The 127,702-nt window shown below is 39.6% G+C and overlaps 3 protein-coding genes across 4 annotated transcripts in view; 1 reads left to right on the top strand and 2 right to left on the bottom strand.

Annotated features, from left to right (window-relative positions):
• The window catches only part of atp6v1b2 (ATPase H+ transporting V1 subunit B2), a 13,070-nt gene extending 12,753 nt beyond the window's left edge, over positions 1–317 (bottom strand). Inside the window, exon 1 of the mRNA XM_017708149.2 lies at positions 108–317. Within this exon, the coding sequence (XP_017563638.1) occupies positions 108–243 (136 nt within the window). The 5' untranslated portion in view covers positions 244–317. The remainder of the gene's footprint in view (positions 1–107) is intronic.
• Positions 318–7,656: 7,339 nt separating this feature from the next.
• On the bottom strand, positions 7,657–22,523 carry vsig8a (V-set and immunoglobulin domain containing 8a). Of its 2 annotated transcripts, none has more exons than XM_017708129.1 (9): positions 22,438–22,523; positions 21,988–22,066; positions 17,608–17,696; positions 16,417–16,583; positions 15,531–15,735; positions 13,256–13,408; positions 11,409–11,531; positions 9,889–10,027; positions 7,657–8,474 (listed from the first exon to the last, which is right to left on the bottom strand). In XM_017708129.1, the coding sequence occupies exons 2-9, from the start codon at positions 21,993–21,995 to the stop codon at positions 8,309–8,311; spliced, it is 1,050 nt and encodes a 349-aa protein (XP_017563618.1). In that variant the 5' UTR covers positions 21,996–22,066; positions 22,438–22,523; the 3' UTR covers positions 7,657–8,308. The 2 variants fall into 2 exon arrangements, with proteins under 2 accessions (XP_017563618.1, XP_017563619.1); XM_017708130.1 differs by having other exon boundaries at positions 13,340–13,408.
• A 2,886-nt stretch (positions 22,524–25,409) lies between these two features.
• Positions 25,410–109,568, top strand: si:ch211-127i16.2 (probable flavin-containing monoamine oxidase A). Its single transcript, XM_017708127.2, has 12 exons — positions 25,410–25,774; positions 25,889–25,976; positions 32,712–32,892; positions 36,776–36,890; positions 38,555–38,712; positions 41,913–42,002; positions 49,145–49,229; positions 73,550–73,650; positions 74,985–75,143; positions 82,309–82,395; positions 100,473–100,573; positions 108,962–109,568. The coding sequence occupies exons 1-12, from the start codon at positions 25,657–25,659 to the stop codon at positions 109,290–109,292; spliced, it is 1,614 nt and encodes a 537-aa protein (XP_017563616.1). The 5' UTR covers positions 25,410–25,656; the 3' UTR covers positions 109,293–109,568.
• Positions 109,569–127,702: the final 18,134 nt, after the last annotated feature.

Raw genomic sequence — 127,702 nt, 5'->3', positions numbered from 1 at the left:
ACTTGCACTGTGAGCAGCAGCTGCTGTTTGGAACAGTTAGCGACTCACTGCAGCTAGGCGAGCTAACGACTAAGCATCAATGTTTTTGTACTGAAATAGCTACTTACTCAGTCTCGGCTGAGAGATGTAGTCACGACTGACCGCTAGCGCATGTTCTCGGGCAGCGACGACGGGCTTGTGTCCGCTGACAGCCGAGGAAATTTCGCTCACGGCCCCGCTGACCATTCCCCGAAGAGCCTTCATGGTTACTTAGCTTAGCTTAGCTTAGCTCCGTTAGCTCCTGCGGGTCGTGACAGCGGCGCTGCTGCACATGCGCAGTGGAGACTGCAGGCGCCGTGTAGTGGACAGGGATGGGCAATGCCACTCAGTTTCTCTTCGATCCGATATTTAAGGCAGCAAATGTCCATCTGCAGAGCTTCAGCCCCCACACACTCAACGTCTTTCAACGACTTTCAGTTCTCCTGAGTGCGGGATTAAGCCGTGGATTTAATTTATACTATATTACTCTTATTAGAGGAGAGAAGTGATTTTTAACAGAGAAACTATCCATATTTATAGGAATATTTTAGATTAAGATTAGATTAAGTGACCCTTATTAGTCCCACAAAGGGGAAATTTCACCTCCGCATTTAACCCATCCGTGAAGTGAAACACCACGTACACTCTAGTGAGCGCACTTGCCCGGAGCGGTGGGCAGCCCAATCTGCTGCGCCAGGGGAGCAGTTGGGGGTTAGGGGTTTTGCTCAAGGACACCTCAGTCATGTGCTGTCGGTTCTGGGGATCGAACCGGCGACCTTCCGGTCACAAGGCTGGTTCCCTAATCAGCCTTGTGTTCCCTAACTGCCCATGCCCATTTTGAAGCATTATATTTTGGTGTTGTGGGATGCCATTAAGCACGCACTGGTGTAAATCACTGAATAGCCGCTCAGCTAATGCCCGTGTCTGACATCGCATCCAGTACATTGCATAACGCATACTGCATCAATATATCGCGGCTGTTGGAACAAAACCTCTTATCCTCATTATTTTTCCGTTTTTTACATAATTGTCAATTATGTCGATGCAGTGTTTAAAACTGTAAACGTTATCTGGAAAGTGAACAGGGTCGCTGTGAATAACAGTTACTAGTTTATCTGTTTCAGCTCCATTAACGATTACAGAGAAAATGCATTTCGAAACATTTAGAAAATGTTACAGCTCCGCTCACAACATGAAGTAAGACGGAATTTAACACTAACGTTAGCTAACTCGCTAGCACAAGTATCGACGCGTCCCAAACCACACACTTCTGTACTTCACACACTGCACTAATGAGTGCACTTATATTGGTACGTGCGCTGTTTTACACACTATTTAGTGAGCAAGTATGCGGTTTGGGACGTGGGGTATTTTACCGCGATATCTCCTTCATCCAGTGAGCTGCCATGTTTCCTCTTCCGATGCTCCAACGTGGAGGATGTGTTCCCATAGCCAGTTAAGCTCGGCTTCACAAATAGAGACAACTGACCACCTTTTCTGAGTGTAGTTCTCACTAATTTGGTCGTCGATTTTAGTCGACTAAGTCGTATAATCGTGGCACCCCTAGTACTGTACCAGAGAACATGTAGAGATTAAGATTAAGTGACCCTTATTAGTCCCACAACGGGGAAATTTCACCTCCGCATTTAACCCATCTGGGCAGTGAAACACCACATACACACTAGGGGGCAGCAAGCACACTTGCCCGGAGCGGTGGGCAGCCCAATCCGCAGCGCCCGGGGAGCAGTTAGGGGTTAGGTGTCTTGCTCAAGGACACCTCAGTCATGTGCTGTCGGCTCTGGGGATCGAACTGGCGACCTTCCGGTCACGAGGCTGGATCCCTAACCTCCAGCCCACGACTGCCCCAGAAGAGACTTACCACTTTATCTCACTTTATCAATATTATCCGGGTTTCTCAAATGCTAGAGGGTGCTCCAAAACGAATGGGTTAAGATGGAGCATTTAAGCAAAATCATAGTTTTATAAATGCTTTTAACATAAAAATCAATACATTCATCTCCTGAACACTGATCACTATAAAACATTTTAACACCACTATTATATTTTTAAGTGCTTTCGAACTCAAGTTATATGAATTAACAAGGTGCCTCATGTAGGTTCATGACCTCAGTGAGTGCAAACAGCCAATGAGCTGCTCAGTAGCAGTAATGTTAGCATCCTGTTGCCCAAAAGCCATTTGCTGTAGAAAAAAGGAAACACGGTTGAGTTTTCAAGTTTTTTTTATAGTAAAATACATCCTTCAACTTTCTAAAATGAAAGAAAAATTCTGGGCAAGTGATTAGAAAATATTTTAAGTTCTTGTTTTTAGTCAATGAGCTAAACCAGCCATTAGGGGTGTGCTTTGTGTACTTCTGGTGCCATTCCCAAGCCCGGATAAATGGTGAGGGTTGCGTCAGGAAGGGCGTCTGGCGTAAAACTTGTGCCAAAACTATCATGCGGATCACAAATATGATTGCCATACCGGATCGGTCGAGGCCCGGGTTAACAACGACCGCCTCCGGTGCTGTTGACCAGCAGGGTGCCGGTGGAAATTGGACTACTGTAGGTCGAAGACCATCAAAGAGGAGAGGAGGAAGGCGGGTTAGAAGGCAGCGAGAGAGAAGGAAAGGCAGGAGTGGAGGTTAGAGTCGGGACTCTGGACATAGGGACAATGACTGGTAAAGGCAGAAAGCTTGCAGACATGATGGAGAGAAGGAAGGTAGATATTCTGTGTGTCCAGGAGACCAGATGGAAAGGAAGCAAGGCCAGGAACATTGGAGGTGGATTCAAACTGTTCTATCATGGTGTAGAGAGGAAGAGAAATGGAGTAGGGATAATCCTAAAGGAACAGCTTGTGAAAAGTGTTCTGGATGTAAAGAGAGTGTCAGACAGGATCATAAGCCTGAAGTTGGAGGTTGATGGTGTAATTTTGAATGTGGTCAGTTCATATGCACCACAGGTTGGTTGTCAGTTAGAGGAGAAAGAGGAATTTTGGAGTAAGATGGATGAAGTGGTAGATGGTGTCCCTAGAGAGGAGAGATTAGTGATTGGTGCAGACTTCAATGGACATGTTGGTGAAGGGAACAGAGGGGATGAAGAGGTGCTGGGTATGTATGGTGTGAAAGACAGAAATGCGGAAGGTCAGATGGTTGTAGATTTTGCAAAGAGAATGGAAATGACTGTGGTGAACACGTATTTTCAGAAGAGGGAAGAACACAGGGTGACATACAAGAGTGGAGGGAGGTGCACACAGGTGGATTATATCCTTAGCAGGAGAGGCCACCTAAAGGAGATTGGAGATTGTAAAGTGGTACCAGGGGAAAGTGTAGCAAGGCAGCATAGGGTGGTTGTCTGTAGAATGAGATTAGAAACAATGAAGAGGAAGAGAGTGAAGACAGAGCCAAAGATTAGATGGAGGAAGCTGAAGGAGGAGGATGGTTGCAGGCAGTTCAGGGAAAAATTGCATCAGGCCCTTGGGGGCAGTGAGGAGGTACCTGAGGACTAGGAAGCTACAGCTAAGGTGGTGAGAGAAACTGGCAAAAATGTTTTGGGTGTTTTGTCTGGTCAGAGGAAGGAAGACAAGGAAAGTTGGTGGTGGAATGAGGAAGTCCAGGAGAGTATTCAGAAGAAGAAGGCAGCTAAGAAAAAGTGGGATAACCAGAGAGATGAAGGAAGTAGGCAGGAGTAGGCTAGTCGCATAGCGAAAAGAATGGTGGCAAAAGCAAAGGCTCAGGCCTATGATGAGCTGTATGAGAGGCTGGGCAGTAAAGAAGGAGTAAAGGACTTGTATCGTTTGGCTAAAGAGAGAGATAGAGCTGGAAAGGATGTACAGCAGGTTAGGCTGATAAAGGATAGAGAGGGAAATGTACTAGTGAGTGAACAGAGAGTGTTGAGTAGATGGAAGGAGTACTTTGAAGAACTAATGAATGAGGCAAACAAGAGAGAGAGGAGGACAACGGGGGGAGAGATAGTGGATCAGGAAGTGCAGAGAATTAGTAAAGTGGAAGTGAGGGCAGCTTTAAAAAGGATGAAGAATGGAAAGGCAGTTGGTCCAAATGACATACCTGTGGAGGTATGGAGATGTTTAGGAGAGAAGGCAGTGGACTTTTTAACCAGGTTGTTTAACAAAATCCTGAAGAGTGATAGGATGCCTGATGAGTGGAGAAGCCATGTACTGGTTCCCATTTTTAAGAACAAGGGTGATGTCCAGAGCTGCAGTAACTACAGTGGTATAAAGTTGATGAGCCACACCATGAAGGTATGGGAAAGAGTTGTTGAAGCAAGGCTAAGGCGAGAGGTTCAGATCAGTGAGCAGCAGTTTGGTTTCATGCCCAGAAAGAGTACCACAGATGCAGTTTTTGCGTTAAGAATGTTGGTAGAGAAGTACAGAGAAGGTCAGAAGGAGCTACATTGTGTCTTTGTGGATCTAGAGAAGGCATATGATAGGGTGCCAAGAGAGGAACTGTGGTACTGTAAGAGTAAGTCAGGTGTAGCTGAAAAGTATGTTAGGGTGGTGCAGGATATGTATGAGGATAGTGAGACAGTGGTGAGGTGTGCAGTTGGAGTGACAAATGGTTTCAAGGTGAAGGTAGGGTTACATCAGGGATCAGCTTTGAGCCCCTTCTTGTTTGCAATGGTGATGGAAAGGTTGACAGATGAGGTCAGGCAGGAGGCCCAATGAACCATGATGTTTGCAGATGACATTGTAATCTGTGGTGAGAGTAGAGAGCAGGTGGAAGAGAATCTGGAGAGGTGGAGGTTTGCACTGGAGAGGAGAGGAGTGAAGGTCAGTAGAGATAATACGGAATACATGTGTGTGAATGAGAGGGAGGCAGGTGGAAAGGTGAAGATGCAAGGAGTAGAGGTCGTAAAGGTGGATGACTTCAAATATCTTGGGTCAACCATCCAGAGCGATGGACAGTGTAGAAAAGAGGTGAAGAAGAAGGTGCAGGCAGGATGGAGTGGGTGGAGACGGGTGTCAGGGCTGATGTGTGACAGAAGGATAGCAGCAAGAGTGAAAGGGAAGGTTTACAAGACAGTAGTGCGTCCTGCTATGATGTATGGTTTGGAGACTGTGGCTCTGTCTAAAAGACAGGAGGCTGAGCTGGAGGTGGCAGAGATGAAGATGCTAAGATTTTCGTTGGGAGTGACAAGGATGGGACAGTGAAGTTGGAGCAGTTTGGAGATGAAGCCAGAGAGGTCAGATTGAGATGGTTTGGACATGTGTTGAGGAGGAATAGTGGATATATTGGTTAAAGAATGTTGGAGAAGAAGCTGCCGGGTAGAAGGAGAAGAGGTAGACCTCAGAGAAGGTTTATGGATGTAGTGAAGGTGGACATGGAGATGGTTGGTTTGAAAGTAGAGGAGGCAGTGGATAGGGCAAGATGGAGGCAGATGATCCGCTGTGGCGACCCCTAAAGGGAGCAGCCGAAAGAAGAAGAAGAAGTTTTTAGTCAATGAGCTCCATTCACCCTCTTTCATTGAGGGTTCACTGGCGGGCACCATCTGACATTTTACAGCCCTGTTTTTGATATTACGAGAGAAATAGGGAGAGGCCAGGGTTTCCTTAAACTGTCTCTCGTCTGCCTGTGTACTGGAAAATTTAGCCATTGCAGTACATCATCCGGGTTTCTTTAGCATACTGGAGAAATTAGTGTTGGTCACATACTGTACACTACTTACTTTTGGGTAGAATCCGTATGCAAACAGTGTGTAATAGGCAGTTTCAGCCACATGTATTCACATACACTGCACTGTTTTTGTGTAGAAGTCCAATTTACATAACTATATAGTCATGTATACACATATAGTGCCCTATGTAGGGAGTAAAGATCCAATTAGGACGCCATAGTGTTTAAGGGTTGCTAAGAACATTAGGCACTGCCTCTACTTGATTTTGTTTGTTTGGTAAATTCTTTGTTCACAAAGGCACATTTCTAAAAACCTACCCATCCTTTCATAGTCTTTCTATTTTTTTGCTTTTCTGGGTATGAAAAGCCTTAATGCAAAAAAGTAATACGGACATATTTTAGATTTTGAGGTACACTGAAACTCCTTTTTCCTGGTTTTGTTTTAGGTATTGAAATTTACTTTCATTAACTGTCTTAGCACTCCTTAGAATTTTTCCTACTCTTATACCTCATTATTTTATTGGTGTTGTTAGTGTTGCCCTACTGTGGTGATGCCATTTCAACAATTAATAAAAATTATATATTCTTTTTTCTAAATTTCTACATGTCATTCAGAGTGGTTTGATGTGAAATGTTCTGTAAGGAACTGACACTGTTCTGACAGTCAGAGTTCTCCACAGTGGTGGTGATAGAAACCAGACGTCTGAAAATTTAAAGCCTCTAAAAGCTCCTTCACAGAAAGATATTCCATTGTGTACTAATGAATATGCTGCCTGATCCCTGTGACATTGTTTTATGATAGTTTTGTAATAAGCTTTTGGCTTAAAAAGTACCTTTTAATATCCATTCACAGGAGAGAGATTTCTCTACAATTTAAGAAACAGTGTTCACTGAGCGTCATTGAAGGTGAATGTTGCATTAATAATCATTAAAAGGAAATGGACTGTTAATGAAAGACATTCTGAGAGACAACAGAAACACTACAGCATTGAGAAACACTACCATCAGAGACACTTTGCCCACTATACACTCTTAAAAACAATGGTTCGTCAATGGTCTTTAGTAGAGACAGTGCATTGCAAAGACAATTGTTACAAGCTTGACATCATAGCAATTGAAGAACCCTTTTTTGCTGCTGTATAGAACCATTTTCAAATAAGTTATATATAGAACCATTTACAACACATTCTCCATCAATCTGAAGAATGATTTCACCATGCATAGAATTATTTAAACATGGAAGTCATTCTTTGAGTGTTTAGTTTTTATATAGAACCACTGTCATTCCTAAAGAACCATCTTTTTAAGAGTGTAGATAAAAAGAAATAAAAATATTGCCACTGTCTAAAAACAGGTATCTCCAAAAGGCAGCTTTACAGGAGAAGACAAAAACGTTTTTGTACTTTTAATGTAAGTTAATGTAAAGAGGATTTATTCCAAGTAATTTTGGAGCATTTCTATTCTATTCTATTCATGATGACATTTAGACACAATGTAAAGGGCAACTGTTGTGTTGAAATAATGTAGATAAGTACAAATTAACATTAATTCATTAATAAATGGTTCATTTTTTCTTTTTTGGACAGAGACAACATTATGAAATGAAATAAAATAATCTTTCCTGTTTCACAAAGTTCTAAAGCTACAGAGCAAAAATGACTTCAGAGGATATAAAACAATGTATTAAAGAGAATATGGGATGTGGGGGGAGTGGGACTCACCCTAATGTGGGCTAAATTTCTTGAGATATTTCCTAAGATTCTCCTTGGGGACTGTAACTACTCTACTTTTTGATTACTGAGTTGTGTAAGTCCCAGACTTCACTCCTATAGCATTTTGGTGGCTGTAATGTAGCAGCGTTTTGAAGCAGGTACACAACTCACAGTGAGAGCAAGCCAAGTTAAAGTTACACACAGTTACAACAAATTTAACAATCAGAAACATCCACATATATTCCAAATAGTTTATTGTTTGGAAGTTATTCTTATGCACAGATTAATATCATGCTTAATTTGATTAATTTGACACAGCCTTAACTATCATATTTATTTAAAAATGATATATATTTCATATATTCAGTCAGGGAGCTTGTATGTTTAAATATAGAATATCTACATCACTTTAAAAAAACACTGAATTTTTTCCTTTGAGACCACAGATCTGAGATCAGGTTGCTTTTGGGCTGACTGAATGTGTAAGATCACAAAAATAAGCGGAAAGCATGATTTCTATAGTGTCCTATTCACAGTATCAGTGGAGGCAGGCATGGTAATCGAGTTTTAAAAGTCTTTGCTGATTAGAATCTTATCGGCAAATAGTTGAGGATTCCAGTGTGATGTCCTTATCTTTCTTTATAAAATTAGTACAAGATAACAATGAACATTGGTAAATCTGCATGAAGAAATACAAAAATATGATAATTAGCTAAGATTATATTCCTTCAGTCCGCAGGCAATGCACTTTAAATGTCTTTCTAACAACTTCTGTCTAAGTTATAAAACTTTCATTTCACAGTCATCGTTAATAAAGAGAACCCATTTCAACTGTTTCACTGCACATCAAACAATATGCCACATACAGTATGCTGTACTGCACCCAGCAGAGACACAGTAGCATGTGAGCATCATCTTTAGGTAAAATGAGCATTAAATGAGTCTGTGTCACACGACGTAGCCGTATCTGCTGTCATACTTTGTGGCGGTGTAGCTGGTGCTGGTGGATGACGGGTGGTGTTTGTGGGTTTGGCTCAGCTGGCTGTAGGCCACTTTGGATTGGAGGCTTGGGTTGCAGCTGGCTGGACGGCTCTCAGGCGACGGTGCGTCCTCTCTGAAAGAGTCCAGCATACACAGAGTATTAATTACAGGGCTGGGTGGGTAGTTTTACAGTCAGGTGCAAAAGTTTAAACACCCTTTTTGTTGATTGAATTGAAGATGAATTAATTCATCCTCTACAGAGAACACACTTAAATATGACATTAAAGTTTGTATATTGCTGTTGGAACCAAACCTTCTCCATCCTGGTTGTTTTTCAGTTTTTGACATAATTTGAAAAGGCCTGTTGTCCTTTACATTGTGTGTCAATTTCACGATGAATGAACCTAAAGAAACAGCTCAAAATTATTTGGGGAAAAAGTCTGGTTCCATTAACTTACATTAAAAGTAAAGTATGTTTTTTCATTCTAAAGTTATCATGTTGGATATAAGGTTTTGTTCCAATAGCAGCAATATATACATATATATATGTGTGTGTGTGTGTGTGTGTGTGTGTGTGTGTGTGTGTGTGTGTGTGTATACTTTGATCAGAACTCAAAATGCCAGCCAGTACATAACTAGCAAATACAGCTTTAAACAACTGTAAACACATAAAATCATCATATTTTTCATTAAAACACAAAAAAAGGTTTAATTCATTGCAGAAAGTATGTGTTTCAGTAGTGGCAATTCCAATGTCACTACTGTTCCATATTGATTTTCAGACTTTGGGACACAGTAGGAACTAATTGCTCACTATGTTGCCATGAAGGACAGAGATGCAGTCTTACTTCATGCTCTGAAAAGCAGGGGTGTAATATAAGACTCTGCCCAATGACTAAAACTCTTTGTTTTTCAAGTAGTATCATGGAAACATAGGACAGCATTTTTTCAGTGGTTTTTTTTTATTATTATTTAAAACTTAAACTCATGATGAATCTAAATATTTACCATAATCAAAAAGATTTTGTTAAAAAATATACATATGGGAAAAAAGCAAAAAATATTCTGTATTATTTGGGGCTGAAATTTAGGGGTTAAAGTTTAAGACCACCACCTCCCAATAGAAAGTCCCTTATTAATGATGATTTTGTACATATTTAGCTTATTACTATTTCAAACAATGCTCTGGGTTTAAACAGATTATAACACAATCCTTCTGGCCTGAATGCGGCTCTAAATCAGTTGAACAGTGCATGTATAGTTTTGATTTTCAACCTGAATAAAATAGACATCAACAAATGGTATATGTTTGTGCGCTGTTGTGTGGTGCCAATGGCATTTTCTGTTTTTCTGAAAAGTTCATAGACGGCATTATATCATTTTGAAAATTGTGCAGCACCTTTACTGTTTCCATTTCATGGACTCGAAAACCTTTGCAGAACTGGATGTGAACCACACCTATTCAACTTCTAAACACTAGCTGTGGCGTTTGTCTTGTAAGCCAACAGTCCCCACAGTGTGTGCAATATGCAGAACAGGGTCAGTACCTGATCTCATTGGAGAGCTCTTTTTCATAGCGTTTTCGTTCCCATCTAAAGACGAGGAGCCATATGATGATGAGGATGATTATAATGAGCAGTAAGCATCCACACACGGTGCCAGCAATCACCCCAGCTCTGTTAGGAGCTACACATACACAAAGACGCTAGTTATGGTAGAACAGTCTTGATGTAGATGAAGTACTGAATAACTATACTGTACTACAAGCTATAAAATATATATACTATATACTCTTTAACCATATTATAACCATTAAAATCTGTTTGAGTGTGCATGTAGTGTCAGTCAAGGCTGTGTAATATCAGCCCTACAACAGATAAAACATGCTATACAGATACATATAAAAGGTCCTATATGCTCCTTGATGCTGCACTATGCAAGATTTGGGGATTTGGAGACCTCTCTGGCTGAAATGTGCAACATTCAGAAGAACATTGCGCATTTTGCTTCTGACAAATCTGAAGATTGCAAGCGCACTGAAAGAGATTTCAAAGGGAATGCAGGCAAAACTTGGCGAAGGACGCATCTTCAGAGGTGTGAGTGAATTATCTACTGTTGTCATCATATTCTTATTAGCATCATTTTGATTTTGCATTTGAGATCTAAGCACCAAGGCAGACCTTCCTTTTGAGGCTGTGCGTGTGATGTTAACATGTCCAAAAAACTCCCACCAAATCCAACCTACGGAGCCCCACTGGTGACATTTTGTATGAATAACAAATAATACTTGGCCACCACAACTTAGTAAGACATGGGAACAAGATAATTAAGTCATGTCAATGACTCAGTAAGGCATGGGAATGAAATCCTAAAACGTGGCCAGAACTTAGTAAGGTGTGGAAACGAGATCCTAATGAATAAAATTGCAAACGAATCTGGTACAATTACGCCCTAAGTAAAGGTCCTGATGTAGCATAAAGGCTCCCACCCTAGTGACAGCGTTTGTACCCTAAATGGTAGTTGTTTTCTGAGATTGGATTGATAAAAGTTAAATTTTCAATATTTTATAAATATGTCACAGTGTCACAGTGTCAGATGATATTTAAGTATGTATTCATTTTAATTGAATTAAGTTATACTAGGCTAAAAAGAAACTCTAAAAACGCTAGAAATGTGTCACAATCCTGATATATCTATTCCTGGTTGGACTGTTCTGATAAAGTGGCCTCATATAGTTTACCAGGTAGAAAAAATCATTCACAGAAATGACCATTTATTTGAATTTTTAATTTTAATTTATTTGAATGGATTTTTAATTATTCTTTCTGTATACCCTATAACCAATGTAAGGTAAGTACTGTTGGATACCATGAGTAAAAAGCACATAATAACATTATGAATTAAAAAATGCTTGATAACCACTGTTTATACAGGCAACATATTACGGACATAATGCTCATCATCTACCAATCATATAATTAAAAATACTGCCTTAAAGCAATATTACAGTAACACTATAGATCATGTAAAATAATGACAGAGCTTATTGGTGGCGCAGGTCACTCACGCTTTATAGCTTGTAGGTTCAGTCGGCAGCGCTCTTTTCCTACAGCGTTGGCTACCTCACATGAGTAGATCCCAGCCAAGACCACAGAGTGATTGTTGATTAATAATTCTCCCAAAACAGAGTCTGACAACAGAGAAAACCCCAGATGAGATCAACATAAATGTTTAAATTGTCTTATTTAATCTCACAGGGCCCATATCATGGGCAACTGACTTTTCTTTGCTTTTAGAAAATAGAAAAGATTGATGTAGCATTTATACATTGTTAAATGTCAAAACATATCACTTCATATTCACTTCCCAGTCCATACAGTTCATTAATGGAATCCAAGCAGCAAAAAGAACATTTTCTTTACTTTTACTTTTTATGTTTGTATAGAGCCCCACTGGTGACATACTGTATAAATAAAAATAATGTGTGGCCACAACTCAGATGTAGGAATGAGATGATAAACTTAGTAAAACATGGGAAAGAGATCCTAATGCACGGCTACAACTTAGTAAGCTGTGATCTCGTTCCTATGCCTTACTAAGTCATAGCCATGACTTATCATCTCATTCCCACACCTTACTAAGTTGTGACCACGTATTAGGATCTCGTTCACTCACATTAGTAAGGTGTGTATTTTTATTTATACAGGATGGTAGAAGTGGTAGTAGTAGTAGTAGTAGCAGTAGTAGTAGTAATAGAAGTAGTAGTACTGGTAGTTGTAGTAGTAGTAATAGCAGCTGTAGTAGTAGCAGTAGTAGTAGTAGTAGTAGTAATAGTTGTGGTAGTAGTAATAGTAGTAGTAGTAATAGTAGTAGTAATAGTGCAAGTAGTGGTAGTAGTAGCAATAGTGGTAGTAGTAGTAATAATAGTGATAGTAGTAGTAGTAGTAGTAGCAGAAATAGTAGTAGTAGCACCAATAGTAGTGGTAGCAGTAGTAGCAGTAATAGTAGTAGTAGTAGTACTAGTAGTGGTAGTAGCAGCAGCAATAGTAGTAGTAGGAATAGTAGTAGTAGAAGTGGTAGTAGTAGTAATAGCAGTAGTAGTTGTAATAGTAGTGGTAGTAGTAATAGTAGTAGTAGTGGTAGTAGTAGCAATAGTGGTAGTAGTAGTAATAGTAGTGATAGTAGTAGTAGTAGTAGTAGTAGCAGAAATAGTAGTAGTAGTAGCACCAATAGTAGTGGTAGCAGTAGTAGCAGTAATAGTAGTAGTAGTAGTAGTAGTAGTAGTAGTAGTAGTAGTCATATTAGTAGCAGTAATAGTAGTAGCAGCAGTAATAGTAGTAGTAGTAATAGTAGTAGTAGAAGTGGTAGTAGTAGTAATAGTAGTAGTAGTAGTAATAGTTGTGGTAGTAGTAATAGTAGTAGTAGTACTAGTAGTAGTAGTAGCAGCAGTAGTAGTAGTAATAGTTGTGGTAGTAGTAGTAGTAGCAGCAGTAGTAGTAGTAATAGTTGTGGTAGTAGTAGTAGTAGTAGTAGAAGTAGTAATAGTTGTGGTAGTAGTAGTAGTAGTAGTAGTTGTGGTAGTAGTAGTAGTAGTAGTAGCAGTGGTAGTAGTAGTAGTAATAGTTGTGGTAGTAGTAGTAGTAGTATTATTATTATTGAATACAATCTTCATGAAAGTGAACCTGTTCTATATACTCCTTCAAAAACAGTTTAAAATGGTCATAGAACCTTTTTTTTGCTGTGAGTGCAGGTTCTGCAGTTCCAAGTGTAAGAAACTTCCTGAGGGGTCTTTAGAGTTTAAGGTTCACACAGCAAATATTCATACAGTACATATTCACACAGCTTTAACCTGCTCTGCTGCTCATGAATCATGAGTCATTGTAATAATCCATCAGCACTAGAGGTCGCACTCACTCTGCGTGACAGAGGGAGGAATAGGACCCCCGCTCTCTCTCCTCCACTCATACTGAAGTGGTCCGGATCCCTGGTCAGACTTACAGTGCAAGGACACAGGCTGACCAACGGCTTCGTCACCCTCCACCCAGCACTTCGGCGTCGATGGCCTCTCTGACACAAAGAGAAGAGTGGCAAAACCAGACTGTTCAGTTCAGCAACATTCAGAAAATCTCCCGTAGACTGCAGTAGATGAAGGGTAAACTTTAAGAGGAACAGAAGAGTTGTTAAAAGAAAAAAAAGCTCCCTTCAAGAGCTATGCACAAAGTGGAGGACAGATGCAACAACAGTAAAGGAAGACACATGCAGTGTGAGAGATTGGAGACGCTATTAGGTTGCAAGTGAATGCAAGGTGGCTAGTAGCCCAAGAAAAGTAATACAGAAGGAGATTGAATTGTACAAGTGAAATGGGGGAAATGCTGAGTGTGGAAAAGCCAAAAAGAAAAATCAATGTGGTGGGTGTTCAAAAAGGACAGATGAAATAATGGAAACGGCACACGTGATGAATCTAGAGATGCAGAACGTTCTGAGTTTTAGATTTATGCTCTGTAGACTCTGTACTGTGTCCTTCAGGCCTCAAAAGGTGCACAGTAATTTAAGTTATTATTATTGTTGTTGTTAAATTCTCAACATATTTTTATATTAGTTAAAGCATTAGGCTGGTTCATAAGTAATATTAGTTATGTTAAATATAGATATAAGTAGAGAAATGATGATTTGGTTAATAAGGCCAATGTGTGAAAAAGATCAACATGTCAGGTGGAGTTAAGTGACGGAACCTGTCACTTAAAGGGGAATTCCACCAACTATACACACGTTCTGCATAAATAAATGGTAAAGATGTAAACAAAGGCTTCCAGAGTGCTTTGGTATGAAATACTCTGTTCTAGAGAAACATACAGAGTAAGAAGTGCTCACAGGTTTGGTGATAGGAACCAGATGTCCGCCTCTAATAGAAATAGACAACACCACCCCTGGTTCCAGTCACCACCCCTGCCTCTCTTACAATCTTACATCAAACCACTCTGCTGACTGCTTACATCTCAACTATTAAATTATGCAGAAAATAAGAACACAAAATGGTGGACTCCTTAGAGGGCCCATATCTTTTCAGATAAAAGAGGCCTATGAACATGAAACTCACAGTTACATTAACATTTTAAAAACATTCCCTAAATTCACTATTAAAATCTGACAAAATCACATCATTAGCATGTACTATGCACACACATATCTCCACAGCGACAGAGGACTCCATCTGCTTGCAGCTCTATGAGCTAGCAGAGTGGATCTTCTAAGAAGTAACCAGTTTGAAATCTCTTTTTGAGATGTCAGAAAAACTAATGCATCAACAGTAAATATCTCCTGTCTATTTAGCCTCCAGCAGTTTAACCCCTTCCCTTTTTTAATGAAGTTATAACCAGTGCTATAAGTCAAGAATAGGGTCAGTATAATTATAATTAAAACTATTACTAAAACTAAAACCATCAGTTAAAAAATATGTACAGTATCTACTGTAGAACTAAACAAAACTAAAACCAAATAGAATTACTGAGAATAAACCTAGTATTAGTTTTTTTTCAGTGTATGAACGAGAGTTTAAATGTGGAACATTTCCGTGTTTATACTTGGCAGCACCAGATCAACACAGAGCTCATTTACATAATACTCAAAAACATGGAACTTGCTTTGTATTTGTTAAGATAACACAAATCAAATTAATATTACTTGTATTGACTCATTTTCATAAAGTATTGGTATTAAAAGAACACACCCAGGCAAAGTTAATGAAGGAGAATGGATTGTGATTTTTTTAAAAACAAGACATCTACAAGACTTTGGGTGAGGAGAAATTTTTGATGATATGGTTAGCCTGATGCTTCACTATTGCTCCTTCATATGAATAGATTTATTTTTGGAAACACACAATTGAACAAAGTACACGTTCCTCACTAATGATATTTCAAAGAAAAGTCTGTATTTCTGGTTTAGCAGCCTTTTAAAAAGAGCGAGCAGTGCAAAATGTAAAAAGCTGCCAAACTCGTTCCACTGTGTGCTCATTGTTCTGTCTATTCTTTGCCAAAAACAACAGAAAAAAGCACCAAAGATGAAAGAACATGTGCACTGGGACATGCATTAATGACTGGTGCCTGCTTAGTACCATTAGTCCATTATCTACAGGCACTGAAGTGAGTAACTGTGCAATAGCTTGTTCATTAGTTGGACTCTGTATTACCTAAAACCACCAGTGAGACTTTGTGCATGTCCACGCCAGGAGATTTCTTCACTTTGCATTGATATGTTCCAGCATGAGCAGCGTCCACTGAGCTGATTGAGAGAGATGCGTCCCCCTGGGAGGGGTCACTAGCTGCAAAGTCCACCCCTTCCGTTAATGCTGGGTCACCATGGAGATATTTACTTCTACCTGAGTATGATATGATCTGATAGACAAAACAGACAGATCCCAAAAGTGGTTACATGTAATAAAACTGGGTCATAACAGAAATTTTCCTTGCACATTCATCTGAAATTTTCTCAATATGTTGATTTTCTGATATGTTGTTAAAGAGCCAGTATTGTAAAATATATTTCACCTTGAGATCCATTTATTAACAACAGTTAATACATTTTACATATTTTCCAAACCTAAGAGTTAAACTTCAGTGTAACTGTTTTGGGTTAAACTTGAACGTTGAATAGGGAAATATATATATGTATGCTGGTTTTTGTGACATCACAGAAATGCTGAATTCAAATTTGCAGTTTTGTTTTTAACATATGGACAATACATTTTATATTTTTCACCAAACTCTTCCATTAAAGACAAAAGAGCAGGGAAATGTAGTTACCCCATGGTATGAGCCCCTTTAATGCCATTTGGATAAATATTCATGTGTTCAAGCGTTAAACTGATAAATGTTCAATTTAAAGTGAATGTTCAAGTTCAATTATACCTAATATCCTTGGAAATATGTATCCTGAAAAATGAAATGAAAGAAACTGAGGTCTGACTTTTGCACAGAATGTAAGTGGTCATCATAGTGACACTTGGCTTGAACCCAAACCCAGCACTTCTAAAAAAAATAAAAAATAAGCCCCTTTATTTATAGAAGTGAACTCACCAGCTGGTCTTTCTTTGTCGTATCTGGACTGACTAGTGACCACTCGATGTCCAGTTCTCCTATGTCTTCAGGGTCTGGGGTATAGATGCAGTCCACTCTTGCTTGTTCCCCCTGGGCCAGCTGTAAGGTCTGAGGCCCACTGGAGGTCACCCTCATTGCCAGAGTCACTGCACACCATGAGAGGAAGACACAATTCAGTACATACCACAGGTACAGTTTAACAGCACTCTGTTAAAGGACCCAGCTGCCTTTGTTTGCGTAACACTCAAACAGAATATAGAAAATGTACTGCACTTATTCTGAGAGGTTTTACACATAAAAGCCTAGATCTTTCTCAAGGGCTCTGTTTTCATGCAAAGCTTAAAAATTTCAAAGCCATTTTTTTTCTCTCGGAACAAAAAACATGTTCAGTTCTACACATTTTATTCCAGGAAATAGTTTGTTTAGTATATTTTTCACTTCTGATTGAATAACTGCTTTTCTCAGCAAAACCTTCACTGACCAAAGCTGTACATTGTCTTCAACCGTAACAAAACAAACAACTGTCTCGAACATGACATTGTAAAACAGCTACAACCACAGGCGATATGCAGTTATATGCAATAGTTGGGGCACCTCTAGTCAAATTACATATTTTTTACATATTTCTCTAAATTAAGTGAACACATTCTCTGTAGAGAACATATTAGTGCACATTTAATGTACAAATACTGCTTATTTGCTAAATTCAGGATAAAAATTATAACATAAAATGCGACGCCACCACCAATAAGTTACGTTTAGGAAATGCACAGAAGCTGTGTACTAACTTTTGTGCTCTAAAATTTGTTCCATGACTTATTATCACTTACAAACTGAAAAAAACAAAAGTCTTTTGCATACCTATTACATAAACAGTAACTTTCCTGAAAATCTAGCTTTTGTCTGGCTGACATTTGTACATTACAGTAGTATCCCCTTGGTGTAACTTTAGCAAAAGAATATCCAAACAGGGCAATCAAAACATCAAATTATATTCTTTTTATAGCGTATCAAACTCAGGAAGCAGGCGTTCATTATCTTTATTAATGCAGACTCAAATATCATTTGATGCTGTGGCACATTTGGAAATTGTTATGTTGTAATATGGGCTTTTACCATCACTCAGCACTACCATACAGTGAAGAAGAAAAGGGGCAGTTGAGAACATACCTGGACCAAGAGATAGTGTTACCACCATAAGTAAGGCAAGAGAGGGCCAGGAGCACCATGACTGACCACTGGTGGGTCTTTTTATATCCCTGTATAAGATGATAGAAAGAGAAAAGTAGGCAGAGATTTGTTGTAAATTTAAATATGGAGCTTTGGAGCCGTGCTGTAGAAGAACTATATTCACTCAGAGTCTTTCAATGGATTGCTCTTTAACCTCTGAAAATCCCAGGCTTATTACATACTAATACTAAGGCATATTTTTCAGTAACTACAGGGACTTAAGTGCAAACTGATTGAGCTGTTCTTAAGTTACAGAATTGTGTAATAAAACTTTGGGGCTGCTGGTAGGCCCAGGTCATTTAAAGGAATAAATCACATAAAATCCTGAAAATACCCCAAATATAGTTGATCAGCCAAGACATATTTGACGTTCAAGTTTGCTTCTTAATGTTTCCACTGGAGGTACAAGGCTAATGTTGCTCACCAAATGTTCAAACGTATACAGTTCCCAACTGACCAGGATGCACGCACTGAACTTAAACAGGGATTTTATAACATCACATGGTTTCTAAATGCACTCAGAATTGACCTCAAGCTCAGCTCATTCCTCCAACCAAAAATGAATGCTTTAAAAATGAAAGTCATAAAGATGACTTATTTTCTCAATTTTGTAACTTGAAATACTGTTGAAATAATGTATTTTTTCCTCAAAATAATGTGGAAATAATCATGTCCTATGTCCAAAAATAAAACTCTTTCTCAAACACACCTTTCCTCTGCAAAACGTTCAAAAACCAAAGCTCATTATCCTCGAAGCGCAAACAGCTGTTCCTAAGGACACAGGACACTTTGACGTGGCTAAAACCCTACAGGTCATACACAGTCAGACTTATTATATACTCAAAGACTAAACATTTGTCAACTAATAAGTAACAATTTGAACCTAAAACAGAAGGATAAACTAGGCTTCCATACTAAAAGCATGTGAGGTTTTAGAGGTTGTTGTGCTATTACAAAGCTGTGTCTATGTTCATTTGCATGGAAGTTCTTAGTAGATATCACACTTAAATAGTGGCCCACACCAGCACAAAGTGTTAGACCATCTGAAATAAATGCCTCTCTTAGTAAACCTGCCTCATTGAGTTCCATTATATTAGCCTTGTAGCTGCAGTGCAACACTAAAGGAGGAAAGTTGGAGCACCAAACATATCTTGGCTAATCAACTACAACTGAGACAAGTGAAATGAGTTTTTTCAGTGAACCATTCTTCTAAAGATCCATGTTTGTAAGTGAGACATGCGACTGTAAAGATCATTTTGAAAGTTTAAAGAACTTTCACATTATGTAAAGTTTTCATACTGATGAAAGATTTTTCCAAGGACTATGTACAAGCCAAAAACCCTGTAGGATGATTTTTAAGACTATGAGTGCAGGAGTTTCTGCGCAGCAATATGATTTGAATTTATGCTTGGGTGTTCTTTTGTGTGAGACTTCATCCCACTCAATCGCTCGGGGATCTCAAGACAAACGCTTTTGCCTGGCAAAGCGGAGAAACCAGAAAAAAAGAGAAAGAATTCATTTTCCAACAATATCCAGAAACACAGTGAGTCAGTGTGTGTGCTGATGATTAGACAAAATGCCTGTCCAAGCACATTTCCATCGAGATGGAGATCCCACATTAGTTTGAGGTCCAACTATTAAAACACAATTACAGCAGAGACACACAAAGAGCCTCTATCAGCTGGGTGAGTGCTCGCACTTCAAACTGTATGAGCAATGTCTTGTTATGAAACAAATTCACTGAGATCTTATCAGGTTTCTGCAGCTTTTCTGTACAAAAAAGTGCCAAAAAGAGTTCTTTGGAGTGATGCCATAGAAGAAGAACTCTCATTCCCCTGAAGAACATTTCAGTTCATGGTCCTTTAAAGAACTATTTTGATATGCGCAAGTGTTGTAAGTTTAAAGAACCTTCACATGATGTAAAGTCTATCAGCCTAGAACTGTACAAAACTGGACAAAGGTTTGAATGCAGCACATTTTCTTAATCTTTAGAATTGGAAGTGGAATCATTCTATCATCCTAACTATAATTTCTTATTAAAGCATTTCAGCCAATCAGCTGGGTTGTGTCAAGGGAGGGCAAAATCTAAAGAACCTTATTTGGTAAGAGACCAATATTTGTGCCTGGAATAATTGCATATAAATTCATTTACTTGATGTCTTCATTATTCTAAAACATTTCTACAATTGATGCCTCTCAACATTTGACTAGCTCAAGAACCTTGAACTTAACATTTCACCTGAAATTAACATCAAAGTAAACACAACTCATCAAAAATTCTCCTTTTGACATCAAAATATAATAACTTTTCCCAGTCTATAAAACGCTTTGTGATTTTTGATGTCACTGCGCAACAGCAGGCATTTTACCTCCTCCTCCCACCATCCAACTATCATCGAGAGAAAACACTCAGCTAGCTCAGAGACCCTGCCTGAAATGAGGTTTGATTTCCCCTTCACATTGACTAAGAATGCAGCATGGTCACTTACACGACGTGCCTTATTCTCCTCCATTATTTTCCTATAAAACAATTTTATAAATACATGACATTGATCACATTATCCTACAATACCTCCTTTACATGAATAGATTTTCAGTGCATCAAAATAAAATTCATTTTAGGCACTCATGCCTCCCACTGTCAGGTGGTATGACCATCCAACCACATATGCAGACATATAAAGTTGTATAAGACGTATGAAGTTATATTTAGTTACATAAAATTCTAAATACATGGGTTTGACATGATTTTCTGTTTGAATCCTGTAAAATCAGAACAGGTTTGAAATAGGGTGACTTTAAATGTGTTATTTCAAAACATTTGTCTGTTCAATAAAAGACTTTTATTCTCATGTGTTTTAAGAAAGAGTGGGCAGGGTATTGTATCACAAAGAAGATGACCTTCATGGTATAATGCCAAGTCAATAGCCCTTTCACATATATTGAAAATAACTGTTTTCATTTTAACCCCTGCAGGCCTCTTAGAGGCCATTATTGTATGTTACTTTTCTGAATTAAATTATGGGACATTCAGGATTTCCTCAAGATACACAGTAGAGTCAGGATCTGGTTCATAATGGAAGCCTTGAATCCAAACTGGCAACCAGCTCAAAAACACTCAGGAAAACTCAACAGCCTAGCCTGCTCTCAGCTGACAACGAAAGCACCCACTTACTTTTTTCTTATCTTAAAAAAACCACCACCCTCCTATTCAGGCTCTTTTAGAATAAAGATCCCTGTTTGGCCCACTTAAACCAGAATAACCATTTCTTTCTTTTTTATTGAATAACCTACATGTGGCGTGGCTATACAGCAATGTAATATAAAATAGTTAAACAGTTTAACTGTGACTAAATTTTCTTTTAAAATTCTAATTCAATCAAAAATATTCTAATCCAAGGCTGAACCGAGGGACCTCCAACACTCAAATTGCATGGTCAGACTGGCTCAGTGGAACAAATTAGGTGTTATGACCCCTGGAAAACAGTGACATTGTGTTATTATTATAGTAACATTTATTTATTTAAAAAATAAAAGTTAATCAGTACTGTGCAAAAGTCAGAGACCACCCTTCTATCTATGTAATTTCTAGTCAAAATGTCCATTAAATAAATAAAAAAAAAGCTTTTATTCTTCTGATTGGAAATAAGATAATCCATTTGCTGCTGATGTTCTCAAAACAATGGACTCACTAGGGTAGTATCTCTGAATGTGTTTGATTGAAGCAGAAAATGCAACCAACTTCTAGGAGTGAACTTTGGAGGTGTGGAAAAATATCCCTTCAGATTTGTTGGAGAAACTGAAAGCAAGACTCTTGAAAAGAACGGAATCTGTGAGAACAGCTTGTACTTCATGGACACTTTGACTGAAAATTACATGATGAATGAAAGGTGGTCTACTGCATAAGGACAACATTTTTCATGGGTTTCCAAAGGCTAGTTTATATAAGGTCATCAAATAATTCAAAAACACATCTGAGTCTTTCCTTTTTCTTACAAGATGTTTCAATTATCATGTTGAAAGCGCTATTTGTCCTTGATCTAGCAGTAAAAAAGCAGAAGGAGAGCACTGCTGATCTACTGTGTGTATTCTGGGCAGTGATGAAGTCACTGGTCTTTTTTCCTGCGTACTTTCATTCCGATAACTGGGATGGTGTGAAAGGCATGGCTACACAGTTATCACACAAGAATCCAAACACATACAAAACTCTCACACAACATATAGAGATATCATCTGAATGCAAATACGACCATCAGCCCGGATGCAAATAATGAACCACAGGCCGAAACTGGTTGTTGCACCACAGCAAAAACAAGTTACCTGCTCATGCTTGCGACAGCTTGACTCGAAGCCACTAGGTTTAAGCCCGACAAGTGAAGCCTCTGGTCATGCTGCTTTCCTGCAGTGACACATCAAAAACGCACCTTTTATCACTCGCTCCCATTTCAGCACAGCCCACTCCTTTCAGCTCTGATTACAGCCGTGGGGCCTCTGGTACACACAAACCTATCATGTATCCCTCAGTTTAAAAAACAGCAGAGGAAAAAAAAAGTGTTTTACTTCCTTTTAAATTCACAAACAGGTTGCCTTCCAGCTCAGCTACAGGTTGTGCTGGGCATGAATAATTTATGAGGCAAAGTGCTTACAGTGGTTGCTCAGGAGCGCAATAAAACGTCAAAACATTTTAATTGGGAACACAGGCTGGTGTTGTAAATATCCCCCACTAAATTTTAAGACATAAATGCATTAGCATGATTAAAGGACTCCCACCTGAAAGAGCTGCGCTGGTCTTGTATCAGAATCCCCTAAAGAGCTCTGTGAGAGGGGTAGAAGAGCGTGTTGCGTGTAGTTCGGGATAGAAATGGTGCCATGGTGACAGGCCATGCTCTTCTGGGACAGGTCTCAGGTGACTAAGAGCTGTTGCTCCACCCAGGATAACAAAGGGGCGGGATGAACTCTGTGTAATCAGAGGAAAAGAGACAAAGCTTTCAACAAAACTGGCCTGTTTTTTGGATGTATAGCAGAACAATGCTGTGCAAAAGTCAGAGACCCCACTTCATTGACTTTATTTCAACTCAGAATGAAAGACCTGTCAGCAAAATGGTCCCATCAGATAAACTATACTTTCACCTGTGAGAGAGAGGAGAAAATCATGACCTGAAAACATCCGCAGTTGTTTCTGTGCAGACAACTCAGTGCTATGAGTCTGAAAGGATGTGTAGCTGTCAAGAAGCCTCACTAAGAAAAGGAGACAGACACATCAAACAAAGAAGCTGGACAATGGACTGTGCAGACTGCAACATCATTGAATGTGTTTGATTGCCCAACTTCTAAGACTGAACTGTGGAGGTGTGTAAAAACGTGTACATATATTGACATAATATGGAATTTGATCAAGGGCAAGACCATAGACACACACACTATACATATACACTTTTACATACAACATTGTGTGTATGTATAAATGATTTCTCTTTATGAGATCATCATGTATCATTCAGAATCTACTACAAGCCTACAGTCCACATATACAGCCTAGGGAATAGGTTTTATCATCTCATAACATTCTTATGTAATGAGAAGTGTTAGGCATTTGAGATGAATCCACTTGACAAGATCATTTCTGCAGTGTATTGCCCAGCATAACATGAATCATCCATCCATCCATCCATTTTCTAAGCCGCTTCTCCGTCAGGGCCGCGGGATAACATGAATCAGCAAAAAGGAAACCTCTGTAATAATGGGAACATCATAGAACATTACAGGGTTTTTCAGGTGCTGAAACTGACATGTTTTGAGAGTGTATAGCCTGATGTGTGACATGATCTTACACATGCATTCCATTGGAGAATGTTGCGCTAAAAATCAGCCAGACAATATCTATTTTCATGTTGTATGAATGTTCTGCCCTTGCAGAAATGGTGGAGCCTGAAATGTTTGACCTGAGCGGAGTTCACCGACGCTAATAAGCAGATTACGCAACTACAATAGTTCATTCTATTAAAGATGTTTTTCTCTACTGTTTCTCAAAGCTGTATCCTCTCAGTCAGGAGAGGACAAGGACACCTCAACGATGAAGACTTCGAAATATTCATCCTGGGAGATACCCTGAAAACAGAACTCTGAAAAAATGTTTTATACAACAGACTCAGCTAAAAAGGTCAAGGCTGAAGAATGCAGCATGTTTTATGTCCGCTGTAAGTTTAATGGCCCTCAGTTGAGTTGCATTTATTTCAGATCCATTACAAGTTTACCACAATCTTCAGTTTCCCTGAATTAGTGACCTAAATGTCATTGTGTCCTCGAAATTCTATAAATAATCAACAAAACCATTTGTAGTAAAAAGGAGTGGCCTCAAATCCTACAAGGTGTAATGATTACATTTTATTAAATATCACTATTGACCTGCTAAACATACAGGCATAAAACCACAAGTCATTCTCCAAGCCTACTACAGTGTATACATTCTAATGATTATTTGTCACATACAACGGATCATTTGTAAACGAACCTTTTATCTCATATTATTCATCAGAATGTAACCAAGGGAAATGTGGGGGAACTGAAAAGCTGAAATATTGCACAGAAATGTAAGAGTCAACAGCATATCAAGCTGAAATTCAAATCATACACCAAAGTTGAAGGCAGGTTGACAACCTAGTATCATGCAATAAAACGACTGTCAACATGGGGACAAATAGCATGTTTTGATGTTTTTGTTGAAGTGGAAATAAAAACACTCTGAAATGTAGCCTGTGCCATTAATGTCTAAATAGCTGGCAACACAAGTGAGTCCACCTCACAGCGAACCATGTCCAAATTGTGCTCAAAGTGTCAATATTTTGTGAGACCACCTTTATTATCTAGCACTGCCTTAACGCTCTTGGGTATGGAATTCACCAGAGCTGCACAGGTTGCTACTGGAATCCTCTTCCACTGCTCCATGATGACATCATGGAGCTGGTGCACGTTAGACACCTTGCGCTCCTCCACCTTTCGCTTGAGGATGCCCTACAGGAGCTCAATTTGGTTTAAATCTGGAGACATACTTGGCCAGTCCATCGCCTTTACCTTCAGCTTCCTCAGCAAGACAGTTGCCATCTTGGAGGTTTGTTTGGGATCATTATCACGTTGGAAAACTGCCGTGTGGCACAGTTTCTGAAGGCAGGGGATCATGCTCTGCTTTAGAATGTCACAGCACATGTTGGAATTCATGTTTCCCTCAATGAACCGCAGCTCCCCAGTGACGGCAGCACTCCTGCAGCTTTCATGAGTCATGATGCTTTCACCACCATGCTTGACTGTAGGCAAGAGACAGTTGTCTTGGTACTCCTCACCTGGGCACTGGCTTGTCTTAAGCAAACTATTTGCTGGCTTTCTTGTGCATCAGGCTTCTTTCTGGGACGATGGCCATGCAGACCGAGTTGAGCGGTGTATGGTCTGTGCACTGACAGGCTGACCTCCCACTTTTTAACCTCTGCAGCAATGTTGGCAGCACTCATACGTCTATTCTATAATTCTATAGTAGTCTTTAATTTATCTTGGGCTTAAGATAGGCTCCCCTTTTACAGTCCAATAAAATTAATAGTAAAAAATAGAATAATAATCGCAATGTATTATTAAGAAATAGATTTGACTTGATTTACCCCAGATCAGACAAAACAAACTGAACGCGCCTGTCCGCTGCGCGCACTTTTTAGACGATCCCTTAACGGTAAAACGCCTGTAATTTGTTCTTTGGTTTTCTCGAGTGAGAGAAAATGTGGCGATGATCACGGTGGGATGTTTAGTTCGAGAAAACTCGAATACTCAGCGAATGGCCAGTACTATAACCCGTTGTAGCTGAGAGATAAAAGCTTATGGTCCAGACGAACTTTCACCCCGAGTTTATCGCGGTGGCAACTTAAAAGCCACGAGCAAAATCAGCCGAGAGTTCAGCAGAGGGTTACAGTCTGCAGCTGGTCCTCAAACCGAGCGGGTCCTTCAGCGATGTGTGAGGAAAAGTGTGATGTGGTGGTGGTGGGCGCAGGACTGTCAGGTCTCAGTGCAGCTCAACTACTCAAGAAGAGAAACGACAAGCTGAAAGTGCTGGTTTTGGAGGCCAAAGGTGCGAGAACACGACGCTTCTGACGAGGGTAGCATGCGAATAAAAGTACAGGTGAAACCTCTTGTACTTTGAGCTTTTAGTGATGATGTATTTTTCAATGTTTGCTCGCTACAGGACGTGTAGGGGGGCGGACCTTAGCTCAGCAGTTGCCAGCAGCCCACGGCGTTGACACCTGGGACATGGGAGGGCAGTGGGTGGGCAGGTAAGTTGGCGCTGGATCACAGTGGGCTGCACTAGTGGCTTCGCCTACTGACTCTATAATAGAGCTGCTTCCACTGTAAATCGTATACTGTTAGTTTGAAGAGCTTTGCAGAACGTGCTACAGAAATAGTGTGCATACCATAAAATTAGTATAGATAGACGTAGTTTTGTGCAGTTACATGTACAGCTTTGAGCACATTACATACACTATATGGACTAAAGTGTTGGGACACCTACACAGTACACCCACTGAAGTGTTTATGACATCCCATTCTAGATCCATAGGCATTAATATAGAGTTGGTCCACCTTTGCAGCTACGACAGCGTCCACTCTTCTGGGAAGCTTAAAGAGTTTGGAGTGTGTTTTCACCCAGAAGAGCATTTGTGAGGTCAGGCACTGATGTTGGACGAGAAAGTCTGACTTGCAATCTCCATTCTAGTTCATCCCAAAGGTGTTTGATGGGGTTGAGGTCAGGGCTCTGTGCAGGCCAGTCATGTTCTTTCACACCAAACTCACCCATGGTCCTTGCTTTGTGCACTGGGGCTCAGTCATGCTGGAACTGAAAAGGGTCTTCCCCAAACTGTTCCCAAAAAATTCAAAGCATACATTTGTCCAAAATGTTTTGGTATGTTGAAGCATTAAGATTTCCCTTCGCTTAAACAGAGGGGTCTAGGCCACCCCTGAAAAATAGCCTCATAGCATTATCACTCCTCTACCAAACTTTACAGTTGGCACAATGCAGTCGGATAGGTAACGTTCTCTTGGCATTCGCCAAACCCAGACTCGTTCATCAGACCGCCAGATAGAGAAACATCATTCATTACTCCACAGAATATGTTTCCACTGCTCCAGAGTCTAGTGGTGGCTTGGCATTCTGCACTTTGATCTTAGGCATGTGTGTAGCTGCTTGGCCATGGAGACATTCTGTGAATCTCCTAATGCACAGTTTTTGTGCTGATGTCATTTCCAGAGGCAATTTGGAGTTATTTAGAGAGTGACTCAGCAGAGAATATGCACCGTGTGCTTCAGCAGCCCCGCTCCGTGAGTTTTTGCTTGGTCTACTGCTTCATGGCTAAGCTGTTGTTGCTCCTAGGTGCTTCCATTTCACAGTAGTAGCACATACAGTTGGTGTGGGCAGATAAAGTCAGGCAGAAATTTCACAAGCTGACCTGTGGCAGAGGTGGCATCCTATGCCAGTGGCACTTTTAAAGTCACTGAGCGCATCAGTATGACCCATTCTAATGCCAGCATTTGTTTATTGAGACTGCAAGGTGTGCCCAATTTTATCCACCTGTTATCAATAGGAGGGGTGTCCCAATACTTTTGGCTATATAGTGTATTCTGTTAATTGTTGAAGTGAAAAGAGGTAAACATAGGCTCTGTAGCAAGCTAAAAAAATCTGCAAATGTTAATGCACAGTTACTTTAGAGTTAAAAATATCTATAATAGTAAATTTGGCATGTGCAAAAGTTTGAACATCCTTCCAGTTGTGAAGTTTCATAAGCTAATTAATGTTTTAGGTCAAATCTGACTCGTTAGGACTGACTAGGTCAATAATTGCCATTACGCATCAGTTTGTGAGAAATCCATTGCATAATAAATTCTCAGACTCTACAAACATTTTATATATAAATATTTTTTTTATATATTGTTGCTGTCGAAACTTGTCCATTTTTGGCATTTTTCAGTTTTTGACATACTTTTTATTATTTTTTATTATTATTAATTATCTGTTACTCTTTACATTGTTAGTAAATTTTATGATGAATGGCCTAAAAGAAATTACCCAAAATGACATGGGAAAAATTCCTGGTTCCATAGACTTACATTGAAAGTGAAGTATGTTTTTTCCTTCTCCTGTAAAGTTACTATTTTGGAGATACTAGGTTTTTTTCCGACAGCAGCGATATATAAAAAAAAAAATTCAATTCTCATTCTTATTTTTTTGTAAATAGTCTAGAGATTTAACTTTAATTTTTATTATTTATAATGTTTATACTGTTTTCCCGTTTCTATTACTGAGTGCCTTACTTCTATTACTCTGCTGCTGTATAATATATATATATATATATATATATATATATATATATACAGTGGGTTGCAAAAGTATTCAGCCCCCTTGAACTTTTCAACCTTTTGCCACATTTCAGGCTTCAAACATAAAGATATGAAATTGTAATTTTTTGTGAAGAATCAACAACAAGTGGGACACAATTGTGAAGTGGAACGAAATTTATTGGATATTTTAAACTTTTTTTAGAAATAAAAAACTGAAAAGTGGGGCGTGCAATATTATTCGGCCCCTTTACTTTCAGTGCAGCAAACTCACTCCAGAAGTTCAGTGAGGATCTCTGAATGATCCAATGTTGACCTAAATGACTGATGATGATAAATAGAATCCACCTGTGTGTAATCAAGTCTCCGTATAAATGCACCTGCTCTGTGATAGTCTCAGAGTTCTGTTTAAAGCGCAGAGAGCATCATGAAGACCAAGGAACACACCAGGCAGGTCCGAGATACTGTTGTGGAGAGGTTTAAAGCCGGATTTGGATAGAAAAAGATTTCCCAAGCTTTAAACATCTCAAGGAGCACTGTGCAAGCGATCATATTGAAATGGAAGGAGCATCAGACCACTGCAAATCTACCAAGACCCGGCCGTCCCTCTAAACTTTCAGCTCAAACAAGGAGAAGACTGATCATAGATGCAGCCAAGAGGCCCATGATCACTCTGGATGAACTGCAGAGATCTACAGCTGAGGTGGGAGACTTTGTCCATAGGACAACGATCAGTGGTACACTGCACAAATCTGGGCTTTATGGAAGAGTGGCAAGAAAAAGCCATTTCTCAAAGATATCCATAAAAAGTCTCATTTAATGTTTGCCACAAGCCACCTGGGAGACACACCAAACATGTGGAAGAAGGTGCTCTGGTCAGATGAAACCAAAATCGAACTTATGTTTGGCGTAAAAGCAATACAGCTCATCACCCTGAACACACCATCCCCACTGTCAAACATGGTGGTGGCAGCATCATGGTTTGGGCCTACTTTTCTTCAGCAGGGACAGGGAAGATGGTTAATATTGATGGGAAGATGGATGGAGCCAAATACAGGACCATTCTGGAAGAAAACCTGTTGGAGTCTGCAAAAGACCTGAGACTGGGACGGAGATTTATCTTCCAACAAGACAATGATCCAAAACATAAAGCAACATCTACAATGGAATGGTTCACAAATAAACGTATCCAGGTGTTAGAATGGCCAAGTCAAAGTCCAGACCTGAATCCAATCGAGAATCTGTGGAAAGAGCTGAAAACTGCTGTTCACAAACGCTCTCCATCCAACTTCACTGAGCTCGAGCTGTTTTGCAAGGAAGAATGGGCAAAAATTTCAGTCTCTCGATGTGCAAGACTGACAGAGACGTACCCCAAGCCACTTGCAGCTGTAATCACAGCAAAAGGTGGCGCTACAAAGTATTAAAGCAAGGGGGCTGAATAATATTGCACGCCCCACTTTTCAGTTTTTTATTTCTAAAAAAAGTTTAAAATATCCAACAAATTTCGTTCCACTTCACGATTGTGTCCCACTTGTTGTTGACTCTTCACAAAAAATGTCAATTTCATATCTTTATGTTTGAAGCCTGAAATGTGGCAAAAGGTTGAAAAGTTCAAGGGGGCTGAATACTTTTGCAACCCACTGTATATATATGTGTATGTGTGTATGTGTGTGTGTGTGTGTGTGTGTGTGTGTGTGTGTGTGTGTGTGATAAAAATCATTAAATATAATATAAAATCATATAATAAAAAAGTATATAAAAATATAAACATCCATAGGATGCAACCCTTCCTCACCCGAGAGGCCACCCAGGTGCTAGTGCAGTCTCTTGTCATCTCAAGGCTTGACTACTACAACTTCAGCCACATCACCCCACTGCTGCGCTCCCTTCACTGGCTTCCTGTAGCTGCAGACATCAGATTGAAAACCCTAATGCTTGCCTACAGAGCCAAAATTGGACCAGCCCCTACCTACTTGTTGGCAATGGTGAAATCTCGAACTGTACTACAAGCCCTTCGAGCTTTGAGTACAGCTCGGCTTGACCCGCCATCCTTCAAGGGGCGTGGAAGACAAACATCGAGAACGTTCTCTGTACTGGCACCCAAGTGGTGGAATGAACTCCCACTGGCTGTCTGTACAACAGAGTCTCTTGCTGTCTTCAAACGCAGACTGAAGACTCATCTCTTTACACAGCACTTAAATGAGCATTGAATGAAGTATTGATTGCAATATATTGTGCTGCACTTATATATTATATTTTATTGTATTGCACTGTGTATTGTAGTTTATTGTATTGTATTGCATTGAATGGCACAGAGTTCTGTGTTCAACTCTGTTCTTTTTCTCTCTGTATCTACAGTGACTTTTGTATCTAGCAGTATCTGAGCTCAGGATTGTCTTTTTCTCTAACCTATTGGTAACTAACAAAAATACTTTCTCTAGATAGACAAAGCACTTCTTGTAAGTCACTCTGGATAACAGCGTCTGCTAAATGCTGTAGATGTAAAATATCAAAGTGATTCCAGCTCACAGTTTACACCCTTCAGAATATTACTAAGAAATGGCAGTTAAGGGAAACTGTGGAAGTCAAAGCAAGATCCTGTGAATTGGACAGAAAGGAAAAGCAAAACCCCAGTATGATAGCAAAGGACCTTCAACCTGCTCAAACTTCTGCATACAAATATCTAGTTGCGTCTAGGTGTATCTAGTTGTAGTACACTTTAGCCGAGTACAATAATGTTATTCCTCCTAATAAACAGACACGCGTTCAGTTCTCTCTCTTCATTATTCACCACCATCACTGAAATATTTTATCTGACGAGTTTTAGCAACTTGTGGATGTTTCTGTGAAAATTTTTTTATTATCTGGAAATAAGATAAGATTGTAGACTTAAGAACTGTAGTTCTGTATTGGCTTCCCTCCTAACTTTAGTCTTAACTAAAGTTGCCAAAACAACAAAACTTTTTTGTGAATATGTCTTTAGTACAAATAGGTCCAAGATGTCCTTCAACCAAAATATTGCCAGAAATAAAAGTCAATGCTGACATATCATGGTATACAGATATGAGGCATTACATACTTGCAATTGCAGGGCATTTTCATAAATGCAGGATTAGTGTGCATTTATTTGGCTTTTTGAAGAGATGGTTCTTCAGTCAGTGTTTGGAACTCGTTTGTTCCATGTTGTACTTGAAGCTCAAAGGGAGCTATGTGCAGTTTGGATTTTTCAACTGGTCCACTTTTGGCTTTGTAGGCGAGCATCAGAGATTTAAATCTACAGGAAGCTGGTGAAGTGAATGCAGCAGCAGGGTGTCATGGGAAAATGAAGACAAGCAATGCTACTGCATTCTGTGATATATACTCTGAAAAGTTAATTGTTACATAATCAGAGGCATCTTTACAATAGGGGCTGGTGGGGCCCCACTAGATGATATGCACTGTGGAAGAGTGCATATCATAATCAACAATTCAGTATAGCAACTAAAATATATAGTCTTTCTGTATCTTCCTGTAAATGCCAGAATGCTACCTACACTATATTTCCAAAAGTATTCACTCACCCTCTGCAAATCATTGAATTCAAGTGTTCCAATCGCTTCCATGGCCACAGCTGTACAAAGCCAAGCACCTAGGCCTGCAGACTGCTTCTATAAACATTTGTGAAAGAATGAGTCGCTCTCAGGAGCTCAGTGAATTCCAGCGTGGTACCATGATAGGATGCCATCTGTGCAACAAGTCCAGTCGTGAAATTTCCTCGGTACTAAATATTCCACAATCAACTGTCAGTGGTATTAAAACAAAGTAGAAGTGATTGGGAACGACAGCAACTCAGCCACAAAGTGGCAGGCCACGTAAAATGACAGAGTCAGCGGCTGCTGAAGCCCATTGTGTGCAGAGGTGGCCAACTTCCTGCAGAGTCAATCAGTACAGACCTCCAAACTTCATTTGGCCTTCAGATTAGCTCAGGAACAGTGTAGAGAGCTCCATAGAATAGGTTTCCATGGCTGAGTAGCTGCATCCAAGCCTTACATCACCAAGTGCAATGCAAAGCATCGAATGCAGTGGTGTAATGCACCATCACTGGACTCTAAAGCTGTAGAGACATGTTCTCTGGAGTGGCGAATCACACTTCTCCATCTGGCAATCTGATGGACGAGTCTGGGTTTGGCAGTCACCAGGAGAACAGTACTTGTCTGACTGCAATGTGCCAGGTGTAAAGTTTGACAAAGCAGGTCCATAAATACATGGATGAGCGAGTTTGGTGTGGAAGAACTAAGAAGCCATTTCTTATAGTTGTGACTGCTTGGAAACATGAAACTGTGCAGCAGTGGAGTCAGAACACAGTGTTGTAAGATGTTAATAATCTCCACTCAATTGTGCATCTGCTGCCTTTAAAGTTAGCCAGCCATTTACATTAATTTCTTACTTACACTTATTTACTTTGATGTTTATTGGATTGAACTCACAGACCTGTTGCATATTGCACAGATTCAAAAATGGAATGTTTGTGGCCCTCGTCTATTTTCTGTACCATTAGAAAAATTCTTTGTGCTACACTTTCATAAAGTAGCCTTGAGATGAGTCACAAACAAGCAAACTGTTTTTATACATGCATTTTATGTGCCTCATATTTGTAAAACTGGTGTCTTTAGTGGTTCACTGTCTTCTTTTTTCTTCAGTTCACAGATCCATGTCATGGAGCTTATAAAGGAGCTTGGCTTGGAGATTTACCCACAATTCACAGAGGGCAAGAAGGTTCACCACATGGGTGGTGCAAATGCTAAGATCAGCACCTACACCTCCAGCATCCCCTCCTTTTCCCCACTTGTCCTGCTGGACTTTGTCCAGTTCCTCTGGAGGGTAGGCCCCACAAATGCAATTACTTTATTAACTCTCTCTCTCTCTATGATAGGATGGTATTATAAATGGCTGATAGATGGCTATCATTTCATATGGGGAGATGAGGTTAAGGTCTATTCTTCTCTGTAATGCCTCAGACAATATGCTATGGTGTATTTCCATAACAGTGAAATATAGCTTCAGGTATATTATTAGGTTATATCCAGGTATATTATTATGAAAGCTCTAATCAGGAATAGCTGAAAGAGCACTAAAAGACATACCAAGCTCTCTGTTAGAGGGTACTCGTGCCCGTTTTATGTTCGTTTGGTGAATCATTACTCAGACTTCAGTTGTAGGGTATCAACATTACATACATTGTCACTGTTCAAAGCAAAAAACAGTATCTCCAAAATGGCAACTATTTATGAGAAAAGGACAAAAATGTTATTTTTAATGTAAGTTAATATAAAATTATAAAAAGGTGTTTTGGAGCATTTCTGTTGGTCGTAAAATTTTCTGCCAGTGTAAAAAGCAGTCATGTTAAAATGATGTAGAAAAAGAAAACTCATCAAAAATGAAGATACATGTTTGTCATTGGACAGTGATGATATACACTGCTCAAAAAAATAAAGGGGGAACACTAAAATAACACATCCTAGATCTGAATGAATGAAATATTCTCAGTGAATACTTTGTTCTGTACAAAGTTGAATGTGCTGACAACAAAATCACACAAAAATCATCAATGGAAATCAAATTTATTAACCAGTGGAGGCCTGGATTTGGAGTCACACACAAAATTAAAGTGGAAAAACACACTACAGGCTGATCCAACTTTGATGTAATGTCCTTAAAACAAGTCAAAATGAGGCTCAGTATTGTGTGTGGCCTCCACGTGCCTGTATGACTACAATGCCTGGGCAAGTTCCTGATGAGGTGATGGATGGTCTCCTGAGGGATCTCCTCCCAGACCTGGACTAAAGCATCCGCCAACTCCTGGACAGTCTGTGGTGCAACGTGGTGTTGGTGGATGGAGCGAGACATGATGTCCCAGATGTGCTCAATCGGATTCAGGTCTGGGGAACGGGCGGGCCAGTCCATAGCTTCAATGCCTTCATCTTGCAGGAACTGCTGACACACTCCAGCCACATGAGGTCTAGCATTGTCCTGCATTAGGAGGAACCCAGGGCCAACCACACCAGCATATGGTCTCACAAGGGGTCTGAGGATCTCATCTCGGTACCTAATGGCAGTCAGGCTACCTCTGGCGAGCACATGGAGGGCTGTGCGGCCCTCCAGAGAAATGCCACCCCACACCATTACTGACCCACTGCCAAACCGGTCATGCTGAGGATGTTGCAGGCAGCAGATCGCTCTCCATGGTGTCTCCAGACCCTGTCACGTCTGTCACATCTGTGAAGAGCACAGGGTGACAGTGGTGAATTTGCCAATCCTGGTGTTCTCTGGCAAATGCCAAGCGTCCTGCACGGTGTTGGGCTGTGAGCACAACCCCCATCTGTGGACATCGGGCCCTCATACCATCCTCATGGAGTCAGTTTCTAACCGTTTGTGCAGACACATGCACATTTGTGGCCTGCTGGAGGTCATTTTGCAGGGCTCTGGCAGAGCTCCTCCTGTTCCTCCTTCCACAAAGGCGGAGGTGGTGGTCCTGCTGCTGGGTTGTTGCCCTCCTACGGCCTCCTCCACGTCTCCTGCTGTACTGGCCTGTCTCCTGGTAGTGCCTCCAGCCTCTGGACACTATGCTCACAGACACAGCAAACCTTCTTGCCACAGCTCGCACTGATGTGCCATCCTGGATGAGCTGCACTACCTGAGCCACTTGTGTGGGTTGTAGAGTCCCTCTCATGCTACCACAAGTGTGAAAGCACCACCAACATTCAAAAGTGACCAAAACATCAGCCAGAAAGCAGAAAGGTACTGAGAAGTGGTCTGTGGTCCCGACCTGCAGAACCACTCCTTTATTGAGTGTGTCTTGCTAATTGCCAATAATTTCCACCTGTTGTCGATTCCATCTGCACAACAGCAGTGAAATTGTATGTGAATCAGTGTTGCTTCCTAAGTGGACAGTTTGATTTCACAGAAGTTTGATTAACTTGGAGTTATATTGTGTTGTTTAGTTGTTCACCTTTATTTTTTTGAGCAGTGTAGAATACCATATATAAAACCTAGTAATTATTTTGGTTGAATCTTTTGAATTTCTAAGGCCAAACAAATGTCTTGTAGCAGACTTTCGAGTAGCATATTCTTTACTTTGTATGTTGCAGTTCCTTCCAAAAAGCCTAACAGAATATTAATAGAATTAGCCTGTTAGCCTGTTTGCTCACCTGTTCAGCCTAAACCTAGTTAAGCATACCATTTTATTGCATAAACACTTCTTATACAATTTGTGACACACACACACACACACACTCAGGGTCGCAGCAAACATTACATTTTAATTCATATATGTGCAATTTATAAAGGTAGAATTTGAAAACAGGCATGCATTCATGAGATCTGCTGATGTAGGTTTCCTCTGTTTCAGTGATTCACAAAGAAGCAAACTGAGTGCTAGTAGGTCTCCTTTGCGGAGAATCTTCAGCTTGCCAAACATTGCTTTAGAATGCCCTGCAGATGCATTGTGTACTATTCAAATTCTAAAACAGATTCATTAATAACATAAATTATAGTTGATTACATTTATAATACTTAATTATAACCTAAAAATCATGGCTACCCTGATTGTTTGGTAGTTTAAGCAGGAAACTTTTCCTTAATTCTTAAAATTAAAGAGCTTTTCTGTAGTATGTAAACATTGTTAAAGATTCAAAATGATTGGCATTTATTCCTCAGTCCATACTGTTTGCTAACGAAAACTAATGTGCAAAAATGTCTGTTTTAAAAAAATTGTCGTTCTGACATCAAACAAAAGCAACAGGTTTACATATATGCACCAATTCAGCCTATAGCAGTTTACGCTGAAGTATTTCCACCTAGACTGCATACAACACAGAGCAGCCAATCAGAACAGTGGTCATATGTCTTAAAGGCACAGTAATAAAAATTGTTTAATATTAAACTAAACTAAAAGAGAGATTGGAAAAAGATGACTTAGGGCTGTTCTCGGTATATAAAAGGCAGACAAATGATGTAAGTGTGTTACAAACTCACTGCCATGGGGAGAAAATAAACTCACTTTTGGGTCTAGGGTCTAAGAGGGTCTAATTACAACATAAAAGTAAAAAGAAGCAGCATAAGGAAGTCTTTATAACGCCAGAGATTTCTATTTTCTCTTTTTCTTGCTTCATTCCCTCAAGCCAAACAAAAGGAGGAAAAACAAACTCCCTACTGATATAAGCAGGAGAACAATGAAGGCATCAAAAGTAAATGGCACCCACTCCTACAACTCCTATGAGTTTTATTTGATATTAATATAAATAGAAAGCTTACATAACAGATCTACAAGACTGTGGCAAGTTCTTGGTGATATATAATAAATAGCTCAAGAGACCAAAACAGTCTGAAAGACAGCACTTGACTCTGACAACAAGGCTAATAATCTAACAAAGAATTTCAAAAGCCCTAACAGCCATACGGTGTTTGTCACTAGACTGAAATGCTTTGGGCAACCATTGTTCGCTGGTCCAGACTTTTCCAGCCTTCCGTTAATGTTGTGGGCCAATCGCGAGGCACAATCATACAAACGTCCTGTAGAGAATACAGAGAAAAAGTGAAAAGAGGCTATACCAGACCAGTTCAAATAACAAAACACAATAGCTCTGAAACACATAGACCTCAGGGAAGAACATAAAATACAACCACAATGTAAGACATGGACCCTTTAAATGCAACTATTTGGACTTTGCCATGTTGTGATATTGTGGCATATGTGACACCTCAGATTGAGCGCCTGTGTAAGACAGTGCCTGTGGAGGAGCCTATGAAAATGTCTAATGCCCTGCAGCTGGACAGCATGACCCTTCAATCCTACATGGACCAGCACATCTGGACAAGAGGTAAACACTAAATGACTGTTATACAAAGCACTTACCGCTTGAAAAAATTCATGGAACTCACCGCATGGAAAGTGCACCTTGTTTTACAGAAGGTACTTTTTAGTGTAATTATTACCTTTGGGCAGCACTTTATAATGCATTTTTTGCACTTGTTCTCAAGTCTCAGGATTTTTTTCTCTAGCATTAAAAGATGTGTGGCGTTCTCCTGCTGTGCAGCCTGAAGAACCTCACACTGTTACTGTGTAGTGCAGAAACATTAGCACTGCCGAAAGAGACGTTCTCATTTGAGTTTCACTGTAGTACTGAGTGAAACAGAGAAAGACAGCAGTGTGTACATACACTTTATTGCCAAAAGTATTTACTCACCCATCCAAATCATTGAATTCAGGACTTCCAATCGCTTCTTTGCCCACAGATGTATAAACCAAGCACCTAGGCATGCAGACTGCTTCTGCAAACATTTGTGAAAGAATGGGTTGCTCTCTGGAGCTCAGTGAATTCCAGCATGGTATTGTGACAGGATACCACGTGTGCAACATGTCCAGTAGTGAAATTTCCTCGCTACTAAATATTCCACAATCAACTATCAGTGCTATTTTAACGAAGTGGAAGCGATTGGGAATGACAGCAACTCAGCCATGAAGTGGTAGGCCACATAAAATGACAGAGTGAGGTCAACAGATGCTGAGACGCATAGTGCACAGAGGTGGCCAACTTTCTGCAGAGTCAGTCACTACAGACCTCCAGACTTCATGTGGCCTTCAGATTAGCTCAAGAAAAGTGCATAGAGAGTTTCATGGAATGGGTTTTCATGGCCGAGCAGCTGCATCCAAGCCTTACTTCACCAGGTGTAATGCAAGGCGTTGAATGCAGTGGTGTAATGCGCTGCCAATGGACTCTGCCAATAGAGTAGTGGAGACGCGTTCTCAGGAGTGATGAATTGCGCTTCTCTGTATGGCAATTCGATGAATGAGCCTGGGTTTACCAGTTGCCAGGAGAACGGTACTTGTCTGACTGCATTGTGCCAAGTGTAAAGTTTGGTGGAGGGGGAATTATGGTGTGGGTTTGTTTTTCAGGAGTTGGGCTTGGCTCCTTAGTTCCAGTGAAAGGAACTCTTAATGCTTCAGCAGACCAAAAGATTTTGGAAAATTTCATGCTCTGAACCTTGTGGGAAAAGTTTGGGGACTTCCCTTTCCTGTTCCAACATGAGTGTGCACCAGTGCACAAAGCAAGGTCCATAAAGACATGGATGAGCAAGTTTGGTGTGGAAGAACTTGACTGGCCTGCACAGAGTCCTGACCTCAACCTGACAGCACACTTTTGGGACATATTATAGCGGAGACTGCAAGCCAGGCCTTCTCGTCCAACATCAGTGTCTGACCTCACAAATGTTGCTTTTGGTCAAAGATTCCCCTAAACACACTCCTGTCGAAAGCCTTCCCAGTAGAGTTGAAGCTGTTATAGTGGCAAAGTACGGGCTGACATCATATTAAACTCTATGGATTAAGAATGGGATGCCACTCAAGTTCATATTCGTGTGAAGGCAGATGAGCGAATAGTTTTGGCAATATAGTGTATGTGTTCAGATGCTGTGCTTTACAGTAAGTGTAATGCTTTTCTCAAAGCTGTGTGCTTGTGTGTTGTTTCCGGTGCTGCCCCTGCAGAGCTGATGGAGGAGCTGTGCCTGTGCAGCCGCTTGTTGTTTGGAATGGAGCCTTCCCAGCTCTCCTTTCTCTATTTCCTCATGTACTCGTCTGCAGCGGGGGGCGTCATGCGGCTGCTGGAGACAACGCCGGGGTCCGCGCAGGAGTTCAAGGTCAAGGTGAGAGAGATGGATAGATAAGAGAAGGTAAATGTGTGTGAGGGGAAAGGAGAGGTTTACCCTGTGCACTGCAGAGGGCCTTTATGTGGGCCCATACATTATCATAGCTACAGAATGTAGATATACATTTCGTAGTATTTTACCACTACTGTACAGTAAAATAAGGGTCTGTATCATGGAAAACACAGTTTTCCTCACTTTGTTTGAAATTAGAGTTTGATGTAGTATGTAAAGCAAGGCAAGTTTATTTATATAGCGCTTTTCATGCCTTGCATTTCAAAGTTTTTTACAAATGAGAAAATACTAAGATAATTCATATTGAAAAGTAATATAATTAATTTTAATAATAAATATTAAGAAGTAACATAAAATAAAATAAGTGAAACTGGCAATTAAAAGATGGAGATTAAAACATGATTTAAGCAAGATTAATCCATTAACAAGCCATACACCTACCATTATTACACACTTCTGTAACCTAAGAATAGCTCCATTAGTTTGCATTGAAGGCTTTATATGTAATAAGCCTGGATTGTTAAGGGGTTAAAAGAAAAGAGAAGAAATAAAAAAAAAAATCATTTAGGCTGATTACGTAATGGTAGGAGTGTGTGTGGGTGTGTGGGTGTGTGTGTGTGTGTGTGTGTAAATGTGTATGTCTGTGTGTCTGCCCTGTGTTGGACCGGTGACCTCTCCAGGGTGTTTCCTGCCTTCTGCCCAATGAGTGCTGGGATAGGCTTAAGCACCACATGCGACCTAGGAGGATAAGCAGCACAGAAAATGTGTGCCTGTGTGATAATAAAGTGTTGTTATATGAGAGAAGCACAGTGCAACTTGCAGTGTTTTAAACTGAGCCGAAAGCTGCACAGACACGATTCACCCCTGATTTAAAAGTGTCGAGGCTCTTCTGATGCTCTGTGTTATCTGGTTCCATTAATGAACAATGAAGCCTAGAGTTTAAGCAATCAAGGTTTTGATATTGAATGAATGAATGAATGAGTATGCTGACACAAAACATGTCAGAATGCACACTGACAGACAGGGAAAGGATAACTACAGAGACTGCAGGTAGAGGGTTTAACAGGAGTCAGCACCACTCCCCCGACGATGACTTCTGTGCCCCCTTACCCACTCCCTACAGTGGACTTGTTAGGGGTTGTGCAACATTAGCTAAGATAAGCTATCTGTATAGGTGAAGCATGAGAGGAGAGAGGCTTATCTTGGTGCTGCGCCAGCGTCCTGTGACTTGCAAATCAGCTTAGTACCTCCTACCTGCTTATGATTCTGCTGTGGCTGACTCTGTTGCTGCTAAGATGGATTAGATGATTAGGTGAGGCTTCCAACATAGAGGAAGAATACCTGCATGTATTTGGTGATGTACAAAATACACAGATCAATAACATTATGACCACCTCCTTGTTTCTATGCCCATTTTATCAGCTACATTTACTATATAGGAGCACTTTGTAGTTCTGCAATTACAGACTGTAGTCCATCTGTTTCTCTGCACACTTTATTGGCCCCCTTTTACCTTGTTCTTCAGTGGTCAGGACCACTCACAGAGCAGGTACTATTTGAGCGGTGGGTCATTCTCAGCATTGCAGTAACACTGACATGGTGGTGGTGTATTAGTGTGTGTTGTGCTGATACGAGTGGATCAGACACAACAGTGCTGTGGGAGTTTTTAAACACTGTGTCCACTTACTGTCCACTCTATTAGACACTCCTACCTTGTCAGTCCACCTTTTAGATGTAGAGTCAGAGACAACAGCTCATCTGCTGCTGCACAGTTTGTGTTGGTCATCCTCTAGTCCTTCATCAGTGGGCCTCATCAGGATGCTCCCCACAGGACGCTGTTGGCTGGATATTTTTGGTTGGTGGACTATTCTCGGTCCAGCAGTGAAACTGAGGTGTTTAAAAACTCCAGCAGCACTGCCATGTCTGATACACTCAGATCAGCACTTTCTGTAATTACATTCCCAAATCCTTTCTCAACCCAACTAACAAGACTTCAACATTTAGCTGAAAACAAAGGGGAGCACTTTTAAAAACAGGTGTTCTCAGCAATGTAATTCAGCATAACATCTGTTGTCTAAAATGGTTGAAAGTAGCAGTTGGCTACACAGTGAAGTTTTGTCCTATACCACATCAGCAAGTCTGCACGACCTTAATGAAGACCTGAAGACAGTTCGAGGGTATTGAAATAAGTTTTGACATACTTTTGAAGTGTTTTTGTAAAAGATTTGTGTGACTATTGACTTCTGGTGTCTGTTAGGTACATTAGCCTTGTAGCTCCTGCACTAAAATAAAGAAGCACATTTTGGACACCAAATGTCTCTGCATTTAAGGTGCCCCAGTTACTTACACAGGTGTTCATTTGTGCACATACAACTTGTATAATCTCCATAGGAAAGAATTAGTCAAAAGAATGGCGCAGCCACACATCAGCTTGAGGTCACTGTGCTCTGTGCTAAGAATCGACTAGCAGGGTATAAAGCCCCTCAACACTGGGCTGTGTAGTAGTAGTAGTAGTAGTACTAATGAAACTGAGTTCTCTGGAGTGATGGAGCATCATCCAGTACCTTTGGGAAGAGTCAGAAATCCAGAACTGATCATCCAACATCAGTACCTGACCTCAGTGGTGTTCTTAGGGCTGAATGCAATCAAATCCTCACAGCAATGTTCCACCATCTAGTGTAAAGCCTTCCCAGAAGGGAAGTGGGGACAGACACCCTATTAATAATGCCATCCATTTCAGGAACAAATGCTCAATGAGCAGGTGTCTTCAAACTTTTGCACATACAGTGCACATTTACTCAGTATGTGTCGATATATGATGTTCTAGCAATGAAGCACAGATGCATTCATTTAGGCTGCTTATCGATCCCCTTTCATATGCCTGTCTGACCTTGAAAACCCTCATCAAAAGGAGTTGGGTGACGAAGGTTTCGCATGTCAGAAGATCCTTTTAAGCCGGGCGCGGAGGGAAACTAGCTTACCCATGCCAGTTTTCTGCTCCATTAGAATTGCTGAACTTTCTCCTCAAACTCGTTTCTTTTGTGTGGCGGTATTATGTGTTGGTGTTTTTGCAGAGGCAGCTGTGGGCTGTTGTGCTGCTCGCTGCTGTGCGGAGGAGTTAGCCCTTATCTCTGTTGCTATGTTTGTATGCAGGTGTTGGGTGTAATCCTGGTTTCTGTCCACAGGGGGGCACTCAGCAGCTGTCTGAGAGGCTGGCAGAGCAGCTCGGAAAGCAGAATGTGCATTTGGGGACCGCCGTAACAGCTATATGGCAGGTAACGGCTTAATCACAGTGGAGGTAATCCACACAGATGCACACACAAAAAGCAAGTAAAATCTACCGATTTTAAAATCTATGCATAATTAAATTGCCAAATGTACACAAAATCATTAAGAGTTGTTCGGTGTGAAATACTCTTCAAGAGAAATGTGCTCAGAATTGTTTACAATGGTGGTAATAGAAACCAGACGTCTGAAGAGTTCCTCTAAAAGCTCCTTTACAGAAAGTTATTATTTGAAATGGTTGTGAATATACAGTCTGATGCCTGAGACATTGTTTCATGACAGTTTTGAAAACAGCTTTTGACATAAAATGTGTTGAAATCTAATCATTGGTGGATGGTACATGCAGGGTAACTGTGCTGAACAGAAGTCTTGATTTTGCACACTTGCCATTATTTTATCATCAACATCACATGTAAAACTCAAAAGACACATGTAGGTTCACTGGTGATTTTGTATAGTACATAAAATGGCTATAACTCTACACCACTGTAGAGAAATCTGAGTGAGTAAGTTTCTCTGAAATGGCACATTTCACATTAAACCACTCTGAGTGACTTTGTTTATATTAAAGTTAAGCAAAAATTTTGAAAAGTTGGTGGAATTCTCCTTTAAAGGGAACAAGTTTGATGTAGTATGAACATTGTTAGTTTTTCAAAATGTACCATTCACTCCCCAGTCCATAGGACTGGCCAAAACAGTTTATTTTGAATGTTTTATTTTTGTGATGTCAGAAAAAAACTGCATTTTCATGAAGTAATATGCAGAAGTTTTGGCACCCTGGTCAAATGACATGTTTTGTTGATTTTATAAGTGAAAATAAGTTCACATCCTCAAAGAACTCACTGCTGCACGTTTAACATGTTTAATCAATTGGAAAATAAAATAAAACATAAAATAGCATCCTGTGCAAAAATTATTGCACATTTAATATCTATTTTCCCCATATATTACTTTTTTGCAGAAAAATGATATCTTTAAGTGTGTTCCAGAGGATTCGTTGACTTGTGAAGATTCACACACATTGCAGGGCAGCCAATCAGAACAGAGGCCTTGTACATATATTGCTCTTAAGTATTTTTCCAGCTGGATTACAGTTAATTCCAGAATAGAACAGCAATAGGCTAGCAGGCATATTCAACTTAGCAAACGCCGTCCAACAGAACACAAATGACATTGCCTCACAGGATATTTCATTTTCCTTCTCCGCCTCATGCAGCCATCACCAAAATTGATGTAGATTACAGCAGTCCTGTTTTGAACTTGAAGATAAAGGAACTGTGCCATGTCTAACTTCATTTTAGCAGTTATTGTAATTACGGCGTGGTCAGTTCAAGCAGGACCAAAGGAGTTCCAGGTTCAGTGAATTAGGCAGTGTAATTTGCCCTGGAATTATTTCTTAGCAGACTTCTACAGAGAGCAGATTCATGTTGGACTAAAATCAATGATCTCATCGATAATCATGCAAATTTTAGCCCATCCACAGGCAAAACTAATCCAGCTCAAATAGGGCCGTAAAGGCACAGTAACTAAAACAACATTTAATTGGAAGGAATAATTTAATTGTTTAATTGGAAGGAATAATTTAATTGTTTAATTGGAAGGAATAATTTAATTGTTTAATTGGAAGGAATAAATAGATGTTGGTAAATGGTCATGATAAAATGTAGTAAAACTGCACCTTCTCTAGGCCTTCAGTTCAGTTATACATTTTCTCTCACGCCTGTGTTTACGCATATATTCTTATTTGGGTGACAGAAATATTGTTGCAGACCGCAGTATTAAGCGTTTTAATTGCCGAGCTCGGAGGCTGCTCTATTACACCACACCCGCTGAAGATTTGGTGAAGCGAAATCTTTTTGTGAGCTTTTAAATCACTTTAATGAATAGGCCTGAGCCTCAACGTTACGAAGCCACTCTGACTGTGCGAGAGAATATCCATTAGACTGCTTAATGGTCTCTGCTGAGTTACATCACCGGCTCTGAGCAGAGAGAGCTTTAGTTTTTTCTCTTTCTCTGCCCGGCTGAGCTGTAACAGACCATTGTCTTCTTCCGTAATAAGGCAGCCAGTGGGTGAAGGTGGCACTATAGCACTGACCTGTGACCAGCTTTTCTAGATGAAGGTCAGATTTATGTTCGAGGAAGCTGTTCTTAGAACAGTGTTGAAAGTGGCCTGCGGTCTTCTCTGTGTGCCAGAAGCTAGCCTGCTCTTCTGTTCAGTTCAGCTTTACTGTCATTATATCAGGATATAATGAAAGGTTTTCTCTGGTGCAACATGTATGATACACACAGCAATACAGCAGAGAGCAGAGACACCATACTAAATAAAAGATTGAAGTGCAGTACAGAGACAAACAATGCAGGACAGTGTAGTATAAACCAGGCAGTATGGTCAGAGCATTACTGAAAGAAGTATTATATGGACAGCAAGTATCAAAATATTTGAGATATAGTGTGTAGTAAGGCAGAGGGGGTATAAGATACAGGTGCACCAATGAATTTTTAAGGCCAATCTTAATTTTTTTTTCAGCCAAATTGGCTGATTTTTGGCTTGACTTTAAAGGTGTTATATACGATTCTGGGGAGAGATTGTTAAAATATGAACTCAACAGCAAAACACATACACCCCAAATGCAATTAATTTTAGGGCCAATTTTAATTTCCCTTTCAGTCAAATAGACTGTTTTTTTTAAAGGCACCGTATACAGGCAAAAGAAATACAGCCCTCCCTTCAGTGGTCTTTTAGAAGCTCCTCCCCGGAATTCATTGCTAGGCACACAATGCTTTTTTAGATCTTCGTGGCCATAAAACACAAAACGTTGTGCAGACAAATGCCATGACATAAGAGCAATCAGCGACACAATAAGTAGTGTAGCTAACATTAGGTTGTGGGTTAGCAAACTGGCACTACAATTGCTGCTCTGAAGCCAACCAGTTGCTGTCACAAACATTCACGTTTGGGACAAAAAATAGTTTAACGCTACCCACACAAGCAGGAGCAACATCCTCATCCCTTTCATGCATTGCAAATGTCAGCTACTTTTTGTCAGCTTCTTGTTCAGATTTTCTCATTTCACCTTAAAAGGTGCAGCAGTTAAAACTACTTTTATTTCGGCTCATCAGCTTATTGTTTGAACTTTCCTCTTCCACCCTAAGCACAGTGCTGTGTGGGTGGTCACTGTCCGGGGAAGGCAAAACAAAATGTGGGGAGAGACAACGTTTTTGCAGGATGGGACTAACATGCACATGTGCACCTCCTGTGAAAACAAGAAACACAGAAGCTAAGATTACAACACACACAGAGAGGGTGTGTCTTTATTCACTTCTCAAAGTCACAATGTAAACTAAAACCAACTTGGGGCAAAAAAAAAAAATACCTATGGGCTTGAAGCTCATATCACTCATGAGTACTCTTATTGGGTCTCAATCACCAATAGCTTCCTAATTGCTTTCTTAAATGTGTTCCTGAGAAAAGGTCTGCATCAGATTCATGACGTGTTTTTAAACCACAGAACTCTTCACACCTTTGAACTCTTGAGTGTGTTTAGATTCTGTTCTTGCCTAAGAACAAATCACCAATAAGAAAACCTTGGTGGGTGTCAGAATCTCTGTCTCTCAAAATTTCTTCTTAAGGACGGTTGGTGAATGAGGCCAGTTGTTCTTTTAAAATAGGTGTTTTCATTAACAGTCGTCAGTGATGCCTTACTGTATTTTTTAAATCAATTATTTTTTAATACATATTTTCAACATATACAAAATACAAACTGTACCAATCCCCTGAGCCCACCCACTCCACCCACCTCTCAGATGTGCATCAACTAAATAAAGCCTAACATATTCAAATGTTATATAAAAGCAAAGAACCATAGTAATATAAAAGAAGAGTGGGTGGGGGTATATATAATGTCAGGATATACTGATATGCTGATAAACCATGTAGAGTCTCGGTGTGGACCCTTTTACAGAACATCTTCTCTAGCTTGAGATGTTACATAACTTCTTTGGTCCACTAAGAGTGAGTAGGGGGGAAAAGTGTCTTTCCACCCGAACAATATTAGTCGTCTGGCCAACAGAGTGCAGGAGACCAGTGTGCTGCATTTATAATTATGTATTTGGGCTCAGAGATCTATTGCTGTGGCTATTACATGCATTTTAGTCTTCTTTCATGTTTAGAAAGGCCAGCGTCACCACCGCACTCCTCTGCTGCTTCTCTCTTACTGCCTGTGTGTTGCCAGATACTAAACCCTAGACTCAGTATGTATTCATAAGATGAATCATATCGTCTTAGACGCACCCCACAGGTATATAAAATCCACCCACACTGGACTTTTAAATCAGCTGAGTTTGTTGGGAACACTGTGAATTTGGCAACCCTGCATGATTGAGAAAGAACCTGTGAGTGAAACAGGCTCATGCAGAAAAGCAGTTTCTCTGGCTGCTGTAGCGAACCTGCAGGCTTAGAAACCTTGACTATAGCATCTGCTTTCAGACTGTTTTGTGTAGTTTGACCACCATGGGTTTTTCCCGAGATTTACTTTTGGGACGCGGATGATGTAATACACACTGAAGTTGCATTAATATTTGTTATTGTATTTAGGAGTGTTTTCAACTCTAGTTGAATGCAAAATGTTTGGGCTCCCCCTGGTCAAACTGCAAAATTTATTGATTTCATAAATGTAAATAAGTGAACACATCCTCTACAGTGTTGACTCGTGGAGTCATTCTAGAAGTTATTGAGAATAAACTAGACAGAGTCGTGTGTTTTTGAGGAGAACGTTAGACTTATTTCAAGAAGTCTTCTTACAGAAATGTTCACTGGTCACTGCTTGGTTCCTTCTCCCAAAGAAGGCAGGAGCAATCACTGATTGTATGGAGTGTTATCATCCTGAACTGGCCCAAACAATTTCCCCACTGCTAAGTATCAAGGCTGTTTACCTGTGTTGGAGAGATAAGAAAGTACAGAACATTCTAAGATCAGGCCCTTAGAGATAGATTGACTATTCTGATACTCTGAATAAGCATATAGGAGTATCAACCACAATCCAGCAAGAGAGAACACACTTCTGGACATTCTAATGTAACAGTAATAATTACTGTTTATTTGTTAATTACTGTTAATTTAATATATTGGAAAAATAAAATATTAAATGTGATCTTAGAATATTCTATGTACACCAATGTAGTTTATTTATTGTTATTTTTATTAAAACTAATGCAAGATAATAAAAACACTAATCAACTTGCTGATCCTAACCAATCTGGCAATCTGATGTGGTGCTGAACATCCATGTTGGGTGTGTGTGTGTGTGTGTGTGTGTGTATGAATGATTGCAACAGGCTCAGGCTAAGCATTAGTATGGCTATAAGCTAGGCTAGGCATAGCAGGCATGTTACTGCACATTACATTCACAGTGGATGTTAGCAGTGCTTTGGCAGCCTTTTCCCAGCTGTGGTTTTGAGGTCAAACAGACGAGGATCCCCCTCGTCTCCCGAGAAGCGTTGGAGGGACCGCAGGGTGTGTTTCAGAAACAGCCCTCCAGAGACTACTGCCCACCCAAGCATACTAATGCTCCCACCACCACAACCTGCCTGCATTCAGAGCAGACAACTAGATGCTCGCGAGATAGAGAGATAGAAAGTGAGGCTGCGTTCACATTACTGGGTTGACGTGGCACAAATCTGATTTGCTACCTAAATATGACACAGATCTGATAATGTCAGAGTTGTGTGAACATAAAAATCTGATCTTTTCAAATCAGATCAGAGACACTTTCATATGTGGTGCTAGAACTGCTGAGACCATTGAGACTGTAATGTCAGGTCAAACTTGCTTTGTGTTTTTTTTTCCATACATCACACTTCCTTTCCTACTGTACTGTGCGAAAGTCAGAGACCACAAATAAAGAGCCCTTTATTTATTTATTTTCTAGTCAAATCTGCCTGTAAGTACAAGTTCTGCATTTTTCAGGAGATTTTGGAGGTGTGGAAAGAAACTGAAAGTGAGTCTCCTGAAAAGAGTGAAAGATGTACTAAAGGCTAAATACAAAGATAATATGAGGCATCTGTATAATTTTCAGTTAAATATGTTTTCTGTTTTGTTTTCTGACACTGAAAATTCAGAAGCTTGTACTTACTGGCAGTTTTGACTAGAAATTAAACAAATTGTGGTTTGTAAATTTTCCACAGTACTGTACATATCACTGTCATCATCCAGTGTGGGTGGTGTGTCTGCAGAGGATGTTTTGATGTACATATGTAGGTTGTTCTGTTTACACTATGGGTAGGCGATATTGCAAAAATATAACATCATAATGTTTACTTTTTCAGAGGCTTGTGAGCAAATTGGATCAGACAAAGTAGTGCCACATTTAAAAAGGCTCTGAAAAACAGCTTTGAATACAGTGATTTTTAAATACAACATATGCAAATCAACTACTTAAGAAGGAGCAGGAAACCAAACTATTTAAAAAATGAATGAATTAAAAAAGGAAAATGGCATATTGGATTGACATCCAATCAGCTGTCTAAAACTCATCTAAATCTGCATGGTCCATGCAGTTGTTCAATGATCTAGAAGTACAGATGATATGCATCATATACTGAGAAAAGCATAATGTGGCATACATTTTTTACATACAAGTGTAACGCATAGTTATACTTGTATGAACCTCCAAGCAGAAAGAGTTCAGTAAGTAAACTGTAAAAGAGCATTTAGACTAATGTGAATGTTAAACTCTGAAAGTGTTATTAACAAACATCACATAAACAAACATTACTCACTACTGCCCTCTACAGACATCTGTAACAATTCTTGTGAATTCTGTGATAGAATTTATGCTCTGTCACATTCATATTTGTTGTGATTTACACATAATTGTGTAATGTAATAATTGTGACAGGCCAAGTGAATATAGTCTACGAGAGAGAGATTTCTCAACAGTCTTCAGAAAGCTCCTCTTGGCTGCAGTGTGTCTCATGGTGTTTGTATTCATATGCTGTTTTCTGAGTGTGTGTTCTGAACGCCTCACAGAGTTAAGAGATTGTGTGTGTGTGTGCGTGTGTGTGTGTGTGCGTGCGTGCGTGCGTGCGTGCGTGCGTGCGTGCGTGCGTGCGTGTGCGTGTTTCCTACTCGCAGAGTGAAGACAGTGTGGAAGTGAAGACCGCTGTCAGTACAATCACCTGTAAGGCCGTCATCGTTACATGCCCCCCTCATATGGCAGGTGAGTGAGTGTGTGCATTTCGTGGGTGAACACACTTCATAAAACTCCTCTCTGCTGCAGTGACATAGAACAGCTGTCAATCACACAGCCCAAGGCGGTTTCCTGGCTCATTGACGGCCCACCCCCTGGGGAGCTGATTGGATGCTGTGGCATTGGCAGCAGCTTGAGGGCATCCGGGACAATTTAACCCCCAGAACCCTTGATTATTCAGTTTTTAAAGCAATGCTCCAGCATTTATTAAAATTATTGCTCCCTGAGGCGTTTGTGTATGCAGTCAGTTACCACAAATCGTTTTGATGCATTTCCCTGTGCTGAAACATCTGAGCATTGTCATCTATTGTAAGTGTGTTTTTTGAGTAAGTATGTTTTCTGTTTCTCTTTTGTTCTGCACTGAATAGTCCTTAGTAATTGACCATATGCTGACAGAGATGAGAAGATGCTGCTGCAGAAATTTCTGAAGCCAGACAAGACATTAGGGCTGGAACACAACTTGGAATAGACATTATTAGGAAATACTGCAGTTTACTTTTGTGTATCTTAAGCTGTGGGCAGCACACTTACAAGCATTTAAATCGTCCAACTTTATAACGATTGCCATAGATGCAATCTGTCTCCAATTCACAGTACTACCATGAGTCAACTCAAGCCTAAAGGCACAGTGCTGTGCAGCCATCAAAATAAAGTTAAAACAATATTTTCTTTCCAGTCATATCAGCCATTAAGTACACACACACACACATCTTCTAAGCTGCTTCTCCCTCAGGATCGCGGGGGGTGCTGGAGCCTATCCCATTGGTCATGGGGCAGAAGGCAGGATACCATTAAGTATTAACTTACTTAAGCTGTTAAGTATTAACTTCTTAAATCTCAGGCTGATTACATACTAAGATTTATTACTCAATAGCTACAAGGACTTCAGTGCAAACATGCTGAGCTATTCTTGTGTTATAGAAGTGTGTAATAAAACTTTAGGCCCGCCAGTGGGCCATGGCCATATAAGAGGTTAATGGACATCATATATCAAAGTATTTAAACACATTCAGTGATGTTGAGGTCTGGATTCCAGGGTGGTCAGTCCATTCTTTAGCTATAGCTGTCTCCTTTTCCCAGAAAGAGCTTCTTGACAGCTACACATACTTTCAGACTCATAGCACTGAGTTGTCTTCTCACAGTGGAAGGATGGACAGAAACACATGTGGGTATTTTCAGATCTGAAGCAGCTCATTTTTTCGTTTATCTCAGAGATGAAAGCTTCAGGTGGGGTGGTTTTGGTGGTCTGCCATGTCTTGCAGGTGGTTGTGTCTGTAGCTTTTAAACAATTTTTTGATCTCAGGTTTTAGAAAATCCTGTTTTTTCAATTTCATCCCTCTCATGCACATAGATGATCTTACATCTTATCTCCTTCAAAATATCCTAAAAATGGAAAACTTAAAGGCGTTTTTGACTTGAAGATATTGAAGATAGGTTAAGGGTGACCTTTTGCACACTACTGTGTGTAGCAGTAAGAGTAAGAAATTAGAGTGTGGTCCTGCAGGCGGTTCTTTTAGAGTTTATAGGGTTAATGAGGCAATGCGTGAATTAATCTGAGTGATGGGGCTCTGGGAAACAGCCTCTAAATCAGAGGCGAGCTGACGGCTGACAGCGAGCCTTAAAAACCGCAGGCGCTGCTGGGGCTCAGACACCTGTCCAAATGCGTTCAGGGATAAATAATGGAGGCAGCGTTGCTCAGAGTCATCCACGTGACTTGTCCCCCTTTCATACGCGTGCATCCTATAAAGTGCCAGTTTTGCTATCAACTGAAGGGACTGCACTTGTGAAAATCACATAGCTTCAGAGTGAATCGTGCAAGAAAGCACAAAGCGGCTTCGTTCTAAATGTGTACAGTACAAACACACACAAGCACACACACGCCAGATGTCTTCACTGGCTCCAGGCAGCCGTGCATCTCATCCTTTTGAACCCTTCCAGTTTATTAGCAATGCTGTTTTGTTGATTCGGCTCCATTTTGCTAATTCTTCTGAAGAGAAAGTGCTCTTTCATCAAGCCGATCCTCCGAACATTACACTTCAGATGTTCTCGAGAGATAATCTCTTTGTTTTCAGCATTTCTATCCTGCTGGAGGAGGCACGGCTGTGTAGCCTCAAGCTAAGAGGAGACATGCATGGCGATAATGATATTAGTCCTGCACCGCAATGAACAGCGGCCAAAAAAACAAATTACAGCTTACTGCTGTTTTCACACATTCAGACATCTTTCTGTTGCGTGTTTTTTGCCCAATTTTCTCCCACCTGCTATCTGGGACCTCACTTATCACACAATGACTACAAACCTTGGAGTGTGAGGGCTAACACGTGCTTCCGCGCAGACACGTGTAGCTAGTTACTGCATCTTTCCAAAACTGATGCAACATCATAGGGCAGCTGAAAGCACTTGGGCAGCATTGTTTACCCAATTACAGAAAGTCTGTGCTGCCTGGACGCCCTGCCTTCTTTTGAAATTTCTGTTTTCTTGCTGTTTCTTTTCAATTAAATGTGAACCGATATTTGGTTAACATAAACATGTGCAAATCCTTTGGGTATATTCAGCTTTAACCTTCATCTTTATTTTCATCAAAATGTCTTCTTTGGCAGGAAGAAGAGACCCCATGAGTAAAAAATGGAGACGTTCATACCCTGCCGTGTAAATTAAAAACTGTGAATACTTTAAAAATAAGTAATTTTTATGCATAGTTCAAACATGTACTGTAGATACTGTAAATAAAATATATCTCACTTTTACAAGTGCCACATTTCACAAATCAAATTTTACTTTCATGCAATTTGTTCCATATATACAGTCATACACTATATGGACAAAAATATTGGGACACCTGCACGTTACACCTACAGGAACTTATCACATCCCATTCTAAATCCATAGGCATCAAATATAGAGTTGGTCCCCCTTTGCAGTTATACCAGCTTCCACTCTTCTGGGAAGCTTTCTACAAGATCTACAAGAGTGTGCCTGTGGGAATTTTTGCCCATTCATCCAGAAGAACATTTGTGAGGTCAGACATTGATGTACGACGAGAGGGGCTGGCTCACAATCTCTGTTCTAGTTCATCCCAAAGGTCTTCGATGGGGAGTTCAGGGCCCTGTAAACACTTGTCCAAAATTTTTTGGTCTGCTGAAGTATTAAGATTTCCCTTCACTGGAGCTAAGGGGTCTGGCCAACCCCTGAAAAACAGCCCCATAGCATTATCCCTCCTCCACCAAACTTTACAGTCTGCACAGTGCAGTCAGGCAGGTGATGTTCTCCTGGCATTCATGAAACTTGTCCATCAGACTGCCAGATAGAGTGTGATTTGTGACTCCACAAAATATGTTTCCACTGCTCCAGAGTCCAGTGGAGCTATGCTTTACATCGCTCCATCTGACACATGGCATTGTGCGTTTTGATCTTAGACTTGTGTGTAGCTGCTCAGTCTTGGAAACCCATTTTGTGAAGCTCCTGATTCTTTTGCAGACATTTAAAACTCTTTAATTCTAAAGTGATTCAAAAGAGGATAGGCACTGTGTGCTTCAGCACTCAGCAGCCCCACTCTGTGAGTTTGCATGGTCTACTGCTATGTGGCTAAGCTGTTGTTGCTTCTAGGTGCTTCCTTTTCACAATAATAGTGCTTACAGTTGAGAGGGGAAGATCTAGCAAGACAGAAACAGACTTGTGGCATCCTGTAACAGTGACAGTGTTTAGTCACTGAGCTCATCAGTACGACCCATTCTACTGCCAGTGTTGCAGAGATTGCAAGGCTATGTGCATAATTTTATCCACCTGTTCGCAATGACTGTGGCTGAAACACAAGTGAAGTTGGTTTGAACAGCACAAAATTGTATTGAATGAATTATATTTGCATAGATTTGCCAGACTTTTTTTGAGACCATCAGCCTGCAACCTTTGCATTCACTCGTCTTTTGCCTGATGTGTTCATGGATAGTAAGTGCTGGAAAGAAAGTTTACATTTCATTTATAGCAGAAATCAGTAGATTGCTTGTGTAAAAAATTATTAATATTGCTCATATTTAAAAATACATTTTGCAATGACTAAAATGTATTTGGATATACGTTGCGTCTTCCCAGTAGAGGGTGGGTCTTTAAGGATCAGTGTTTTAATGGGCTAATGCTAAATCCTTAAGAGCTGATGCAATCTGTACAAATAACGTTTTAGTGAAGTTTATGATGGGCGGCACGGTGGCGTGGTGGGTAGCGCTGTCGCCTCACAGCGAGGAGGGCCTGGGTTCGATTCCCCGGCCGGGCGGCCAGGGTCCTCTCTGTGTGGAGTTTGCATGTTCTCCCCGTGTCTGCGTGGGTTTCCTCCGGGTTCTCCGGTCCAAAGACATGCAGTCAGGCCAATTGGACATGCTAAATTACCCCTAGGTGTGAGTGACTGTCTGTGTCTGTCTGTCTGCCCTGCGATGGACTGGCGACCTGTCCAGGGTGTATCCTGCCTTCCGCCCGAAGACTGCTGTGATAGGCTCCAGCATCCCCCCGCGACCCTGACGGAGAAGCGGCTTAGAAAATGGATGGATGGATGGATGGGTGAAGTTTATGCTAATTTATGCAAAGCGGGTATGCTTACTCTTCACTGTGTGTGGCCCCATTGTCACTGTGACATCAAATGCACTTTCAGTATATCAGCAAGGTGGGTCTTTCCGATTGGGAATTACGACTATGACTGTTCAGTTGCGCATTTTCAATTCAGAGGTTGTGTTTTCCTGAGTTCCAAGCACAGTGGAACGCAGCATGAGCCATCCTTCCACTTTGTAGCTTCTTCCGTGTTACATCTCGTCTTGGCTGTCCCAGGCTCCGGAGCCCTCAGGTTTATCCTCTGATCTATCCATCTTTTATTATGAAGAGGTCTGCTTCTCATCTCCTTCCCCTACTTCTCTATCATTCATGAATTGCTGAGTCTAACTCTGTATTAGTTAAGGTGTCCCTTGTTTGCTAAAGCCACTGAGTGTATTTGTTCTGTCTGCAGCCAATGAACACAAGTTCTTTCTGTTTATTTGTTTCATATTCTAAATGATTTAATTCAGAATGTGTAATTTTCACAGCTCGTGTCGTGTTTATGCTCAAATGTTTACAAAGTTAATACTCAGCAAATGGCTGTAAAATGAAGTCACGTCCTGGCGTATTCTAGCAGCGGCCTAAATTTGGTGCAGATGCTGTGTGAGGTAGTAGGAACAGGCAGGAGATATGTGTGGGCAGTTTCCTCGCTCTCTTTGAGGAGTGTGTTCTTGTAGAAATCTAGCTGCTGTGATGTTTGTGTGGGTGAGTTAGATTTCTAGGTTTGGTGAAGCACATGTGGGTGATTAGGTAGGCAGTTTTGTGTGTGTGTGTGTGTGTGTGTTGGTGCCTTGAATTGTGGACCAATTTTTTATGTACATATCTGCTGATGCTGATAAACAGTGTAGAAATTGGGTCTACACCTACCCAGAATAAGCTAGTAGTATACCATAAACAACAAAATCAAGAAACTAAACTAAACAAAATTAAACAAAATCAAGTCAGTATGTCTCAGTATCTCTAGAAGACTCCTTCAGCAGTGAATCAATCATGATCAAAAGGAGGTCTTAGTGCAATCCAGTATTAGGATCAATCACAGTCAGGAAAAGGTCTCAGAACAACACAGTGATTGGGGTCTAATCATAGTGAGAATGAAGTCTCAAAACAAATGCCAGAGTGATTAGGATCAATCACAATCAAGAGCAGATCTCCAAACAAAAACTCAATGATTAGGATCAATCACAGTGAGGAAGGGATCTCAGGAAAAATGACATATTAATCAATCAGTCAGGGGGAGGTCTCCAAGCAACGCAGTAATTAGCAAGAATCACAGTCAGGGGGAGGTCTCAAAACAGATGACACCATAATCAGAACCAATCACAGTTGGGGGGGGGGGGTTCCACAACAACTACATCATTAGCAGCAGTTATAGTCAGGGAGAGCTCTCAGAACAAACAATGTGGTGATTAGGACCAATCACAGTCAGGGGGTCTCAGAATAAACAAAGTAGTGATTAGGTCAAATCACAGTGAGGAGGAGATCTCAGAACAAATGATTGGTGATAAGGACCAATCACAGTCAATGTGAGATCTCAGAAGAATTTATGAGGGGAGTAGGACCAATCACAGTCAGGGGGGTCTCACAGTAAACAATGTCGTGATTAGGTCCAATCACAGTCAGGGGGAGGTCTCAGAACAAACAGTGTGGCTATCAGGACCAATCACAGTTAGGGGGAGGTCTCAGAACAATTGATATGCCAATAAAGACCAATCACAATTGAGGAGCGATTTCAGAACAAACAACAAGGTGACCAATCATAGTCAGGGAGTGGTCTTAGAACAAATGTTGTTGTGATTAGGACTAATTACAGTCATGGGGAGAGGTCTCATGATTAGGACCAATCAAAGTCTGGGGGAAGTCTCAGAAGAAATGATGTTGTGATTAGGACCAATCACAGTCAGAGGGAGGTCTAAGAAATAAACAATATGGTGAGTAGGACCAGTTACATTCAGGGAGAGGTCTCAGAAGAAGTGATGTAGTGACTAGGACCAATCACAGTCTAAGAGAGGTCTCAGAAGAAATTATGTGGTGACCAGTCACAGTAAGGGGGAGGTCTCAGAATGAATGAATTGTGGCTGAACACAGTATCAAAATACTGACATTCAAACTGCATCAAGTCTATCATAATTGAACCTCATATTCCAAAATCACTGTCATTGAAGCACCACCTTCAGATCAGTGCATGATGATGCATCAATGCATTTTTACACTCTTTAAGTTGTAGCTGTGTGGTAGCTGGCTGCCAGCTGAGCATTTCACTGCTGCCTGACCTCTCAGCTTCGGTGACAGAGCATCGCTAATGACAGCTGGTGAGATTGGTGGCAGTCTGCCCCACCAAAATGCCACTTAGAGTTTTTAATTAAGGCCATGTTTATGCTGTAAGAGCACAGGTATGCAATGCATTAGCATCCATTTCCACGCGACAGCCTATTTTTAATGAGTTTTCGTCACCCGCAGACGTTTGAACGGATATCAAATCAATATTAAGCCTGAAAAGCCTTACTTTGAATTATTGGGCCAAAAGCATGAGTGTCACCGAGCATTTGTACACACCATAAGCCTTTAGTGAGCCAGCGCTTATACTGTATCTAACACAATCTAATACTGTAAAAACTTTAATAACAATATAATAGTAAAAATATACCAGTGTTCAAAGGTTTGCAGTCACTTGTATTAATAATCTTTGCTATGTTATATTTGGTAATTCGATTCAGTAGATTAAAATATTACAAACTACAGTTTAAGTTTAACCTAAAGTTAATTTTCGATGCTGTATTTAATATTTCAGGTATTCTGTGAACATCAAGAAGCTATTGAAATTTCACTTAATCATCAGTTTTCAGTTACTTCTTTAAAAAGTAGTACCTTCTTCAGCACAGTCTCCATCAGTCTGAAGAACTCTTTCATGATGCAGAGAACCCTTTAATCATGCAAAGGGTTCATTGTTTTTTTTCCAATATTTTTTTCTTTATAAGTCACACATTAGATATTGCTTATACACAGTAATGTTACCAGAGTTAACAAAATTGATAAAATTATCCCCATCTCCACCCCCGAACAAAGGAAGGGCAAAAAAAAAACACAAACACAAACAAACAAACAAAAACACTGCAATGTCTATATTCACACATCAGAAATAGTCCATAATAGAAGCACTGTAGTAATGTTAAGCTTCACATCTACTTCAAGGTCCTTAGTAGCTATAAACACCAATCTTCTTTTAACAGATAGTTATGGAGAGTTGGAAGAAGACATAAAAGTGATAAAATTTCGCCAGATTTTTGCAAATGTCTTAGGCTTTTTTCTTAAATTGTACAGAATCTTTTCTGATGGAACATAAGAAGAGAGTTCTTTCACCCACATCGAAAAGTTTGGAGGCTCACTGTTTTTCCACTTCTGGGTAAACCTAACATTAGCTTCCCCCATTTGCTGAGAGCGAAGACTCATCCCCTAACAAGGTCAGCCTAGGGCATAAGGAGAACTTAACACCAGTTATGTGAGAGCAAGCCCAGAACATGTGAAGGACAGAATCTGTTTCTGTCTTGCATCTTGGGCAAAGAATAGAGTATCTACAGTGTATCTTGTTAAGCCTCTCAGGGGTGTAGTTTGTTCTATGAAGTAAATTAAACTGGAGGAGCTTGTGTCTGCTGTTGAAATATGTCCGGCCTATTTTACAAATATGCTTCCACTCTTCTGTCTCAAAGGGGAGATTTAAATCTTGCTCCCATTTTGTCTTAATTGTAAGTGTTTCTGTATTGGTTAGTTCCCACAGTGTTGTATGCATGTAAGAAACAAAGCCCTTTGCGGTATGACATTCTAGCAGTTTGGCATCCAAATCAGCAGGTGTTAAAGCTTGTAGTCGTCCTCGTTGCACCCTAATGTAATTTCGGACTTGTAGATATTTAAAGAACTGTTTATCGTGCAGCTGAAATGCTTGTTTTATTTGGTCAAATGTCATTAAGATATTGTCTTGATATAATTGGCCAAATGAATGTATTCCTTTGTTAAACCATATATTAGTGGTACTGTCTCTTAATGGTTCCGGTAAGCCCGGGTTGTTTTGGAATGGCATGGCTGGATAAACTAGTTTCTGGTTTCTGTTTTTTTTACGGATTTCCAACCATAGCTTACAATTATGTATAATATGGGAGTTGCTAGTGGCAGATTTAAGAGTGTGATATTGAGAAATGTAGGGTAAACTGGATAGAGATGTATTTGCTATGAAATGCTCTTCCACTTGCACCCAGGTGGGGGGATTTTGAAAATCCACTTACGAGACCCAAATTGTCATTGATTGGGCAGCCCAGTAATACAGCTGAAAGTCAGGTAGACCAAGCCCCCCTTCATTTAAAGGACGACATAGCACCTTAAGTTTAACTCTTGCATTTTTCTTGTTCCATAAGAAACTTATAATTAAGCTATTAAGACGCTTAAAAAAATACTGAGGAATAGAGATAGGGAGATTCCTGAAAAGATATAAAAATGTAGGACGAATGTTCATCTTTATGCAATTTACACGTCCAATTGGCGAAATGGGCAAACGTTTCCACCTTTCTAGCTCCTGTTCTGTCTTTTTTAATAATGGGGTGTAATTAAGGTCAAAGGTGTGGTTTACTTCGTTAGTTATGTGTATACCCACATAAGTAAGCTGATGATTCCAGGAGAAGTGAATATTTATATGAGATACCTTTTCTGCTGCTGAGTTAATAGGCATGATGACACTTTTGGTTTTGTTCACTTTATAGCCCGAAACCACCCCAAACTTATCTAGCAGCTCCAATAAACTCTTAACTGATTTTTGGGGTTGAGTGATATATAACATATCATCTGCAAATAGTGAAATGACATGCATCTTGTCAGTGATATGTACTCCATGTATTGTTGAGTGTTTCCTAATGGCAATTGCTAAGGGCTCAATTGCAAGTGAGAACAACCCAGGAGACAAAGAGCAGCCTTGCCTCGTACCCCACGTTAGAGGAAAAAATGGGGAAATATCGTTATTAGTTTGAACACAGGCCATGGGGTGTTGATATAAAATCTTAATTATTTTGAGAAAATTTGGGCCAAAATTTATTTTCCTTATTATTGAGCTTAGGTAGTTCCACTCAACATGGTCAAATGTTTTTTCAGCATCTAAGGAAACTGCAAGAACTGGTTCGTCAGTGTGTTTGGCATAGTGTAGAATATTGTAAAACCTTCGTATATTATCTGTACCAGAGCGTTGGGAAATAAAACCAGTTTGATCTTGAGCCACTAACTTTGGTAAAACCAGAGCCAGCCTATTGGCAATTACTTTTGTTAAAATTTTGTAGTCCGTATTTAATAATGATATAGGTCTATATGAACCACACAACTTCGCATCTTTTCCTGGTTTTAAGATTACAATAATTAAAGCTTGTTCTAATGTTCCTGGAAGTTGACCATCTTCAAACATTCTATTGTACTTATCTTTCATGGGGTTGATCAAAATGGGTGTAAAAACGTTTATAAAAATCTATAGAAAAACCGTCTAATCCTGGCGATTTACCTGTTGGTAGATTTGCAATAGCTTCTTTAATTTCTTCCTTTGAAACCTTCGTTTCTAGATTCCCCTGTTCCTGGTCTGATATTGCTGGAATTTCAAGGCCATCCAGAAAAGAATCTATATCAGCTGTATTACTGTTGTGTGATGTGTAGAGTAACTTATAGAATGTTTCAAACGCTGAGTTAACTAACTTAGGGTCTTTAGTAACTGTGCCATTTGTAAGTTTAATGGTAGTAATTGACCTGTAGGCATCTTCCCTGCCTTGTCTCCATGTTCATAGTATTGGGCTTTATTTCTGAGGATAGCATTTTCAGCTTCACGAGTAATTTGAGTATTATAGTTGAGTTTTTAGCATTAAGTAGATGAAGTATCTGTTCGTCTTTTGTGGTGCTGTAAGTCTCTTCTAGTTTTTTTAATTTCTAGTTCTATGGAGCACAATTGTGTTAAATAGTTTTCCCGCCTATTTACTGAATAAGAAATGATTAGGGCTCTAAGATATGCTTTCATAGATTCCCAAATTATAACCGGAGATGTAGAACTTGTTTATATTTAGTGTCTATGTTAGTGTTTATAAAATTCACAAATTCTGAGTCATTAAGAAGGTGAGCATTAAACCTCCATCGCTTGGGCCTAGATAATACATATTGAGAGGAATAAAGGAGAGTGATCTGAGATAGTTCTGGCTAGATATTCACATGATAATACTCTAGGTTCTCTCCCGGTGTGTATAAGGAAAAGATTAGTTCTAGAGTAACTATTATGTTTATGTGAATAAAACGAATATTCTTGTTTGATTTTATTTAATTCTCTCCATATGTCTATAAGGTTATGACTCCATATTTCTTTCTTTAGTGCTTTAGCTGCCTGGGTTAGGGGTGCCTGAAATGTTGATCTATCCCGCATATCCAACACCAGATTCATATCTCCTCCAATTATTAGTTCTGTGGATGCATACATTAATTTAAAGAAAAGGTCTAAAAAAATTTTGGTTCATCGTAATTTGGCCCATAGACATTGACCTAAACAAGTGGTTCTACGCCAATAAATCCTCTTATTATTATAAAGCGCCCACCTGCATCTTTTTCAATAGTTTCAGGCTGAAAGGAGATCTTTTTGTTTACCCAAATTGCCTCTCCTCTGGATTGTGATTTAAAAGATGTAAAAACAGCTGCCCTGGCCATTGCCTTTCAAGTTTTTTATGTTCCTCGTTAGTTAAGTGGGTTGCAGAAAGGCAAAATCTACCATTTGAGTTCTAATATAACTCAGTACTTTCTTACATTTTAAGACATTATTCAAGCCATTGGCATTCCATGATAAAAATCTATATACTGAGGACGTCACTACCATCTTTTCCTTTACCACAAAGTGTATTAGAACCTATTACTACAGCTACTAACTGAAAAATGAATGACAAGGAAATGAGCAAATAAACATCGCTACGAATTAGCAGTGCCTTCCCACAGATACAAGTAAGTGAAAGTAAAACCAAACTTTCATTTAGAACAAGACCATAATGATGTATAACCAAATAAAGAAAAAAGATCTGGCCCTTCCACCCTCTGGGTCTACTCCCCGAACAAACTGTAGCCCTAGTAAACTCCCCCATTACACGCTCAGGTGAAGCGCTCAACATTCTCATCATCTATATCGGTCTAAGCTCTGCAGATAAATAGAACTAAACTAGCAGCAGTCCGTCTTTTAGAGGACATACCTTCGTCTCGTGGAGCTGAGAAAGCAAACAAACACTGACCAGTGAATTTTAATCAGCACTGAGTCAAATCGTCCAATCCAGACCGCACGCCATGAACTGGAGAGGACCTCGGCAGCTACCTCATATTTGCGAACTTGGTTTTCCCTGGAGAAGCTGTGGGTGATGCTGCCGAAAGTAGTTCTCCGCTGACGACCGAAAGCCAGGTCATATATTGTCACTGTTACAGAAGATCTTTGTATCTCAGTTTTTATAGTTTTTTATTTCTTATTTTCTTTTAAAAAGTTATCTCACTGTGTTAAAATTTCATGACCAACCAAAATTCAAAAACTCTTAAATTAACTTTGAGTTAATAATGTTTTTTTTCTTAATCCTGTTAAAGCAACATTGTGTAACAGTTGTTGCGGTCTATGCAATATTAATGCAACTATTGCTAAACACCTTTAGATGAGGGTGTGGGGTCACCTGGATTTATGCAATGTCTACAGACCAGGGCAAGAGAGAGAAACGCTTGCACCAAGGATGCTTTGATAAACTGGATTTGATCAAACTACCTTGGACTACATTCAGTGATAGACAAAAGAAAGTAAAACACAACCAAAAGGATAAAAGTTAAAAGGACAACGTAGCATGTAAAGTTCAGTTAAATGATATGAGGCAGGGTGTTACTATCAGTGTGTGAAGAGTGGGAGAAGAGGGTTGCATTGACAATCCAACACAATGGGCAGCACTTTGAACACATTTTATAAGTGGTCAGAAACTTGTAAATAACTCATGAAAGAATAAAGTAAAAACCAAGCACACCATTGTTTTTCTTGTGAAATTCTCAATAGGTTTGATGTGTCACATGACCCTCTTCCTGTTGAAAAAACTAAAGTTGGATCCAAAATGACCGACTTCAAAATGGCCACCATGGTCACCACCCATCTTGAAAAGTTTTCCCCCTCCCATAAACTAATGTGCCACAAACAGGAAATTAATATCACCAACCATTCCCATTTTATATGGGTGTATCCATATAAATGGCCCACCCTGTGTATATATATATATATATATATATATATATATATATATATATATATATGCTCACTGGTTGGAATATGCAGCCACTGTTGCTCTTACTGGATATTGTTGAAAGTTCTAAATACTTCTGATGAAGCTTATTTTGCCACTTTTTTCCATTTATAGATGTTAATTATCTTTTAAATTTGAGCAAATGCAATTCATTATTTTAACTGTTTGACAGCCCTATTATTAATATTTTGCCTGTCCCTTATGTGAGAATAAAAATGAGAAAGTAGATGAAGAGGGGAAAATGAGGTTGTGGGCTGCTAGTGACCTGAGCTTTGCATGTAAAGGCTAAGAGCTCTTAAAATGCTTTGGAGGACTGAGATACTGTGATTTAAGTGTAGGCGCTTTCTGGGTCATTAATTAAGAGACTATTCTCGTGTTTGCCATTTAATGTGAGGAGTCATGTTTATTATGCGAGTGGGAAGAATTTCTCACCCTGCCTCTCCCCCCAGCCCTGTCTAGATCCCTTAAAGCAGAGAGCTCAAGAGCAGTCCTGCAGAAAATGTTGATGCTTCTTCTGCTCCATTAGCCTGGAGCGATGCAAACTCAGCCCGTCCTGCTGTGCGCTGTCGCCCTGGTAACCTCCATCACGAGGTGCCAGCTGCTGGGGGAAAAAAGCGAGGAAGATGCAGACAAAAAGGCAGCCGTGAAAGAGAAGGAATGGGATGGTTAAGGGACGGGCGCTGGGTTGCAGGTTGTGCAGTGTTTTCGCCCGTGTGGGTGTCGGACAGGCAGTTTAGCCGAAGATGAAGACGGCTCCCACCTCGCAGTGCTGAGACAAGCAGATGGCTGCTGTCTCTCCGTCACTCAGCGCAGGAGGATATGATTGACTGCCAGAGTGGGATCTCCTCACGGTCGATAAGAGCCATGCATCCTCCACGCTTCACTAACTCCACCCAAACTAGCGCTGTTGCACAATTTGTCTCAAGTCCTGGAGTGGGCTTGTTAGTCATTTATTTAGACTCTTAATAACAGAGGTTCTTTGGAGTGCTGCCACAGAAAGACTACGCTTGGGTTCCACAAAGAACCTTTCAGTGGATGCTTCTTTGAAGAGTCATCATCTGACAGTAGAGAGGACTTTTTAAAAAGTTTAATGACTCCACTTAACGTAAAGTTTAGCAATGAGTTTGAGTATTTTTTCTAGATCCATATGTTTGGGGGGTGGCACGGTGGGTAGCGCTGTCGCCTCACAGCGAGGAGGGCCTGGGTTCGATTCCACGGCTGGATGACCAGGGTCCTCTCTGTGTGGAGTTTGCATGTTCTCCCCGCGTCTGTGTGGGTTTCCTCCGGGTTCTCCGGGTTCCTCCCACAGTCCAAAGACATGCAGTCAGGCCAATTGGACATGCTAAATTGCCCCTGGGTGTGAGTGTGTGAGTGACTGTCTGTCTGCCCTGTGATGGACTGGCGACCTGTCCAGGGTGTATCCTGCCTTCCGCCCGAAGACTGCTGGGATAGGCATCCATGGATGGATGGATGGATGGATGGATATGTTTGGGCCAAGAACCATTCAGGTTTATTTTTAGATTTATTTTCAGTACACTATGTTCTTTCTTTCTTTCTTTCTTTCTTTCTTTCTTTCTTTCTTTCTTTCTTTCTTTCACCTTTTCACTCTTTCTTTCTTCCTTTCTCTTTCTTTTTCTTTCTTTCAATCTTTCTTTCTTTCTTTTTTTTTTCTTTTACCCTTTCTTTCACCTTCTTTCTTCCTTTCTTTCTTTCACCCTTTTGTTATTTCTTTCTTTCACACTTTCATTCTTTCTTTCTCTTCTTTCAATCTTTCTTTCTTTTACCCTTTCTTTTTTATTTCTTTATTTCACCCTTTCTTTCACCTTCTTTATTCCTTTCTTTCTTTCACCCTTTCTTTCTTTCTTTCTTTCTTTCCTTTTTTCTTTCTTTCACCCTTTCATTCTTTCTTTCTTTCGCTCTTTCTTTTTTGCCCTTCTAGCCTTTCTATTTATCTTCTTTCAACCTTTATTTTGCATTTGGAGTAGTTCTTGAGTGCCGTATTCACTCTTCATACTTGACATGAAACAGAGCTTATAAATCCTTAGTCTAATGTCTCTCATAGAAACTGGAATAATTCCACTCAGCCAACCTCCTCACTGTTGATCTACTGCTGCTCAGATTATTTAAACATGTCTCTTCTGACAAAGACAGCAAACAGCGTTTTTAATTACTGTTTCTCCTTTTCATGATCACTCAAATGATTTGTAACATGATAGATTAGTGTTGCAGCACTCGAGAACAGTCTCAATACCATAAAGTAGCGGCCACCATCTTGTCTCGCTCTCAACCTTGTCTTGGTACAAGGAAGGCTTGGAAATTTATCTTGAGTACTGCAACATTAATCTACCACTTAAATCATTTGAGTGATAATGAAATATGAACAGTTATAAAACACAGAATGAAACAGTCCGTTCACTGTTTCCCAAACTTTTGCAACTCATAACCTGCATAAATGACCACAAAAGCTTTCACTGATACTACTGATTTGGCAGCTACAGAGTGCTGGATGTCAGAGTGAAGAGAAGGTTGTGTCAGTTCGACTGATTTAGATTTGTATTCCCTGTATATTCTCCAGGTGACGGTATAAGTTGTTGCCCATTGCCACCCTGGACAAAAATACAAGCTGAGAAATCTGATATCTGGATTATGATACTTGATACTGTGGAGAGAGAGCAGAGAGGAAGAAGGAGCAAGAGGAAGAGAAAGAGTGGGCGACAGGAAGACGGAGAGAGTAGGACAAAGGGAGGGAGTAGGCTTTTCAGAATAAAATTTGAATATTTGTTGAAATCAAAGAGTAAATGCATATCGGAATGCCAAAACATTCACTCAGAAGTTTAAGGCTTGCAACTTCGGGTATGATCTAGGCCAGTTACTGACATTGTCACAGATGACTACCAAGCAGAGGGAAGATTATTTTGTGTGTGTGTGTGTGTGTGTGTGTGTGTGTGTGTGTGTGTGTGTGTGTGTGAGTGTGTGTAGAATTAAATGAGGTTTTACATGCTATAGGGATATTTGCAGGTTTCCTGCAGCTCAGTCATACTGAATGAGGCAATAATTTAACTTTATAACCTGAATAACACCAAGGGGCGAAAATCCATTCTTAGTGAGGTATCAGTGATCTGCTTCAGACTTTTCTGACTAACCAGGGCTCTGTATGAAGCTGCATTGTAGCACAGTCAACTTATCATTGCAGAATATTTATAAGATGCTACTGCAGCCGCTCATGTCACTTGCAAACTTGTAGATGGAAAATTTCTTCAGAAAGATCCATCAGAATTGGCAGATTCTTTTTTTTACCATCATTCAGTTAAAGACTGTGCTTTTGGGGTCAGCTGATAATTTATGCCGAATGCCCCCTTATGGATTCAGGAGAGATAACACTGGCTTCGAAATGGGATGTTTATCTTCTTACTTATTTTATTTGCAACGTGAGGTATGATGTTTTTTCTTTTGGAAAAGAGCCTGTTTAAAAATGGAATATATTCGAATATTTCACAAACAAACAAATTTGAATTTGATTTCTGATCTCATCTGACAGGCCTAAAAGGGAGACTTCAGAGACGCTGACAGAGCGAGAGGTAGGAAAGGAAGGGCAATAGAGAGAGAACAGTAATGGTATGGAAATGCAATGCTAAACAGCGCTCCATGTACAATTAGCAAGCCAAATCATTTGTTCTCGTTCCTGACAGAAGAATGTAATCAGACTATCTGCCTGATTGCCTCCGCTTCATGAAGCCCGTTCTTGCCCTCCACGTCTCCCTCGTGCCAAGCGGCGCTCGTGTCGTTCGAGCAGCTTTGAAATGTCAGGACTGGAGCGAAAATTAGCATTAACTGCAATTACGGCACCCCCTACCACCCCACCCCACCCCTCTCCAGCATGCCAAACACATATGAACTCTCTGCATCGTCTTTAAGTGTATGATAGAAGCGTACGGTGACATTCTCACTTAGAGCTGTCTTGCACACCATTGCATCCATACTATGATAATAATATGTGTCCATTACTGCATTAATTACTATGTTCTGTACAGTTATAGTCTGTTTATTTACTGTGGAAACAGTAGATACAGTAGAGAAGCTTTTGTCTGCTTGAAGATGTTGATTAGTAGGCAGGAGATAATTAACCATTAGAAGTCATAAATTAGTTATCATTGTTCTTTTGCGTTATTAATGACTATGTTTTGCACTATTACAGCCTGTTTACAGTAGATTTGCTTTGTAGGCAGCAACATGGATGATCAAATTGTGACTAATTAAATTAACCCTTAGAGTTATTATTGTCGTTTTGTATAATTTCATTTACAATTCATTATTATTTAACTGTAGATATTTAGTTATCTAATGAATTCCATAGTTATGCAATCAAATTCAAATCATAATAAAATATCCACTCTTATGCTTACAAACACAAATGGATTGAAAATTTAGTCACAGCACTTTTTATACGATTTCTCCATTTCTTCCAAAGAGCTATGAGTTAGAAATAACAAACCCTTAAGTGCCCAGGATGTACTGGCTTCCTCACTTTTGTAAGATGAACCAGTTTGCATTGTTTTCCATATAATTAATGAATAATAAGGCTTAGGGTGTAATAAGCATAGGAATTTAAAGGGCAACTCTGATTTTGCCAAATGATTTAATCATTCAGGGGTTTAGATGTAAACAAAGTCATTCAGAGTGGTTTGGTGTAAAATGTACCTTTCAATTTTTTTTTACCATTGTAGTACTAGGAACCAGGCGTCATTATGTTTACACTACAAATATCACCGTTTTATCTGCTATCCAAAATGACAAGTGAGCTTATATGCATCTTATAAGGTTTTATAAGTCACAATGATAATGTTAAACTGGTGTTAAATTCTAAAAATCCATTTTCTCGGGTAATGTTTCTTCCTTACAACACCCTACATGCACCTCTCCACTCTGCACACGTTTTGTGTTGTTTGTGTTCGTGGAGTTGCATCGCACAGTGTCAGCAAAACTCAGAGCTTATATGAGGAGCTGTCATAGATCAGAGTTGTACTTTGCTGGTTAATTCTTCAGAGTGGTGGTGAACTCTATCTCTCCCCTTCGGCTCGCTCTTCTTAAATCCGCTGCAACTCATTTGTGTGTTCTGGTTCAGATTAATATGGCTCTAGGACATTTTGGAAACAGACCTCTTCAAAGTCCTCCACATGCTCTGCCTCTTCCAAAAATAAGTAAGAAAACTGTAAAAATATTAAAATGAAAGCAAAAGCTGCTGCTGGCGTAGAATGCGGTTTTGAGAGGAAACACAAGTAATCGTGGAATAAAAGTTTGGACTAAAATATATATTTAGGCCAAAACTTTGTAACAAAACTATCACAAAACAATCTCTTAGGTATCAAGCAATGCATAACCATTCTGTGCTTCGGACGTCTGGTTCCTAGGATTATAATGGGGAACATGAATTTCTCTTAAAAGGTACATTTCACACCAAACCACTCTGAATGATTTTGTTTACATCTAAACCATTGAATGATTAATTTTACAAAAACGGTGGCGATTCCCTTTAAGGGCTTACTAAAACACATGGTTTTGTTATTGTCAGTGATGACTGTGACTGCTAAGGGTTAAAAAGCTGCAGTATCTTTTTTAACGTTTACCTCTTCAGTAAGTCTTTAGATTTAACTAAGAAATGTCCTTGACTGAGTGGTTGCAATCAGTATGCAGGAGTTTATTTAAAGGCCCTGTGTTCTGTACTTTCTTTCAACACATTTGTAATTTTTATGCACCAAAACTAGTGAGAAATCATTTTGGATCACCACTTTCCAACCTCTCTGTATCATTCAGAAGTAAACAGTTTAGGAATCCTGAGGAATGCACATCTTCCAAAAGCAGTCTGGGCTGCAATGATCTATTTGTTTTAAAGTCAACCTGAAATCAATTTTTTGAGCATGTTAGTTTGTGTCATATTAAGCACAGTTCATTGCGTCATATCATTCAGGTTTCTCTGTCACTGTGTGTGAGGAGCAGGGGAAAAATGATATCAACAGTAATAAATTAGTATGTCCTCCCTTACACCACCCTTACCAATTGATGAGCACGAAGACCCATCATCATCTCTACTCCCAGCTGCTCATTCCTGTAAGTCGGCAGAACAAATTTCTTTTAACGTGCCCTGTGATAAAATCAGCCTCAAGTGGCTTATTGCTTTTATAAATGGTGGCCAACATCAAGTATGATAAAATACACATTTTTCCAGAAAGTAATAAACAAGTATGCCACCAAGAAAGGTAGTTCCTTTAGAGTGTGGTACTGTTGCCAGGCAACCAAGCAACCAGTGTTTGGTCACCCATCGTTATATATTGTTATCACTTCATGAACCTTTTAACTTTTTGTCATTTAACAATGACCATATGGTAACACAGCATAGTTTAATGCAAAAACATTTGCTTCAAAAGTACTTTTGGTCACCAAATTACCACCGTTAGTCTTATTTTGCGCCAATCCAGCAGCGCCCCTCTTCTCATGCTGGGGCTAATCTCAGATGGTTCCCTGCTCCCTACACCCCTAGTGCTCCCTACACCCCTACGTAAAAATTAAAATACTGGATCCTGCAGCCCACCAGTGCATAATATAGCTAAGAAATAGTCATTTGGGACTCATCAATACTCAATAAATTATGCACTATTTAGCTGTAGAGGTTAGAATTTGTAAACCTTCTTAGCTAGCACACTATTTAGGAAATATAGAGCTGTATGGGATTCTGGGTTTAATGCTATTTCTGACTGAAACATGAAGATTTGAAGCATTTAATCCATTCAAGTGACATTTTTAGACTTTTTATGTTTTTTTTACACCGAATCATACAATAAGTACTTTAATTCAAGCTTGTGATATTAATGATGGAGTTGTTTAGGCTTTTAGCTACCTTTTAGCTTGTTAGCTGTCTGACCAACCTAGTTTTAGTTAAGAACATAAGTCATCAGTCCCACTGTTTAAACAAAAAACGGGTTCTTACTTCATCAACATTCTCGGTGGTCCATGTGAGCAGCATGAGACTCAAAGATTATTCCATTAACAGCACAAGGCTTTTCTTGTGCTGTGGCCCAGTGATACAGAGTTTAGTTGTTGTAATGCAATCATACGTGTGCGTATATCGTGGATTTTACAATGACTTGCAACATGGCTCAGCCAATCAGATTTTAGGACTGGAATGATTCATAGTTATTTATAATGATTGTTTACATCAAACATCAAAGACGTCAAGGACATTTTGGTCTCTCATAATACAAGCCCTTTAAACACATTGTACATTACAGTATGTAGTACTCCCAACTCTCTTTATCTTTAAAAGGTACACATCCAGATTTAAGTTCAGGAATGTTGATGAGGTTTATGAATGTTGAATGAGGTGCAGTAGATGGCAACCAATCAAAACAAAGGACATTTACACATATGAGTCTTAAAGGCATAGTGGCAAAGGATAATTCACATAATATGAGCCCTTTAATGTGTATAGTGGTATATGGCATGGTATAGTGACAGTACTCACATTACAATGAGAAGAATCACTTGGTGAAGTGAGACTCCAGAACTCTGTAAAGCTGCTTTACTTCGTGTTCCGGAAAAGACAAGCAGAATTGAGCTTGGCTGTAAATAAGGTCGTCAGAGATTCTGGCGCTCTATGGTTCTGAATGCTGTAGAGTTTACAGTGATGGGTAAAAGATGAGCTGAATTGCGGACGGCCGTTTGGCAGCTGTGAGTCATGGGCTGTGGCTGAAGCTCACATCCGGAACAAGGTCATTCTCACGCGGAGTGTTTCCTGTCCCACATAGGCCCCGTGGACCCTCAGGACCCTAGGGATACGTACTGGATAGCCTGGTCCACACTTACAGTCTCCAAATGGATGTGCCTTAATTATGGCTTTTAAGAAGGCAGACAAGGTAGTAGTGTTAAATCACAGGGATTCTTTTATAGATTGGCAATTTCATGGAGAGCCAGTCACTGGGGCATTGGATCCAATTTGCCAGAGTGCTGTCCGATTAGAAAGGAAAGGCACTCAGATCGATAAGATGGGTTGATCAAAGTGCTATGAGTTATCCTTCCATCTATACACGGACTCTGTCCTCACTCTGCAGCTCCTCGCCTCACTTTATCTGCTCTCTCCTTTAGTTTTTCATTTTTCTTCTTTATCTGTATCCTCATCTTCCTTTTGCTATTTTTCTGTTTCTACTTTTAGCTGGATCCTTCTGTTCATGCCCCCCCATCTCTCTCTCTCCTCTCTCTCTCTCTCTCTCTCTCTCTCTCTCTCTCTCTCGCTCTCTCTCTCAAATACATACACTTGCTAACTCTCTCTCCAAAATACACACTTTCCCTTATCATTTCTATCTGCCTTTCTCTCCCCACTTCTCTTTCTCTGTCTGTTTCTGTCTTTATCTCTCTCTCTGTTCCTTCTCTGTCTCTCTTTCTTCTCAATTTCTTTCTCTGATTCTGTCTGTTTGTCTGTCTGTCTGTCTCTTTTTCTCTATCGCTTTCTTTTCATTCCGCCGTCTCATTTTCTGTCTTTCGGTATTTCTCTCTCTGCGCCCCCCCCCAGGTCTATGTTTCTCCATATTTTCCTTTTTTCCCCTCTCTTTCTCTCCTTGTTATCTTTTTTCCTCTCTTTTTCTTTCCCTGTCTTGCTTGCTTTTTCTGTCTCCTTTTTCTCTTTTTCTTTCCATCGTTTCTCTCCCTTGATTTCTCTGTCCTCCCGTCTCTCTTATTCTTATCCCTCATTCTCTTGCTCTCATTTTATTTTTCTGTCTGTCCCTCTCTGTGTCACCCCCTTGGTCTCTCTCTCTCTCTCTGCAGCCTCTGTGGTTAAAAGAGAGATGATCCTCTTTTCCTCTGGATTCTTTCTCCTCCGGGTTGTTTTCTCTGCTCTTGTTAGAGCTCTGAGGCTCTAAACACCTCTCATCCACAGATCGCTGATTTACTCTGCCCTCACTGCTTCCACAAAATCAAAGAGTTTTTACGCGTTTGAAAAAAAATATATTTAACCCTTAGAAGTCAGAGTTGTTATCAGTGACAGTAAAAGTCTGCTGTCATTTTATATGAATTATTTCTCACTCGTGGCTCTTTGATGCAAACCGAGAAATTCAGTTGAAAGTGCAGATTCTGAACTTCAACTCTATCCCACTTTCATGAGTGTAGGAGGAGACGTAATGATTTGATGTGGTTATATTGTTGGATGTACAGTGATCTTTTATAATTTAAAGATTCTATCAGTGCTGTACTCACTGTATCCATGATAAACAGGCTATCACTATACAGAACACAGTCATTAATGAAGTGACAGAGACACTTTGTAATGGACGTGGAAAACGTCACTGCACTCCTCTTTTCTACACTTAAAGAAGATGCACAGAATCAGTTCGTATGCTTTTAGGGTCTGTCTGTCTGTCTGTCTGTCTGTCTGTCTGTCTGTCTGTCTGTCTGTCTGTCTGTCTGTCTGTCTGTTGGGAGAGTAACAGCACATATGACGAGTTCATTAGTAAAATGCAGAGAATCAGTTCTTATGCTTCTAGCATCTGTCTGTTAGACAGACAGACAGTTTGTCTATCTATCTATCTATCCATCTATCTGTCTGTCTGTCTGTCTGTCTGTCTGTCTGTCTATCTATCTATCTATCTATCTATCTATCTATCTATCTATCTATCTATCTATCTATCTATCTATCTATCTATCTACCTATCTATCTATCTATCTATCTATCTATCGGGAGATTAACAGTACATGTGAAGAGCAATAAATGCCCCCATTTATAACATTAAGGTGACTGTCATGAGTTAGTCTTAAGTACATTTGGTCAAAAAATCCATTATGTCAAGGCACTGCATGTTCATGTTTTACAGCAGAAACAGTCAAATGCAGTGATTTTCTCAAGCAGAACCTGACCAATCCATTCAGCGAATGAGTGCACAGTATTTAGGTCAGGTGATGCAACATTGTCTAACTGTTTTAGGGAGAATCTCAAATGGTTCCTGTCTCTAAGTGCACTAAGCAGGTATTAAAGTGATAGCAGCTGCATCTAAACAGAGCCCACTGTGTGTAACAGGGAACCACTTTGGATTCAGCCATGTGTGTACAGTTCATACTGGACACAAAGTGCAATAGGGTGTAAAAGCCAAAATTTCATAACTCACATAGTGCACTATGTAGGGCGCGTGTATCAAACACAAGGCCCGTGAGTCAGACCATGCCCATGACACAATCTTCTTCAGCCTGCAAAAATATTTTCATTTTCTATTAATATTAGCCTGTTTCATAATGTGCTGCACTACAGTCCCCAGCATGCACTGCAACATTATGTTTGCTCCAGTTCTTCTACCCCAAAACCAATCTATGGGATAAAAGTTTACACAACTCTACACAAGTCCACACCAGCCATATCACCAAACACACTAGCTGTATTTCAGCTGGAGTTTAACCATTATAAACACTTAACGTCAGCTCAGCAGCTCAAAACTTAAGCCCAAGTATTAATGACATTGCAGTAAAGGATGCCAAGTGTCTAGTTCAAGCAAATAGGCAGGGTTAAAAGAGTGAGCACATGGGGACATTTACATTTTGAATATTTCAAGTGTCCATGTAATATTTCAAGGTCTGCTAAAAGATACTGTATTTTACTGCTGATGTTTTTGCGTATTTTGAATAAACAGCGGCCAGTTTGGTTGATGCCGATGTGGGGAGCAGTGAGTCATCTGAGATTCAGCCATAGGATTTTCCATCATGCGATCTTGTATATGTGTAATATGTATATTGTATACCCATTAATGGACTATTTTTCCTTGTTGTTTTATGTAATGAGTGTGAAATATTGCACTTAAAAGAAAAAACATTCCTTTAAAAGAAAAAAAATTCTTTAAAGTGGAATGAACTCTTCATATACTGTCAAGATGTTATGTGTTGATATTCTGTATTATAATAAAGTCATATTTACAGAGCACTAATAATTCTGCACAACACAGATGAATAATAATACAACATTTATATAATTAAAATAACATTTTTTAAATTTCAAAACAGAAGATTTCACAGTAACATGTCCTTCTGCAGACATGTGATCTCATTAAACAGGACTACTGGCCTATAAACAATACAGAAATAGATGAGAAGTACCCAGATGTCTATTTTAGATCATAACAGTGTCTTCCAGGAAGGACGGTAAATGAGAAAAGCTTGGAAGACACTGAAGGGCAAATCAACAAAACAATATATTTCAGCACCCTGTTTCAAACATTCATTTGAAACTGCATTGAAACCATTACACCATTACTGTCTGCTGTCCATCTTACAGATGCTCAGAATTAGAATGGACATCCATACTATTTAGGGTCTTTAATGTAACTCTGCACCACTATGTCCTCACTCTGTTCTGGCTCTGCCCTCCTTTTACTTCTCCAGCTCAGATCCAGTACCAGCCTGCTCTTCCACTGGAGCGCCAGCGCCTTACCCAGTGCATGCCTGTTGGTCACATGATCAAGTTCATCATTACTTATCCTACTGTGAGTTACACATATGGTGTTTTCTTTTTTATTCGATGTCCGTCTCATCTTCTCTGTCCCCTTTTCTCCTTTTTGTTACTGTTCTTCTGCTCTACTCATCGCAATTTCATTCTCTGTCCTTTTCTCCTCTCTCTTTCCCCATTCTGCCCTTCTTTCATCTCTCTGTTCTATCCGGCCTGTTTTTGCTGCATGTTCAGCCACTCTCTCCAGTGTCTTTGCTTAAATGTCATATCATAATGCTCACTGGCTGCTCTTCATTCATTCTTAGCCTTTGTGGGTTATATATTTAACAGTCCATAAGTATTCCTTTCATGCCAGATGGTAACATGTGCACACCATACATTAGCCTAACTGTATTAAAGTTTGATCACATATGGCGATATGGAAGATGCGTAAGACTTTTGTCAGGCATTAGTTATGGATGAAGTTCTTATAAGCAAGTATAATTTTGGTAGAAGCTGCAGGCGCGCTCAAGTGTGTTTCTGCCTGTTTTTTTTAAGTGTGTTTTAGGAAGCACTCATTTTAAATCGAAGGAAACAGACATCCCCCAGACATGTGCATGCTGGCAATAAATGGTTCTTGTACTTTGGCTGAAGACATTGGACGCCAATTCACTTGCAACAAACTGCAAGACGAGCTTTAACATTGCTTACACTGAATTATCAAGGCATTGTTCTAGCAGTAATTTAGAGAGTCAAAAACAATTGTGCAGTGAGCTCAAGAGACACTGCACATGCATAGGGATGTGTCATAAATAATCATAAATGCATGAATTGAAGCAAGCATGTTCATTTATGCCAAAAAGGCTGAGATCTCCTCTTCGGTGCCTCTCCAGTAAATTGTGTTCATCATGGAGAGCAGTAGGTGTATGGCTGTGAACCATTTCAGCATTTTCAGTACAGTTCAGCAGGTACAGTCGTGTGCGAAAGTTTGGGTGCCCCCAATCAAATTACATAGTGTGTTGATTTTCTAAGTGAGGATATGTTAACACATGCTCTACAGAGAACACACTTCCACACATTTTAATGCATGACTACTGTTTAGTAGCTGAATTTAACATATTGGGAACAAGGAATGCATGGAATCTATCTATCGATTTCTTTAGATCTTTAGATTTTGTGTTATTTTTTTCCATTCGTTCATTCATTCAAAAACTAAAGCAAGCTGGTTTTGCTGCTTTGTTTCCTGTTATTGACCATATAAACTGGGAATTTGTTTTTTAAACTTTAACAGTGTTTACACACAACATCAAACTGTTTTAATTAAATTATACAAGGAGAATTCTGTTTTTCGTGGTATCCGACCTTTAAGAACTTACTTTTTGGTTTGCTCAGGCATTTTGGAAGCAGAAGGGCCTTTCAGGGGAGATTGTGGCGCGACCCTCTGAGAACTGCCCTTTTGGGGTCACCTTCGATGCCACGAGCCCAAGAGGGAGTCCCGCACTGGTGGGGTTCATTGCCGGAGCGCAGGCGTGCTGCTGGAACAGCCGAGAGGTGAGAAACTGAGAAAAGAGTGAGGGAGAGAGAGAAGGTGAAAGTGTATGTGTGAGAGGGAGAGAATATGTGAGATGCACAGAGGGACAGAAGGAGAGAACATGTGAGATGCATAGAGAGAGAGTGAGAGATTGACAGAGAAAGACAGTGAAAGGGAGAAAAAGACATAGTGGAGGAGAAAGATCAAGAAAAAGAGACAGAGAGAGAGAGAAAGAGAGAAAGTCAATGAAACAGACATACAGACAGGCAGCGTGGAGAAAGAAAAGGAGAGAGATGACAGAAAGAATAACAGAGGGATAAAGAGAGACTGAGAAACAGAGAGGGAGAGAGAGATAAAGGTAGAAAGACAAAGAAAGGGAGAGAAAACCATTATCAGAGAAAGAGAGAGAGAAAGTGGGGAAACAGATAAGAGAGTCGAGAAAAGCAGTGAGAGATTGAATAAGAGAAAGTGAAGAGTGAAAGACCCTGGACGACAAAGAGAGAAAGAACAAGTTAGGGAGCAAAAGAGAGACAGAGTGGGAGAGAGAGAGAGAAACAGTGAGAAAGTGAGAGAGAGAGCAAGAGAAAGAAGTGTGAGGGGAGTGAAAGTAAGAAAAGTGAGTGAGTGAGAGAGAGAAAGAGAAGGGAAGGCAAAGTAAGAAGAGAAATGAGTATACGAGAGAGGGAGAGGGAGAGGGAGAGGTAGTTAAAGTGAGTGAGTGGTTTTAACAGCACACTGAACTCTGTGTGAAGGGATCATGTCTCTGAGATTTGTGCTGTCTGCAGATTCTCGCGGGTAACAGTGTGAAGGGGATATTTACACACTAGAGGGACGGAGGTGAAAATGGATCCAGTCTTCACGTTTAGAGCTCTGACGACTTTTCCTAAGTGATGACTTTCAGCACTATAAATATGTATTTGACTGTGTGCGTGTTCACTGAGGTGTATGTGTAATTATCGCTGGTGGAAATCCAATAAACAGTCTTAGATTGTTGCTGAATTAAGTTGAGATTTTCAAAAACGGCTACACTTCAGTCATTATCACTGGACACAAAGCTTTTCCTCTACACTTTTAAAGAGCAATGACAGCCCAGATAACTCCACTCTTAGTTTAACTTTGAAAAATGCTCTAAAATGGTTATTTAGAACAGTGGTGCACAGCTGTGGTCCTGGAGGGCCGGTTTTTAGCACCAGTGTTTTCCCTTCTCAAACACACCCACTAAACCTGGAAATCAACAGATGAGTATAATCAGGTGTTTGTGCAAGTAAATCACCTAGTGGTGGGCACCAGCCCTTCAGGAGTTGTGCTTTAGAGTGGTCTGATGAGAAACAGACTCAGAGTTCTTTACAGTAGTGCTGAACCTACACGTTCTGCTTTTACAGTCATATGCAAAAGTTTAAGCATCCCAGTCAGATAACACGTTTTACTTATTTTTGAAAATATGTAAAAAATAAGTTAACACATCCTCTACAAGGAACAAACCCCTAAGTATGTTTTAGTGCACAATTGATTTGCTGGGTTTAACTTACTGGGGAAAAAATATAAAATATAAACTGTCCATAAGTCGTATTATAGTAGTATTGTGTTCTCTGTAAAGAATGCGTTAACTTCTTTTCTTTTCTTTTTTTTTTAACAATACATGCTTCTCCAGGTGTGCCAAAACTTTCGCACATGACAGTATATGAAATAATGGTGGTAAAATAGTAGTAAATCTGGAAAAATATGATTTCTTTGGGGACTTTGCCTTACAACACCCCGCATGTGCCTCTGCACCATGAACGAATTTTCAGGCCATACATTTCAGGCCAAAGCTTCTCGTAAATCTGTCAGGAAACGATATCTCAGTGATCAGGCAGCTTATTTGTAACCATTTCATGAAATAACTTTCAGTCAGAGACCTTTTAGAAGTATTAAAAGCTTCAATCATGTGATTTCCGTGACCACCACTGTGAACAGTTCAGACTCTAAAAGTTTCTCTAGACTGGAGCGTTTCACATTGAACCACTTTAAATGAAGTTGTTCACGTATTAACCTTTACATCGTTTAGAAATTTGGAATTTTCCCTTTAAATGTGTTTCCTAGAATATCCCCCCTATCCAGACCAAGATGTTTATTTTGGAGGGTGTGTGTTCTGAGTGTGAAATTGCTTCATTTGTCGCTTATTGCTCACACACACAGTGGTCTTGCAGCTCCACTCTGTCTGAAAGCTAAGAAGCAGATGATTCCATCTAAATGGGCTCTTTGAGGCTACATGTCTGATAACTGGCCCCTTTCCCTCTGCTGCTGATAAAACGCCACGTTGGTGGCAGTCATTCATTATAAATGCAGCTCAGTCTGCATCTGCCTCTGTCCTCCTGCTGCCTTCATTCAGAATTCAGCAACATCATCAAGTTTTAAGACGGACGCTCTCTTCCGCCTGCTATGTTCCATAAACACGCTGTTCTGAGCATGCGTTGCTGTTTGTTATAGATGTCTGTCCCTATATGGACTGTGAGCTCTGATGTCTGCACTCACCTGTCAGAAGTTTAGAGACACCTGAAAAGTTTCCAAGAAATCTTTTCACTGTTACTTGCTAATTAATTCATTAATGGCCATATGTGAAATGTTAAATTTCCTTTTGCCTGCCCTGAGTACAGAACAACAGAAGTTGCAGAAGCAGTTATTAATCTCAGTGTTACTGAGCTCTGCTAAATCCTGAGTAGACTGATAAATCAATGTGATGATCATTTATTAATCTCAGTGTTACTGAGCTCTGCTAAAGCCTGAGTAGACTGATAAATCAATGTGATGATCAGTTATTAATCTCAGTGTTACTGAGCTCTGCTAAAGCCTGAGTAGACTGATAAATCAATGTGATGATCAGTTATTGATATCAGTGTTACTGAGCTCTGCTAAAGCCTGAGTAGACTGATAAATCAATGTGATGATCAGTTATTAATCTCAGTGTTACTGAGCTCTGCTAAAGCCTGAGTAGACTGATAAATCAATGTGATGATCAGTTATTAATCTCAGTGTTACTGAGCTCTTTTGATGGATGATCAAGCTAATATCTCGGATGTCTCTAATGTTTTCGAGTGATAAATTTAGCATCAGTGTTATTCATAACTCCTGTTTTGGGAGATTGTGGGAGCAGCATACTTTTAGTACAGTGCATTCAGTGTTCAATCCTTTTTTTCTTTTTTCTTTTTTTTTACCCAACTCTGACAGCCATTAATCACTTGTGTCATTGTAATGTTGCTTTTCTATTAACTTATTGACCAAAACAAATCAAAGTGATCAACCTTTTTGGCTTAAAAAGTGAGTTTTTATCATTTATCATATTAAATTCTCCCTTTTCACATAGTCACCTTAAAATAGTGTTAATTAATCATGATTAATCACATTTTAAGTGGAAAAAGAGCCTTTTTCCTCTTGAAAGTGATGCATTTTGTTACAGCTTTTTACATGGACAAAATAAATTCACTCACAGGTACACAGGCATGAAAATTGCATGAACATGAGATGAGCAAGAAAATAAAATAAATGCAGATACCAGTATGAGTGATTTCAGTGAACGGAATTGCCAAAGACTAAATTGGGGGAAAATGGGTTAAAACATCTAGAAAAAAGAGGCAACAAATGTATGCATGATGCTCAAGAATGGCTTTTTATCAAATTTAAATGATAGTATTATGCTGTTACGCGCAAAAGTTTGAACACTCTGTAATTTTTTTTTTTTTTATTATTTTGTTATTTTAAAAAATGAACACACATTTAGATTAAACTTGAATACAGCAAAATTATTATATTTCAGGACACAATTCTGTTTATTTTGGATTTTTATATATTGGAAAAAAAACAAAATTTAAAATGTGCCCTAACTTTTGCACATTTTATGTTTTATTTTTGCTCAATAAGTTCAGTTCAGCAAGTAAACACTATCAGAGCAATACAATGTGCAGAAGTGTGTTCTCTGTAGAGGATGTGTTAAATTACTTAAGCTTAGAAAAATCAACAAAACCTCATTTGACCCGGGCACCCAAACTTTTACTTATGACTATAGCTTCTTGTAATGATTCACAGAATTGAGATGCTCACAGATAAAGGAATACAAGCAGGCTTTATTGTTGAGTCAGGGAAATGAGAATACAAGTACTTTGCAGATGAAACAATACCTCGCAACTAACTACTGCTAATGGCCGGGCTTATAAGCTGAAGTGATGATGTTATGTATTCATAGATACAGGTGCTGCACAATATAACTCCGTGCGTATTCTGGGAGATGAAATCTGTGTGTATCAGGGTTTGTGGGAAGGACACAAATCATTTCAGACTGAAAGTGTAAAATTTACTTTTTCCTCAGAATTTCCTCTGTGAGTTGAGTCAAATAAATAATATAAAATAACATGCATTAATATAAATTACAAGCATTAATATAAAAGTGAATACTGTTATTGTTAGTAGGTATGACGTCTTTGGGTCACCTGAAAGATTTGAGTAGCTTGGCAGTATATCAACAGTGGGGCTTTTCTTGCTGAAAAAGTTCTATGTAAAATCCTACATTTTTAACAAAGAAATCATTCTCAATTGTCCTCAAACCTTTGGCAGTATGTTCTTCTCCGTCTTGCTGTTGTTTTTCTAGGCCTGTGCTGATGGTTACTTAGCATTCCTCTCACCCGAGGGAGCTGTCAGCTTTTAGAGAGTGGACGTGCAGTGTGATTTTGCAAGCCTTGTTTTATTAGCAGGTATTAATGCTTAGTCCCGCCAATCCATACGGACGCTTTCATGCAATTAGCTTCTGCTTTCTGATCTCAGCATGTCTGATCTTTTTCTCCCCCCAAAGCCACAAACTCCTCACTGCTCCTCAGATCCACTATTGCATGGTCAGTCCGCATTAGCTTCCAACTACTGCTCTGGACACGTTTACTCAGCACAGGGCACACAGATGTTTTTATTTCATGTTGTCTCGTAACATCTGTCAGTTTGGTGTAGTTGCAGCTCAGCAGCTGGTGTGGGGCCTGATTTTGCTGACATTCATAACTCACTGTAGGGGAGGGTAAGGGGCAGATTTATTCTAATCGATCAGACACGCAGTGACCCTCGCCAGCATGCTGCTCTGAACTGCATTTTTATCCTAAGGGCTCATGCTGGACGATATATCTTTTTCTTTAGTAAATGAAATTGTTCTATATAGAACCATGTCGTCTCAAAGAACACTTTGCGTTATTAAAGGGTTATTGCATCATGAGTTCTTTAGACTGATTGAGTATGCATACTACACTACAGACTTCAAAAGGGATGGTTCTTCAAGGGTTCTGCAGTGAAGAAAGTAGTTCTATATAGAACCATGAGCTCTGTTTAATAAGCTCATACTGTACTACACACTTAAAAAGGATGGTTCTTTCAGGGTTCGATGGATAGATCATTAGTTAGATCTATTGATTCAACTCAAGTACAAGGCAATGAAATGCAGTGAGCAGCTACCAGAAGTGCAAATAGTAGCAATAGCGCAAAACGGACAGTGGAAATATATAACTGTGAAAAACACAATAACAAATATATCTATGAATGAATGATATATGCTCATATATATATACACATAATACTATAAACACAATATATATGGTATGTTATGTACAGCAGTATGTATTTCATATACAATGAACAGTCTGTTGTATTTCATATACAGTGAACAATCTTCTGTATGGAAATGCAAGGGATAATAAATAATAAATTCATATTATGTGCAACATATAATTCTACAAGAATAGCGTTCAGCAGGGTGATGGTGGATCATTGCCACTGATTTGCCAAACCACTGCAGTATTATGTGCAAATTTAATAATGGTGTTTGATGTATGCAGAGGAACGCAGTTGTGGGTAAACAAGGAGAAGAGCAGAGGACTCAGTACACAGCCTTGTGGGACACCGGTGTTCAGGGTGAGGGGGGAGAACATATGACTGCACAATCTCACAGACTGGGGTCTGTTTGTCAGGAAGTCCAAGATCCAGTTTCACAGTGGGGGTAAAGAAAACAGTGAAGAAAATGGCTCTATATGGAACTATGAGTTCTAAAACAACCCTTGTGATTAAAGGGTTCTTTTCATCATGAAAGGGTTCTTCAGACTGATTTAAATTGTGCTGAAAATGGTTCTTTGTAGAACTTTTTTTAAAAAGGGATCTATATATCACCAATATACTTCTATTGTTAACGTAATATTAACCACTCAAGCTCGACAGAGTAGAAGACCTTTTTGGTGCTTTATGTGTAGTACAGTATGAACTTATTGAACATAGCTCATAGTTTTATATAATACCATTTTCTTTAATAAAGAACCCTTGAGGAGCCATCCTTTTTTAAGCCTGTAGTGTGGTGTGAAGACTCAATCAGTACTGAAGAACTCTTGATGCAAAGAACCCTTTAAATGATGCAATAAGTGTTTGACATCCAGTTTGCCATTTTTGAGCCTATTCATAACCAGGTTCAGTTCTGAGCCCACTGGTTTTAGCTTTACCTGAACTTAGTAATACTCTGATGAGGTGATTCATCAAACTTGTTGACAAACCAGCCTCCTCTCGCATTTACACTGAGCATTTTTCTTATTGTGTGATAATTGAAAGTGCTCCTATAATTTCTTAGGCATGTGCGTTCTTTTAGCATAAATGCCTTCTTAGAATGTGTGGAAAAACCCTTCCAAATAGTAAATAGAGAACCTAACGCCAAAATAACAAACAAATTCTGGAGTATTTGAATTATTCATACCATTCAGGCCTAATTGTTTGCATCTTGGCGATTGAATTATGCATGATGCATATTTTTTAAATTGGTGTAACTCCCCTTTAACTGGAGTGTGTATCATTTGCTGGGCGATTCAGTTCATTTTGGGACAGTTTAAAATTCATAAAAACTAAATTTCCTCTCTGGAATTGTGGTATCAGTCTACTTAATGTTTACAACACTGTGTTATGTTCCCTTTTGTGTAATTCTAGACGGAGAAAACAGGTGTTACTCTTACTTTTACTTTATTAATGCCTGGTAATGTGATATTTGAAACTTTGTTTTGAACTTTATAAATGCTGTCTAGCACCAGTAGGGCCTGCACCTTTTTATTTCTTCTAAGAGGAACAATGAAAAGCCATCACGACTCACTGTGCAGAGAGATCAGATCTAAAAATGAAAGGTGCTCTATTCTTGCTCGCTTTCAGATGGAGGAGAGGAGAGATGCTGTCGTTGCTAGCTTGGCGAAGTACCTAGGCCCAGAGGCAGCCTCCTACGTCCACTACGGGGAGAAAGTAAGTGTTGAATTCGGCTTGCGCCCGACACGACCTCTGAGTCATCACCCTCCATGGTCACGAACTCATCTTTTCAGCACGGCTTCATTAAGGCTGCTGTATGTTAATTGGTAGACTGCAATGCGGCTATGTTAAAACAAAATGTGCTAACTGGTTCTGACAGAGGTTCCTCTCTTGACGACAGGCTTTAGCATTTAAGTCGGGCTCATGTTTAGACAGGCGAACGTCTGATGATTGCTGCGGTGGTCGAGCCTGTACTCAGAGCAGAAGTGGCATTTTGACAGGATGCTAAAATAAGTTAGCTAGCTAGCTACTGCCTCTGGGTTGAAGGAAGTACCTTCTACCTTTCTCATATGTAAGACTGCTTTTTTGTTGTTGTTCTCTCTTGGCGATCGGTCTGAGAGCAACACAAGGATGCTGTCCTACACCAAAATAAGTGAAGGCAACTCAACAGGATGTCAGTGACTCATCATTTACTTCTGACTAGCTGTCTGGATTAGAGGTTAATATTGCATGACAGGATTCTTAATGCATGACCATTCATGTCAACTCCACATGAGAACTTTTCAGGCAAATAAATCCACTTCAGACCATGAGATCAGCCTTTCTATTTTATATAAACTGCAAAATGCTCTGCCTTCAGCCTGATTACTCATTAATGAAGGTCTTAGAGTAAAACACATGGAATTAGGTCTGCCTCTGCTGCTGAACTTGACCAGATGTCTAGGCTTGAAGGTTCTTGGTGAGACTATTAGCTCAGCTTCTTTACGCCGCAAAGCTTCAGTCAGGCCTGTCTCTGCACCTCATGAATTAGTCAGAATGTGAAATCTCTCACCGTTCTGAGATTTGCATCTTCAGCGTGAAGTTGGGAGGAGAATGGAAAAGCCGTTAAGGACAGGCAGAGTTAGTCACCTCTCTGTTGACACCATGAGGGTTTTTCTGGCTTCCCTGTGCTGTCAGGAACTCCTGCGACTTTTTATATACCTCTCATGTGGCAAAGCTGTGGGAGGAGAGACGAAAGCACCTTCAGAATGGCCACATCCAAAAAGATATTCTATGTATGGCCACATCCAAAAAAGGTATTCTCCTGTCTGTCAGAGCCAAAATGGATATTTATTCCTATGGAGGACTTCAGAGGAGGCCTACGCAATGCAGGCAGCGACATATAATGCGTAAGTGAGATTGACAGATGGACATGTCAGCCTGACAGTCATCACGGCATCTGTGCTGCAGTTCTTGTTTCTCACTGCTGAGACGGGTCACACAGCGCTCTAGCACTTAGCCAAGTGCTGCTCTTGCCCAGAGGAACTCTGCAAGAGTTAAAGACCAGAATGCTGGAGACTCGCTAATGCTAATGATCCCCGTGTGAAGTCCCCCAGCAGCTAAACGCGGGCAAGTGATATTAATTAAGGTATACACACATTGCCTGTTAACACATATTTGCATGTAGTGACAGTTCCTCAGTGCCGGGTGTGTTGATATGTTGGTGGACCTTAACAACATAATAACTGTAAACTTTGTATAAACTACCATTCACACATTTGGAATTAGTTCAAAAATAGGGTCATTGTGTGTTGATGACAAATTCTCACACAACTGGGTTGTCATATCAGCCTAAAAATGACTTCAGGTGATAACAAGTAAACTAACTAGTTTTATTCAGCTTTAATAAATACTTTGAATTATCGATTCTTTCAGTCAGTCTAACTTTTTAGTTAAATAAAACTAGTTCAGTTGCTCGTTACGACATGAAGTAATTTTTGTAGGTTAATCTAATGAGCCATTTTTTATAGTGGAGGGCAAAAATGAATTCTAGCAGGGATCTAGGTACAGGTTAGAGGGGTCAGGTAGCACGTATTAAGGCCCAGAGACCTCACTCAAGTGAGGATGACCACCAACTAGCCAGGTTCATTATAACAAAATCATTAGAAAAATCACACACTGACTTACAATAATTAGAGCGAAAACATTTTTGAATATTGAAAAATATTGAAAAATTCTTTGCCCCTACCACTTTGCCCTTAGCCCTCCGTTTTCCGTGTTCACGTCAAGGGTGCCGAAGAAATTGAAAAAGGACTATAACAGAATTTATGTTTCAAGTTTCTCCAGATCAAAGTGATATGTTGAAAATTCGTATTCATACCAAGTTGTTATGAAAATTCAGGTTCCAGTAGTTAGTGTGGTAGCAAGCTGGGATGATTTTGTAGCTCTATGCAGTCTTGTAGTTAAGAAAAAAACTGATGCCGGCTCCTAAATGGCACAACCATCTAAGAGTTCAATCCCTGGTGATGCTACAGCCATCCGTAGCCGGGAGTCCAAGAGAGCACAATTGGCCTCGCTCTCTCTGGGATGTGCTGTGAGCGGCAGTTCGAAAAGGAGCGGTGGTTGGTTTCACAGGTCTCGGAGGAAGCCTGTGCTAGATTTCACTGTCCTAACGTTGATAACATTGTGTGATTGGGGGAGTCCTAACTAGCAGGTGGAATAGGAAACAACTAAATTGGGGAGAAAATTGGGTAAAAATCAAAAAGAAAAAAAAACCAAACAAACTAATGCCATCAAAATGTCTCTTGAGCCAGCCCCAGTGAAAATCACATGGATTCGACAGAGTTGAGGTCAACTTTTTTTTGGAGCCGACACCGTGTCACTACTCGCTAACTAGATGAGGTGCTTTTGGTAACTAACACAGCTGCACTGTTTTTTGTGCAGTTTTAACCTTGATATGCCTCTTGCGACAAATTTTCACAATCTCAACAGATTTTCCAGGCCAGAAGCTTGATCGGAAGCAACTAACGGTGTAGATCATCTGGTAGTGTGAGAGGAGAAATGAGTGAATCTTTAGCCCTCAGATCAAACTCTGAAATGATCGAAGGCCGAAGAAAGAGGTGAAGAGATGATTAGCTTTGTTTGTGTCATGCAATCTGAGGAGATCTGGAAGCTTATGTTATTAACCGCAAGATGACATATTTTATGAAGTAAATAACATTGTACTGACATAAGGGACCTTAAACTAAAGTGATTAACAGTTTGTTTCATTTATAACACTGTTATAACTATGTTCTTCTCAAATGATGGAGCTTATACCAGGCTATGCAGAGGCCTAAATAAAAGCACTATATTAATTGTATGTATTTAAAAAAAAATCAGTTTTTAAGATGTTACAAAATGAATAAATGTATATCACCCTTATTCCCACCCCCTTAAAATGCCACTTACATTTGCTTAATAAAACATCCCGTGTCATCTTGCAAATAATGGCATTAACTGTACATAAATCCTCAGTTACTACCTTTAGAAGTACATAATTCAATACTTATTCTTGTGTTGTGAAGTCCTTATGCAGGTTGCCTTCAAATAAGGTGTTACCCGAATTTGGTCGCGCATATGCACATCCTAATTTGAAAAACAACTCATAATCATTAGCAGGCAGCTCACTTACTCACTCAGCATAAAGATAAAACTTACTCAGTGTCTGATTCATCTTCTTCAGTCTTACAGTAAGTGTCTACAATAACCTCCTCCTGCAGCTGTGATTTTTAAACCAGTTGTTAACCAAGACCAGGGGTCAGCAAAATGTGGCTCCAGAGCTGCATGCAACTCTTTTACTGCCCTGATGTGGCTCCATAGCTGAATCTGAGAAGCTCTGCTGATTGTTCTAACACAGTTTCAAAAATAAATTGTCCTAACTGCTGGACTTAATGTAGTCTATAACTGCCAATTCACTGTTTAACCCTAACGATTGGCACGCAGGCTGCTGGTCATAAAGCAACATGGATAACAGCCTCTTCTAGACAGTAGCTAATGAATCAGCAAGGAGAAAGATGAACATCAGTAATTTGGAGACAAATGCTGTTTATAATCACTCCAGCTTGTTTCCTGATATTTATAATCAGCAACAAGAAACTGTTAAGCACTAATAAGTCATGAAGCTGAAGTCAGCTTTTTGATTTTTTCCAGTTCCATCTTAAATGGTTCAGCAGTTAAATTCTGGTGGTTCAGGCACCTTTTGAGGAGGAACAGGAAAAAAATAACTAGATGCTGGCGAATTAGAAGCTTCAGCCTCATCAGAAATTGCATGCTGAGAGACATTTTACACAAACCTGTTCTACTTTTATGTAAAAGTTTCCTGCTGGAGATGTGAGAAAAGCAGCTATGGCTGAGCTAAAGCTTAAAAGTGCAAAGTAAGTCTACGTTTTTTGTTTTTTTTTAGCCTATACTAGGACAATAGCACATGCTGAGACTTATTTACAGCCAAAATGGTAAAATGTTACTTCAATAAAATGAGCATAAAATGTTAAGGCTCACAAGGTTGTTTGACTTTTTGAAAGGACAGAATGGCTCTTCTTGACATTTGAGTTGCCGATCCCTGACCTAGAGCAACGTAGCATGAACAGAAAACCCGAACCACTCACAGTTGTTGCTTAAGGGAACAGCATTAGCCAGTCTACACTTGTGTTTTCTTGTAATGGACAACATCCAGATCTCTTTTTTGTTGTTTGTTAGATCACTGTAAACATGTACCTCCACTTGTAAATGATTGAGTAAAGTCTTTAATATAAGGAGACATACATTTTTGTAGTGTTGACAGCAGATGACAAGAAGACAAAGTTAAACCAAACAGGAGCTTGAACTTAAGGTATCTGAGCAATCAAGGGGAACCCTGCTGCTCCCTGGCTCCCAGCAAAATCGCCTACTGTGCTTTCACTCTACATTGCTCGTATAATACCCTCCCACAGTAGTGACTTAAAAAGTCTTGCGGGAGATACAGCCAATGTCTCCTCAACAGGCTGTCGTGACCCAATCAGAGAAGCAAAAAGAAAACAAATAGCCTGCAAGTTTGTTCTGAGCGCGTAGGCTGGTTGTCCATTCACTGCCATGAGCTTTCTTTGCAGAGTGAGAGCTTGAGAAAAGACCCAAAGGCACAACAGTTGGCAACCCTGCATAATGAAAATAATAGAACCTAATGCTAAACAAACTTGATATTTAATGGTGCCGTCTCCCACTCCACCCCTCTGTCTCACAAGATGTGTTTTATATATACAGTCTGCTTTATAATATACAGTATGCATTATTTAAGCTATTTCTGTTTATAAAATAATATTATGACATTGGCAGTCCAGACTTTTAAATAGAAGTGTAAGCATCATTTTCTAACATTTTGAACTTCAGCTTAAATCAGATAAAGTGTAATGTCTTGAATTAAAGGAGTGGGGACATAAATCGGTTGTCAGAGTTGTGCGCTTTCTATTTGTAAAATTGGAGGGCTGACAGCAAACTCTCTGAGAACTTCAAAGCACTGCGTTCAGAGAGGACGATCAGTCAAGTCTGGCATTATTACTTTTAGAAACTGTTTTAATAAAATCTTGTGAATGAGAAAGTATTTAAAGTATGAACAAATTCATTTCTGAAGCTAATTTCTCAGTTCTTGGTTCTCAGATTATAGTGCCAGCATGAATTAACCAACTCACCCAAATTGTAAAATACATACTGATGAAAAGCCCAGATGGTTTTCTATGCACGTCATTTAAGGGCTTAGGGGTTATATAATTGCCAACTGAGTCATTCCATGCCAAATGACTGCAGCTTCACACTTCAGATTTAGGAGCTGCTGAAAAAGAACTTGTAGAGTGAAGGAACACTTTCTTTTAAAGTCCCTTAAGTTCTATCTATTTACGTTTACAATTTAACCCTTTTAATGGCCAATGTTTTATTACACACTGCTATAACCTCAGCCAGAATAGCTCAGCTAGTTTGCCCTGAAGTGCCTGTATTTACTGAATGATAAGCCTAAGGCTCTAACCTATTTCTTATTTTTACCTTTGTTTTTGAGTGTCACCTTTCCCCTTGGACCCGAGTTACAAGTTGTAGTGGTTGAAATATTCCTCTATGAAACAGGACAACAACAGGACAAAAAAAAGAACATTACTTCATTAACAGGCTGCTAGCAGTGCTCTGTAGGTGACCCTGCCAGTCTGCAGTGATAGCAACCTTGTTGCTGGGCTTTAGTTAAATTCAAGATATCATATGCTTTCAAAGAACTAGCTCCGTGTTCTAATTTAGCTAGCTGCTACTGAGACATCAGCATACTACTATGCTTGTTATAAAGAAAAGGATCACAATACATTAAAACAACATTGAACTAAGACAAAACAATGGTTATTGTAAATTTTTAACAGAGAAAATTCTCACATTTGTGTGTTTCTTTGGTGGCTTATGCAGCCATCTTGCCGGTTTCTCTATTTTTCTTATAGCACTTTGTTCAGAGTATGCCTCTGAAAAAACTTCACCTTACCTCTCTATCTCAACAAAAAATACCCCTAGACATGAATGCGCAATACAGAGGTCTAAGGGCTAAGTGACAGAGGAGAGGGAAATAGGGTTGGGCCTTAATATGTAATAAACATGTAATTTTAAGGGATTAATAAGTATTTTGGGTGTCATGATGGTACATTCCAATGTAGTCTATCCATTTTCTAAGCCACTTCTCCGTCAGGGTCACGGGAGGGGGGGTGTGCTGGAGCCTATCCCAGCAGTCTTCAGGCGAAAGGCAGGATACACCCTGGACCAGCAGACAGACAGTCACTCACACCCAGGGGCAATTTAGCATGTCCAATTGGCCTGACTGCATGTCTTTGGACTGTGGGAGGAACCCGGAGGAAACCCACACAGACATGGGGAGAACATGCAAACTCCACACAGAAAGGACCCCGGTCACCTGGCGGGGGAATCGAACCCAGGCCCTCCTTGCTGTGAGGCGACAGCGCTACCCACCATGCCACCGTGCTGCCCTCCAATGTAGTCTTAAAATATTATACACTAAATTTTACTGCTTTGCTCAAAAGATTGAGTAAATATGTGTTTTAATCTCCAGAGTAGTGTAGTTATTTTCGGTTAAAAGTACTGAATAGTTATATACATTTGGGGGAGGGGGCTGGTCTCATGTTTTCCTACAGCGGCAAACCAGTGTTGCATCACTAATTGAGTAACAGTATCAAAGGCAGAAGCTCGCCGTTTTGTCAGTGAAGCAGCTAAACAATTACCTTTTCCCTGAACTTGTATTCTACTCTAATGAACAAATAGCATTGTGATTGGTTTATATTCAGGGTCCCCCCAAAATATTGATTTGGAGACATTCAGGTGGTCCAAGGGGTTAATTAGGGGGTCTCAGACTTCAAAATGCTGAGTAGTCATTCAGTAAAACTCTTCTTAAAACCAAACTAGAAAGAGTGAACGTAAAAGCACTCTAAAACAAAACATTACATCTGTCTAATGTTGTCCTTTCCAAGTCCAATGGTGCCCAACAAAATATTGCATTCTGGGCAGCTGAGGGACGAATTTTCATGGACAAAATTGGGCTTGAGTTGGGCTTGTTTTCTAATGAGATTTTTTAATGTAGTACATTTGAGTTTTTACAGATGTTTCACAGATTTTCTCTCTTGCACTCTTTCACTATCTCTCTAGTGCACTCTCTCTCTCTCTCGTGCCCTCTCCTGCGCTCTCCCTCTCTCTCACACTGTTATAGTCAGTGAGTTCAGTGTAGCTCTCAAGTTTGAGGAGTGGGTGAATGTGCTCTTGAATGAAACAGTGGATGATGAGAGGGAAGTGCAAACATGCTGGGCTGAAGCGTGTGACATGGTAATGTTATAAAATTTGGGGCTGTTTGAAAAAATATTCAAGGTTTTGGCCATGGAAGTCCAGGTCAGGCAACAGTCCTGCTTCTTCCCATTTGCTTCAGAAAGCTATCCTTGTCTTTTGTGCTGTCTTGCCACAATTACCTGCTACTTGAAGATGTTTCAGATTTACTTGGGACTTTGTACCATAGGCTTGTACATTTATTACTTAGAACCTGCTGGGCATCGAAATTAATATGTTATGACAAGTTGTCCAGGTCCTACTGGAGCAGCCCCAGACCATTATGCTGCCACGACCATGTTTGTAGGTGTAGTATTCTTATGTTTGGAATGCAGTGTTAGTTTTATGCCAGGTGTAATGGGACCCATGTCTTCCAAAACATTCCATCTTTGACGCAGAGTATTTTTTTATGCAAATGCAAGACAAGTATTTGTGTTCTTTTTAGTCAGCAGTGGTTTGCACCTTGCAGCTCTCCCATGGATGCCATTTTTGCCCAGTGTCTTTCTTATTGTGGCATCATGTACATTGACTGAGGCAAATGAGGCCTGCGGTTTCTTAGATGTTCATCTAAGTTCTTTTGTGACCTCCTGGATGAGTCAGCAATATGCTCTTGGTGGAATTTTAGTAGGCCAGCCACTCCTGGAAAAGTTCACCACTGTTCCAAGTTTTCTCCCTTTGTGGTTAATGGCTCTCACTGTGGTTCGCTGGAGTCCTTTAGACTTAGCAATGGCTTTGTAACCCTTTCCAGACTGGTAGATTTTAATGACTTTTCAAATCTGTATTTGAATCTCTTTAGAACGTGGCATCATTTGCTGCTTTTTTAAAACCTTCTGTCTTGCATATTGCCAGACAGGTTCTATGTAAGTGATGCTTAAATTCAACAGGTCAGCCAGTAATTATGCCTGGGTGTGGTTAATGAAATTAAACCCAGTAGTCAATTGAATTTGGTTAACTGGTTGATTTAGTAGCTAAGGGGACAATTACTTTTTCACACAGATAGGGCTGGACGAATTTTTTCCTCCTGTAAATCAAATCATGGTTTTAAAACAGCATTTTATCTTTACTTGGGTATCTTACTCTAATATAAAAGTAGTTTGATGATCTGAAACATTCACATGCTACAAGTATGCAAAAAAAAATTGGGATGGAGGAAAATCCTTTTTCACAGCACTGAATATTTGCTGTTTGATATCTATATGTACTAGGTGATGTGGCTGGGAATGTGTACCAAGTTACCAGCCTAGTCACACTGTATTTTAGTTCACTCCTTTTAGATTGAACACAGTATGAAAACTTAATTTGTGCTATAGCTGTTATTAGTGCTACAGAGACCCTCTGGCACTGTGACACTTCTGGTCTGGTGTCCAGTAGCCTTTAGCCAGCTGCAGTCAGTGGTGGACAGTAACGAAGTAAATTTAATTCATTACTGTACTTAAGTAGTTTTTATCTGTACTTTTACTGAAGTATTTCCATTTTTGGTGATTTTTTTACTTTCGCTCCACTATATTCAGTCAAACATTTAACTCCACTACATTTTCCGAAACCGGTGATTCCTTTTGGCTTATGTGTGTATAAAAATGTAACTTGTCAAAATAAAAGCGTGAAGCAAGAACACCAATCAGAGCACAGCGCGCACTTAGACTACTTAATGACAAACAATTTAAAGATTGGTTTACCAAGAGTGACACTGGAGTATTCTCACCTAAAATGAGTTAATGAAGCAAGAGTCTTGTTACAAAAATGGTAATAGAACTTTAGTCATAATTAATCTTTTAGTACTTTTACTTTTGATCCTTAAGTACATTTGAAGGCAAATACTTTTGTACTTTTACTCAAGTGTAGGTCTAAAGGGAGGACTTCTACTTTATCTGGAGTAATAGCTTACCCTGGGTATCTCTAGTTAACTCAAGTACTTGGTTTGTGTACTTCGTCCATCACTGGCTGCTGTAGTCTTTTTATTCTTCCTTCTTTGACCTAAACAGACAAGAAACTCTGACCAGTGTCTGCACTGCTTCCTAGTGAAGTACAGAGTTTAAGCATCTCATGGATCTTCTAAATGAGAATGTATAAAGACAATTTTCATACCCAGCTATCCTAATTTACTCTTCAGTTTGTTAAACTTTCACGACTGTTCAAATATTCAAAAGTTTTCACTCATCCCTGTAAATATTGAATCTTTGACTATAGTCTGACACTAATACTGAAGCTGTGAGTACTGTCTTTATGAGATTAATTAAGATTTAAAATGAGCTATTTGTAATTGAAGCAGTTCTCTTGAGTTAAGAATGAGCAGATTGGTTACAGGATTGCATTAGATTCATTTTTTTTTTTCACTTCTGACATCCCATTCAGCCCTTTCTGGTGTTCTTGGCCTGATACCGATAACTGATATCTGATCAGTGGCATCTTGTGCTAAAAAGTATGTTCATAGTTTACATATAAGAACATGTTTCTCAGTCTTGGAGTGCCTCAGCACTGCAAGTTTTTACTGTTTTTTTCCTGCTCTAATGCAGTTGATTCTGTTCATCAGCTCATTATCTAGCTCTTTATGAGCTGAACCAGGTGTAGGAAAGCACAGAAATCAATAGCCTGTGAAGTGAGTGGGTAAACCAGCACTGGGGAGCACTTAGAGTCAGTTAAATAATGAATGTGAGCTCAAAGTGTAGACTTTCTGCTTTAATTTGAGGGTATTTACATCCAAATTAGAACAGTGTAAGAATTACATCCATTTTCATATACAGCCACCACTCCCCCATTTTAAGAGGTTCCAAAATAATTGGGTATTTGGCTGCTTAGCTGTTCCCTGGCCAGGTGTGTGTTATTCCCTCATTATTTCACTTACAAATAAGCAGGTAAAAGCTCTAGAGTTGTAGAGGGTGGCATTTGCATTTGGAATCTGTGGCTGTGAAATCTTAAAATGTAGTCCAAAGAACTGCCAGTGAAACAAGCCATTATTAGATGGAAAAATCAAAAACCCATTGGACACATAGCAATAACATGAAGTGTGGCAACTATTCTCAACCCCTAAAATGGCCACAGCATGCCCAAAATTTAGTCTCACAGTTCTATAACTTAAGAAAACCTTAGTCATTTTGCACTGAAGTCTCTTTAGTTAGTGAATAATAAGCCTTTGTGTGTAATAAGTCTGGGATTTTAAGGGGTTAAAAAGAAAGAAAGTACTGGTGAAACACCAAAAGTCCCTGAACACTAAAGAAAAAAACGGGATAACAGGAATTCTTTTGTTGGTAAACAAAAACACCTTCAAAACACTTGATCAGATGAGTCAAAGTCAACAAACATGAGAAGAACTACACCAGAGTAAAAACAGAGGGTTTACCATGAGATGTAAACCATTGGTAAGTGTCAAAAAAGAGAGACCAGATTAGAGTTTGCCAACGTTGTTCCAGAATGATGGGAAGAGAAAGGAAAGAAGGAAAGAAGTGCTCATGATCCAAAACACACCACCTCATCTGTCCAGCATGGTGGAGGTAGTGTCAGGTTTGGGCTGTATGGCTTTGTGGAACTGTTTCTCTGATGATGTGAATGTTAACAGAAGCAGCAAGATTAATTCTTAAGTAGTTTCTCCTCAGATTCAGCCAAATGCTTCAAAACATGTTGGACGGTGCTTTACAGTGCAGATGGACAAAGCATGCTGTGAAAGCAATCCAAGATTTTTTAAGGCAATGAAGTAGAACGTTCTACAATTATAAATCACATCAAAACTGAAGGCAAATCCAAAGGGAACATGCCAAAGGAACTATTTATATAAACGAGATGTGAAGAACTTGTCTAAAGTTTAAATAACTCCCTCATAGTATGAAGACTCTGTGCCAATGTATATATTCAGGTAAAATTTTGAATACAGTATAAAAAAAAACAAAATAAAAAAAAACAAAATAAAAAAAGGATTGTCAAAAAATAGGTTGAAATCTGAACCTGTATCACTGATACACCTTTTCCAAGTGTCTTTCTTTTACAGACTTTTGTGGAAAAAAAGTGTTAGTTTTGGAAGGGGCTATAGGCTTAGGCTAAAAACATACCCAGTGTGCATCTTTCTGAAAAGCTTTTAAATTTGAAATGCTGTGATTTATTAGGGCTCGTATTGTACTCCCAGGGCCAAACCAATCTGACTTTATATTTTTCCTCTATTGTGTAGTCTTGTATGAAACACAGTCCTTGGCCTTCATTGATATATTTTCTACTTTAATTGAGGGAACACAAAAAGTAGTCATATCAGTAACTACATGTCTTAACCATGAGTTCACAGTATGAACACATGGTGGTGAAGAGCATCACTTTACATGGAGGAATGGTAAGGTAGTAATTAGTAGTGAAGTAATAGTAGAGAGTAGGTAATTGTCCTAATGTAAAAACAGATGTGGGCATAAGGAGGCAACTGAATATGTGAAGGTGATGAAGTGTGGCCAGTAGACTAAGGGAAGATGCACAGGTCAATCAGTAAATTAATAAACAGACAAATAATAGGACTAACACAGAAGTACTAGTTGGGTTTGGTGTTAGTTCTTTATCTGAGTCATGTGGACTGGTTGTGTAATAGGCAGCAGTTGAATAATTATTTCAGCTCCAAAATAAAAACAAACTAAAATATCAGTTAACATTGTGTTTAATTACCGATTGCTAAGTAATAGTTACGAAGTATTAACTAATGCTTTATTAACAGTTGACTAATGTATTTGTAATGGCTAATCAATGATTTATTTACAACATAAATAATAGTTAATTTATGCAGCCCTTAATGTAAAGTGTTAGTTCATAAATTCTGATAATATAATTGAACTGACCTTAGAAATCATATCGAAAATACGCCATAGGTCCAAACGTATCCAGAAACCCATTTAATTACCTTTGGGATGAGCTGGAGTGATCCAGAACTGATCATCTAACATCAGTACCTGACCTCACTATTGCTTTTGAGGCTGAATGCAATGAAATCCTCACAGCAATGTTCTAACATCTAGTGTAAAGCCTTCCCAGAAGAGTAGAGGCTGTTACTGCAGCAAAGGAGGATGGTCGCCCTATTAATACCCTTCATTTGAGAAACACTGAATGAGCAGGTGTGTGCAAATATTTGAACATACAGAGTATCTGTTACTTCTTAAGAGTGTAAAATATGTCTATTTTACTAAAAAGGTTCAGGTTAAATAATTAAGCATTGCACTTTTATTTTTCTGTGTTCATCACTGAGCTTGAACATGATTTGAACAAGTGGTTGTAGGAACAGTGAGTGAATATCACATTAAAGTCTCTCTTCCCCTCTAGCTGAGGGAGTGACCTCATCAAAAATGCAGAGACTTGCCAAGAGGCATACAGGAGGACCTGGTGGGTTTTATGAGATGGGATGCAGCAAAGCTTGAGGAGTTTCACGGTCACGGATGTTATGTGTTTAAATTGGGAGGAATATGCAGATGCTGTTATATCTAGTACTCTAATACTCAATTGAACTTACTTAGCTGCAATTATATCTCAAAGTATTATTTATTTGCATTTATACCCCATATAATGCCTGGGGACTCCTAGCTTTTCCTATATTTTAAAGGAAAACCATGATCATATCATTATTTAGTCAAAACTGGGTGCTGGGATGATAAACCTTTCTCAAAAATCAGTACATTGGAACAAAAGTAGATATGTTGTCATTGTTTAAAACTGGACTGAAATTTGAGGAAAGTATTAATTTTTTTTCTGAAAATTTACAGTTTATAAATTAAGGTTTGTTTTTCAGTCAGAAAGACCAGAATATCTAAATTTACTAGCTTGAACACTTAATGTAGTATGTCATTATATTTAACTTTCCCATTTAAAACTTAAGTTAACATTATTAATAAAGTATGCTGGAATTCAAATTGATGCTCTTGTGAATATTGAGATTGCAATTTTGACATAAAAACAATGAATCTTTAGCCCTTGTTTAACACATATAAGTATTATATGTGTTTAACATAATAAGTATTTTGCAGTTGTGTATTCAGTATATCTAGTACAGTTTCCATCTGTATCATAATGGGCTGATAAAGCCTATTTACACTGTATGTCCAAAGTGTCAAGACATCCATTTAATTAGTGAATCCAGCTATTTTTATCCAGTGTTGAAACACATGAGCCTGAAGTCGCAATGTCCTGTGCCAAGTGTCAGCTAGAGGGATCTAAAGATCCCCAGCATTGGGTTGTAAAGCAAATTGCAAACATTAAAGCCATTAAAGCCATTCCAATCTGAGTTTTACAAAATGCACTCACTTTTTTTCAGAATTGACTATTACCTAGTTTAATTTATTTATTTTTTCTAGTCAAAGAAATTTCTCTTTCTTTCTTTCTTTCTTTCTTTCTTTCTTTCTTATTCAGTTTAAAATAAAAAGGAGCATTAGACTTGATGTGAAGTGTTAGGTGTCTTACATCTGTCAAAATTGACTTGGTATGAAAAAGCTAAACCTATAACTAAAGTTAAGCAAGAAAAGTACTGCTTCTGATGCTGTTTTCCCTGCATGCCAGCCAGTAATGTTTACTCATGCCATCTCACTGCTGCGTGTGTAAATGAAGTAGAACCAGGACTGGAGTTTCAGATAACAGATCAGAGTGTAGAAGGCTCACGTATACAAAATATAAAGATAAAAACAAACATAGGTTTCATGGCAGGTAACAGTAGGAGTACTGAGGATAACTATACCAAAGTACAGCACTGTGTAAAAGTCAGAGACCACCCTTCATTTATTTAATTACAGTTTATATTATTTTTACGTGTCACAATGTGTTCATTTTTACCTGTACAATGTTGTTAAATGTATGAAAATGTAATTGTAATGCATATCATGTACTCTGAAAATGTCCTGAAGAATCTTTTCCTCTAGTACATGTTTGTCCTCCCTTTACCTTTATTACAGCTTCCATTGTTTTTTAGGAGACTGTCATGATTGGCCCCTCCCAGTCTCCTCATGTGCTTTTGTTTACCTTTTACTTCTGTCATGTGCTTTTGTTTTGATTTCTTTGTTTTGGTTTTTCAGTCCTGCCCCCTTGTTTTCTTGACTCTGCCCCTGATACGTTCCACCTGTTTTCCACCTGTCCCTCGTTATCCTTGTTTTGTATTTAAGCCCTGTGTTTGCCCCTTGTGTTTATTGGTCATTGTTTGCTGGATGTTTTGTTTGTTTGATGTTTGACTTTCTAGTCTTTGATTGTATCTTGTGTTCTGTTCATCATGTCTGTCCCGCGATCTCTCTGTGTTGGCTGTATGAACCTGGACTGTTACGACTACGACCCTGGATTTGCCCAAAATAAAACTTGCTTATCTCCGCATATGTGTCCGCCTCATCGCTCCACGTTACAGAAACCAGTTTTTCAGTTTTACAAGAAATCTACAGGGATGTTTTTCCACACCTCCAAAGTTCAGTATTAGGAGTTGATTTTCTGCTTCTCACCATCCATCACTTCCAGTGATGTTGAGGTCTGGATTCTGGGATGGTCAGTCAATTGTCCAGCTTCTTTGTTTGATGTGTCTGTCTCCTTTTCTTCCTTTTCTCAGTGAGGCCATCTTAACAGCTACACATCCTTTCAGACTCATAATGTTGAGTTGTCTTCTCACAGTGGAAGGATGGACAGAAATACCTGTGGATATTTTCAGATCTGAAGCAGCTCCTGTCTCTCAAAGATGAAAGCTTTAAGTAAGGTCAATCCAGTAGTGACAGATTTGGTGGGTTATCTTCTCAGAAATATCTACTAAAGAGCTAATACTTTGTACTTTGATTTTAACTATACTTAGCTTGTTTTCTGGAAATTAAATAAGGTTGAAAAGCTGGTTTATGATAGTAAATCCAGAGCAGGTATTTTTCTTACCTAATAGACAAATAACAATGAGAAAATCCAAATTTGCAAAAGATGTCAAGGAATCCCCAAGCATTTGACAGATATCTCAGAAAAATGTATGGAAATCTCTTGTTGAGGGAATGGTAGAACTTTAAACTTGGTACAGATAGAACATGATGTGTGAAGAAGTAAATATGACATTACACTGTTTCTCTGCTGTCTCACATCGTTTGGTATTGACATGGAAGCCCTTAGATGTCTGCAATAGTGTGGAGAGAACAGGGGTGTTGCTGTTTGGACCTCATGGTAGAATGGAGATGTTCTGTTAATACCTCTGACAAGTAAGAGAAGAATCAATACGAGCACGAGGTCAGAAGCTGCTGGAAAGATGCTCTGCTGTAGAATAGGAGCAGGACCCTGGAACTGGATTGTTCCTGACCGCTTTGGATTTAAGTGAACCTGAACAGCCCAAAATAAATCTGTTCTTTAAATGCACTGCCTGTACCCTTTTAAAAGTTCAGTGAGTTTGATTTTAATAGCAGGCTGTAGAATCTGTGCATCCAGATTTGTTAAGCCACAAAGAGATGTGCGGTGCAGAATCCATAAATGAATCAGGAACACATGATAGTATGGGTTTATTTATATTCATTCATCTTTGACAAGCCTCTGCGCCCTTCTTGCTCACTAAAACTAAGAGTACTCTTTTGGTTAAAAAAAAAGTAGGATAATGGACAAGGAATGGCCAAGCAGCACCTTAGCAACCACCTGGGATAGTTATTATAGTTCTGCCAGAAAGACTCAGGAAACAAGAGTGAAGGGAGGAAAATTTGTAATCCTTGATGGGATTTTACAATTCAGTTGAAATTAAATGGTCTTTGGTGTAGGCCCCATCCTCTGTCCAGATCTAGGAGACATAGGCTCCACCCTGGCTTGAAGAGACTCCCTAGTCAACTTGACAGGGACCAAACTGGTGGTGTAGGAAATGTCAAAATATAGGCACCTGAAAGCAGCGAGATATGTACACAAGTCTAGTCATTTTAAAGATGGGCATAGGCCTGTTATTGGTCAGGAGAAATGAATGAATGACTCAGCACAGGAGTCGGCAACCCAAATGTTAAGAAGAGCCATTTTGTCCTTTCAACAAAAATCAAACCACCTTGGGAGACACAGCATTTTATGTCTGTTTTACCAGTTTGGCTGTAAATATGTGCTAACGTCCCAGAATGGGTGAAGAAACATATTAAGCGAAAGCTCAGCTTTAAGCTTTAGGTTAGCTAACACATAGCTGCTTTTCTTGCATCTCTGGCAGGAAAATTGTCCACAAAAGTAGAACAGTTTCTGTTAAAACGTTCTTTTAAAATTTGACTTTGTACTAGTCGGAACTCAGCTTCTCATTCTCATTCCTTAAATGGTACCTGAGGCACCAGAATGTAACTGCTGCACTTTTTTCGTCATCATCAATAATGTCTTATACCTCTCTCTCTTTGTTAGCTACTAGCTAAGCACAACTGTTGCCTGGTGAGCAGCAGTCTGCATGCCAATCTTCAGGGTTATAGGGTTGAATTTTTACTGTTAAAGCTGTGTTAGAATGCTATAAAGCACAGCTTTATTTTACTGCAAAGGAGGATTGTTTTATTTTTACCTAAAAAATCTCATTCTGCTGTGGATCTGCAACAGGGCAGTTAAAGAGCCACATGTTGCCGACACCTAACTTAGAGTCCTTCTGACAAAACTTTTGCTGAAGTTTTACATGATTTAATATTGTCCTTCATTTTCACACTTGCCCCCCAAATGTAGCCAATCTGCCAAGAAATTGTTTAGTGAATTATGCCTAAATGTATTTTAACACTTTAGTTACAAGGCTAACATTCAGACAATTGTATGTAAAAGTTATAGTGAATACCCCCAGTCGAATTAGATGAAAATGGCATAAAAAATAGCACATCCTTTACAGAGAACAAACTTAAATATGGCAGTTTCTTGCAAATTTTCGTGCAAAATTACTCTTCATTTCCCTAGTTGAACATTGGAAAAATAAAACGTAAATGTGCCATTCCAATGTGTTTTAGCAAATAAATGGTAACTGTGCATTAAAACGTGTAGAAGTGTTCTCTATAGAGGAGATGTTAATGTATTTTCACTTAGATTATCAACAAAATCAGCAATTTAATCACCCAAACTTTTGCGTGCGACTGTCAGAAACATCAATAGTCACCCAAATCTTACATCCTAAAACCCTCTCTCAAAACCATATACAGGTCTTCATTAAGGTCATGCAGATCTTATGTGCTTTGGATGTGGTTTAGGACACAGTATGACTTACTGTGAGCTATAAAAATTAACATAAGGCTTGTAGCTGAAAGCAGTGGTCAGCCTCTTTGAACAACCTTGATTTTGAAGAATATAAGTCAGAAGGCTCGGAGTGGCTGGGTAGCTAGTTACAGTATCTGTTATGCATATAAAAATGACTGTTTATTCAGGCTATTGTTTGTTGCCAGCAGGAGGTCCCCAAATCTCGAGGGCTCTGTGTATTTGCATGGTTTGTATTGTGGTAGACTCTGCTACTGCTAGTGAATACAAAATGTTAGAACTAATGTGAGTTTGTAACTCTGTCATACTGTGTGTTTATTCTGCAGGACTGGTCCAAAGAGGAGTACAGTGGAGGATGTCCTGTCAATGTCATGGTTCCAGGCATGCTAACCTACTATCATCCCGGCCTCCGAAAGCCTTGTGGCAGGTAAAACAACACTGTTCCACTAAACCGAAACATTAAAAATTCCTTCAGTACTCTCCAGCATCTGTCAGCCCAATCTTATGTACACAACCCATGAGAAGTTTTGGGACACCCAGCTTTTCAAAATGTGTTTTTATATAATAATTAAGCAATACAATAGTTTTTCTTTGAAAATTCTTGAAGATTGAAGAAAGAACTGACTATAGCTCAACCTTGGTAATAACCCCTAGTGGCAGGGTATTTTATCCCTTTGTTGTGACATCCTCAGCACTTGTCAGCACTCAAACCTTTCAGGTGGTTTGGACCAGCTTTGATATGTGCTTGTAACAATACTTTGGAAAAGAAAACTCTCAAATCATTAGACAAAGCTGCTCTTCGTACCAAGGAAGACACTTTGATGAATGTGGAGCTGAGTGTTGAAGATAAATACACCAAGGATTAGCACGTAGCTGCTTTTTGCTAAACTTTTGTTGCTATAGTTTTTTTACTTTAAAGCCTCGCACAGCCTACAGCAGGTTAGTTAGCCCTGCCTATTCAGCCTATGGCAGATTAGCCCTGTCCATTCAGCAAACAGCAATTTATCCCCTGCCACTCAGGAAGAAGCTATGGGACAAGCAGTGTTACGTCATGGCAGTGAAGAACTTACTACTGTGTTGATAACACAGGTAGCGCTGCATTGGCACAGCAGAATTTTGTACCAGTCATGAGTTATTAAACTAAGAGACTGGAAAAACAAGAGCTTCTCTTCATCCTCCCAGGTCAATAACTTTGTGACATTGTGTGGTTAATTTTTGTACACGTGTGGCTGGTGCAAGTTCATATAATCAAAACTTGCACCAGCCAAACATGTAATTGCAGGGTTAAATAATGGAATATCAACAGAGTTGTCCTTAGACAACTCCGCCCTATGGTGAGCTCATCTATGGACCCACTTCAGTTTGCCTACCAGCCTGGCATCGGGGTGGATGACACCATCATCTACCTGCTGCATGGAGCTCTTTCTCACCTGGAGAAGCCAGGGTGCACTGTGAGAATCATGTTTTTTGATTTCTCTAGTGCTTTCAACACCAAACAGTCTGGACAAGCTGGAACAGGCAGGGGTGGACCATCACATAATGCACTGGATCTTGGACTACCTCACCAGCCGTCCTCAGTATGTGAGGACAAGGGACTGTGTGTCCGACATGGTGGTCTGTAACACAGGGGCCCCACAGGGAATGGTGTTAACACCGTTCCTCTTCACCCTGTACACTGCAGACTTCATGTACAACTCACCAAACTGCCACCTACAGAAGTTCCCTGATGACTCAGTGATCGTCGGCCGCATCACAAATGAGGACGACAGAGAGTACAGAGAACTGATTCGGTACTTTGTGGACTGGTGTCTGCGGAATCGCCTACAGATCAATGTGGGCAAGACCAAAGAACTGGTGGTGGATTTCTGCAGGCGCACACATCCCCCTCCAGCAGTGAACATCCAGGGAATGGTCAGACAACAATTCTGCACTTTACAGGAAAGGACAGAGCAGGCTCTACCTGCTCAGGAGATTGAGGTCGTTTGGAGTGCAGGGGCCACTCCTGAGACTCTGGCAGCACTGGGCAGTTCCAGTGACCGGCTCCTTCACCCCAAGTGTGTATCTTATCTTACACATGACTTGAACCAGCTGAACTAACTGTTATAGTTAACAATTTAAGACTTTTTGTTCATTTTATGTCACTGTAAAGCATCTAACTAACTAAGAAAAATGCAGTTGCCCTCGACACTAATGAAGCACCCGGACCGAGGTTCGGACCGTCGCTGTTGTGGTCGATGGTCCATGGCGCTAACGCTGTGCCACTAGAGTGTTGCGAGTGGTGATGGTCAAGGCACCTTGAGGAAGGCGTAAAAGGCACAGAAGCAAAGGGCAAACAAAGGGGACGCCATGGACAGCGTGCTCAAACAAAGGCTGAGAAAGGTGAAACAAACAAAAATGAAAACACAGATTCTGTCACTGTAATTATGACGGTTGGCAGACTTTCCTTAACTTGTTTGCTCTTAGAGCAAACACCTTTTGTATGGCTTGGATTTTTTTTTTTTGTTTGTTTTTTGTGAGTAATTTGGGGGCAACTACTCTCTTTTGTTTTTTTTCCAGCCTTCTTCTTCTCTCCTTTTTTTTATAGCAATTTTCTTTTATTGCAATTTCTTCTCTCAGCCCTCTTCTTCCCTCTTTTGGTTTTGGGGCAGTTTCATTTCTTTTCTTTTCAAAGACTAAGTACCGTACCGGTCACCACTCTACAAAGGTGTGACAAACATTGGCGTTTGCCAGCACCTTATACACAGAGACTTCCAGGTGCGTCCAGTTAGTCTTAATTGATCCCTCTGCTGGCAGCAGGTGGCACGGGCTGGTCGCCTTGCTGCTGACTCCCTATGCTGGCGGCAGGTGGAGCAGGCTGAACCCTTAAAAGAATAGTGTAGAAGCTTTTATTTTTCTCTGTTGAGAGTGGAAATATGAGCAAAACACTTGTTCTGTGGCTGCTATCATAAATGCTAACAGCATTAGCTTCTTATAGCTTCTGTCGAACTCTTAAACAAAACAAACAGAGGATGAGGGATGCCATACTGCCCAAGCTTCTAGGGGTGAATAGAGGTAGAGTTCTTGCTCTCTGTTTTTTTCAGAGGCCTAGTAAACACAAAGCTCTCCAATGAATTCTAACCAGTTTATCTTGTGGAACAGGACCCTGCCAAAAAAGAGTGCAGATATTTTTTTCTGCTGAGGGTGAAAATATAAGCAAAAACACTTCCGTGGCTAGCATAAACACTAACAGTCTTAGCTTTTTCCTGCGAATGCTGAAAAATGTGGAAAACAATACATACCTGATACCTGTTTTGTGTGTTATTTTTGTAATATTAATTGTGCTGAAAATTGAGACATGACCGTGCTGACTGGATGTCAGTTATCCACCAGGAAGCATATGTGATTTGGTCTTTAATGAGTATTTCAGCTCAGACTGCTTTTTGACCGAAGTGCAATACAAGGCCAATCAGAACTGAGGTCATTTAAATACCAATCAGAACTGAGGTCATTTAAATATATTCATCTTAAAGCCACAGTAATGAAAACCAGCTTTAATTGTAAGGGATGAGGAGAATGGAAAATGCTCATGTAAAAATGAATTTTAATTGTATGAGTCTGTCACATAATAACACAAACATTATGAGAAATGAAATGTGTGGGAAATGCCCTTTTACTGAAAATTGAGCGTGTAAATCAAACCATCAAATAGACAAGGTGTTGCTTAACTTGGGCAGTCCTGAGACACATGATCATCTGGCCAACGCTCATTACCTGCCCCTTTGCAGAGGGTGGATGAGACACAAATGTGCAATGAGGAGTGTGTTAATTGAAGAAACAGAAGACTGTGTGTGTGGTGTACTTGGCACTAATGCACCTCAAACCAATGGGCTAGAGGTCAGAGGAACAGCACTCTCCTGAGAAAAACAGTCGCATAATCCATTTGTAATGGGTCCCTGAGCGAACTCTTAGCCATGAAGGATGCAGCAAGGGAGAGCGCGCTGCTGGGCTGGTGGAGGTAGGGGTTGGGGGGAGGGGAGTCTGGCTAGGTAATCCATTTCCATAATAGAATTAAATCCACAGGGAAGGGAATGATCTCATCAAATCAAGAGGTTGAAGGATGTAAAGACTCTGGCCATAGCATTCTGCATGTGTGGGCTGCGATCCGTAATCTGTCCTTGACCCATTTCTGGACAGACCAAACAGTGTTTGCTTACTTTTCTGAAATTTATTAAGACCTACACAAAGTCCTTCAGAAGGTTTAAGCCCCACTAATACGGTTCCCTCCTACAGTGCCTGGAATATTAAGCATATTCTTAATATAGGTAAATAATTAAAAGAAATAGAGGGTGAGGGCTGCCATACTGTCCCAGCTTTTGGGAGTAAGTAGAGCTAGAACAGGTTTTGGCAGGACGCTGGTCGATGATGGGATTAAGTTTAGTTTTTTTTTTTTGTTGTTTTTTCAGAGGCCTGGTAAACACACAGCTCTCCGACATAGTGTAACCCACTCATCTCATGTTTGCTGTAACCCAGTGGAACAGAACCCTCCCAAAATCCCCTTTCATGTGTGAGTGATCCACATGCGGCTAGACCGCAGGTGAAAGGCAGTGTGGGTAAAAACATGCCTCGGGGGTTCCGCGCACTAGTAAGGCTGTCAAATCCATAATGCATAAAGAATAAACAGTAAGCAAGAAAAACAGCCTCAGATAGAGGTAAGATGGACCGAAATATATAAAAATAGCTGAAATACGGTGTTGGTTTTGTGTGACAAGTCATTTCTCAGCGCAGCCATCTGCATATTTCTCTACATTCTCAAGACCGCCGCATGTTTTTGATGACTTGTTATACTGTACATACGCAAAGAAGTGTTCATTCTGCAGTACGTGGGTGACAATGACTGCGTCCCGCATAAACACGTGTGTGTTGGTTCACATTGCAGGATGAAGAAAGCCTTTAACAGAAGATGCAATGTGGATTAAAAGTAGAATGGCTGTTAGAGAGGAATCAGTGCTTTAAAGAAATCTTAAGCTGTTTCTGATGTTGTCAGGGGAATTGAAAGCTGTAAGCTGTTTTTCACTTTGATAGACACTGAATGAAGTCAGTTCAAAGCAATTGTACTACTTATATAGAGCATTCATGTCTTCTGGTCTTCTTGTTTAAAAAAAGGGCCTTCTTATTCTTGTTGATGCTGTTAAACCTTGTAGGTCCATGGTGGTGCGTATGCTTTGAAACGGCTGATATTATAGCTTGTTAATTATTTCTTACTTAAATGTACTACATTCAGTAAATGAACATGATCCGGCACGACTTCTGTTGCAGTTCTGCCCTGAAGTTTATTAAATCACATGCATTTACTTAAGTGACGTAAGTGACTTAAGACAGCTCATCAGAACATTTTGTGTTTTGTATTTTATTTCTGGTCTGCATTTAACAAAATAGGAAAGTTGAGGATGAAAACAGTATTTAAAAAGAATTTTTGCTTTTTTCTCTGTTTAAATCAAATAAAGCACACACAGAATTTGTAAGTCTGAGGTAGATAAACGAGATTCAGTGTACACACTGGATGTAATATTCATATATATATATATATATATATATATATATATATATATACACAGTACTGTGTGAAAGTTTTAGGCATCTAAGCAAATTTTAAAACAATTTACCTCAGCAGGGAGTTTATCACAATATACATTAGAATAAAGTCATATTCATCATTCAAATAAACATAAAAACAATAAAAAGTAACAAGAATGTCTTGGGTCCATATTTTTCCTTGACACCTTCACAGCCACCACAGAGACTTGTTAATATCATAAGTTACATCATGAGCACAATTTACTGAAGCACTGATTGGTCAAACCAGGAGCTGCTTTTTAACTGCATATAATACTGAACTTAACTAACTACATATAATACTGGGCTTCCTCAAGGAGAGGCTTGAAAATGGTTAAACAAACAAACCAACATCCATAAAATCACTATTTTATATATATATATATATATACATATATATATCCATCCATCCATTTTCTAAGCCGCTTCTCTGTCAGGGTCGCAGGGGGATGCTGGAGCCTATCCCAGCAGTCTTATATATATATATATATATATATATATATATATATATATATATATATATATATATATATATATATATATATATATATATATATAAAATCATTATTAATTAATATTCTAACATTCTATAGATTTTGAAAATGTGTCTTGGGTGCCTAAGACTTTCGCACAGTACTGTATGTATATGTGTGTGTGTGTGTGTGTGTCTGTGTGTGTGTGTGCAGGTATACTTGGTATGTGCTAGAAGCTGCAGTACAAGTGAGTCTGTTTGAAGTGTGAATGTGGTGTGTCCATGGAGATCATGATGATGATGATGATTCAGAGGGATAGTGACAGGCCCACAGACCGATCTGTTCAGAGTCCATTATGCTGGTCAAAAGTGGAAACATTAAGCACCCCTGCTAAAGAAATCTCTTTGAATGAACCTACTCATAAAATCCTGAGGACAAAATAAACACAAAGCTCAACATCAACAAGGTCCACTAGATCCTCGTCCGTTCCCTGAGAGCATCACAGTGAGAAATGCTCATTAAAAAATAGTGTTTATTATGATTTATTTTTATTTTATTTTATGTTTAAGTGACAATTTATTGTACCTCATAAGAAGACAAAGGCAAGAATTTTGTCTTCTGTGGACCAATGTTGTTTTTAAAGGTAAAGTTCTATTTATTATTCATTTATTTAACAAACAAACTAATGGCCATGAAATCTTTAATTGCTCTTTATATCATTCAGAATAAAACAGTTTATCAGAATATATTTGATGTATGTTATATATTTTGCTGCTGTGGGAACAAAACCCTCGTATCTCAGTTTTTCATTTTTTTGACTTGGTTTAAAAATGCCTGTTGTCCTTTACGTTGTGTTTAAATTCCACAATCAATGAATCAAAAGAAATGGCCCAAAAAGTCTGGTTCCACTGACCTACATTAAATGAAAGGTGAATTGTTGCTTCTCCTGTAAAGTTACCGTTTTAGAGATACAAGGTTGTGGTGATTTGATTGTTTTATTAGTTGACTGGTCATTAGTAGTTAAGCATTTAAAGATAATTATTGTAGCCATTCACTTGTATTAGTTTGTTCATCTAGATTTTTGTAAGTAAGGAATTTGATGTAACTGGACGTTCAGATGAGATGAGATGAAATGAGACTTTATTAGTCCCACAGTGAGGACTTTAGTGTAGACTTTGAATATCAATACGTGTGTTTGAGATTAACATTGTTAATCTAAACTAGTTAACATTGGGTAGATCATTATCTGTGTATGAGTCACTAGAGCTAATAGTTGAAATTAAAGTAGATTTAAGTGTTGATGACCGGACTGACTGTAAAATCTACTTTCTCTCGTTCATAGAGCAATCATAAGAGGTGTGAGCGTAGGGTTTTATTTTGAGGGTCCACTACCATGTCTGAAACATAACAAATGCTGCTTAGAAACACATTTTAAGTATTTACTTATATCAGGGATTACACACCTTGACCTATGAGCCACACAACCAACCACAAAAGCTTTCACAGCCCACAAGATGACCCCATTATCATTATAGACTGTAAAACCAATGTATATGTAATTCACTGCAGGACTCTGTAATACACTGATAGCAGGAGGATGGTGGGCCTCTTTTTGCCCTCTGATGGGAAAACTAGCAGTCTACTGGCATTTTGCACAATGTATTCTGGGTGACCCACCGGTGGTTAAGCAGAGTATTAGACAAAATTCCACTTATCACTCATTTTCAGCTCACAGTCCAATTTGCCTAATTTGGTGACACTTTGTTTTAAAAGGTCATTTTTAAATTTAAAAAAACACTCAACAGACTCTCAGTAACATGGCAAAACATATGAGGGTTAGCATCAGGTTTAGGGTTGAGATTAAGATTAGGTTTAGGATTAGGGCCAGGGTAGAGGTTAGGTTTTGGGTAAGGCTGGGTAAGGTTAGGTTTTGCATAATGGAAGTAACATATTGATCATATATATATATATATATATTTAATGTAAGTAATGTATCAACAGAACATCTACAATGTTTACTTGTGTGTAATCAGATGCCTCATTACTGTTATCTTCACTGATATGTTGTTAATGTGTTACTGATACTGTGAGAGTTTATTAATCATCTACAGAGAACCACTCCAAATAAAGTGTTACCCTTATTTTTCCTTACGTTCTTTCCTTAGTTATAGTTTCTAAATTAGTTTAGGAAATACTTTTAGTTTTAGCAACACCATTTTTTATAAAATCATTTTATATCAGGCTTAGTCATTTTTTTTTCCTCCTATATGTTTGTAATATTTGTCTATTTTCTAAAATAAAAGGTCTGCATTTAAAATTTGTCCAAGGAAATTACAAACTACAGTATGTATGCAGGACAATACTCTGGGTGGTCCGAAGGAGGACCACATGTGGTATACAGTCAGCAGGGTGCTGACTTTATCAAGCCAGCTGACAGATATATGCTTGCTATCTGTGTATATACTTACATATAAGTGAATGATAATGAAATTTAAAACAAATATATATCAAAATGACAATATTAACTTGTGCCATGTGCCCGTCCCCCGGGCCCCCGATGATGGCTGCGAGAGCTAGCAGGAAGGCGGGGCCCAGGAGACGTGCACACAGCACATAACTCTATACTAATAATAATTCTATATGGTTGAAAGAAGACATTCCTTATTGTAGCTATTAAAAACATAAATAGTAACTGAGGCAGCTTTTAAACTATATCATGGTTCTAATGCTTTCCTTCACACCTTTTCTAGGATCCACTGGGCTGGAACTGAGACAGCTACCCAGTGGTGTGGCTACCTCAGTGGGGCCGTCCAGGCTGGCCATCGGGCAGCTCTGGAGGTCCTGGCAGAGGTCTGTCCGTCTACACTGTCTAAGGATGAACTCCAGAAAATGAGACCAGAGGTTACAAGGGCACCGTTGCACTTGATCAAGGTTTGGAACTGCAGGTCCAACTCCTCCTGCCTCCTCTTTGGCCTGGCTGTGACCACGCTAACTGCGGGGACTGCCTTGTTCTGGGCCGTCCCTGAATTAGGCCGCAGTTGGATTGACCGGGCGTTGGTCCTGTTCCAGAGGCAGCGCTGAACTTCGCAGCTTCAGAGTACCCAAAGGCATTTTTTTGGTTCCGCAGAACGACTCATTATCATTGAACAGATATCGATTTTCTAATCTAGGGAAAGGATAACATCAGCTTTCAGCATATTCCCTTATATTCTTTTAAGGAATGATTTCTAAAAGAACTGCATTAATAATGAACTTGGATTTTAACTTTATTTGAAGTTGCCATTTTACTAGAGCTGCCTTTTTCATGCAAATTTGATGTGGCCTGTGTGTTTATGGGCACAAATGAATCATTGTCGATTTGAGCGTTTAGAAAAATAAAAAAAAATAAAAAAATAGCTGCGAGCTACAAAATCTATTTCAGTACGAGGTAAGGACTTCAGTATCCCCGTCAGCCCTGTGGTAAAGCTCTGTCACTCTCCATGTAGTTAACACAGAAACTAGAGGACTTGTGTGCGCCCGAGTTTGTCAAGGCTGTTTGGGACATCCTTAATTTACTTGACGGCTCTGCCTTTGTGACTTAGGCAGAGGAAAGAGGAAGAGAATCTCCAAAATGCAGGAAAGGTTCAGCCTTGCAGTGTAAAGCCTTGCTCCCATGTGTGCCAGAAACCTCTAGCTAAACTCGATACTGCAGCACTGGAAGGAAGCCATCTGTACTGTGTGGTACCTCACTTAGACACTCTCACTTATACACCCCCACAACACACACATACTCACATGCGTACTGTCCATGCTCCACTGAGGGTGTGATGGATGAGCCGTTCATTCGACATTAACGTCCCCATGAAAGTGATTTAATCGCGAGCTCTTGATTGCACCATTGATGAAGAGCCCCACTGTCAGAGCTGGGCGCTCTCACCCAGGGACATCTAACTCAAACTGGACACCGGACAGCAGCGATCAGGCTAGAGTCACCCCCATAACGCCTTATCTGTCTTTGTTATCCGTCTTTTGCTGGGATTTCTTTCCATTGGGTTGGTTCTGCCCCATCAAGATTAAACTCTGCCCTCCGTGACGTCCCTTTGTAACCCATTCAATTTATAATGTCCGTTAGGGGAAAAGGGGACAAAGCCAACACTTCCTTTGGCTCACCCGCCCTACCTTTGGATAAGGGCCCACAGAAAAGAAGGCAAGGCCTCTGGCCACTGTGAATCTGATTTTCCATTCCATTTGCTAGATTAACTCCACATCCTGTCAACTGGCTGCACGTCTTCATCTGTCGCCTCTTGGTGGTGTGGATTGGTCATTATTTAGCAGTCCTGCAAAAGCCACTTCATGATTCCCTCTCAGGGAGCGCCTGCATTGCATGTCAGTTATATGCTTTTATGAACACATTCCTATAGTAGAAAGTAACTGAACGGACTGATACAGGTGTGAGTGAACAGTCATGTGCAAAAATTTGGGTGCACCTATGTTTTGTTGATATTCTAAGTGAAAACAAGTTAACAGATCCTCTACAGAGAACCACATCTGTGCAATTTAATGCACAATTATTCTTATGGGAAAAAAGGTATGACACATTTGTATATTTAATGCTTTATTGTTTTTCCAATATAAGATTTTGGACTAAAATGGATAGAAAAAATTCCATGTTTCAGGTTTGTTCTCTGTAGAGGATGTGCTAACTTATTTTCAGCTTCAACTTTTGCATAAGGTTGTATATATGAGTGCAGGCACAGCACAAAATGTGCCTTGATGCGACCCTAATATGCGACTGCAATATGCGCCCACAGTGCACCCTAGTTGAGCCAAGCTTTATCATGCAGTTCTCATAGCCCCGCTTGGTAACCTCTGGCTCATGAGACACACACTGTTAGAAATAGTTTTGTGTAGGTAAATTTTTTGTTCATCAAGGAACAAACCGTGTAAATGTACCCTCAAAGGTACAACAGTGGTTTTAAGGTCCAATTGTGTACCTTAAAGGTTTTCCAGGGTGAAAAGGTAGGTATTTGAACATTTCCGTAACCTAATTTTTGAAATAGAACAATAAAATAAAAAGCCTAGAGACGAGACGGCGTGTGTGGAGTCAACACAACTTAGAAAATATAATTTCAATGCATTTTGGTACAATTATGTTCCCTGACTACAGCTATGGAGATGTACCCTTGAGGGTACCTGTCACATTAAGGGTGCTGTCTTAGTGACAGTTTCATAGCTTTATTCTGAGAGTGCAGGGTTAAAGAGGCGCATAGAAATAATGCAGGCATAAACGAGCTCAAGATAAAATAGCAAATGAAAGCTTAGTGAATAGATAGTGGTCTTAATAAATGAATATGTTTGTCAACAAAGCTTCCAAAATTTCACACAGTGACATGTAGTACGTGCCCATATTGCTGCCAATCACTGCATATCTTGCACTGTGTCCTCTTTCTTATGTTCCAAGAGTTTAAACAGTGTTATTCTGGTGGTAAACAGTCTTTCGGCATAATATTCAAGGCTCAAGCCTGCATCTAACAGCTGTTTGCTGCAGTGTTAAAGGAAGTCTCCCAGCACGTCTTTTAGACCCTAATGCAAATTTATGCCTTGTTATTAAAGGTGTTAAGGAAAATTGTGGAGACAACTTTAGTCAAACGAGTGGAATATATGATCAGCCACTTGTGTAATATCAAAACCTGCGCACAGGTTCTCTTCAAATGCATATGCATGGGGAAGAGAAGCTCATTTTGTATTTTTCCACAGAAACACTTCATAAACTACATTTATACTTGTGTGCCAGTTTTATTCATAACACATGGGCAGAATGTGTCTGGTTTGCATTAAAAACTGGTGTAAGTGTAATACCAGAGAACCAGTTTTGGTTCATTAAAGAACCTTACAATGACCTGTTACCTAAATACTCATTTTTGTATGAGTGTGAAGAGCTTTTTAAAGTTTAAAGAACTGGTAGCCTTTGAAGCCAGGCATACAGTGTGCTTTTTTAGAAATCTTGTCCTTTGATGACAATCCACGCTATACGTTTGAATCGGCCATTGTGTGCGGCCAAGGCCTGCAGTTTAAATACTCCTACTGTACAAAAACACTGTCCGCCTGACAAGATGCGACATAGGTGCTCACACTGCATCTGAAACGCAGCAGTCGGCTGTGTCTGCAGACAATTTCCAATGAAGCCGTTTCATTCAAAACAATATGCTGCGCCTCCGAGTCCCAAGCAGAAACCACTGACTGAATCTCAAATGGCTCCCTGCTCTCAACATACTGCACCCCATATTAAACTAGTGGCTCCTGCAATCATAAAGTGCTTCACATGTCTAATAAATAGCCTTCTGAGATTCAGCCGTGTGTGCAGAGCTCCATACTATAAGACAGTGCCCTGTTTTGGTGTAGAAGCCAAAACGTGCGCTACATTGGAAGGAGGGGGCCGCTTGAGATTTAGCCGTTGACAAAACCGCTATAACAGCCTTGCTAATTTGTTGGACTGCTCAGTCTGAGCTTGTTTGGCTTGTTAATCGGGCACTGTTTCCCCTCTCACACTGCACAGCGAATGACGGCCAGTGAAGCTGAAATTCGACTGCTTCTATGTCAAGATCTATATCTACATCTGTATATAAGGTTCTATATCAAGATTTTCCTAGGACTCACAGTGAAGCATTTAAGGGTCTTTATTTTCGAAAGGGCAGAGATGATCCATGACATAATGTAAATCTGATTTTGCAAGTACATTTTCCATCCCATTTGCTAAATTAACGCCACATCCAACCTCATGTCTTAATCTGTAGCCTCTCTGTGGTGTGGATTGGCCATTACTTAGTAGTCCAACAAAAAAAACACCATGATTCTCTCTCAAGGCGAGCTTCTTCCTCCTTGGCGTCCTGAAGACTCTGGATGGGTTTTTCCATGCTCTGGCAGCTTGCCCACGTCAGCCGCAGTTTTGTTCATGCTGCTATCCAATGTGCAGACTTGCACCCATTTCCGATTAGCTGGGTCCACGCCAGGTTTTAGGGCAGCCCTCGGGATCAGAGAATGATGAACCAGACTGGACTTGAAGGTCGTGTCAGTGTTGTTGTTGTTGGGGTTTCATGTGTGAAGCCATGCAGCGGCCTGTGAGATTAAAAGTGGCATATTTATTTACAAGTATAGTGCCTGTGCTATGGCATGGTACAGTTACAGTGGGCAATTTCTCATCTGACTTCAGTATGAAGAGAGTGAAGTCAAAAACCAAATTGGCTGATTAATGTAATACCATGGAAGCACTTAAGCAACATCAAATATGCTCCAATACTTGTACTTTTCATAATTATATATAGGGGTAAAACTGCTGACTGTTCATCTAAACCATGATGAGCTGAGTCATTGGTTTTTTTATAACCTGTTTTAAGGCAAATTGAGCAATTTTTCAAATGTTCACTGAAAAAGTTGAGTCATTTTGCAGTTCAATGCCCAGAAACAGCCACAGAGCTGCAATCACTCCAGCAGCTCATGGACAATTTTATTTTGAGGCAAATCTAAGTTTGTTCGGGGAAATACTTTAATCCAAAGCTTTTCTGGTTTGTATTCACCCCTTACCCGAACCATCTGCTCAACCTACAAGACCACATCAGTGGTTTTAGGGGTGTAACACAGCAATGCTTCCATATAATTTAGCGGATCCTTAGTCTTGTTTGAACACAGACTCAATAATGTAAGCAGAATTTTGAGTAGCAGAAGTTAAGCAGCTAAGTTGGAGTCAATTCATGTACCTTCCGTAGGCCTGATAAGAATTTCAAAGAGCCTGGTCCGCTGCTGAGGGCAGTGATTAGCCAGATGCTATTTAGTGCTGTATGTTTTTGGACAAATATCTCAATTTCAGGTTACTTTAAATCGAATTTGCCTTCATCTTTATTTATCTCACTCTAAGAGCCTTCTAATACGCTAGGGGTCAGCTAAGGGTTGTGTTATCATAAGCACTGTTGTGTCATGCTGTTGCATCCCTTGAACCCCTTGACCCGTTTGGAGACCCTGTGGTCAATTGACGGACACAGCATGCTGATGTATGCTAGTTTTATTTTTTCCATGCTGCCTCTCTCTCTTTCACTCTTTCTCTCCTGATCGGAGTTGGCAGCACTGCTATCTGACTCCCACTTCACAGTGACAAGCTGTCAGTCTGTAAAATGATCCCTCTTTTTTTAACCTCCGCCTGCTTCCCCACTCTTTTTGCTCCAATATCTGAATGCTTTTATTTTGCAGTCATATGGTGCAATGGGGAAAAAAGTGTGTTCAAGTTGCTTGATTAAAGGTTTGAATGCACATTTTCATATTATATACACTGTTAGAAATGAAGGTTCTGTGCAGGTGCATTTTTCATTCATCAAAGTATAAACAATGTAAATTTTCCCTCAAAGGTACCGCATTGGATTTCATATCTAATTGTGTACCTTAAATTAGTTTTTCCAAGTGAAAAGTACATATTTGTACATAAGTGTACAAGCAACTTTAACATCTCTGCTACAAATGCTTAAATTTGTTTTTAGCACCTACCATTCATGTACAATTAACTGAAAGTAACAGGAAATGCAGGGTTAAAATTTACCCCATGGGTGGGTTAACTGTAACAGACAGAGGGTCAGTTTAACACTTGCTAGAAATGTCTGATGAATCCATTTCCATGTTGCCAGAAACAAATATATTTTCTAACCATACTGCATTATATATTTTCTATCTACAAGACAGACATCCTCAATCGATACACACACATCAAATTATATATGAAAACTGACACGAGACTGTGTCAAACAATGAGAAATTTATTTCTTATCCTGTGAAGGACAGCAAATAAAATCCATCTAACATCAGTAAAATATAGAACATTGCTTCTGAATAAGCCTGACAAAGTGTTAATGTCAGTTTTATTAATATACTCATTTACAGCCAAAATACTAACGTCGGAAAGACACTAATAAAGAACAAAGGAAATCCCTGGTTTTAGATGTTTTTTCATCTTAAAATTGTGAATATATGGAACAACAAGACAAAATTTACATTATTTGTCTTTGTGTTCTAACGGTGGCTTTGTTGTAACACTGTGTTACAACTAGTGCTTGTTGTAGGCTTGCCTGCTGCTTCAAAGTGATGCTACATTGTAGGCAACAAGTTGGGGATTAAATTAATATAAAGTTGGACTTCATGATTTACACAAGCAGCTCAGTAATCAAAAAAAAAGTTTAAAAAAATGACTTTATAAGAGAATGTGATGAGGAGGTAAAATGAAACATGCTGCTTGACCTTTAATAACGTAAAAAGTCTATGTGAATTTGTGTCCCACATTAGGTTGTTCCCCGAGCTCACCTACCTGGTAGAACCACTTTTTGCTGAAGTGGCAGCTTTAAGTCTGTTTCTTTAAGGGAGTTTCTTGCAGCCTTACACACTGTTTGGCAGTTTTTAATACTGACACAGATTCTCAGCTGTATTGAATTTGGAACATTCACCATTTTGTTGTTCAACCACTCCTGTGCAACCTTGGCCTGAAGTTCCAAGCTGTATTTTTTTTCTGCAGTATCTCCCTGAGTTTTCATCCATCCTTCAGTTTTCACAAGATGTCTAGTTAGTCTCTGCTGAGGAAAAGCATGCTGCCATTAAGCATGCAAAGCAAGATGCTGCCATCCCCAAACTTCTCTTTTGCGATGGTGTTTTTTGAGGAATGAGCAGTGTTAGGTTTGGTCCATGATCAAGTTTTGTCTCCTCTGACCATAAATCCATATCCCTTTTTCAGTGGGGTCACTCTGATGCTTTCCATTGAACTATAGGCATGCTTTGGCATGTTTTTTTGCAGTAGTCACTTCTTTTTTAGCCTCCGATACTGGCCAGTTGTACGCAATTGATGACTGGTGTACCTTCACTACAGTCTCAACTACCGAACTCTGTAGCTCCATCAGCGTAATTATTGGCCTGCCTGTGGTTTCCCTCACAGAGTTCCCTTCTAGCTCTGATACTGAGTTTTGAAGGACAGCCTTGTCTAGGCAGTGAAAGAGTGGGTCATTCTAAAGAGCTCACTGAAATTGAGCGTCGTACTGCAGTAGGATGGCACAGTTGTGTGAGTCCAGGTCACATAGTGCATAAAATTCACCAACACTCTGTTGACTCAGTAACTGCAGAATTTCAAACCTCCTCTGGCATTAACATCAGCATAAAAACTGTGTGCCAGTAGCTTCATGGCATGGGTTTCCATGGCAGAGCAGCTGCATGCAAGCTTTACATCACCAAGCACATTGCCAAGTATGAGATGGAGTGGTGTAAAGCATGCCGTTACTGGACTCTGTAGCAGTGGAAACATATTCTGTGGAGTGACGAATCATGCCAGTCTGATGGACAAGTCTGGGTTTGGTGAATGCCAGACTGCATTGTGCCAAGTGTAAAGTTTGGTGGAGGTGGGATAATGCTATGGGGTGTTTCAGGGATTGGCCTAGACCCCTTAGTGCCAGTGAAGGGAAATCTTAATGCTTCAGCAGACTAAGACATTTTGGACAATTGAATGTTTCCAACTTTGTCAGACCAGTTTGGGGAGGACTCTTTTCTGTTCCAGCATGACAGAGCCCCAGTGCACAAAGTAAGGTCCATAAAGGCAAGACTGTGTGAGTTGGGTGTCGAGGATCCTGACTGACCTGCACAAAGCCCTGATATCACCCTGTCAGACACCTTTGGGATGAACTGTAAAGGAGATTGCGAGCCAGTCCCTCTCACCCAACCTCAGTGTCTGAGCGCAGAAATGCTCTTCTGGATGAATGAACAAAAATTCCCACAGGCACACTCCAAATTCATGTAGAAAGCTTCCCAGAAGAGTGGAATCTATTAAAGCTGCAACAGGGGGACCAACTTTGTATTAATACCTATGGATTTAGAATGAGATGTACTAGAGTGCCTGTAGGTGTGTAGGTATTTATACCCAGTCAGTGCTATGATAGAGAACAAACTTACTCATTGTGGCATGCACCCGCCCCCCGGGCCCCAGTGATGACTGCCGAGAAAGCTGGCAGAAAGATGGGGCCTGAGCACTCAGCTGACATGCACCTCGGCGAGGAAGCCAGGGAGAGAGCCACGAGGGTGGAGGGGGTGGAGTGCAAAGCCTGAGCTCTCCCAACCGACACTAGGCATGAGAGTGATGGGGAGGAGGAGGACGACGCTGGTGCTGGCTACGTTTGACCCAGGCAGCTGAGCAGTAATGGGGAGGCTCTCGTTCCCTCTCGGCTCTGAGGCTCACGCTGCCCTTAATGAGAGCCACCTGATTCTCATCTGGTGGGCAGAGCCTTTAAAAAGAAAGCTGAGAGGGAACAGAGAAGAGGAGGACAAACAGCAGCACAAGAAAGAGCTGAAAAGCTCTGTGAACTGACTGAAAAGGTTAGATAGCAGCAGCCACTGAAAAGTGGCCAGCAGTGCTGTATTGGGTTTGTGTTTTGTGGGAAAATAAAGTAATGGCTGCTGAATCCTGCCTCCAGCATCCTCACTGAGCCCGGAGTAGCAAATGCCATGCTACACTCATCTTCTGCAAATTCGTAACGTTTGCACGGGCCATATTTTATGTCACATTTTCCCCAAACTACCTCTCATGTAAAGCTAATAATATAATCTCCATGAATCTATTGATGAACAGGGTCAATGTTTGTTTTTATAAGGTCCTGTCCCAAACTTTTCAGTTGAGTCAATTGCCACAGACCAGACAACCACTGTATCAGCCTTTGCTCGATTCAGTCTGGCTGTGGCCACTCCAGAACCATGACGTCCATAAAATAGAGCAAGATTGTAGATTTTCTTTCAAATTCAAATTGCTTTCTTCACTGCTGTCAGAGAAGCCATTAATATTTTCTTTAGACTGGGTTTCAAACAGTACTGAAATGTCTCTGAGCAGAAACAAATCTAGATATAAGAGCAGGTTTACTTCATAAAAGAGTAGTGAGCAAGGAAACTATCACTAGTTCACTGGAAAGCACTGCCAGAAAACATGAATGTTCTGAGAGCATCTGAAGAGCATTTAGAGCAAAGTTAGTCAGTAGAAAGTTTTATTTGGAATGCCCAGTTAGGGGTTACATAAAATATGAGTAGCACTTTATTTTGAGAGGGCCTTTGTAGATCATCGATAAACTCTTATTCAAGTATCAATAACACATCATAACACAGCAACACATCTGTGAAGTAGCAGTAGTACAGCGTCTGAATACATTGAGCTAAATATCTTGAAGATGTACTGTTGATACATTACTTACATGAAGCAGGTACATTGTTGATATGTTACATGTAGTAGATTTAATATGGTACTTTCATTATGCAAAACCTAACCTTACTCAGCCTTACCCAAAACTCGACCCTCACTCTGGTGCTAATTCTAATCCTAGCCCTAAACTTAAACTCAACCTCAACCCAAAACCTAATCCTAACCCTCACACTGGCCCTAATCCTAATCCTAACTTTCATACAAAACCTAATCCCAACCCTCATTCTGGCCCTAATCCTAACTTTAACCTTTAACCAAACCCTAATCTGGTTAAACTCCAGTCATAAAATAGTTTCAGTGTGTCTGTAACAGCTTGTTGAGGATGTTGAGATGGTCTGTATTACAACTGTTACATTTTCAGTGACCTGTCAGGTTTAAATCTACAGATACAAACCAAAACACACTAAATTTAGCAGAGTATAAACTACTTAAGAGCCTCAGATGCACTCCCTCTATACTTCTTAAGAGCCTCAGATGCACTCCCTCTATACTTCTTAAGAGCCTCAGATGCACTCCCTCTATACTTCTTAAGAGCCTCAGATGCACTCCCTCTATACTTCTTAAGAGCCTCAGATGCACTCCCTCTATACTTCTTAAGAGCCTCAGATGCACTCCCTCTATACTTCTTAAGAGCCTCAGATGCACTCCCTCTATACTTCTTAAGAGCCTCAGATGCACTCCCCCTATACTGAAGTTTAAAAAAAAAAAACAACAGAAAATCTAATTTGGTTATGAATGAAAGTACAAAACATACATGTAATGGACATACATGTAATTGTTTTGGACAGCACAGCCTTTTTACAGGACAATATCTGATCTGACAATAAATAAAAACAGGTAAACATGGCCGTAGCAACCTATGAGGACACCAAGGGCAGACCCAATCAAATGGGGCCAGAATATTTATTATACTGGGATGATAAAATGTGATTTTCTGTGAGCGCTGTCACTGTATTATGGCCAATCAAAATCTGCTGCCTAGTTTCTGAACACTGCAATCACTCCTTAGCAACCACTGTTATCCACAATAGCATCAGTACTTCAGCTAACATAAGTTCACTTTTAACCAGCATAGTGATGGTATAGCATCATGAAGCTAACATTATTAAGAAATCAGGAGGTATATTAGACTGTATTTTGTCACATTAACTGCATGAGTAGCTCCCTTTCCTGTCAGCTGTCTGCCTTTTATAATCTATGTTTACAGGTTTCAATATGTATATTCAGCAGACAATAAAGATATAATAAATAGTTACATTACTCATTGAACAAACTTTTTTAAAAGTGTCACCCTGTCAGATACTGATCTAAAGTACAGCTGCGCAAAATCTCATTTTAGGACCATCAGAAAATATTCCATCACATTTTTCCTCATCAAACTGAAAGTAACTGTTATAGATAACTGGGTTAAAATCAACTTCTGAGTCTATCACAAATGCCACACATGAGAAATTGCTGTCATTACCCAAGGTTATACACTTGACACATATGCATGTTTATGTTAGGGATCTTCAACCATTTCCATGGAAACACGGTTACAGCGTTTACTGTAAAAGAATTCAACCTTGTGCTGGTGACTCTGCTCTACATTTTCCTGCTCATATAACCTCATTCAATCACAGAGGGTGTTTGAGGGGCTCTATTAGATGTGTTAGTGCAGAAGAAACACAAATCTGCAGTTTCTATATGATTAGATTCAAATATCACTTCTTAGTTACACTTGTTTTACAGGAGTAAATTCAAAGAATGCTTTTCTGAAGTGTGAGGTACGTGACCTTGGTCATTAACCAGAGCAAAACATCGAAGACGCCACACTCGTCCTTAATCTGCCTGTGTAGAACACGTCACACACAGAGAAAGGGCTTTAATGAAGACCTGCATTAAAAACAAGCGAGATGGGAGAAAGATATCACACTAACAACATCATATTTATGCTCTAATTAAGGGGGAACTGATTGTCAGACATACAGCAGAATGCATTAGAATAATGAGATCCATCAAAGCACACCCTGGGTTTGTTTAATACAAACACAAAAAGTGCTTAAACTGTGCTTTACCTGTTGGGGTCAGGCATATGTACATGTTTTTATATTGACAAGCATATATCACCCTCTGAGAATAGTATATTCAATAATGTTATTACTCACTTGAGTTCCTTTGTGGTTACTTATGAATAACACATACTACACATCACAAACACCTGCTAGAAAAGTGCTAAGAATAACAAGACGCTTACGTAGGTATATATATATATATATATATATAGAGAGAGAGAGATATTTTATTCAATGTAAAGTCATATGCATAAGTTTGAGTGACCCTGCTCTAATTAGGTTTAAATAAGTTAACATAGCATTTACAGAGAACACACTTCCGCATGTTTAATGCACAATTGCTTGTAAATTGCTGAATATAACATATTGGTCCAGAGCCACTGGAGCTACCGAGGTGAGCAGGCTTAAGAAGTATAGAGGGAGTGCATCTGAGGCTCTTAAGAAGTATAGGGCGAGTGCATCTGAGGCTCTTAAGAAGTATAGGGCGAGTGCATCTGAGGCTGTTAAGAAGTATAGGGCGAGTGCATCTGAGGCTCTTAAGAAGCCCGTAGTTGGTAATTAACTGGCTGCCTTTTATGCTTTAGCAAGCATCAAGTAGGGTAAATTAAGCATTTCTGAAGGCACATTTATGCATGTATTATATAATCTCATAAGAAAGTATTAATGAGCAGCCAGTTTATGAGCAGTTATAGACTTGATAAGTTAGTGACTATGGCTATAAAAGAAGTGGAAAAGGCTTAATTCACTCTAATCATTGCTTAACAAATTATTTATGAGCAGCTAGTTAATTTGTAGCTTCCTGCTTTATAAGGCTTAAAAAGAGTCAACAAGTGTTCTGGAAAATGCTTGATTAATCTCAGCTTAATAAAGTAGTAATTAGCCACCAGTAATCGACAGCTGCTGAGTTAATAAGTATAATTATAATAAATTATAATAATTATAGTATCTGTAATACCATGTGATCAAAACTCACTAAACCACATGGTTTTATTTTAAAAAATCAGATTTATGTTCAGGCTCAGAGGACAAAAAGAAAAAAAAACACCTCCCTGGCCCCTCCCAGTCCTGTCCATGTGCTCCTTTGTTTTAGTTTAAGTCCTGCACCCTGTTTTGTTACTCCGCTCCTGATTGTGTTCACCTGTCCCTCATTGTTCCGTGTATTTAAGCCCTGTGTTTGCCCCTTGTGTTTGCCAGTGTTTGTATGAATGTATTGGTCTTTGTTTGATGTGTTCATTCTGGTTTTTGTCATGTCTGTCCCCCAATCTGTCCGTATCGGCTACATGAACCTGGACTGTTTTGACCACAACCCTGGATTTGCACCTAATAAATCTCACTTATCTCAGCGTATGCGTCCGCCTCCTCGCTCCCCCTTACAGATATTGGCATGAATGGGTTAACACAGTCTCTTTTTCTACCCTGTAAATAAAATAAAATGTTTTTTTTGGTTCAGTTATACAGAGAGAATAATGAATATTTCTTCCATTTTTGGAATGCTGTTTTAAACCGTCAGCCAAAAAAGCACAAAAATAAGCATTGCTTCAGACTTTAGTATGATGTGTGAAACTAAGTAAGTAAGATATTTTGAAACTTCCTGCCAGGAGAAGTTGAACGCGATCCTGAGAAAAACACACGAGAAGTTCTTTTTGTTTAGCTTCATTAAGGAAATGACACAACCTGCAAATAAAAGTTGTGTTGTAAAGGGGCTCTGTAAATGTTTGAAGATTTATTTCACATTTAGAGTCCGAACGCTGTAAGGGTCACATCTGTTCTGGTCTTTTATGGGTTTTAGAGGAATGGACAGAATCAGACTTGTGCTACTCTGAATCTCATTATGCTGAAGGTCATGTTTAATAATGTCCTCCCACAGCTATTCTAACCAGTGACAGTGGTTCACATTTGAATTTACATATACTCCTCTTGGCCAGAGCTGTCTCTTAGATCGTCTGCAGCCAATCACAGAGTCATAAGCCGTTCAGACTGGGAATAAAACAGTTAAAGAGCTTGAAGTAGATCTTAAGATAGAATATTTCATTATGTAATCATCAAATGAAAATACTACTTCAGTTATAGACAGAAAGCTGTAATGATTTTTTTAGGTTTAATACAATCTCCAATTCTAAAGTGAAGATGAATGAAGACTTTCAGTGTTTAATTCCTTAGAGCTCTAATTATGTACCATATACATTGGCTTTACCACGTCAGCCCTGTAACAACATAAAGCCACAAATCTTTTAGTATTTATTAGCAACTTCAGAAAAAACACCCAGTCATTTGTGAGTTGAAGCCCTGCGTCCTTCTGCCCACCCTGATAGTATGCCTAGTTTTGACGAGGGATACAGAAGTCCGCAGAGGCCATGAGCTGTTACAAATTTTCTGGATTGTTATCTTGAGATAAGGGGTTAATTATCTTGTGATCTCAATATTCATCCATCCATTTACTAAGCCGCTTCTCTGTCAGGGTCACGGGGTGATCTCAATATAACAAAGTTATTATTTTGAGATCACAAGATAATTCACTTGTCATCTCAGGATATCAACTTTTTATCCTCAGATCACTAGATAGTTAACTCATTATCCTGAGATCACAAGATAGTTAACTCATTATCTCAAGATAACAATCCAGGAAATTATAAATACCAAGAGATGGTAATGAGAGGCTCTCAGAAGAGTCAGAGGGTTGTTTTTGAACGTTCAGGTTTAGTGAAATTATTACACCCTTAATATGTAACGCAAGCCGATGTCAGATCATGTTAAAATAACCAACTGCTGAAAAGTGCATACATTAGTATGAGTACACTTACTTATCCTGGGTATACTGAGTACTTATACTTACATAATAGTTAAGTCAATGCACACTTTTAATATATACTATAGGGACAAAAGTATGTGGACACCCATATATCAAACACACCCATATGAGCTTGTTGATAACTTTACTCCAAAACCACAGGGGTAAATATGGAGTTGCCCCCCCCACCGTTGCTGTACCAGCTACCCCTTTTCTGGGAAGCTTTCCACAAGATTTTGGAGTGAGTCTGTGGAGTTTTGTGCCCATTCAGTCAGAACAGCGTTTATCTGATCAGGCACTGGTGTTGGACGAGAAGGCCGGGCTCGCTATCGACGTTCCAGTTCATCCCAAAGGTGTTTGAATGAGTTGAGGTCAGGGCTCTGTGTGGGCCACTGGGGTTACTTCACGCCAAACTCATCAACCATATCTTTATAGAGCTTGCTTTGTGCACAGGAGCTCAGTCATGCTGGAACAGAAAAGGGTCTTCACCAAACTGTTGCTACAAAATTGAAAGCATAATTGTCTGAAATGTCTTTGTGTGCTGTAGCATTAACATTAACTTCCTTGGAACTAAGGGGCCCAAACCCTAAAAACAGCCCCTGTCCATTATCCCTTCTCCACTGGTCTTTACTGTTGACGGTATTCATTTCAGTCGGTAACGTTCTCCTGGCACCCGCCAAGCCCAGATTCATCAATCAGACTGCCAGATAGAGAAGCGTAATTCATCACTCTACAGAACATGTTTCAGAGTAGCCCCCACCCCATCTCTCTCTGACGTCTCGCATTTTGCATTTTGATATGAGGCTTCTGTGTGTCGCTGCTCGGCCATGGAAACTCATTTCATGATGCTACTGACATTTGGTTCTTTTGCTGATGTTGCTTCCATAGGCAATTTGTAAATCTGAGTGCTTCAACAGAGGATGGGCACTGTACACTTCAGCACTCGCCAGCCACACTCTGTGAGTTTGCATGGTTTACAACTTCATGGCTGAGCTGTTGCTGCTCCTAGGTGCTTCCATTTCACAATAGTAGCGCTTACAGTTGACAGGGGCAGAACAGAAATTTCACAAACGGACTTGTTTCCTCAGAAATACACAAATACGTTTGATCTCCGGTCAAATGATCAAATGATAGTTTGTTGATTTTTCTTAGTGAAAGTAAAATGATATAATGCAAACATTGTGTTTAAATGCTGAGTTTAATTTTTTTTTCCCAATAGGTGAAACACAGCAAATAAACAGTAACTGTGCATTAAACTGTGCCGAAATATGTTCTCTATAGAGGGTATTTTTACTGATCTTCACTAAGAAAATGAGGGTAGCATTAGTCAAAGCATGTCAACTAGAAAATAAAAAATGAGATACGGTCCCTTTCGTACTGAGATGTTGAGTGCGAGCGCTCTATATGAAATTTATGTTTTGGAGAGCCAGAGCACCATTAAGCATGTAAAAAGCACTAAGTGGAAGTTCCTCTTTCTTCTTCATAAAATGATTTAGTGTCTGTAAACAACAAGGTATAACAACCAACCAATCAATCAGTCAACCTTTATTTATTCTCAAAGAACATTGAGGGTGACCGGTTGCTGAGTTTATATAGAACAACGGATTGATAATGTGTAAGAACTTCAAATAATAAAAGTAAATGTAATAAATAAAAAAAGACTCAAATCAGGTAAGTATAAAAAAGTGAAACATTACTAATAAAAATACATAAAAATACAAAATGCATAAAAATCTCAAATGTAAAGGTTAATAAAATCAGATTGAATGAAAATAAAATAAAAAAGTAAGCACAAAAGTTATTAAAATAACAAAAAAAATTATAGTCATGAATAAGATGAATAATGAAGAAGTAACAAATAAATAATGAAATAATGAAAATGAGATAATAACGGATCAAAAATCTGGTAAAACAGTCGCTAAAGTTTAAAATGACCGAGTGACATTGGTTTCCCAGTAAGAACCCAATGTATAGTAACTGCATAAACTGCAGTCATCTCATCCGACTTGTTTACAAACTGCAAAAAAACGAAATATTGTGATTCTTAAAGGTGTGTGTTACCAAGAAAGTGTGTTGTATTTGTTTATTTCATGAGATCACCTGCAGTTTTCACATCACTCTCATCCAGAGGAGTGATGGGTCAGACTAGACCTGGAAATCTGAAAGCTTTTCAAAAGGGAGGAGATGCGAGCATCTAATAATGAATGATTCACGCAGAGAGTTGAGGTCACACGCAGTGTGCTGTCTGATCAGTTGTCACCACAAAGTACGCTGTGGAAAAAAAAAGAGAGAGAGAGAGCACTAGAACATGTACTTTCGCCATCTGGACCTAAAAGCTGACAGCTTGACATTCTGGGAACACCGGATGCAGAACAAACTGCAAAACTTGGCCCCTGTTCCAGAAAATGAAACATGTTGCACTTTGAGCGTTAATTAGAATTCGAAACTTTGAACTTGCTTGACCAAGACAGTTAAATAAGCCATACAGCAGAAGGAAGTCCAGCTGCAGACTATTTTTGAAGGCTTAATTGGGTTAATAAAGCATAGGGGCTTTTATCCTGGAGATACAGGGGGGATTTGACCTTTAAATCTGAAGATATTATAATAGGGGCTAGAGTACTGGACGCTTGAGTGTGAAAGGATGGTATTAGATATGCGGTCTAGTTGATTGCAGTGGGTTTCTGATTAGCTTTCGTATAGTTGGGATGACCTCTGATTACAGGAGGTTTGGTGGAAGTATTTGAAGTTATTTCTGGTTAACTGGTGAGAAATATAATTTGATAATGGCACATTGTGCTGTGATGATAATTACAGCAATACTGTGATCATGAACTGCCTATCGCATGGTTGAGCTCAAGTTACAGGAGTGCATATGGTTTGTGATGTGAAATATAAATGCAGTAATTACTGCTTAGTTATCATTGACTGTCTTTTATCCAGTGTGCGAAGGAGCTCTGGAAAAACAAAGCTTTTTAATTGCTGGACACTTCAGCTTTGCGCATGGGGGGGGGGGTCTGTTAAAATATAGGGGATTTCTTTTGTGTATGTCTATTTATTGTGTTAAAGTGTCATAATGATTGGACCAATAGAGATCCTCTAACATCGCTTTGAATAAAATATGTGTACATTAACTTACATTGTAAGTGAAGAACATTTTGCCCTCTACTGTGAAGTTGTCATTTTGGAGATACTTGGTTTTGTTTGGACAGCAACAATATATACAAATACAATCCACATATGTAAAAGACAGAAGAATAATGTAAACAGCTGGAGTTCGCTATATGCAAATAGTGAACACACTTCTCTTATGTAGTAATGGCCATACAGTTGATGCCAGCTGTTTGACATATTTCGATTCAACAATGGCCACAAATCTAGTTTCTAAGCCAAATGTTATGTTGCCAATTTGGGCACATTTTGGCTTTGAGCCAGGTGACAAAGGGCAGCTGGTGAATTTTGACAAGGTAATATGCTGCATTTGTAGGAAAAAATTATCTGTCTTGCAAGCAGACTTATCTAATCTAGGATCTTAGAATTAACCACCCTGCTGTGTTTGCCCAACCTGAGCCAGCACACTCCCTCGGAAGGAGATGCGACCTCATGGAGGTCTGTGTGGGACTGTTTTTTTTTTTTTGGCCTGCTCCTGCGCACACAGTTCAGTCAATGCGAACTGACCTCCAATAATTGACATAGCCTATTCACAAATGCATTATTCTAACACAGCAGTCATGGTCATTGGGCTCACTGTGAGTAATGCTATATGCCATTTGTTCCCAGTAAACACAAAGTATCAATTATACCACAGAGTGTTTTTGGCAGCTGTGGCTGTCGAACTGAAGGCTCCACCATCTCTGTAAGCGATGAGAATTTGCATGTTCATGTGATCAGTTGCTTTGAAACTCTTTGAATGACTTTTCATTCATTTATTACACTTTTATTATTATCATCATACATTGCTTTTATTATTTGTATGATTTAGTTATCATTCTACTTTATTTAGGCTGTTCACTCCTGGGTGGGGTTTCTCTTCATGGGTGCTTTATCCCGCCCCCACCTGCAGTGGGCTAGTTACCCACCTGCTCCCGCGCACAACACTGAAAATAAGTCCCGCGCTGCAAGATATTGTGGTGGGTCCTGCAGGTCCAGCGGGAATCCCAAGGCCTCTACAACCTCAGGTCAGCAGGGACAGTTAGGAGTCCTTGAGGCCTTTGAAAGAGCAGTGGCAGCACCATGGAACAGGTTCAGTTTTCTGTCATTTACTAGACGTTTGCTCTGTCAAACGTTGTAGTTTTTATCATCTTAATTTGTGTCAGCAGACCACCAGTTTATCAGAATTGAACATGTACTGTGGTAATTGCACTTTGGGTCTGCGGCCTACTCGCTAAGTTAACATTAGGTTAGCTGATTAGGCATC

The sequence above is a fragment of the Pygocentrus nattereri genome, chromosome 18 (assembly GCF_015220715.1).
Source record: "Pygocentrus nattereri isolate fPygNat1 chromosome 18, fPygNat1.pri, whole genome shotgun sequence".
Lineage (NCBI taxonomy): Eukaryota > Metazoa > Chordata > Actinopteri > Characiformes > Serrasalmidae > Pygocentrus > Pygocentrus nattereri.
The sequence above is the reverse complement of the archived record's forward strand: the minus strand, read 5'-3'. Positions and strand labels throughout refer to the sequence as shown.

Coding starts and splice junctions, on each gene's coding strand:
- vsig8a (XM_017708129.1), bottom strand. Junction 13,409..15,530: donor AGTCTCACTGGTGGTTTTAG/GTAATACAGAGT, acceptor TCTTTGTGTCAG/AGAGGCCATCGACGCCGAAG. Junction 8,475..9,888: donor GAGCTCTCCAATGAGATCAG/GTACTGACCCTG, acceptor GGACTCTTTCAG/AGAGGACGCACCGTCGCCTG.
- si:ch211-127i16.2 (XM_017708127.2), top strand. CDS start 25,657: ATGTGTGAGGAAAAGTGTGATGTGGTGGTGGTGGGCGCAGGACTGTCA. Junction 73,651..74,984: donor TCATCATTACTTATCCTACT/GTGAGTTACACA, acceptor TGGTTTGCTCAG/GCATTTTGGAAGCAGAAGGG. Junction 75,144..82,308: donor GCTGCTGGAACAGCCGAGAG/GTGAGAAACTGA, acceptor GCTCGCTTTCAG/ATGGAGGAGAGGAGAGATGC.